This window comes from Nycticebus coucang, chromosome 18 (assembly GCF_027406575.1).
Source record: "Nycticebus coucang isolate mNycCou1 chromosome 18, mNycCou1.pri, whole genome shotgun sequence".
Taxonomy (NCBI): Eukaryota; Metazoa; Chordata; class Mammalia; order Primates; family Lorisidae; genus Nycticebus; species Nycticebus coucang.
Genome location: NC_069797.1, coordinates 78,880,361 through 79,020,412, shown reverse-complemented (window position 1 = coordinate 79,020,412; position 140,052 = coordinate 78,880,361). Strand labels below are relative to the sequence as shown.

The window sequence follows — 140,052 nt, the reverse complement described above, 5'->3', positions numbered from 1 at the left end:
TGTGACACTCTCAGACCTTGGCTGTCTTGGTTATACAGGCAAAGGAACAATACAGCAGGATCCAAATTGTCCCCAATGAGGCACTGCCACAGCCTTGTCAAGCCTAAGGAGGGGTCAGTGATCCACCCCCAACTTGGGCCTAAGACCTCCTGGATCCCTGGAAGCCTGGAATAAAAGTGTAAGGGGGGCAGCACGTGTGGCTCAGTGAGTAGGGCGCCAACCCATATACAGAGGGTGGCGGGTCCAACCCAGCCCTGGCCAAACTGCAACAAAAAAATAGCTGGGTGTTGTGGCGGGTGCCTGTAGTCCCAGCTACTCGGGAGGCTGAGGCAAAAGAATCACTTAAACCCAAGAGCTGGAGGTTGCTGTGAGCTGTGACGCCACAGCACTCTACCAAGGGTGACAAAGTGAGACGAAAAGAAAGAAAGAAAGAAAGAGAGAGAGAGAGAGAGAGAGAGAGAGAGAGAGAGAGAGAGAGAGAGAGAGAGAGAGAGAGAGAGAGAGAAGAAAGAAAGAAAGAAAGAAAGAAAGAAAGAAAGAAAGAAAGAAAGAAAGAAAGAAAGAAAGAAAGAAAGAAAGAAAGAAAGAAAGAAAGAAAGAAAGAAAGAAAGAAAGAAAGAAGGGGCGGGTGATGCCTGTGGCTCAGTGAGTGGGGTGCTGGCCCCATATACCAAGGGTGGCTAGTTCAGACCCAGCCCTGGCCAAACTGCAACAACAATGACAAAAAAAAAAAAAAAAAAAACTTAATTAAAAGTGTAAGGGGCAAGGTGATACCACCTGGAAGGGGCCTCCCTGACTATTGTGTGTCCAGGATTCTTGGTGAATGAGCCAGCTGATGTCACTGCAGAGAGGTACAGAGCCCAATACAGGCACATCCAGGAATAGGGGACAGGGGCCTTCAGTGCAGAGACCCCTTATAAGAGTAGTCACCTCGGGCGGCACCTGTGGCTCAGCGGGTAGGGTGCCAGCCCCATATGCCGAGGGTGGTGGGTTCAAACCCAGCCCCGGACAAACTGCAACAAAAAAATAGCCGGGCGTTGTGGTGGGCGCCTGTAGTCCCAGCTACTTGGGAGGCTGAGTCAAGAGAATCGCCTAAGCCCAAGGATTTGGAGGTTGCTGTGAGCTGTGTGATGCCACGGCACTCTACTGAGGGCGTTAAGGTGAGACTCTGTCTCTACAAAAAAAAAAAGAGTAGTCACCTCAGAAGTAAATTTATCATCTTCCTGCCCCATATGGCCCAGGTGAGAGTCAAACAAGCAGTCTTGGCCATTGTTTGGGGGGTGGGGGACAGAGTCTCACTATGGTGCTCTCTGTAGAGTGCAGTGTTGTCACAGCTACCTTAAACTCTTGGGCTTAAGTGATTCTCTTGCCTCAGCCTCCAGAGCAGCTAGGACTACAGGCACGTGCCACACACCAGGCTAGTTTTGGGTTGTAGTAGTCATTGTTGTTTAGCAGGCCCAGGCCAGGTTCGAACCCACCAGCCTTAGTGTATGTTATGTGGCTGATGTCCTATGCACTGAGCTATGGCACCGAGCCATTTTTTTTTTCTTTTTTTTGTAGAGACAGAGTCTCACTGTACCGCCCTTGGGTAGAGTGCCATGGTGTCACACTGCTCACAGCAACCTCTAACTCTTGGGCTTATGCGATTCTCTTGCCTCAGCCTCCGGAGCAGCTGGGACTACAGGCGCCCACCACAACGCCCGGCTATTTTTTTTGTTGCAGTTTGGCTGGGGCCGGATTTGAACCCGCCACCCTCCGCATATGGGGCCGGCGCCCTACTCACTGAGCCACAGGCGCCGCCACCGAGCCATTTTTAAAGATTAAATTAATGCATCAGTATGAAAATCATCAGGCAGTGATGGGGGGAGGGGAGCAGGTGGCATCATGACTTACCCGCTCTTTAATAATAGTTTGATGCTGTTCTGGCTTCTTCCTGCAGACACACAATGCCCATGGGCCCCTCTCCCAAGTGGTGTTCAGAGCCACCCATCCTGGCTTGGTGCCTCTGACCAGGCTGCAGAACCAGCTTCCCCCCTGCTGGATCTCAGAGACAATCAGGACTAAGTGTACTGGGACAGAAAGGGAGAAGGAAAGGAGCCAAGGGCAGCTAGAGGATGGCCTTTCAGGCCAGGAGAATCTTATGGGCTGGCTGTGGAGCTGAGCCCTCCATGACCTTCCACTGCTTGTAGGGTCACGCCCTCCCTCTCCCTGCCTGTTCCTTTTTCAGAATCCCACCAACACCCAACACTACTACCCTGTCCCAGGTTTGCCAGTTTGGTAGGTGAAAAATGACACATTTTGTGGTTGTATGAATTTACTTTTCTTTGGTTTTTGGAGGGGCTGAACATCTTTTCATTTGGCGCCATCGTGAAATGTCTTTTGGTAAGTTGGGAACGGCAAACTTTTGTCCACTGTTCGCTGCCGCAGCTTTGGTTCTGGTGCGGAGTTAGGAGCAGGGTCACCTTGGCTTGGAAGGTTGTCTACAGAATCCAGTAAACTGGATTCGTATCCCCTGCTTTGTTGCCAACAAAGCTCAGAAACAGCCTCCCGGCTGCTAGGCAGGAAACACAAAGGGGCAGAATTCCCCGTGTTGCCAGCCCTGTGACCCTCTGCCAAATGCCCCTGAACAGAGCTGGGCTCCCCAAAGCCTCAGGGGCTGTACCGCTGCTGGGCAACCCATTCTCCCCACGGCCCAGCAGAAGCCCCAACACTGCCAGGGACTTTCTCCGAACTGAGGCCCACGGCAGTCTGGGAAGACCAGAGACCAGGAAAGACGCAGGCCCCCTTAGCAACACCCTCCGCTGCCCTAGCAACCCTCCCAGACAAAGGCCCAGAGGCCGCTGGACCCCCGCAAGATCGCAGCGGCGCCCAGGGAGGTGGCAAAGCCCGCCCTAGAACATCCCATAACTCTTAGGGTCTTTGGAGTCATATCAGGCCACCTTCTCAAGGGGACGGGGGTCACAGCCGCCCGATTCCATTAAGTATTCCCCAAGCAACGCTGACTTCACGAAAATTCCGATCCGGGTCTCGGGGAGGGGTGGACCACTGCCCGGAACTGGGTGGGAGGCCGGCGCTGCTGGCCCCACCGAGACCCCTGCGCGATCCCTCCGCGGCAGCACTCGGGGAGAGGACTCCTTTGTGTCTGGATAAAGACAATCCTCCTCGCGAGTGCTGCAGCCAGATATCGCCCACCGGGCCTCCGCAGCGCCTGCCTGGAAAATTCACCTAACCCCTTTTGTGCTAACGCTCTTTCTCGGGCAGTAATGATGGTTCTGTGGGACAACACTGCGCTCTGCCTCCCGTCCTAGTCCGCACGTGCGAGACTCCGCCCGAGCCCACCCGGGGCAGGACGGCGCCCAGAATCCAGCAGCAGACACCGAGCCACGCCGGTGGAGAGGAACGAGAAGCCGTCCGAAGGGCCGCCGCCCCAGCCTTGGAGGGCAACCCTGCGGCGGGGTGGGGGCGGGGCCTACGCACAGTCGAATGCGCACGCGCTCGGTGCCTGATGCACCCCGCGATTGGCTTGTTCGGCTGCGCTCTTGGCCAATAGGCGCGCGGCTCGTGGCGCCTGCTCGGGAGGCCGGACAGCTACAGCGGCGGGGAAGTCTCCGGCGGGTGGGTGGCCTCAGTGGGCCCGCGGCTCGCTCCTTTCGTCTTCCCAGAGCCACTTCCAGATGAGAAGAGGATTTGAGTGAGCCACGCCGGTGGTCCTGGCCTCCCCCTATAATGAACCTGTGCGCATAAGCGCCGTCTTCGAGACGTGAAGCCCGGACCCTACCCGCGCCAGCCTGGGCCGTCCCGGGCGCCCGAGAGGCTTCGCAGTCCTTCCTCGCCGCTTCCGCGCTCCTCGTGGCTCCGGTCCTGCCAACCAGGAAAACAGTGCTTTAAAAAGCAAACAAACCTATACTTGCAGAAAAACCCTATTACCAAAATTTGCAGTGGCCCTCTCAAGGGGGTGGGGTGTAGGTAAATACAAAAAAATTTTTTTCTGTAATCTGTAAGTTATTTAAACGAATCCATTTCTGATGAAAATATTACTGTTTTAAAATTAAAGCTGTACAACAATGAGAAGTTGAGTGTTGGTGGATGTGGAGAAATTTGACCCCTTGTGCAGTGCTGGTGCGTACCCTGAAAAACGGTTTCATACTTCTCAACAGCTACGTGTAGAGTAACGCGTGACACAGGAAGTCCACTCCTAGGTCACACCTAAGGAACTAAAAGAAGGGGCATGAACAGCATGTGGGCGCTGGCATTGGGAATGTTCACTGCAACATTATTCATAACAGGGAGAGGGTGGAAACAACCCTCTGCGCCATCACGGATGAATGGATAAGCAAACGTGGTCTACCAAGACTGGTATCTAATCCTTAGGAAGGAAGGAAATTCTAACCTTGAACACATGCAAGTGAAGTAAGCCAGTCACAGAGGACAAATTCTAGGGTGGCGCCTGTGGCTCAAAGGAGTAGGGCGCCGGCCCCATATACCGGAGGTGGCGGGTTCAAAACCGGACCGGCAAAAAAAAAAAATAAGGGGGCGGCGCCTGTGGCTCAAAGGAGTAAGGCGCCGACCCCATATGCTGGAGGGGGCGGGTTCAAACCCAGCCCCGGCCAAAAACTGCAAAAAAAGGGACAAATTCTATGTGAGTCCACTTGCATGAGATATGTGAAATAGGTAGAGGTAAGTAGAAAAGAGATTAGAGATTGCCAGGGGCTGGGGGAAGAAGGAATCAGCTCTAGGATGCTGAAAAGTTCTCCAAATATGTAGAGGTGAGGGTTGCACAGAATTGTAAATGTGCTCAATACCATTGAATTGTGCGCTTAAAAATAGTTAAAATGGCAGGTTTTTTTACATAACGTTTTAACGCAATTTAAAAGACTAATAATGCAATATACCCAAATTACTGAATTGTACACTTTTTTATTGAGATAGAATCTCACTTTTTTGTCACCTTGGGGTTGAGTGCTATGGCATCATGGCTCAAAGCAACCTCAAACTCTTGGGCGCAAATGATCCTCTTGCTTCAGCCTCCCAAGTCCCAGCTGGGACTACAGGCACCCGCCACAGTGCCTGCCACATTGCTGGCTATTTTTTAGAGGTGGGGTCTCGCTCTAGCTCAAGGTGGTCTCGAACTCCTGAGCTCGCGCAATCCACCCGCCTCGGCCTCCCCAGAGTGCTGGGATTATAAATGTGAGCTCAATACGCCTGGCTTAGTGAACCGTACACTTTAAATGGGTGAATCTTACTGTATGTAATCACAGTACAGCTCTTTAAAAAATGTACAGCTGCAATACTGGACGCAGTGTGTGCGGTTTCTGCCCCCAGCGTGGGGGGGCAGGCACACTCGGTCCGCGTGTGGCAGGATTTCAATTCGCAAGGAAGCAGGGACTACCTTTCTCTAACCTAGGAGGCTGCTGCTCTTAGAGAAAGGGCGGCAGTGCCTTACCAGGTGTGGTATCCTTATCCCACCGGGAACTCAGAGGGTAGGAGGCAGAGGCCCCTCGAGAAAGGTTAAAGGCTCAGGAAAGCGCTCCCTCTTCCCAGGTGAGAGGGATAGGACCAAACTGCGCCTGAGTCATGACTCCAGCTTCTGCCATGCTGTGCCCCCGCTCCAGCCCTGCCCTGCTACGCCCCCCCAGCTCCTGATGCAATGCTACCGGTCATCTCCTAAACTGGGGCTCCCCCAGCCCCGACGTCGCCCTTCCGGCCTGCTCTGGGGCTCAGGGGGTAGCACTCAGAGTCTACCAGGTGAGGCGGTTGGGTTTTTCTTCCCTACAAGAACAGCACCTTTTTTTGGTTCCTAAACTGCGATCCGATCAGGAACATAAGGCGCCTCGCCAGGAGGGGCGCGGCGCTCTCCGCCAGGCGACTGGACCTGGGTGTGAAGGGGTGCGAAGTGGTCCAGGGACCGACCCTGGACGACCGCCCGCCTTCCTCTTCCCGCCGCAAGCGGCCCATGAGGCCCACACTAGGCCCTTGAAGGCGACAGTCATCCCCGACATAGCCGCTGGAGGGCGCCCCTGCACCGCTCCAACTGCCGGCGGCTCCCGCGGGAGGGCCCTTGCGGCGGGCGCTGGAAGTTGATCTCCTGGTTCACGCAAGGATTGTGAACCGAGGGCTGGGGCGGGAATCCCCAGAGGCGAATTTACACCCTGGTCCGTGGACTCCCCGGGTGGCGACTTTCTGTCCCATGGCTGCACCGCAGCTGGCCAGGTCGGGGCCAAAGTACAGAAACGGCGCTATGGACGAAGTTAACCGCTGTTCATTTCTTCCAGTGCCCTGTGCGAACCTGTGGGCAACTGGAGCCAAGTCAAGCAGGGGCCAACTACATCCCACTACCGCGCTCAGGGCCGCCTAGACACCTCCATTGAAACACAGCACAAATGGCCGGGATCCAGTCATCAAGGGCAGAGGTGGGCATCTTCAGCAGGGTACATGTGAGCAAGAACCAAGAGAGCCACTGTCACCCACCTGCACTTGCCTCCCTGGCACAATATTCCTCCTGCAGCAGCTGGGACTGGGGACCATGCCACCTAGGGGTGGGCAGGAAAGCCCACACAGGGCTCCGGTCACCCATATGGCAGCTGCAAAGTCAGCATCTCCTCATAGGGCTGAGCCACAACTTCTAGCCTTGGTCTCCTGCTGTTTTCTTTTCTTTCTTTTTTTTTTTTTTTTTGCAGTTTTTGGCTGGGGCCAGGTTTGAACCCACCACCTCCTGTATATGGGGCCAGCGCCCTATTCCTTTGAGCCACAGGTGTCGCCCATCTCTTGCTATTTTCTGGTGCTGCCCAAGGAGTGGAACCCTTAGCCAAATCCTCTGCCCTGACACTGGCCAGCATCTCCCCAGCCTCCAGGTCTGGGATTCCTGAGTGCTGGCAGAGGAAGTCCCCCTGACCACACCGGCCTCCTAGGGAGCTGACTGATGAGATGCCCATCTGCAGCATCAAGGGGCAGACATGGCACGTCTGCCCAGGGTGACTGTGAGCTCATTAATGCCCTGCCTGGTGCCTGTGCCCAGAGTGGCTCGATGGCCAGCTGCTGGTGGCAGGACGACTGGGGGTATGTGACCTGATTCACGGAAGCTCTGCTGTCCTGAGTAGCAGCTTGAGAAGACATCAAGGACCTGCCTCTTTTGGGAAAGGTGTTTGAGGAGGTGGCCTTGCAGCCCTTGCCTGGAGTTGGAGCCTGGGAGGGGCTCCAACAGGAGGGAGGCTGTCGCTGTCCCTCGGTCAGCTGGGTCACAGAGCAGCCAGAGCCTAAATCATTCTCAGCCTGCCTCAGGGGTAGGCTTCCGCTCCAGGTGCCCAGGCCCTCACTATCGGCCCCCACAATCTGTTTCCTCTTTCCTCTGTAGCCTCTCTAGGCAGCTTTTCCCCACCCCCAATCTTCCAGCTTCCGGAGACTTCTATGTGAGAGCAACAAAATGTCTTTGAAAGGAGGCTGGGGTATCTTAGGAGCTCTGGTGCCCCCAAAGGGTCAAAGGGCTGTAGGTGAGAAGCCCAGAGATGCCCATGGGATAGAGAAGATGGGCCCGGCACAGTGGGGGCACATCACAGGAACATTCCCCGCTGCTCCCTCTGGCGGCACCACCTCCAATAACCTGCCCTCTCTCTTGTCAACACAGAGGGGTTCCTGCCCCCCAAACAATGGGGGGGGGAAGGGATGTATCTGAGCCCTCCCTAGGGAGATGCCCTGCAGGGACTGTTCCCTTGGCTTTGCCCCCCTCTTCCTTCCTGTTCACCCCAGGCTCCCAGCCATCCTGATGGGGCCTGTTTAATTGATTCAATTTGTTCAACAGTAAAAACTGCTCCATAGATGTCAGCCTTCCAGTGCCCCATTCCTGGGGGGGCCACTGACACCTGCCAAGGCTCTGGGACTCAGAGTCCTTCCAGGGCACTAAATCTAGGCTTCGGGATCCTCTGGTCCCCATGCTGCTTGATGGAACTTGAAGCATGTGGCCCTGAGCATGGGAGCAGAGGAGTCACCCATGCAGAGGGAGGGATGTTCATCTAGAGCACAAGAGGAATTCCTAGGGTCACTGTGAATGTGTCATTCTCCAGGAATTACAGACTCCCAGGTCTGGGAGGGTGACCTTGCAGATGACCCCCAGTTTGGTCAAGCTGGCATTCAAGGCTCATCTTGTCAGGGTTTCATCTTCTCTGTCAACCTGGACTTTGGGGTTTTTCCCCATCAATCAATGTTGGACAGAGACTGAGGATTCACAGGAATCCTTGCAGGAGAGGGGACCCCAGGCCTCAGTCTGGAGATTAGGACCCCTGTGCCCACAGCTTGTAGCCCTACTGCCTGCCTCCCTCCCAGGGATATGTGTGAGGGACACAGCCAAAGCTTCTCTGGGAAATGCTCTTAGGCCATTCCTGGAGCGGTCAGGAGACCAGACCTGAACTCCAGACGCCCCAGCTCAGCCCAGAGCCTCCTCTCTCCTTGTGAGGGTCCCTGGCTCTTGGGGCTACGACTTTTCACGCCAGAGGGAGGCCACTGTGATTGACTCATGAGTGCCTGAGAGAGGGATGATTGAGGGAGACGGCATAGCCCGCCTACTCCGGCTCTACCATCACCCACCCCCATCTGGACGAAGATACCCAGACAACCTTAGGAGATATTTGGAAAGGAGCTCCCGCCGAGAATGGCCTCAGGTGGGTAACACCTAGACACCCAGCCTCCTGCTTGGCGATCTATCACGTGTCTCCTCTCAGGAAAAACCGAGTCTTTCTATCACTGGTTAGATTTTAGAAAGATCCCAAGCTCATCAGTTATGAGCCACAGTTCCCAGGAGACAGTGACAAAACCAGAGTAAGGAAGCTGAGGAACACAGACTCAAAGGGTTTGTTCAAGGTCAGATCCCGCGCAGGCCGCGTCCGGGCGGAGAGTGCCTGCGCGCGCGTGTGAACGGCGGGGGCAGTTGGGGCGGGGGCGCACGCGTCAGCGCGGACCCGGCGGCGCTGGCGGCCTAGGAGCTCCGGGCGAGGGGTGGCAAGAACAAAAGGGAGCCCCGCCCCTTGCGGCCGGTCCACCACGGCCAATCGGCGTGGTAGCTGCCTTCGTCACCCTCTGATTGGCTGCCCATCGACCAATCGAGTGCCGGATCCGCCGGTCCTTTCGGGCCCACGTGGGGCCGCTCACGCTGCTATTCGCGGGCTGCGGTGGGCGGGGAGGGGCCGGTGGTTTGACCGCGCTCGGCGCGCCTGGGGACGTGACGGCGACCTGGCCACCCCCAGCTGCCCCAGCCACCCAGAGAACCCCGTAGGGCGGCTCTGAGGCTTCCAGAGCGACCTGGGCTTGCGGAGCGCGGTGCCATCGCCGGTGCTGCGTGGCGCTCCCGGCTGTAGGCGGCAGTACTGCTGTCGCAGCTGCCCACTGTTCACATGGAAGGTGAAGCGACTGGCGCTCGGGGCCGGGGAAGGATGGGAGACCTACCCGGGTTTGACCGCAGAGGCTGCAGCAGGTGGGGCAGAAGCGGTGGAGGGACCAATTCATTCATCGATTAAGTTATTGACACCTCCTGCTCCAATGCCCGGGGGATTCAAACAACGGTGGCCCCAGCGGAGGCTTGGGGGGTAGCCTGCCCCCAGTTTCCACTAGTCTCCAATTGACACGGCCTTACATTTTCATGGCGCCCTCAGCCAGGGTATGTGAGGAGAGTTGAATGAATAGAAATACTTGAATTAAAGGAGAGATGTGCAGTACCTAGGGCCAGCAACAAAGGGCCAGCTGTTACCACCCCAGACCTGAGGACAGCTGTGACTGGAAGAGCAGCTGATTCCAGGAGTGACTGACTCCAAGATGTCCAAGCGTTGACCTTAGAGAGGGGACACAGCGACCGGTAGGGGGAAGCCTCAAGATATGTACAGACCTGGCCCCACCTCATCTGTGGCGGCACAGTGGCTAAGTGTCCAGGCAGAAGCTATCAGCAAGGAGGCCCACTGATTCTGTGCCCACTTTCCCAGGCACAGAGCAGGGGGCAGGGGTGTAGCTCTCACTTGTCTTGAAGTGTGACTAAAACCGTCTTAGGCAATGTTTCTGTTTTATTTTTGTTTGTGGGCAGTGAAGTACAATGCAAGCGAAACTGGTGTGCATCTCAGGCACAGGCAGCCTGGAGATGGGTGGGGTGGGGGTAGGCCAAATCTCTCCCTCCTGCAAAACCGTCTGGAACCTTCCTAGACTGGAGGGATCCTTCCCTGGAGGACTCCCCGTCAGTGAGAAGACATGTCAGTGAGTGATAAGTCACAGAATGAGGCAGAGCCACAAGTGAGCAATGCCACGTGGATCACCCTACTGGTATCTCCTCCTCCAGGTGTCCCTCCTGGATGTTCTGTTTTCACTGGGCACTTGCCCATCTTAGAGGTTGCCACAGGACACTGCCGGCGCTGCCATTCCCAGACTGATCTTGTTCACTGTTGTCCCTTCACGAGGCCTGTGCCTGTCAGACATGGGAGGATGAACGGATGATGAATTTTCCTGGGTGAGTCTGAGACAGGCTGACCTCGGAGGCAAGGACACTCATTCACTTACCACACCTTTTCCCAGGGGCCTTTCTCTGTTGGGCTGGGCTCAGCCCTGGGAGAGGTCATGGTCCAGGAGTGTGGCTCTAGCTGAGGACCCTGAGAGGTTCAGTCGGGAGAGGATTCTTACGTAATGGGGACAAGGGAAGGTGGTGGCACTTGAGGTAGCTTTGGAGGGCAGATAGGAGTTGGAACAGTGGAGAAGGTGGGGAAAGCCAGGGGGCAAAGAGGTGACACTGAGGGGCCCGTGGATGTGGCCTCTGGGGGAGACGTAGATCAGGCATCTCTGCCCCTCCACTGTCCACCTGCTGGTAATAGGATTTCTGGGCATGCTGAAAGGGAACGTATGTGATGTGCTTAGCACAGTGTCTTGCACTTGGTAATTACAAGCTCAATAAATATACAAGAGCTGTCATTATAAGCATTTGTCATAGCTGAGGAGGTGGTGGTGAGTTTGGTGGAGAGAGTTGCCTGGGTAGAGGTATGGGGGTTTAGGAGAGCTTGGCAACATCAAGGTTACCTCTCATTCCTCCACTGAATGGTGGCAGACATCACTAATCCATCAGCCACTCTTCTGCCAGCTCAGGGTGGCCTCAGACTCCTCTGTGCAGGCTCCAGACAGCCTTCTAATCAATCACAGCTGGCACATCTGTTGACCCTGTTTACCATTTCTGACTCGACCGGCATCAAAAGCTGTGATTTGATGGCCTGAAATCTGAAGTGCTAATTCCAGATTTGGCTGCTCCAAGTTGAGGCACTCTCTGAGCCTCTTTCTGGATGGAAAGAATCCCCAGGCAGGTGGATACAACCATGCTTAGGAGCAGAGAGGGTGGAGGTTTCTGAAACCTGCCCTTAACAAGATCCTCATCTGGCTGAGGGGTTCAGGGTGTGCAGGGGTCCTTAGTACTGCTAGAACAGCCCATACCCAAGGCCAGGCAGGGCAGGTAGGTGGTACCCTCAGGGTTGGAGAGAGAGAGTGGACCAGGACGAGCCATTGGAGCACAGGATCACCAGGGCTCAGCCTGGTAATGGGCACAAACCTGTAGAAAAGTGGACAGAGGAAGAGAGATAGAGCTGGTGTGGGGGTTATGGTGACAAGAGGATCCTACAGAACCATACTCCTTGTCCCCAGACTATGCCTCCTCAATGTTTAAATTATTTTTTAAAATGTGGTAAGTGCCCTAACCCTAGGTTTGTTTGTTGGTTTGTTTTTAAGAGATGGAGTCTTACTTTATTGCCCGCAGTAGAGTGCTGTGACGTCACAGCTCACAGCAACCTCCAACTCCTGGGCTTAGGCAATTCTCTTGTCTCAGCCTACCGAGTAGTTGGGACTATAGGCGCCCGCCACAATGCCTGGCTATTTTTTGTTGCAGCTTGGCCGGGGCTAGGTTCGAACCCGCCACCTTCGGTATATGGGGCCGGCGCCCCACCCACTGAGCCACAGGCACCGCCCCTGCCCTAACCCTAAGTGTGCAGATCAGTGCATTATCTGTTCATGTGTGCCCATGCAACCCCCAGCACTGTCCAGAGAACTCGCAGCCCTCTGGAGGCTCCTTCCTGTCCCCCACAAGCCCCAGGGGTGCTCTGACTTCTTCCTGGGGGTTACTTGTGCCTGATCTTTACGTTCATAATAGAGCCACACAGTGGTCCTCTTTGCGCCTTGCTTCATTTGCTCAATGTGATACTGTCCATTCCCCCCAAATTGCTTTGTGGGCCGTGGCTCATTCTTGTGCATCACTGTGGTGTATTCCATTTACCCAGACTCCTGTGAGCAGTCATGCAGGCTCCCTTCCCAGTTTACAAACAGCATCACTGCAAACTTCTAGTGCATGTCTTCTGGGTGTGTGCCGGACAGTGGGCTTGCACTACGCTCAGCTTTCACAGTGATGGCCTGTTCTCCAAGTGGCTATTCTGGCTTCCACTCCCACCAGTTGCCTGGGTGGGCTCTGGTGGCCCAGTTCTTGGGATCCTCTGTCCTTTCCAGTTGGCTATTCAGGGTGGAGGGGAGCATACTCCTCCCTTGACCTTCCCAAGGGCCCTGTGAATGGGATGCTTACGCTGTGAATGGGGATAGCCATGTTATCCCTATTACGGCCAGCAAGGAGGGCAGGGCTGCTTCTGGAATTTCACCCTCAATTCTTTCCTCATGTCTGAAACCAGAATTCAGAAAATGAGATGTGGCTGGGTGTGGGCAGCTGAATGACCTAGGGCTTGGAGCCTCAGTGCAAGGTTAGGAATGGGGCAGAGAAGAAAACCAAGCAGAAGAGAAGGGCTCTGGGCACTGGAGGAAGGGAGGGAGTGGGACAGGAGTTGTGGGGCCATGGGAGCCAAGAAGGTGCTATGTAGGGCAGTGGTGTTGCAGAGTCAGCCCCCACTTCAAGGCTCACCCAGGGTTTACTGGGTACCCGGTTTGTGCCTAGGCCTCTAGCAGGATACTGGGGACGTAAAAGTGAGCAGCCAGTGGGGGGCTCTGCCCTCACATTAATGACAGTCCTGGAAGGAGGTGATCAAATATACCCACAGTAAGCTCATAATGACAGGGGGCCTGACTTTCCAATCACATCAAACTGAGAGTGGGCTTTAGTCAGAGACCACAGTGCCCTGGAGACTCTATAGGGAGTATTCCAGCACAGTGGGGGGTGATAACTGGAGAGTGGAAATCTGGGAATGGGCATCAGGGGTGATAAGAGAAGAGCTATGAGAGACTGAGTATGGATCGGGCCATGCCTAAGATCAGTCAGAGATAGACTGGAGCTCCGCAAAAACAATAGTGACTTAAACAGGGAGATGTTTCTTTTTCTTTCACCATCAGGACTCCAGAGCAGCTGTGGAGGCTCCGTAATCATTAGGAACCCAGGCTCCTTCTGTCTTGCTGCTCTCCAGTCCCCAAGAATGGCTTCCTTCTCATGATCTAACATAGCTGCTCAGGCTCCAGCCATCACATCTAAATTCCAATGAGCAGCAAGGGAGAAGGAACAAAGAAGAGCATAGGCCCTTGCATGTGGTGTTGCTGTTAACCCTTGTTGCCCAGAACTCAGTCCCATGGCGCACCTAGCTGCAAAGGACTGGGAAATGTAATTTTCACTCTGGCCAGACATCTAGGTGCCCAGTTATAAGTTAGAGGCTATAAAACTGAGGGAAAAGGGGACAATAGGTATTGGGACAATAGCCTCTGCCCATCCCAGTACCAGCAAGGAAGAGCTAATGCTGAAAGTAGGTGGCCAGTGACCTCCATCCCTCTCTGCACAAGTGTTCACTGCTCTTCACTCACCTACACCTACGCTGGTGAACTGTCTGGGCAGTGTCCTTTTCATCTCAGGACATCAGGTCTGGGGGAGGCAAGTGGCCTGCTAAAGGACCCACAGCTAGGAAACAGGGCAAGAGAAGCAGGTATTGCTAAGAACTTTCCAGGACTTCCAGCTATCTGGTATTGTGGGGGACTCAAGACCCCATAGCCCCCAAGGCTCCCTACTCTAAGATGCTCCTTCTCTCAGAGAGCTTCTTCTCTCAAGGCCCCTTGATGACCAAGGGGCCTGCTACCTCTTTAAGTAGGACACTGGTGTGGCCACAAACCCTATTCCATCTTCCTAGAGCACAGCAGGGAAGGCAGGGGCCACTAGCAGGGTGGCTAAGCTCTGAATGACTGCGTGGGCCTTGGCACTGCAGCCCAATCCAGCAGAGAGGAGAAGAGGGACCTCAGACACCATCCTACCTTGGCCTCAACCCTTTTTTGGTCCCAGGGCACCATTCCTCCCAGACCCAGAACCAGTCTCAAGCCTGAGTCACAGATGTTGAAGCCCCCGAGGTGTCTTTTCTGTCCTCCTGCCTCATGTGTGTATTAAAACATAAGGGCACACATGTGTGACAATGACATCAGACACAAGGTACACAGTAAGGTCCACTGTGAAGTCCCACTGCCCTGTGGCACCGGAACTGCCGTGGGTGGCCACTTCCAGAACAGTCTCTAACCATATGAGCACTTTATGCCACTTTATGGCAGGGGACCTAGAGACACAGTTTGCTCTGTGGCCTGCCCCGCTCCCCTCTCTGGCCAAGGAGTACTGGCAGAGTGGCTGGGCCATCATTTCTATCCAGTTGGATCCCTGCCGATGGACACACAGGATTGTCCAGGCTTCCGCTGTGAGTGCTCAGGAGGCAGGGCCTCCTTCCACCTTTCTCATTTGGTCCCATCTGTCACCAGAGTATTTGCAGGGGCTCAGGGCGTGGACTAGACTGTCACCAAGGGCTGCAGTGGATCCATTGCTGCTCTGTGATATCCAGGGAGTCGAAGGTACCTGTTGGGAGGTGCACCAGGTCCTCTAGGTTACAGCTGATGAAATGCTGGCTCTAATGCGCTCCGCACAAAAGGGAGTGACTGTCAGACTCTATGAGGAGGCAGCCTGAGCCTCTGGGCCTGTAAAGATCCAGCTGTCTTAAGAGTTCTTTCTTTTTCGGGCAGCACCGGTGGCTCAGTGAGTAGGGTGCCGGTCCCATATGCCGGAGGTGGCGAGTTCAAACCCAGCCCCGGCCAAAAAAAAAAAAAGAGTTCTTTCTTTTTTTTTTTTTTTTTTTGGTAGAGACAGAGTCTCACTGTACTGCCCTCGGGTAGAGTGTTGTGGCGTCACACGGCTCACAGCAACCTCTAACTCTTGGGCTTACGCGATTCTCTTGCCTCAGCCTCCCGAGCAGCTGGGACTACAGGCGCCCGCCGCAACGCCCGGCTACTTTTTTGTTGCAGTTTGGCTGGGGCTGGGTCCGAACCCGCCACCCTCGGCATATGGGGCCGGCGCCCTGCTCACTGAGCCACAGGCGCCGCCCTAAGAGTTCTTTCTGTCATCCCATCCGCCCCGTGCTTCTCTCCTTTGCTGCTTCTCACCGTGGCCTCTTTCCCTCCACTGCAGATGTTGTTCCCCACATGGAACCAGGATGCAGGGAATACCCAGACAGGGCCAGCCTGCCTCACCCCGCTCAGCTACCCAGGAGGAACGGGGAGCCATGTGGATGGGGTGAGGGCGGTACCCACACAAAGCAGGGGCTTCTTACCAGGAGAGGGGGGCGGGGACACTACCAGACTCTGGCCCTGCGGCAGCTCAACCCTTATCTCACACCCACGACCCCAGGGCGTCCTGCCCTACACAGTGCAGGCTAGTCTCTCTCACCAGGTGTTGAGCCAAGCCACTCACCGTGGCAGCATGTGACAGATCTGTCCACTCTCTGGGGGTGTCCATTTCCCTGAACTTTGGTGAGATTGTGCCCAGTGTCTGCAGCACAGGAACTGCCCACTGCCCACGTATCTGAAACCCAACGGCAGCACAAGAGAGGGAAAAAAAGGGAGATGGCACAGAGCACAGGGCCCAGGTGGGAAATGGCAAGTCCAGGCACCACCTTTCTCTTGAGCGGCCACGGCCACTGCCCACTTGGCCACGCTGCCCTTGCCTCTAGCCAGAGCCTTGGATGGGCAGGTTCTCCCCCAGGGGGGCAACTCAACCTTGTCCTTCTGGGGTTGCAAATGTCTCTTATTAACACATTGACATGTTGCAGAGGAACATTCCTGAGTCCTCATTTCCACCCACATCCCCCTGTCTGGCTGCAGGCCAGACAGGCAAACCCAGGCCCTCGCTTTCCCCTTCACTTTGTGGCATGAGGGATGCCCCAATACCTTGTGGTCCCTGGGCCAGCACCACGTCCTCCTGTGGGTACCACACTGCAGACCAGCATGGCGCTGAGTCCGGACAAAGGCAGAGCTCAGGGCCTGGGCTGACACTGAGAGGCTTTGACTCCTCTCCAACTCCTTCTCACCTCAGACCATCAGGCTGCATTGCCCCTCAGCTGCAGGTGGCAGGGGCGAGGGGCAGGATGGGAAAGGACCGCGGCTCAGCTCCTTGCTATACTTGGGCTTAGAGGTAAGCTTCTCAGTTGTTGGGGCTGGGTGGGGTTCCTTGAGCAGGTCTAGGGGTTCTTAGGCCCGTGACACATCCCAATCCAGAGCTGTCCCTATTCCTGATGAGGACAAATTGCTGCTTCTGCCACTACAGAAGGGACCCAAGGTTATCAAGGTTATCAAGGCATCGCATGTGGCATCCAGGTCCCCTTGAGGAATGATGTCACAGCTTGGACTGAAGGTCTGCTGTTGCTCCTGAGCATTCATCAGAGGGGACCTGGTCAGCTGTGAGGAGGAGAGCTTCACAGTAGGGTCCTTGTGTGTAACCTTACTTTCTGTCCACTGTTGGTCTAGCAAGCAGGCCCCTGGTGTGCTGGGGGAGGGAGACGATGGGCACCTAGAATGGGTCACGTACCTACCTGACTACTAAAAACTCTTGCACAGGCCAGGTGCCATGGCTCATGCCTGTAATCCTAGCACTCTGGGAGGCCGAGGTGGGTGGATAGCTTGAGCTCACAGGTTTGAGACCAGCCTGAGCAAAAGCAAGATCATGTCTCTACTAAAAATAGAAAAACTGAGTCAAGAGGATCCCTTGAGCCCAAGAATTGGAGGTTATTGTGAGCTATGATGCCACAGCACTCTATCCAGGGCAACAGCTTGAGACTATCTCAAAAACAAAAATGAAAACTAAAAAATACCTTCTTGCACAGAGGGGGCCCCTGGTGATGCTCTTTGGGCATAACCTCAGCTTCTGGGAACAGCCTAGGGTATTTGTCCATGCTCTTCCTAAGTCCCTCATGTCTGGCCAGATGGCAGGCACTGTCCAGGAGTCTGTGTAGACCTTGCCTTGAACATGGAGACAGATGCTCAACGTGACACACGCTGGGAGAACTGTCCTGAATGATGGGGCTGTAGGTCACAGTCATTGTGGCTGGCCTCCTAGAAAGAGGTGTCTGTCCCTGGCTGCTGTGCCTTGGTCAGCAGGTGATGGGGCATCCTGGATACTGTAGGTTTGTGGTGAAGGAGGGTCAGAGGGGCAGGAGTTAGCCCCAGTGCATTCAGGGCTTGCGTGGGTTCTCCCCTGAGCATTTTTTCTACCCCATGATGGGCGCTATGTGCACCTGCTTATAGAAGGTGGGATGAGGAACACCCAGTGTATGTTGGACAGTTGGTTTCTTTTCTTTTCTCTTTTTTTGCAGTTTTTGGCCGGGACTGGGTTTGAACCCGCAACCTCCAGCATATGGGCTGGTGCCCTACTCCGTTGAGCCACAGGTGCTGCTCCCTGGACAGTTGGTTTCAAAGTCAACTATGATCCTAATGAAGAGTTACCAGATTTAGCAAATAAATAGAGGGTGTCAGGTTAAATTTAAATTTCACATAAAGGGCTCAGTGCCTGTAGCTCAGTGGTTAGGGCGCCGCTACATACACCCAGGCTGGCAGGTTCAAATCCAACCTGGGCCAGCTAACCAATGACAACCGCAACAACAACAAAAAAGCTGGGCGTTGTGGTGGGCACCTGTAGTCCCAGCTACTGGGGAGGCTGAGGCAAGAGAATCACTTAAACTCGAGAGTTTGAGGTTGCTGTGAGCTGTGAGACCACTGAGGGTGACATAGTGAGACTCTCTCAAAAAAAAAAAAATTTTTTTTTTCCAGGTAAAGAATGAATAATTTTCAGCATAAATATATCTCAAATATTGCATGGAACATACTTACACTATAAAGCATTTGCTTTTTTGTGTGAATTTATACTGGGTGTCCTGCGTTTTATCTAGCAACCCCACCTGAGAATCCAGGATTTAGTCACTGTTGAGCCCAGGAGTAAGTGAGGAGAACCCAGGACTCACTGCAGGAAGTAAGGCTGAGGCTGGGGCATTACAGCAGCCCTACCTGCTCCCCCACAGGTGGGTGGTACTGCCCTGCCAGCCTCAGGGGTGAGTCCTGACTGGTTCAGTCTGGGTCACGTGCTTACCCCAAAAGCCAATCACCATGGTGGAGGGCGGAAGCACCATGATTGGCCTAGCCTGGGTCATGTGACTTGAATGGCTTGGGGCCCTCAGAACCACATGTGTGTGTGGGGTCACTGGCAGCAAAGGAGGCTCCTCCAAGGGCTTCTGGGGCCCCTGGACAGTGGGCTACCTTTGAGGGCTTTGGCCTTTTGGAGTCTTGTGCAGTCAAGGATGGCATGTCTTTCAGGCTGATCCTCCAAGATTCCCCTGCCTCCTTACAGAACTGGTGGCCCAGAACAGAGGCTGCCTGGGCACTGGTGGCACTGGTTGTACTGACCTGCAGTTGGCCCACGTGTCAGTGGGCACATGTTCCCTCCTATCAGGGTCCCCTCCACCCTTGGCCAGCTGTCTGCCCCAGTTTGACTTGCCCAGCCCCACCTCAGCAGGCTCTCTAAAAGAACTGTCCTGGGGACCTCAGGAATCCCCAAGCCAGGAGTTCTTCTCTTGGGATTAGAGGGAGTGACTGGGCCCAGTGGTAAAAAATATAATTAGCCTGTCAGGGCAGGGTCTCCCCTCACTGGCCTGCTCATCACTGGCCCGTGAGCCTGTTTCGTGTAAGTGAAAACAGATTTCCTGACAAGGGGCAAGATCATAAACTTGTTCAAAGGCTTCCAAATAAAAAGGTGGTTTTAACTTTCCCCTCTCAGCAAACTAAATTGTGAGGAGGCCTCTAGACCATTCCATCATTGCAGGAAGGGTTTGGGAGCCTAAGACTCCTGGCTGCTGGGAAGCTTAGGGGAGAGGGGCTTTGGGAGGCGTCTGGTTTAGCCCACTCCCCCTGCCATCTGGAACTCTTTTTCTTAGTGAAGCCCCAGCCCCCAGCCCTAGGCTCAGTGAGAACAAAGTTCCCATTGGCCTCCTGGCCAGTCTGTCCCAAGGCTGAGGCCCAGGCCTAGAGATGGTTCTCTGTGTCACTGTTTTTGGAGGTTGACACTAATGGAAGATGGCTCTTACTTTGCAAGCCCTTTGTCCTACCTGAAAGCTTCTTTAGCTGAACTCTTCTTCAGATTAAACCTGTTGAAACAACCATGGATGCTCCCAGAAGTAGATTCTGCTGAGCTTCCCGGGAGAGAGCAAGCCTGCCCGTTCCTGGGGGTCCTGGCCAGGAAACCTTGGCCTGCAGCTGCTCTGTACTAAGGAGAGGCCCTGTCTCATGAGCCTTAACCCAGCCTCTCTGCTGGAGATCTGGGTGTGCTGGGTGCCTTCTTCCTTGCTGGGCTCTGAGCAAGGGGCGTGACTTGGTGTACTCTTCTTGATACTGCATCATGGTGTGCGTCACAGGGCCTGGCACACAGTAGGTCTTTCATATGGACTTGTTGAAATGACAGATGAATAGATGGATGAACAGATGGAAAAGCTGAGGAGACAAGCTGTGTCCATGGCAGGAACAGATCACGTCCTCAGGGGCTGAGAAACAGTGTTGTGCCCTGAGCCCTGCTCTGATAGGGCAGGGACACCATAGGTCTGGTCTGACAGATGGCAGATTCTAGGATGTTTAGGGTGCTTGGAAGAGGCTGGAAGCACTGACAGCTTGCTTGCTAGCTCTGGGTGTCATTAGAGGCCCTATCGCCCTGTCTGCAAAGAGAGACTGGCCCAGGCTTGCCCTGAGCAGTATGTTTTGGCCTAGAAGGCCTATGGGGCTGTGTTGGTCCCATGCCTTTCCTTTCTGTAGATGGGCACAATCTCCCTCTGGAACCCCTCAAAACCAGACAGGAAACACCCAATCTGAGTGGGCCCTGCTGTGTTGATGCTGGGGTGGCAAGTGCTGCAGCCTGGAAATGCCATCTAAGCAAAAGAAAGGGGCAAAAGACACGTGGAACCTAAGAACAGAGGACTTTCCAAGTTCTGCAGCAGCAACAGGTGCTTGTGACGATGCGGCCTACTCCCTGCTACACTTGCCGGCCTGGGTCTGCAGCTGCTTCTTGCTTTGGAAAGACCTTGGCCTCAGGCCCTCTGGACCCCTGTGAGCTGAGTGGAAGTCAAAATGTTATCTGGACTTCCGAATTTACATTAAGTGCCCAGAGAGCTCCGCCACACATGCGATCCCCATGGTACTGCACCAACATGGGGGAGTGTGGAGGCCAGCCGGCTCTTCTTCCTTCCTAATGGGACCCTCTCAAGACTCCCTTGGGTGTGGATAGGGACACGAGGGCTGCAGAGGGGATGTCAGAGTTATACAGAACAGCTCAGGAGGCTTTCAGCTGTGCTGATTCCCAGGCCAGGTGGCAGTCTGGCACCAGCACCATGGCTGGTGTGACTGATCTGCTGTGCCTTTCAGTCACCAGTCTGGCTTTGTGCTACTGCTGGAGCTGGTCTGAGCTCCTAGTGAAGAGGGTGGTGGAGGAAGAGGGCCTGGTGCTGACCAGGGAAGCTCATGCCTCCGCAGTCCCACCTTCAGGGGCCTAGGAGCCTTGTTGCTGCCTCTAGTTTCTGTGCTTCTGGGGCCTCCTCTGTCTCAGTCTGTCAGAGAGGCCCTATATGCCTGCCAGCCCCACTTGTGGGTTCCAGGATAGTGTGGGGGGAGAGAGGCGCATCTCTGGCTTTGAGACCCTGGCAGATGCCCTCCTTTGAGTGTGGGTGGTAGGTGGACGCACCCCATCACTGAGCATGGCTCTGTGGACATCAGTGGTGAGTGGATGCAGAGCCCTCGGGGAAGCCCCAGTCCACCCCGGAGCTGCATCCCAAAGAGGCTGCAGGGACTCCTGGTAGAGTCATTGGGTCAGCTTCCTGGGTCCTGAGGAGCTGCCAGGTGGGAGAGCCCTGGGACCCCTAGATTATTTTCCCTATGTTGAGCCTGGGGGCCTGCCTTGTTCCCATACATCAGGGTCACTGCCAGCCAGGAGGGCATGGAGAAGGCAGGCAGCCGAGGACAGTGAAGCCCTCCTTCCTGCCTGGGACTGATGGAGAGGGTCTGGGGCACCTTGGTGTTCCCTGGGCCCTGCCCAGGTTTTAGTCCAGAAATGTTTTCATTTGCCTCCTGTGAACCCTGCCCTGGGCTCGTGGCATCTGTTTCACAGATGAGGGCATGAGGCCTCTGTCTCTTCCCTCCCATGTCTGGGGTACTCAGGCCTCCTGGTCCCCTTGCCAGCTGTACTCTGGTCCTGGGTAGGCCCTGAGCTGGTCTCGGCTTCTAATGATCCATCAGCCCAACTATCTTTTTTATTTTTTTATTTTTTGGCCAGGGCTGGGTTTGAATCCACCACCTCTGGCATATGGGACTGGCGCCCTACTCCTTGAGCCACAGGCGCCACCCAGCCCAACTATCTTTGTGAGCCTGTCCATTTAGAAGACTGGCCAGGTGTGGGTAGATAGCAGGGAGGGCTTATGGGCCATGGATGTCAGGGAAGGCACAGAAAGCCCAAGCCTGGGTCCTTTGGCTTTTGAAGAGAGAGGTGCTGGCTTGTCACTGAACTGCAGAGGGTGAGATGGGGGAGGCAGTAGGAGGCAGCGTGGAGGCCGAGACCCCCAAATTCCTGGCATGCATTTGGAAGGATGTGGCGAACTATTTAAGTCACTCTCCTGGCCACTGCCTCTGTTTCCTTAGTTGGCACCTAGGGACCCTTCCCCACCTTGTCATATACTCTGGTGGCTGCAGACCCCAGAAACACTGTGGGCCAATTGGCATGGGTCTCTGGTAGGTTCAGTGTCCAGATGACCCTTTGCTGGTGGAGCCGGCCTCTCCCCAGCTGCCCAGCCAGCCCCCGGCAACCTTGCCCGGGCTATGGACGAACAATTAAAGCCCCCTGGTCCCCAATTGGTTTGTGGTATTAAAAACGAATTGCGATCAGCTGGGTTGTCATTTCTACCTGATAAAACATCACTTTTATTGATCGTGCTCACCCGGTGCCATCGTTTATCTTGCTTCAGCATTTCACATAATGGCTCATCTATCTTGACCAAAGTGTGGTCTTGTGTGTTTAAACCTTGGGGCTCCACTGCTGTGCCCAGCCCCCAACAACTGTCTTTCCCGGGGTAGGAGGTTCTAGAAGGCAAGGACCACTCTGAGTGAGATAAGGTGGGGACAAAGGGGGAGGGGACACTGGGGACTTTGGGTCAGACCAGGCTCCTGTCCTATCCCTGGACCCATAGATCCTCCCTGCAGGGTTCCTGGGGGAGATAGGATGGGGCCAGGGTTCACCTAAGCCTGCCACATCCCTTACCTGGCTGGGCTCCGGCAGACATCTGCCTCCTGGACTCACCCCACATGCCCACATTCCTGGGCCCACCAGGAGCCCCTTCAGCCAGGGCCCTCTACTCCCACCACTTACTGACCCTTAGCCCTGCGTGGCCCCTAGGCCCTGGAGCTTTCTCTTGGTGCCAACTTGACCCCTTTGGCCATTACCCAAGGTGACAGGGAGAGTCCCCAGTTTTACTGTAGACCCTTTGCTCAGTTCCCTCAGGAGCACCCATTGTCCAGAGTAGCCCAGCTCTCAGGATCCTGGTGACCCAGCCTCAGCCAACCTCCCACACAAGCACCAGCCTCACCTCTTGCCCCACTACCCCCAGCTGCTCGTCCACTGCCCTGCCCAGAGCTCCTCCACGACCCAGCCCAGGGGTCTTTGTGGAGAAGCTGGCATGCATTTGGAAGGACGTCCTGGTCCCCTAGCCCTGGCCTTGTTCTGGCCTGGACTCTGTCCCAGCACGTACTGCAGTTACTGAAGTTGGGTTCTCCCAAGCCCACAGAGGTCTTCCCCCTACCCCGTCCTCCCTCCCTCACCCCTAGAGTCCCTCAGCTAGCAAGTTGGGGCAGCAGCCCCCAGTCGGCCCCAGGGCACCCTAGGCCTTAGAACTCTGGGCAGCCAGGGCCAGAAACCACTCTATAAACTCACCTGCACAGAGGGGCTGCTGACTGAGGGGCTGCAGAATCCGAGGGCAGAGCTTTCTGGCCTCAGGCACTGCTGAATCCAGGCCCTCAGACAAGGCATATGCACATCTGCCTTCCAGCAAGCTTCCCCAACAAACACAGGCTTCTTCTGGGCCTGAAGCTCCCTGGGGGGATCCCTCTAGCTGGGGGCACATTGTACCCCTTTTCTCAAAAGACACCCCTGGCCTTGGGCTGCTTCCAGGGCTGTGCGCTCTGCTGACCAGTCAGGACTACTGTTTGTCTGTCATGCCCAGAATAACTGTCAGTGGGAGAATGTTTGCAGGCCGAGTCTCATCATGGCCTCCCTTGGGAGGGCAGCTGCTGTCCAAAAGCAATCATTTGTAGGGTGCCGGCCCCATATGACAGAGGTGGTGGGTTCAAACCCAGCCCTGGCCAAAAGCAATCATTCCTGGTAGCCACAGCACTCAAGTGGGCTCTGGGGACTACCCTGTCCCTTGTTCATGTGCTTTGCAGAGGCTGACTGCTCCCTATTTCTCTCCACTGCGGCCACATGGACTGGCTTAGGCTGGATAGGTGACCAAGCTGAGTCACAGGCGCCCTCACGTTCGTGGGGGCTCCAGGCTTAAGGCCAACCAAACACATCCTAGTCACATGTCCCCTCTTGGTCTAAGGCTCAGTGCTCCTCTCAGGATAATGCAGGGGGTGAGTGTGGAGGTCCGGAAGTGCCATTTTGGGACACAGACACTCTGGCAGAGACCCCTGGAGCTCAGAGGCTCTCCAGGGAGTGACTGTGTGACACAGCCAGACCCTTGGCATAGTCAGGATTCTGGACTTCGGAAAACCTGTACAATAGTTCATATATTTATTCTTAAGCAAGTTATCAATAAAAAATTTAATACTAAAATGCCTTTACATAGTTTGCCGTCCATAAAACTTTTGTGTTTTTGTTTTGTTTTTAGTGTTTACATTGAAAAAAAATTCCAACCATCCTCTTAGTTTACACATTTACAAGAATCGTGCTTTCGCCACGTTTAACCACGAATAGAGGGCAGGGGTCACATCATTCATACACATACAGAAAGGAGAAAGGGGAAGAGAAAGCTACAGGACATGGGGCAGCCCAGCACAGGGACAAGAGACAAGGCTGCTAGGGAGGGCCTTCCTCCTGGCTCCTACTCAGTGCTTGGGGGTAAACAGCCCTGACTTGGGCCTTCATGCCCAGCCGCGCTCTTCTTCTCGAGACTTGTTTCTGATTCCCCAGCCTTGGGCAGGTCCATGGCTGGCCATCTTCCCGACACCCACCAGGAGCAAATATTGCACTCATGCCAAGACAAAGGGTAAACTCAGGGTAGGAGCAGGAAGCTACGTGCAGGGGTCCCCTATTACAAAGTCACCCCTCCTGCCTCAAGTTTCCTGTGCAGCCACCATGAGTGGCCCTTGGGTGGCCAGCAGCAGGCAAAAGTAACAGGCCCCAGGGTCGGGGTGTGGGGCCCCCATGACCCGTGCTTCTGAGAGACCTGGCTGTGGCTCACACGGAACTCAACCTGGAGCAGGGGGAACTTTACTGCAGCTCCCTGTGGGCCAGGAGAGCCTATTGCAGACAGACAAGGGGAGCCAGGGGCTCTCAACACCTTTCTCAGGACGAGGGCTCAGGCTGCCGGTCCGGCTGGCCCTGTCTGTCCTTGTCAGCCAAAGGAGAAGGGAAGGGATGCCAAGTTCTCCTTGGTTACTGGGGTTACTGAGGCAGAGCCCCAGTGGTGCTCCCTGAACCGGAGTCTGGGGTGTGGGTACAGGCGGTCAGGAGGGACCCTTGCTGTCCACTCCAGGCACTACCACAATAGGCCATCTGGTGGTTGCAAAGAAGGCCCAGAAACATCTTTGGGGCCCAGGGCCAGGGTGGCGATGGCAGACCTAGCCTTGTCCCCCACACCTTTAGCCAGGCCTTGCCATCGTCCCAAGCTCTGAGCAGGCCAACAATGGTGGCTAGAGGTTTGGGCAGTGGCGATGTTATTTGGGGAGATGGATTGAGTGGGCCTATGGACCAGCCCAGAGAGGGCAGAGCCGTCCTGCTGCTCTCAGCAAAGGGCATTTGGGTGAGGAAGCTTCACGCCATTCTGCTTTCCACTGAGTCAGGGGCCAGGGAGGGCAGAGAGCGTGAGGGGCCGGCCCCTCCCTGCTCTGGGGGGAGGATGACTCCTCCTCAGACAAACTGGCTGAAATCAGATGTAAGTTGAAATATTCAAGAAATAAAATCAAAACATAACTTTTTTTCTAATCAATGCTTTAAAATACTTGTTTGTATTTGTTTCATTTTAAATAGAGGTAAAGAGACACATGGCTGCTGTCATACTCCGGCTGGGGGCCGGCTGGTCCTGGGCTGCAGGTGGTGTGGAGAAACCCCTCTCTGGCTGTGGGGCCCTCATCACCGCTCCCTGCCCAGGACTTCCTTGTCTAGGAGATGTATTGACAGGAAATAAATGCGAGTGTGAGTTTCCTCTTACACAGCAGCCCCCAGGAGATTAGAGCATGTCCCTGAGGGTCCACCTGACCCTCCCATGGCCTTTGGCCTCTGCCCCCACTCCAGGCTGCCTCTATCATCACAGATGCCCCAGTTGGAACTCAGCGAGGCTGAGAACAGTGCATTTCCAAAGAAACCCTAAACAGTCCCTACAGACACACGCACTCTCGTCATTTGGATGGGGAAAAATCCTTTCCCACTTTTTTCCATAAAACTTCCCCACAGAAATACAATATTTACATAGAGAAATAAATAGACAACACACCTGATTTCTGCTTTCCCTGGTGGGAGACAGTCGGAGGTACTAGGGAAATATGGCTTGGATTCTAATCTCTCGTGAACTGCGGAAAACAAGAGGGCCCACCAGTGGGGCAGGCTGCAGCCTGGTAGGGGCACAGCAGGACCCTCTGCAACAGAGGGGATGGACGGGGCTCTGTGGCCGGGAAGCTCTCTCCTTCCATGGACACTGGGGGAGCCTTGCCCGTGCCTGTCCCTCCGTGGCTCTGTCTGACCTCTCAGCTCTGTGCTGGCTGCCAAGCGGGCTCAGCACAGGATGGGCACACCGTCGGCTGTCACCAGGCGCCCTGTGGTGGGGTCGTAGGTGCCTGCCAGGTAGTAGAGGTCCTGCCGGCTATGGTGCTTCCGGCTCCGGGCCATCTGCTCGTACTGCTCGCGCCCCACGACCTGGCACTTGTGGGAGATGGTCTGCACATCATTCTCATCCTCGTGGCAGGACTGATACAGTGCATTCTGTGGGGTGAGGTACGCATGGTGCTGGTGGCCTGCCTCAGCCAGTGAGCCCCCATGTCCCTGGGGAAAGACTCCTTGCCCTGCAATAGTCACTGGACAAGCTACCAATCGTGTGGCTGGGAAGCCAGTGCCAGGCCCCCGAATGGGCTGTCACAGCTGGGGAAACACTTGTTTCCCTAAAGACGGACCCATTTGTACTGTTTGAACCCCCATTCTGCCTTGCACCCACCATGGGCAGGGAATAGAGGGCCCAGGTGGGTGGGAGGGACTTCCAGAGCCCAGAAGTGATGCACCTGCTGGGCTAAGCGCTGCTGCGGTCACAGTCCTCCACAGTGACACTGTCACCCTCTCTGTAGGAGGTGTGGCCATGTGGCTGCCACCCTGGGTATGAGGAGGCTGCTCCTGGTGGTGCTCTCTTGGCTTGGTCTGTGGCACTGTCTCTCTGACCCTGCTCACCTTGCCGTCCCTGCCCTGCCATGCTCACCTTGCCGTCGCACTGCCGCTTGCCTAGCTTGGTCTCTTCGGGGTGGTAGAACCATTTGACTTTGACCACCATATTGCTGCCCCACGACTCCCACATGCTCTCGATGCGGCCGATGTAGGGCAGGTTGGGCCGCCCAGCGGACAGGAAGACTGCACAGTCCCCGACACGCAGTGTCTCCTTGCCTCTCACGATGGCCTTATAGAACAGCTTCCTCGCCTTCCCCTTCATGCCGCGCCGCTGTGGGAGACATGGGACAGGGCCATGAGGGGTCTTGGGGACAGGTGGTGGCCAGGAAAGGATGTGCCCTGCATGTGTGTGCACACAGGGTGGCCGAGGCACAGGCGTGTGACCACATCCGCAAGGGCAAGAAACAGCAGCCCACAGCTGAAGGGAGGCTACCATAGCCACCGTGCCGGAGGCAGGGGGCCATGCCTGGGTGTTCACGGTGCCCCAATCACAGCATTTGGGGTGACACTAAACAATCTGGGGACAGAGACATGGGCTGGGATGTTCCCCAGTGTCATTTACAGGAGCTGCCTCATGGCACCCACAGAGCACAACCCTGCATCCCCACACTGGGGTCCTCTTGGCCCTCCCAATGCAGAAAGATGCTCCCACAACATGGCCAAGTGATGGGGCTCCGTGCCAACAAAGCCGGGCATGCACCCTGGCGTGAGAGCCGCTGCTGTGCCCACACAGGCGGGGAGGACTCGCTGGGTAGGGGGAGAGTTTTCATTCTTGAGTTCTCCACATTTTGTAGAAATACGAAAAGAGGGAGGCAGCTGGGCCTCCTCAGGCATCACGTGCTCTGAGCCGCCGAGGAGACCAGCACCTACCTGTGTGGGGTTCCCTGACCACTTCCAGAGCTGCCGGGCAGGCAGGAAGGCTGAGATCTTTGGCCGGTTTTCCACAGAGGGCAGCCGCTGCCTCCGGGAAAGCTCTTTGGCTTTGGAGAAGCTCAGGGCCTCCTTGCACTTCAGTCTGGATTTGCCTCCACTGGGGCCGGCGCCTGCACCCGAGGCCACTGCGGGCCGGGACAGGAAGCAGCGCTGAGTGTGCGTATGGGGGCCACCCCCCTTGGCGTGCAGAGCCTCAGGCTGGGCCAGCAGGGTGGGCACGGGGTGGGAGAGGCAGGTCTGCAGCAGCAGGGCAGGGTCCTCGTCGTCTGAGCTGTAGGACGAGTCCTCGTTGTCAGAGGAGCAGAGGCTGGAGGTGGACACGGAGCCTGAGGAGGAGGTGGTGGAGGAGCCAGACGAAGAGGATGACACAGACAGGCGGGCGAGGAAGCGTGAGGGCATGCCAGTGGCCAGCCCTGGCCCGTCCTCATCCTCATCTGAGTAGGAGCTGTGGCAGTCGCTGTCACAGGGTAGGGGGTACTCAGCCTGACCCGCGAACTTGCGGAGTGCCAGCCCCATGGGCAGCGGGTGGACAGGCACCCGCACTTTCCTGTCCTTGCCCACCAGGGCTGGGTGTGCATAGCTGGGGCTGGGCAGGGTACGCCCCAGCTTGGGGCTGAAGTCCTTGTCTCCAGTCAGTAGTGCCTTACAGTTCTTGTTCTTGGGAGAGGTCACGCCCTCCCGGTCCAGCTTGACCAGGAACTCACTGCCTGTCCTTCGCCGCCCGCCCTTCTCAGCCTCCACCCGCTCAGCCCTCTTGGCTCGAAGCAGCTTATGGGCACCCCCGGGCAGGCCCGGGCCGGCCCCGCTGACAAAGGGCGCATAGGAGCTGGCCAGGCTGCTGAAGGAGTCTGCACGGAAGCCGTTGCCGAACACGGGTGTGGCCACACTGTGCGCGGGGAACAGAGCATCATGGGCTCGCAGCTTCTTGGCGCTGCCGTTGAGCTGGAAGAGGTTCTGTAGCACCCCCGGCCCCTTGTTCACCGTGGCTGCGGCCACTGCTTTCCGCTTGGTCTGGGCCACTGCTGACCAGCTCAGCAGGGGGCTGCCCTGACGGCCCAGGAAGTGGTCTGAGGCCCCCACGGGGGACTTGGCACCTGAGGTTAGGAGTTCGGTTTTGCCTGTGTGAGGAGGCCAGGGAGAGTCAGCCCCAGCTGAGCACAGAGAGCTGCCCCTGTGCTTCCCTCCCCGTGTGCCACTAGGCTCCCCATGCCCTAGACGGTGCCTCCCCTGACCCCGGTTTTCAGCAGTCCTGCAAATACCAGCTTTGTCTTTACTAAGGGATTTCTTCCCAAGGGGCTTTGAGGCTTCAGAGCTGTCCTGTGCTTTGGGGGACAGGCGGGGGGCGGTGGCCTTGCTGGGTGGGGGGGCCTCGCTGGACACCTTCTTGGTCTTCCGGCAGCTACTGGACACCAGCAGGGCTGGGGAGGGCTCTGTGCCTGCAGACACATGGGAAGAGGGGCTTTAGGACCATAGTGGCACAGTGACCACCAACTCTTGCCCTCCCTTCTTGGGAGCCTGTCTGGACCTTGGTCCAGGCAGGAGTCCCCCAATAGGGCCTGGGGTGCTCACACTGGATCTTGAAATCTGGGGGCAGGAGCCTGACGTTGGAGACAGCGATGTGGCCTGTGTCCCCGTCGTCGAACTCCACCACCACAGAGTCCAGGTCCTCTTCCTCATCACCAGAGGTGCCTGTGGGTGGTGCACCTGAGCACACAGCTGGCCAGAGACGGGGGCTGCCGCACCCAGACTAGGAGGGCAGAGGTGGACTCCAGGGCTCTGAGACCTTCTGCCCTGGAGTTGCCCTGGCAGCCAGCATGCCCACAACCTTGGCCTAACTCGGCCACTTCCTGCCTCCCACCAAGCCTCTGGGCCACTCCATATGGGCCTTCACCTTCCCTCCTCAGACCGTTGCCTTGGAGGTTTTGCCCTAGGGGAGCTGGTGCCATGTGATGGATTTGGTGATCCCAGTAGTGGGGGGTCCGGCCCCTCTGCGCCTATCCTTCTCTCCCTGTGCCATGCACCCCTCACTTTCATGGCAAATGTAGGGGGCTGACTGCTATCTTGCTCAGTCTAAGCAGAGAGCTGTTTCTACCCAGGATGGCCTCCAAGGCAGGGAGGGTTGGGACAGGAGGGCCTGGAGGCTGGACTGTAAGGACAGCGTACCTCGGACCACGTTTCCCGGGTATAGACAGCGGGACTTCTGGCTCCAGTATGCACAGACCCGAGTGCCGGGCGGGAGGTACCGGCTAGACTGCGGCCGCACATCAAGAACCTGCAGGGACCAGTGAGCAGTGCTGTGAGCAGGAAGGAGGGCCTGTTGGGGTGCCCCAGAGCCTGCCCGGGCAGCCAGGCCTCACCGCTTCCTGCAGGAGCTGCTCCAGTGAGTAGACCCGCTGCCGGTTGCCCCTCTCACCCTCGATGACGATGCTGTAGCTGTGCGAAGGTAAAGGCAGGGCATGAGGGTCTTGGCACGGCAAGGCCCGCCAGGCCCACTCCCGCCCGCCCTCGCCTGGGCTCACATGTCGGGCGCCTGCAGGGTCCGAACGCTGCCTGCATACAGCAGGCTGTCCTCCTTGGCGATCAGCACCGGCAGCCCATCCTGCAGGTCCTCCTTGTGGATGGTACAGGAGCGCGCTGCAGGTGGCAGGCATCAGCAGTCAGCCCAACCTACCGGCCCCCCAGGCAGCCTGAGCCCTCCCAGCGCTGCTCACCCAGGGCAGCACTCTGCTCTATGCTCAGTGGGCCACTGGCTGCTTCCTCATCCTCTTCCTCCTCATTTGAGAAGCTGCTGTTGTCGTCAAACTCGAAATCATCCTCCACAGAGAAGCTCTCCAGCAGACGGCTCACGGCCTGGCCCTTGCCCTGGGGGGCAGGGGGGTCAGGCATGTGGGGGGCAGGGTGGCCTGGCTAGCTCTGGGGTGGGGTCAGGGGTGCTACCTGCTTGCGGACTGTCTTGCCCTTTGCTTTGCCCAGCTTCTTGCCCTTGCCTAGGATGGCCTTGGCGTTGCGGGCAGCCAGAGCGATGGACAGGGCCCCGTTCTTCTGCTGTGCATGGGAGTGGGCAGAGAAGGGCCAAGGTGAGGGTGGCCACAAGCCCCTGCCCACAGTCGCCCAGGTATGACTCAGGCTGACCCAGTGATTGGGGGAAGCATGTGGGACTGCAGCCTGGGCCTCTCCCAGGGGGCACCCAGAATAAGGGCCTGAAATCCAGGTGCTGTGACCTTGGAGAGCCAGCTATGACCCTAGGAGCCTGCTGTGACCCCAGGAACCCTCCTGCCTTACCCGCAGCACTGGCTGTAGCACTGTGCTCTTGCGAGTGGCTCTCTTTAGACGCTCGCTAGCCAGCTTGCTGCCCTCCTCACGGCAGGCAAAGGCCCTGGAGGGGCTGAAGAGGGTGTCCCTGCTGGGGGTGGCCCCTGGCTCTGCATGCAGGCCACCCTTGGCCTTCTTCTTGGCTGGTGCTCCTGACAGCTTCCGCCCTGGGGCCCGCTCCCGCTTGGCCTCTGTCTTCCCCGTCCGCCTCCTGATCTTCACCTCCCCCTCGGGGCTGGATAGGCGGCAGGCCCCTGTGGGAGGAAGGGCAACTGTGGCAGGGGTCTGGCTGCAGAGTCCCAGCTACCAGGCTGAGCTGGGCCGCCCTCGCCCCTGGTTACCGAGCAGGCCCTGCCTCTCCTCTTTCTTTTTGGCCTTCTGGTTGGCCTCCATCTTGACCACGGAGGACGGTGAGGGCCCCAGCACAGCCACGCCGGGCCCCGTGTGCAGCACCAGCCCAGGCTCCCTGGGTGGTGCCTCTGTCCCCAAGAGAGTCCCGCAGTCCTCACTATCATAGCCGCTGCCTGGGAGAGAGGCAGAGGAGTCCACTTGATAGTCTGCAGTGTTAGGGTGGTGGGTGGGGTGGGAAGCACCTGCAACTGTGGTGGGTCTGTTGGAGGCTGTGAATGGAGTCCTATCAATGTCGCCCTTGGGCTGCTCTACGGGCTATTAGGAACCTGGGGCCTACCGGCTGAGGGTGTCTAGGCAGGGGTGGGGTCGGGCTCTTCTCTGACTGCCTGGGCAATGGGGCCCCCCTGGAAGGGCTGGGCCTCTTCTGGTCTAGACGCCCACTGCTGCCTCCCCAGCCTTAAGCAGCCCGCTCTTTGTTCTTTCTCAGGCATCTGAGACCCCCCTCCAAGGGGAAGGGGCTGGAGGAGGAGGAAGTGTGTATTTTTCCAAGCTCCTGTTTCTGGATGTGTGTCTGCTGGGGGCTAGATAAGCCCTTGGGGTCAGCCTGGCCTGCCCCTGCCAAGGAGTCTAAAGCAAGTAGGAGGGCTATTTTTAACCCTGTTTTCCTGGATGCAACGGGGTGGGGGCCTCTTTCCTCCCCCAGCCCAGTGTGGAGGTGCAGCACGCAGACAGCCCCTGTGTTGCCTCGGGGACAGGGGTCTCCCTCTGTGAGACCTTCACTTCCTTCCCCAGACTGCCTGTCGAGAGATCCTCCTTGGCCCACTGTACCCAGTGAGCCCTGCCAAGCCCCTCCAAGTAGCTGTCGACACTGACAACTTGCCTGCCTCATGGGATGAGACCCCAACCGGCTGGATGGGGAACCTGGGCAGCTCCCTGCTGCTGTCGCCCTCAGGCTGTGGGTTCCGGGCTGCCCCTGGGGCCTTGGTGCTCTTGTTTCGGGACAGCTCCTTACGGATGCGGCCCTCTGGGCTGACCTCTACCCGCTGGAAGGGACTGAGGCCCGTGGGCAGCCCCCTGCTTTTGACCTTTGGCTTCAGCCGGGCTGCTTTCTGGGCCACTGAAGACACCAGCCCACTCTGGCCACTGCTCTGCTTGCATCGTGCCTTCTCCTGTGAACAGGATGTGACAGCTGCATTCAGAGCTGCTCCAGCCTGGCCTCTTGCCCTTAAAAAGGGACTGAGGGGAAGTCCAGCCTGGGGACACGGGCCACCCACTGCCTGCTGTGGGTAACAGGAGGCCCAGCTGTGAGCTTTTTTTAATGGGGAGGGATGAGAGCAGGGCATCCTGGACAGAAGAACCCCTGACTTGGGCAGACAAGCAGGGTGAAGGCCAACAGGGAGCCCACCCACCATGCCAGGTGCGCCCTGGCCGTGCATGCTGCTTTCCAACTCCCAGGCCCTGGCTCCAGCACAGCCTTTCTGCTAAACATGTGTGGTAGAAGGAGCAGAGGGCAGAGGTGGGAGGAGTGCCCTGGAGCAGGAGAGGGCCAGCTGCCAAGGGGACCCGCCTGCAGGTGTGCTGAGGACTCACAGCCCCTTACCAGACCAGTGGGTTCAGGGGTTTGGCTGCTGTGGGGGAACGGGAAGCTCACAGCCTTGGCTTGGCTTGCTCATCTGAGCAGTGGGGCGCACAGCTGGGTGTCAGCAGAGGATTGGGGTAGGCCGAGGCCATGGGACTCACCACAGAGGTGGCCTGCAGGCCTGAGTAGATGCTTTTTTCCAGTCTGCGCCGCTTCTGGGTGGGCTCACGCTCGCCTCCCCGCATCTCCACGCAGAGTCGGCTCAGGCTGGTACGCACTGCCCTGGGGGGTGAGTCGGGGGGCAGTATGGGTGCAGGGCTGAGACGGGTGCTATGGCTCCTGGATGCCCCTCTGACAGTGAGTCATAGGGCGGATCCTTTACCCCCAGGGGCACCTCCACCCCATGGAGGGACCTGCTTCAGGGGTGCAGAGCCAGTGGTGGGCTTCCTGGGAACCTGCTGACCACCAGCTGCCGCAGCCCAAGCTGCTATATGTCTCCACCCCTTCTGGGCTGTACTGGGAGTGGGGACATTTCTATTTCTTGTACCCCATCCTTCTACCATTCTAGGAAGGTCTCTTGTCATGGTCATGGTGACCAAAGGCCAGGTGGCAGGGCCTGGTGAGGGCCCTGGCTCCCTGGGAGGCAGCCCTATGTGAGCAGGGGTCATGGCCTCAGTCTTTCCACCTGGAAAACAGACAGGGATGTTGTCTCTCTCTATAAGGCTGGATGGGGACTATGCAGGTGCAGGCCTGGGCCTTGGTAACTGCCCAAGGCCAGACGCTACCAGGCAAGAACAGAAGACACTGGGCAGGTCTGTGAGAACAGGGTCCACTCCTAACATCTCTGCTCTGTAGGAAGAGGATGGTTAAGCCTGAATCCCATGGGGCAGGGTGGGGTAGGGGCCTCAAGGACCCCACCGCCAGGTTCAGATCCTCCTGGGAATGCTATCCCTTGCCCTCCACACAGGTCTCCAGGGAGGACACCCTGTCTCCCCTGCCTAGCTCCCAGACAGAACCTGGGAAGTGGCTGAGACAGAGCCTCAGTTCCCCATGCCTCATGGGTGTGCTGTCCCCCCAGGCTAGGGGTTGGGGAGGGTCAACTTAATAGGCCCAGCTGCTGCCTGCAGAGCAGACACGCTGGAATACACCCTGCCTGACTCTCACCTCCTGGAATCCCCACCTGGTGGGGGAGCTCTACCCTATGCTGCATAGAGCCTACATTCCCCACATCCTCAAATGCCAGGTGCATAATACACTACCCCTCACCCCAACTTCCCATGAGGAAATTGAGGCTGCAGAGGCTCATCTGCCTATCCCTGGCCAGACAGGGACTGCGGGCTGGCCTCCCCCACATGCAGGCTGAGCTCAGGCTGCTCATGAAAACGAGTCACACACACACACAAGCTGAGAGGCCCAGCCCACCCTTGGCCTTATGTGGTCACACATCCCTTTTCACCTTCCTGACCAGAGAGGTGGCCAGGCAGGAAGCTACCAAGGGTCCTGCAGCCCATGCAAGGTCCTGGCCCCAGCTCCAGTCCCTCCCACTTCCTGCAAGTAGGAGGCCTGTTCCCTGGGCCCAACTGCCAGCCAGCAGCACGGGGCCCCATAGGGCTCCAAGGCTGGGATAAGCGTGGGCCAGAGGAGGGAGAGGCGGAAGGACCCTGTCCAGGCAGGGAGCCCTTTCAGCGGAGGCCTGCTTTCTCAGAGTCAGGGGGAGAAAGTGGCTTCCAGGCTGGAGTTTGTGCCAGGTGGGCTCTGGCATGGCACAGGCGGCCCTGCCAGCCTGGCTGGGGAAGGGTGGCAGGGCCTACACAGCCTCCTGGGAACAGACTCAGCCTCTAGGGACCCCATCCTGCCCAGGAACGCCCACAGGGCTGGCTGGTTCTCAAAGGAAGAGCCCTGGAGACCCATGCCAGGTGACACTGGACAGGGCAGAGGGACATCTTGGGGCGGGGCAGGGGGGAGCCATATGGTGAACCCTCCCATCACCCACAGCCCATGAGCACCCCCTCTCCTCCTCTCTGTAACCTCTGCATTTGCTAATGTTTTGTGACATAAAGCCCTGAGATTAATTTTTTGCCTCTGCCTTAATTGAAGGAACCATTTAGTGCCGATTTAACTATTATTACCAAATCATCAGGATTGATGCAGTGCGTACGCGCGCGCGCCAATCGTGTTTGGAGGAGCACGGAGGATTTATGCAAATGGGCCTGCCGGGAGAGGCAATTTGTAGCCGAGAAGGACAATTATACCAGGCCCGGGAGTGCGCCAACGACTGCGCCGGGCGGGTAATGGATAATAACATTGAGCAGCAGCCGTGAGCAGCACCGCAGCGTGACCAACGGCTTTATACGGTGCAGATAAAGAGGCTTTTACGCAACGCCGCCTCGTACTCAAGGGGGCTGGGTGGGGGCACCAGTGGGGGTAATGCCACAGCCTTGGCCACACCGGAGTATGGAGTTGGTATGGCCGAGCTAGGGAGCTGTGGCTTCCCAAGGAGACTGGCCCATGGTGGTGCCAAGCACCAAGGGTCTGGCCAAGGGAGGGGCCCCTGACTCAGGGCCTGCCCTAGAGCAGTGCTCTGTCCACTGGTCACTCATAGCAGCCCAGCGTTCTGAGATGGGGAGTGTTGACCTTCAGAGAAGGTATGAAAGGGGCTCCAGCAGTCCAGAGAGCAGGCAGCCAGAGAGGAGCCTAGACCGTGCTGCCTAGCCCTCAAGGCCCCTGGCTAGCCTGAGACCACCCATGATGCCCTGTGGTGGCCCCAAATCCAGGACTCACTTGACTTTCTTGCTATCAGTCCTGGCTAGCTGGCTCCCAGGCCGCAGGGCAGGAAGCAAGTTGGAGTGTTTGCGCTTCCTGGGCCGGCCAGGCCCCCGCCGTGCAGGGCTCCGAGAGCTCTCCTCTCTCCTAGGGAACAGAGGAGGGGCAGTCAGAGGCTCCTGTCCACCCTGGATCCCTGCAGTAGGCACTGCCCGCAGGGGGCTGCTGGGCTGGGGACAGGTGTTCCCAGAACATAGCTTGAGGAGCCAGGTCTGCAGACAGAGGGCCAGGCAGGTGCACCCCACCTCTTGCCACCACACTAATCAAGGCTGCACCCACCATCCCTGCTGCTCCTGCTCTGGCTTCTCAGTTCCTTTCTGCTACTTCCCCCCACAGGCCCCCACCCTGTGGACCAGCCTCTGCTCTGGGCCTTCTACAGAATCCCCACTTGGTTTCTGTGCTGGCAGAACGCCTCCCCTCAGCCTCATAACAGGCAGCCACAGGCAGCCAGCAAGCAGGCAGAGTGGGGCGTGGGCCTGTGGGGAATGTGGGGTGGGGCTGCACCCGGCCTTCCGCCCGCCCAGCCCCACATACTGGCGATCATGCCTGCGCTGCAGGCGGGCCAGCTCCCGCTGTTTCTCCTTGTAGCGCCGCTGCAGCTCTGCCAGCTGCATGCGCATCTCCACCTCCTGTGTGTCCAGCCGGTCAATGGCAGCCTTTAGTGGGCACACCTGGTGGGCCAGGCACAGGCTGTGAGCCAGACCAAGGCCCCGGATGGGGCTAGTGGGGCAGCCTGGCGCTCAGGCCCCCACCCTGCACACCCCAGCTGCGTGGCAGCAGCACCCACTCACAGGCTTGGTCTTGGGGGCCCAGGTGTCTTTGCGCTGCAGGATCTGCATGCGTGGGGTGAGCCGGGGGACATTGCAGGGCTGTCCAGTGGAGGGCTGTGCTGAGGCAGTGGGGCTGTCCAGGCCAGCGGCCTCCACCAGGGACCAGGCTGTGGCTAGTGTAGCCAGGTGCTGTAGGTTGAAGGCCAGCACATCCTCCTCCTCCTCTGCAGAGGGATGGGAAGGTCAGGGTGGATGCAGGTGGGCACACATTGCCCCTCCAACGGACACTTCAGCTTGGCCCTGAAGCTGCCCAGTTTCCCAGGATATGAGGAGCAAGGACAAGGGCCAGGGCCTCCAGGAGGAGCGAGATGGGCACCAGGGCGGGTGCTGACTCCCCTCTACTCTAGGTGACAGAGAATCCTCATGGCTATAGGGAGGGACCTGCTGAGGGGACACAGGACCTTGGAGCTGGGCCCACCCTTTTAGAGAAGCAGGCAGAGCCAAAGCATGGAAGTAAAGCGAGACTCATGTGACAGCTGCTAGTGGAAAGGTCATCAGAGGCCTGGAGGTCCAACGTTACACTGCAGCCCCGAGACTGACACAGGCTCTAAGGGCCTCAGAGACACAACGGTGGTGTGAAAGGCTTTAGAACAGTCACAGCTGACACTGGGGCTTAGGACACTGAGGCTTCAACCATGAACCAAGTTTAAAGTCACATGGGCAGACACTGTAGGCACAAGCCTCTAGGCTTCTCTAACTGCAGGTGGCTCCAGGGGCTGCTGTCCAGCATCACGTTCCACCATCTGTCCATCCCATCAGCAGTCCACTCCCTCCACCTACCCCACATAGCGACAACGGTGTGTTTACAGCCGATGGAGGCTGGACCTGGCTCAAGCTACAGCCTTAGCCCAAGAGGGCACCCATGTTCTTCCACCTGTCCCCTCCCATAACCACTCCCCTGCACCCACCCAGGCCCCAAAAGCCGTGCTGGGTTCCTCCTCATCCTTCCCTAGGTAGAGAACACTCCAGCATGCCCCTTGTCCAGGCAGGGCAGGACACAGATGACCCCAGGTAGGTGGCAGGGGAGGCCGTGTGCCCCTGGGCCTTAGGCTGGGGTATGGTGGGTGGGGGCTGTCCTCACAGTGACTGGCAAGAACAGAATCCTGGGCCAGGCACAGTGGCTCACGCCTGTAATCCCAGCACTCTGGGAGGCTGAGGCAGGTGGAATGCCTGAGCTTAGGAGTTCGAGACCAGCCTGAGCCAGAGTGAGACCCTGTTTCTAAAAAAAAAAAAAAAAAAAATAGCCGGGCATTGTGAAGGGTGCCTGTAGTCTCAGCTACTTGGGAGGCTGAGGCAGGAGGATTGCTTGAGCCCAAGAGTTTGAGGTTGCTATGAGCTATCGAGCTATTATGTCATGGCACCACACCAAGGGTGACAAAATGAGACTGTTAAAAAAAAAAAGAAGAATCCTGGAACAGTGAAACTGGTGTTACAGCCCATGTATGTGTGTGTGTGTATATGTGGCCCAATGTGGGGCAGAGCTCCAGCTAGCAAAGTGTGGTGCCCATTCTGACAAGAGGTCTGGAAAGGATACTCATGGCCCTAGCAGAGGGGCCAACCTCAGGGGGTCAGGTTGGGCGCCATAGGCTGATCCCACTGGATATCCACAAGGGTCACAGGGCCAGACAATTTGATGTTAGGTGGTCACGTCCAGGAAAGGGAGCAGACCAGGAGGGCCCCTGTGGGGTCAGAATGGGGGTGGTAGTGTCCTTGGGGCACCTGAGAACACCAATGCCCTCAGGGGAGAGCCCTGGTGACACTGACCCTGGGAGGAGCTTAGAAATTCCACCCTCCGCTGAAAGGAACCTGGCTCTGTGGGTAGAGGGTGCTGGTCAGTGAGCCAACCTGAGCCCAAGCTGGAGGACACACTTGGCAACCCCAGGCCAAGGGGCAAGTAAAAAGTGACCAGCAGACACTTCTCAAGTGCTAGGGCCAGGATGCCCCATGCAAGGTGAGGAGGCAGAGAGCAGGGACCAGGGCTTAATTCACCCCCAAGGCCATGCTAAGAAGCCAGAAGGTGTCCAGAGGAGTAGAAAGTAGATGCCCAGACCTCTACGAGCACGTCCTGGACCAAAGCCACAGACTTCCAACATAGGAAACCCTTAGCTCTAGAGACAGGGCATGGTAGAGAAGGGCAGGTACTGGAGTGAGCTGAGTTGCCCTTCTCAGCAGCCAAGGAGGCCCATCTGCAAGTCCATTTCTGTGAAAAGTCCCAGGTCTCCTGGTCTTTGGGGGTCACTGCTATCAGTCAGAGGCCCCCATGCCTTCCCTATACTTACAGACCACGGGTGCACAGCCCCCACTTGGCCTCAAAGATGATTCTGCAAGGCCTGGGGGTAGGTTTGGGCCACCGACTGTCCCCTCTGGGCTCATGCCCTGCCCCCTGGGCCCATGCCCCATCCCCTAGGTCCCACCCTCAGGCTCCATGCCCCACTCCCTGCGCTCTATCTGGCCCCACCCGCAGGACTCTCCTCACTTTCCCTCTGTAAGAATCCAGCTGCTTGGTACAGGATGTGGCTTACCTAATTTAGCCAAAGAGATCACTGCACTTGCAGGGACATCTCCAATCTGAGCAGCTGCACGAGACCTGGCCATTAACTGGGATAAGGAAAGGATGGGGGCCCAGGGGCTCAGGAGCAGAGGTTAGGGAGGGGATAGAGCTTTGGTAGCTTGCTGTGACTGACTCCTGTCATACACACCCTGGTGGCCGGATTGGACACTTATAACACCCACACTGGGTTATGCCATGAGACTTCCCATCACGAACACGTGGTCTATATGTATTTATTCAATGACTGGGCCCCAGTCCAGCAGACCGGCTGCTCTGGCCACACATATGCAGCACCTGACATCTCCTAGGCACCCCCTTCCATGGTGGGTCCCTGGAAGCTCGCACCTGCCTTCCCACATACGTGGCCTGGAGGTCCATGCAAGCCCCTAGGGTGCAGCTGAATGCCCACCCCAGCAGTCCCTCCTGGGTGCACCCTAAGGGTAGAAAGTGCACAGTCCTGCCTAGCAGCAACTCCTGTCCAGGTACAGCCAGCGGCCTGGCTCTGCAGCCCCAGCACAGGAGTGATACGGAGGTCTCGGGGAAGTTGGCCTCGGAAGAAGATTCACTTCATCCTGCCATAGGCAAGGTGGTAGAGCTTGGCAGCTGAGGTGGTGAGCATTAAGCTCAGGAAAACAAGTGACTGAGCCCTGGGGACTTTTTAGATTTTCTGTAAATATCCACTTGACAAGCCTGGCAGGGGTGTGCCCCCCCAAGGAAGGGCTTCCTTGGGGGCCAAGAGGAAGATGGCCACAGGAAGGAAGGGCTTTGTAGGTGAGCAGCTGCGGAAGCAGGGGAGATCTGTTAGGGTCCTCTTGGGGCTAAGCAGAGACCTGGTTAGGGCCCCCTGTCATTTTCCTGTCCTTGGGGCTCTTGGGTATGTGGGGAGCCCAAGAGTGTCTGGCCCCTCAGCCCTGGTGGGACACATGGGGTTCCTGACTGGGGTTGTCTGATGGCAGCCTCGTGCCCCTCTCCAGGTCTGAGTGAGGGCTGCTGTGTCTTCAGCTGGACCCTACAGGCCCAGGGCCAGCTGCTATAAGCCCCATGGTGGAGCAGGCCTGGCACATATGGACAGACAGAGACATCCCTGCCCGCACTGTGAGACCTCAGTTCCACAACCTCACCCTGGTGGACCATGACATCTTCACATGTGAAGTTGAGACAGTGCCATGGGAACCAGCCAGCTGCTTAGCGACTCATTCACAGCAGCAAAAGGTGCACTCCTGTGCCCAAGCACCCTGCTAGTAAGTGGCTAGGCCATCGCCAGTGGTGGATTTGCCCTTAGCACCTGCCTGACTTCCAAGGACGATGGGTGGGAGGTGAAGGGGACACTCCCTTGGGCCCACCACACTGAAGGGAGGCAGAGCCAGGGCCTATGAGCCCAACTCCTAGGGCAGAGGAAGGGTGGCAGCGTCCTCTAGGACTTACCTGGTATGGCCTGCTCACTCCTTTGCCATTGAAGGTCCAGGTCGGCCAGCTCGCTGAGCAGAGCAATCCCATGAATCCCTGAGCTACTGGGCAGGGTGGCTGTGCTGGGGGACCTGGAGACCACTGGGGGCTGAGGGTCCAGCAGGCTGCTGCTCGGCAGGTCCCCCAGGTCGATGGTGGCAGCCACCAGGGCATCCAAGCCCGACAGTGCTCTGGCTGGGGTGCTGTGGTCAGCAGCAGACCCATGATGCTCCTCCTCTGGGTCCTCCAGCTTGGCCTCTGCAGGGGCTAGCTGCTCCCCCTCCTCACCCAGGGTTCCCGGGCTCCCTGCCCACTGTTTTGGGGCCTGAGGGGATGCCTCCAGTGAGGACCCTTGGTGCCCCTCCTCCCTTCCCTCCTTCTCGCTCCTCTCCTCCTGCGCGCCTCCCTGAGTAGAATGAGCCTGGATGTCGGCCTCGGAGCCCCCTCCATTGAGGAGGACCTCACATTGCAGTTCTCGCAGCCCTTCAAGTGGGCTAGGGTCCACTGCTTTCCCTTGGGCTCCCCGCTCGGCAGGGTGTGGGGTGGTGGCAAGGTCCTGGGTGGCCTCCTTGGCCCCCAAGAGCAGCCCAGGCCCTTCCAGGCTCACAGGGCTGCATGGGGGTGGCTCCCTAGGCAGGAACGTCCTCATAGGCTCAGCCTGGGCCCCTGGGGCAGCGGTTTGCATAGTTTTGGGGTCCTCGAGGTCAGATGAGTGCATGTCTGAGGGCAAGGAGGAGAAGCTGGTGGTGGCTGCTGGGCGCGTGTACCCAGGAGGCAGGTCTGCAGGAAATAGGTGGGAGAGAGACGGGAGATCAAGGGTCAGGACAGACTGGGGAGCTAGGGAAGGGGAGATCTGGGGCCAGCCCTCTAGGTCTGCAGGGATCATGGGAAAGTGTCGCAATAATTAGGGGCCAGCACAGGCGCCTGATTTCCAGGCAGGGCAGCCTCGAACCCCTCCTGCTGCTAGAGATACCCGAGGACCTCAGGGCTATTTCTGGTATGGTATGGTGTGGGTCACCAGAAAAAGGGGGGGACTCTTAAAACATGATGCTTGAATTAGGGTTTCCCCTGACTCAGAGCAAGCCTGCAGCCTAAGGCTTCATACCCCATTAATTGCAACAAAAAAGCAAAAAACAAAAAACAAACAAAACCCCAAAAAACAAAACTAAGGGGAAAATCCTTAAAACCCCACACCATTGGCTGAGTCTTCTTATTGTGAAACTAGGACGGGTTTTATGTTTGCCACATGGGTTTCCCATGTAAACTCTTAGCCTAATTCAGAGAGAATGAAATAGGCTGATGGGCATGTGGGGTGCAGGGGCCTCTCCTCAGCTCTGACCCAGTAAAGCTCATCTTTTGCCCCTGATGGCCAATGACATGCTCCCTCCTCCTGCATAGCCCTAGCTGTACTCATCACTCCAGAGACCCCAGCAGTGGCCAGCTGGGCCTGGCCTCTGACCCATCTGCCAAGGACTGGGAAGAAGGCAGCCAAGATACTGTGTGCCCTTCCCATGAGTCATCCCCAGGAAATGAGGGCGAGAATGGAGGGAAAGTGTAATGCCCCGACCCTGATGGGGGCTCCTAGAGGCTAGGGGCAGCCCCTGTAGTGACAAGTGGTAGACCTGATTCAGCTCTGCACACTGGGGTGGGCATGGAAGGCTGGGCCGAGTGGCCAAGCCAGGCCAGCCTGCCCGCTCTTACCTGGTTCCAGTGAGGTGACACCTGCCCTGGGCTGCTGGGCGTCCCCATTCTCATCCTTAGTGCTGGGCACCTTGGAGCCAGGCCCGGGGCTACCGGCAGAGCAGACGGATAAAGTGCACGGGGCGCTGGGCCGCGGTGGTGGTGCGGGGCAGCTGGCTGGAGGCTTTAGTGTTGGTGGGTGGCAGCAAGGTGGCAGCTTGGTGGAGCCTGTGGCAGGCGAGGGGGCGCCCTGGGCCGAGGGGGTTAAGGCAATTGGCTTGTGGGTGGACTTTAGGGCCTTCTCCTGTGTGGGTTCCTCCAGTTCCAGGGGGTGGTCCTCTGGCTTCCGCTGTCAGGGCCAGGAGACAGGCTCAGATAGGCTCAAGCTCAACAATATGGGAGGTGTGTGGGGTATCCCAGGGCCAGGCTGGGTCCAAGCTGGGAGGGAGGGGTCTGGGCTGCCCAGGTCCCATCTGGGTGTGGCTGCAGGGTGGGTACCTGGAACTGGGCAGCCCGTGGCTGCTGATGCTGCTGTTCCTGGTGCTGCTGCAGGGCATAGAGCTCCTGTTGTCGCAGGAGTTGGGGGCGTGAGTAGACAGGGAGCTGGCCTGGGTGCTGCATGTGGGGGGCAGGGCCCCGGCCCCCATACATGGTGGGCCACAGCGAGGTCTGGTCCATGACATCGGCTGTGGGCAGGGCCAGGGCAGACATTGGCTGAGCCAGGGTGAGCCTTCCTCAGCTCCTGCCACAGTCCTAAGCTCACTTGGCTCATGGCTGCCTCCTGAACCCTGACTGTCCCCAAAGGCTGCCCTTCCTCCCAACAGTCCCACAGGCAGGCAGCCTGGGCCAGGGCCTTACCAAGCGTGTGGGGGGCACTGTGGGGTGTGGGCTCTGAGGGCAGGATGACCAGCTGCGTGGGGGTGTCCTGGGGGAGGGGGAAGACGGAGGGCACAGGGCCGGCTACAGAGGCAGGGAAGCCCGGGGGCAGGTTCTGGTGTAGGGCGGGGTGCCCCAGACCTGAGGGAGGGCACAGAGGTCAGGAGAGGACCTCAGTCAACCCCAGGCCAGCTCCCCATGACCACAGCACTGACCGTAGGAGTGTCCCCCCATCCATAAGGAAGGGCTGCGGGTGCGGGGCAGCCAGGGGGGGTGCGCGGGGTGGGGGTGGGGGGTTGGGTCCCCACTCAGCTGGCTGCCCTGCATCATGAGGTGGGGGGCCAGGTCTCCGGGGCAGCTGCTGGATGGGTGCATCCGGGAGAAGTCCACGAGGTCTTTGTTGTCCCTGTAAGATCACGGGGCTCAGGTCCACCATGGTTGACACTAAGGGATCCTGGAGCCACCAGCTTGGTAGGGGAGATCCCAGGCTGTGGGCCCTGCAGTGACCCTCTTGGGAGAGAGCCCTCCATCCAGCATGGTGAGACCCCAGAGGGCCTGTAAGAGGGACTGCATGACCTGCCCGAGCTGGGCCACAGACCCTGTCATCTGGTACTACACCTCGATCACTCCCAGGTGGATACCAAGCGGCCAGCCCAGAGGTGGGCTGGTCTCACCCCCAAGGCCACAGCCAGGCTCTTACTGCAACAGCAGCTCGCGACTGGCCAGCCCCAAGCGGTCATCACATAGCCGTGTCCTCTCCTCCTCAGCCTCCAGATCCAGCACATGTGCGGAGCGGGCCCCCCCGCCAGCTGCACGGGGCAGAGATGGCAGAAGGGAAAGAGAGGGTTGGGGTGGCAGAGAGCCACTGGCAGTGGCCCCACTTTGAGCCCTGATGCACCAAAGGAAGGTCATGTGCCCTGGGGACTTCGGAGGGCAAGTGCGAAAGCTGGTGGGCTCTTAGGGCAGGGCAGGGCCAGCTGGGCACCCAGACGCAGCTTGGTCTTCCTCCCTCTCCAGGATGGGGCCGTACCTTTGAATGTGGGGGCAGCCCGGCCCTGTCGCCCGGTGTTGGCACTGTAGGCCGTCTCTGACCGGCTCACCGTATCCTTTTGGCGGGCCAAGGCTACCGCGATGCCCACAGGCGGCTGGCGTGCCTCCCCATCACCAACTGGAGTATCATGCTCCCGGCTACGGGCACAGTCAGGCCTCTCTGCTGGGCCGGGGCCCTTGGTGGATGGGAACTTGGCTTCCTGCTGCACACAGCTGGCCTTGAGGCCACCCAGGCCCACGAATGGCGCCTTCTGGCCCATGGCCAGGGCCTGGTTGCTGTACTTGAGCAGGTTCTTCATGGCCGAGACCTCGTCCGGCGGGGTGGGCAGCTCCTGGGACAGGAGTGCCGCCTGCTGCAGGCTGCCGCTGAAGGGATCCAGGTAGGCACTGGATTTCTGCTCCTCGTTTATGGCCATGGTCGTGCCCTGGCCTGCCTGGACACCCCACGGAGGCAGATGGGGCCCTCCGTAGCCCAGAGAAGCCAGCTCTAGGGACTTGTGCTTGGCCTCAGCCCCGGTGCCCCCTGGCTCTGGTTCGGGGGCCACCAAATGCTGTTGATGCCTAATCCGGGCCACCTTCTGGGTCCCAGGGGCACCAGCAGGGCCTTCCTTGCTGGGGGTCTTGTCTAAAGTGCAGCAGGCCTGGGTAGCCTTCCCACCCAGTGGGTCCTGGTGACCAGGTCGGGCACAGTCCTGCGAAGGGGTGGGCAACTCAAAGTAGGCGCTTTTGTCCAGACAGCCTTTAGGGAGTCCCGGGAAGGTGGCCTCAGAGCCTGCACTACTGAGATACTCCAAGCCCTTCAGCCGGGGGTTGAGGGCTGCCTCGAAGCCCCCAGACCGCCGCTCGCCCTTGCCCTCGGCCTTCAGATGGGCATAGGAGACTCCATACGGTGCAGCATGGTCAGCAGCTATGGCCCCCTCCAGATGCCGGTCCTTGCTTTCACTCGCCACAGCACAGGCCTCGGCTGCCTGGAAGGGGCGGCTCTTTTCTGCTAGGTGACCCACAGAAGGCACGAAGGTGGGCCCGCTGGCCCGAGGGACTTTATCCTGCAGTGGGCAGAGACCATCGGGGCCCCCATGCAGCTGCAAGCAGGGATAGGAGCCTGTGGCTGTGCCAAGGGGCGGGGGAGGCCTGGTAGGCAGGCCTGATGGCACTGAGTAGGGTGCAGTGTGGTGCAGACTCTGTCGCCGCTCCAAGCACTCACTGAAGGCTGGCCCAGGCTCCACAGGGCCTACCGCCTCCTTCACACAGCGTCCAGGGGCCACCACCCCTGTGCCAGGCCTCCCCAGCATGCCCCCTGCACAGCTGGCCAGGGCAGCCTTGCTTATGTCGCTGTCAAGCGTCTTGGTGTTGAGGAGGCAGGAGGTGGGGTGCTTGGGGCGGCCCTCGCAGGTGCCTCGGGGTGCAGGGACTCCCTCTTTGCAGTGCCCGTCGGCCAATACCAGCTTGTGCCGCTCCTTGCCGGCATCCTCCTCGGCTGCCGGCCGATCCTTGCTCTCAACCACCTTGCTGGCCTTCTCTCTGCCCAGCTCCCTGCCCATGAGGAAGCGGTCGAACTCCTTGAGGCCCTTCTGCAGAGGCCCGGCCTCACCCCGGTCACGGCTACAGGAGCCAATGTGGTGGGCAGGTGCAGCCCGGGCCACGCTGGGGAAGTTATGATTGGCAGGCAGGAGGGCAGGCTGGGGGGGCAGATTGCGCAGGTAGAAGTTATCTGCATAGAAAAGAGCCGGGGTCACAACGGAGGGCTCAGATACCTGCAGACACGCCCAGCTGACACTGACTCAAGGTCACTGTCTAGGGAAAGTCTTTGTTTTGTTTTGGGTTCTTCCCTAAAATCGTAGTAAAATATACACTACAATTCTGTGCACTAAGTGCATTGGTGGTGTTGGGCGAGCCACCTTCAGAACTTTCCATCTTCTCAAACGAAAACTCTGCCCCCATGAAACACTCACTGCCTCCCAGGGAGGTTTTGACTTCTGTTCTGCTCTGCCCCAAGGTGGGAGATGCACAGACCCACAGGGTCTTCACAGACAGGAAGCAAACCTTAGACACTAAGGACAGGTGTCATGAGGGGCTCTCACTGACCCCAGAGGAGGAAGGGAGGCTCAGGTTGTCTGATGTGGAGGCTGGGTTCTCTCACATCCTGGAATCCTGGGGTGCTCCTGTCCCCCAGCCCCTTGGAATCTTTACTGTGGGTGTCTCAGACTGGGGGCCTGAGGTGCCGGGTTTAAACAGGGAGGAGGAACACAGCCTGGGTAGACAGCAGCAGCTGCATTGACCCCCCACTCTGTGTTGGGGGCTTCCTCTGCCTCATTGGGACCTGCTGCCCAGCCGCCGCTGGCCAGGGGCACATCCTTCTGGGGACACACCACCCCCAAGCTGGGACCAGGTCACTGCCTTTGGGGGGTCTTGGGGGGCTGCCTCTCGCAATGCCCTGCTGGGTGGGTGGGCGGCAGGGTGGACGCCAAGAGCTGACAAGCAGGGGAACAAAAGGAACATTTGGAACTTGTAAAATTGTCCTCAGTCATGTAAATTCCTTGTCAATTTCCTGCTAATTAGAAACAAGGGGGGAGGGGAGTAGGACGGGGTAGCCCGGGAGAAACCTAATTAGCTCAATTCCAAAACCAAATAATGTTCTTGGATGCAGCTCTACCACAATATTGTGAAAGCCGAGAGGCGGCCTGTGCTCCAGTGACACCAGCCGGCCCACTGCCTGGAGGGAGTCCTGGGCTCTGGATCAGGGGTCGGGTTTCCAGGCTGGGACCAGCACCTGCCCGCCTCTGACAACCGCTGTCAAAATAGCTGCACGTGTCTGCTGGGGCTGATGGCTGACATCGGGCTGGGGGATCCAGCCTCAGTCTGTCTCCTCGGGCAGCAGAGCCGTGGTCCCCCACCCCAGGTGCTGGGTGAGGAGACATGGTTTTTCCAGGGTAACCTACACTCCTGGGGGGATGGAGGTGCTTTCCCCCAAGGGCCTTGCCTGCACCAATCACATGCCCAGTCTGACAAGGCCAAGCAAGGCCTTTCTGAGCCTCAGTGGATCACGGGCTTTCCCAGGCCCAAGGCGCAGGCGGGGCCATGAGATCTGGAGAGGGGAGGGGCAAAGCAGGGGCTGAGGGGCAGCTGAGGTGGGGCTTAAGGTGGGCCTCAGGCTCTCCCCAGCACCCACAGGTGTGGTCACCACGGCCACCTCAAGGGCACAGCTGAGGTCCCACTGCTTCCTTCCCTATGGAGTGCCAAGGGAAGACCTCCCAGCTCTTGCCCCTACACTCTGAGCCCCAACCCTGAACACAGGGGCTCCCTGGGCTGGGGTTCCTCTCCATCTTCTCACTTGCCACAGACCCTCTCCAGGATGGGTCAGCCTTGCTGATCTACCTTTTGGCACTGACCCTAATGCTTGTGTACAGCCCCCAGGATGCCCCAGGGGACACCCCAACTCTGCTGCATGGAGCTGAACTTGCTCTTCCCCTCTGAACTGCTGCTCCCCAAGTCGGCCCGCACAGCCTGGGCCAGGAAGGACTCATCTGGGACCTTCTATCCCTTCCTGTCTCATTCTTACTCCTTTCTACCACTGATTCCAGCCTGTGTGATCCCATGCCTACATCACGTGTCCTCTGAAACATAGTCACCAACCCAGTGGTCATCCTGGCTCAATCTCCTGGCATTTTAGGGAACTTCTTAAAATACAAATAAGATGTCACCCCACTCAGAGAAGATTCAACTTGGAGACAAGTCATGCCTGTCCACCTCCGGCCAGGTTCCTAGACAGGACTATCCAGGGATGCCAGGCCTGTGCCAGCACTGGGCCCTGCCTTTCAAGGCCTCCCTTGTTCCATCTTCTCAGCAGCAAAGATTCAAACTCTGTGTCCCTTCTCTGGGGACATCCACTGCCAACTAGGTAAGCTGACCCCCTCTGGCCTGTCAGCACCATCTGACTTCAGGACTAGGTGGGGGCTCGGGGTTGGGCCTCCTGCAGCCCAGGCCCAGTGAGTGTAGGAGCCAGGAAACACTGGCTTCCAAGCCACAAGGGTCGCATCCCACATTATGGATGGCATTTCCTCCTGAGCCAGGTCCTGAGGTAAGCTGGTGCCAGCCCCTTGACTGTTTCTGGCTGAGCACCAGCAGTGCGAGAGACCTGCACACTCTGCCTGACACCTGGGGGTCCTGGCTCTAGGCTCGAAGCCCTGCCCAAAGATGCCTGGTGGGGGGTGCTCACCTTGGGTGCTGCCTGTACCCGGCGTCCCAGGGGCCCAGCCCCGCCACCCTCTGGGATGCCCTGAGCCCCACTGCACTTGCCTTTTTGGGCTCCATAGAAACGGTGCTGCCCGTAGAGAACATTGCTGTTTCCATGGTGATCCAAGTGGCTCACGGGTAGGAAGGTGGATGCCAGACTCCCCGAAAACCTGGGGTACCCTGGAGCTAGAGAAGCAAGAAGACTGGCTGTGGAGGCAACTTGTGGCTGGGCTCACACTCACCCTGACCCCAGGGGGCAGAAGCCGGCGGGAGGTCCAGGAGTGGCATCCCATAGAGCCCGCCAGTGGGAAATCAACCCATCAATACATCACATTAACTCTGACTCGACTAATACCGTCCCTCTGGCGTAGTGCAAATTGAATTGCTGATGGGCTAGGGAGAGGGGAGAGTGGGGGCGGGGGGGGGTCTCTGATTACCCTCCCAGCAGCACTTACTGCTGCAGAGTTCCAGGCAGGGGAGTTCCGAGGTGGCAGGAGGGGCTCTGAGGGCTATCTAGGGAGGGCATCCTGCCCAGCTCCTAGCCAAAAGAGGGCCAGGGCCAGATTTGGCCTCCACCACCCACACCATAACCCAGGCCCCACAGGTGGACAGACCCTGGCCCAGCTGGGATGTGACAGGCATCTACCCAGCAGGAGGCCTAAGTGTCGTACACCTGGGGAGGAGGCAGAGCCTCTTCTGCTCTGAGATCTGCAAGGGAGTGGGCTCCCACAGTGGCAGCATTGCCTCCCATAGCCCATATGGGTCCCCAGGCCCAAAAGCCTGCCCAGAGACTCTGAGTAGCACTAGGCAGGCCCCTCTCTGGCCTGTGGGATCTGTTCCCTTGCTTCTGTCCAGCCACACTCTGGAGCTGCCCCCAGCCCATCAGGCCTGGGCCTTGGGGCAGCTCTGGCCACTTGAGACACGCTCTGCCCCTCAAGAAGGGAAGAGAGCCCAGCCTACAGGATAGGTGGGATTGAGTACTGGCCTGGGAGGCCAGCCGTCTGCTGGATGTCCCGTCACCAGCTGTCTGAAATAGGGCTTCTTGGGCTGCTCCTCTTCCTCAGGCCCAAAAGGACACAAGAGGACCTGGGCCTCAGGCAGCACTCTGCAGGGTCAGCCCCCTCCCCAGCCCCTGATCTTGCCTGCTGGTTGCCAGGCGGCCCATCCTGCTCACTGCTGCCACCAGGTGTGGGCGCCTATGTCTCCCCAGCCTGCCTCGTGACTGGGGCCAGGCATCTGGCTTCCCCTGGCCAGACTCTGAAGCTGCCATTTGTGAAATGCTGGGTAGGGCTGGGGGGCTGGGAGTACATGGGATTAGTGCAGCCCCTGCAGGCTTGAGGCTGACAGCAAACCCTGAGGGGCAGATGTTTGAGGCAGGACTCTTGAAGCATCAGCTTGCGTGACACCCCGCCAGGAGGCCCAACTGTACAAATGCCGCTGTCTGGGGCAGGGTAGGACTCTGTCTCCGTAACTCGTGCTTTGAACTACTGCTCTGAACATCTTCCTCTGAGGAAAACAGGCCCCAGTTTCTCTTGGGGACCTCACAATTTTCCCAAGAGCTTCCTGACCCTGAGTGAACGGGCTGCCCCAGCAGTGTCAGGATTTCCCAGAGGAACGGAACAGCCACAGAGGCAGGGAGCAAGGAGGGAGCTTCGTGGTCCTGCAGGCAGATCCCAAGTGTGTGGATTCAGGCTAGTCATGTTACTGTTCTACAACAGAGTGCTGTGAACCACACACCTGGGGAGCCAGGCGCCAGACTCCCTCAGCTCACAGAAAAGTCACTGACAAGTCCTGCAGCGAAAGCTTCCTTTGATCTTGCTTCACTCTGTTTCCCAAACTGCTTTTTATCACTAAACCCTAGTTTTGCTTTAGTGAGACTCGTTAATAACTCATGGGCCAAGTGTTCCATGGAATGCACTCCGAGAAATACCTTCTCAGGAGTCAAGTGCCAAAGGGCAGGTCCAGAGCCATAGGATAAATTCCCAGGCCTGTGCTGCCCATACCTTCAGAGGGTCTACACCTTGGAGCTAGGTGTGCTCTCTGTGGGTGTGGGAGGCTGTTCAGGGTGGGTCGCACCATGGAACAGGAATAGTCCCTAGAACCTGGATCAGAGGGAAGGATGGATAAGGAGCCTCTAGAAGCACAGTTCACATGTGTGTCAATGGGGACACTCCTGGATCCCCTAGGAACAAGCCCCAGTGTTGGTGGTAGTGCCCCAGTTCAAATATAGCACCCACATCCGGATCCTGCACGCCCCGTCATAGCACCAGGTGGCCATCTTCAGCCCCGATGATGCTATGTGACGTTCTCCAGCTCAGTGGATCCTGGATGGATCCAAGGGACTCTACACTAGACACTCCATGCAAAACCACCTGTGAGTCACACAAGCTCTAAGCATGCACCCCATGCCTGTCCCCACATGGAGTCCTGACAAGGGCATGATCATTGTAAAGGCTCTGAGAAGTCCTGTGACATGGAAGCCTGCTCCCTGCAGAGGCTCATGGGGAGGTGCCCACCCTGGCCTATTCCCTGCAGCCACCCCTCCTGTGGAGGACACAGGCCAACTGGGCTGCGTGGGGGGACACATCTGGAGCAGATGTTTACCAGACTCAACACAGCTCATGGAGGACCTGACAAAAGCTGAGAGGGACAGGGTGGGTGTGAGCTGGGTTGGGAGGTGGGGGAAGGGGCAGAGGTGGGGAGGGGGCTGATTAAACCCCTGCAGCTGTCCCCCTTTAATTGGTTGCTGTCAAATATTTTACAAGACCCAGATTTGGGTAAACAGAATTCTGTAAATTCCTTCTTCCCAGACGCCTGGGAAACAGTGAGGAGCCCTGTGCCCCCTGGGGAGGCCCAGACTCCTGCCCACCTGCTCCAGGGGAGCTGGCATTCAGTTGGCTAAGGAGTGGGCTCCTTCCTACGAGGTGCCCTTTGAGGGCAGTGTGAGGGCAGGGGTCAGGCATGTCCTTGGCTGCTAAGTCAAGGCTGAAGGCCACTGGCCAGAGAGTGGGGGCAGAAGCCTGGTGGGTTCCCCCTAGTTCTAGCCTGCCCAAGACCCCAGGCCCTGAGGCTGTGGGGGAACCAGAGCTGGAGGGAAGTAGGGGAGGAGGAAGGAGGGGGAGAGGGGCCAAGGTACCTCTGGGAAGGGGCAGGGGAACCTAGGGCAAGGGAGGGCCCTGGGGGCAGAGAGAGGAAGGGAAGAGGGGGTCCTTCCAGACCAGCAGTAGAAAGACCTTTTCTTTTTCCCAACAAGACTGCACTCCCTGAATTGAGGAAGAAAATAAAAAATGATTTCTATGAATCAGAGTTGCTGTGGCCAGGTCCAGGGGGATGCTACGTCCTTGGAGGAGCTGCAGCTGAGGAGACTGCCAGGGAGGGGGATGCTGGGAAGGGATGGGGGGTGCAGAGGGCTAGGCCTGGCCAGGGTATGGACAGCAGGAGGACAGGAGCAGGGAAGCTACAGACCCCTGGAGCCAAAGCCCCTCAGCCCCACTCCTGTGGGATGGCTTTGGTGATCACCCCAACTGACCCATACTAACTGGGACTGAACAGACCACTACCGAGCCAGGGCTGTAGCCCACGTAGCCCCGTGGGAGTGCTGGAGATCTCCCTGAGGATGCCCCATCCTACTTCTGCTGCTAGGGTCCCCAGTAGTCTCGGAATCTCACCCCTGCTCAGCTCTGGGGGGCAAAGCCAGGAGGGCACAGGAGGGCACAGGTGAGCTGGGCTAATACCTGGCTCCCCCAGCACACCAGGCCTCTGCTGGCCAGTCTGGGAATGTCAAGGGTTAGATGGGAGGAGGTGTGTGGGGTGAGCAAAGAGAGGAACCAGGACTGTCTTGAATGCCCTCACCCAAGTGCTGTGATCAACCAGTGACATCTGCCCTGGGGATGGGAGGGTGCTCAGCATGGAGTCTGCAGGGCACTCCCCATCCCTGCAGTAGGGCCAGAAAGGAGGAACCTGCGGGCTCCAGGGCCTTCCACGGGCCTCAGACTGGGAAGGCAAATGACAGTCCCCAGAGTTTAGAGCCAGAGGTAACCTAGTTGTGACCCCCAAAACCTTCACCAGCAGCCAGAACAGCAGTACTGGCTGCCTGGGAGCTCCGTGCCAGGGGCCCACACCCTGCGCCGTCCTGAGCTTCCTCTATGTCCCCAGGTGGAATGTCCTCGCCACTTGGCTCATTGTGCCTGGGACCACCAGCACAATGTGAGCCAGCCCCACACTTGCCACAGGAGTGCAGTGGGTGGAGGGCATCTGCCCGGGTGGCAGCTTCCCCACACACTCAGATCCAGGGATGCCACCCAGGAAGGCTGCCTCCACCCTTAGGGACTATAGCCAGCACAGGACACAGAGGGAGGAAGTTATTCTCTTTGCCTATATCACATTGGATCCAAAAAGCTATTCTGACCCAGGGCTATTTACAGATGGGGAAACTAAGGCTCAGGGCCTCACAGCTGGGCACATGGCCTCAAGGCTGGTGCACTTCCACCTATGGAGACCCTCTGTGCCCGTCTACTCTGCCAGAGGCACGTCCGTGGCCACAGTCCCGCTCCATGGCTGCCAGGAGGGGATCCGCCTGCAGCCCCCACACCAAGAGCCTGGCAGAGTCCCTGGCTCTGGGTAGCAGGAGCTTGTGGAGACAGGGGGTGCTCACCCCAAAAACACAGACTGGAGGACAGAGGAGAGGCACTTGGTTGGATCATCTAAACTCAAGTCCTGGCACCTTCAGTCCTGAGCCTCATTTTCCTCACCTATGCAAGGGGTGTAAGGGCCAGCTGTACAGCACGGCGCAAGTGCCCAGCCTCCCAGGGCCAGGCTCGGGGCAAAATGTCGCTGTCCTGCCAGACCTGGAACGAGGGCTGGCTGTGGGACCCTTGCCCAAGGACTATCTGTATCTGAGGGAACTAGGGCCCGTATCCAAACCAGACTGGGTAGGTGGGCCCTCAGGACCCCCAGTCCATGCTCCCCAGCCTCACTGGGGCACAGGACCACTGGAACATCCCTCTTTGGCTGGCCTGGGGCCCTGTCTTGCCCCAGCTGTCAAGGTATTACTTCACTTCCTGGGGCCCTCTGCCAGGCACAGGGCTGGGCACTGGCCCCCACTAGGATCAGGACAGGACCCCCTGCCCTTTGTGGCAGCTGGACAGCAGTCAGCCAGGCCATGAACATGTGAAGAGCAGCATAAAGGCAACCTCTGACAGCAGGGCTCTGGCCATGGCAGCACATACCAGAGCACCCTGGCTGTGAAGGTGGCTGGGCCCCGGCAGGGCAGCTGGCCGAGGCAGGCCATAGGGAGGAGCTGAGGCCTGGTCCATGGTCATGAGGAAGGCAGATTAAGAGGCCATTTTAGTCACCAAGGAAACTGAGGCCCAGGAGAGAAGAGAGAGCCAACAACCTAGAAACAGGGGTCCGGGCCCAGGGCAGGACATGGAGAGGGGCAGTTCAGAAGGTCAGAGCCAAAGGAACCCTGAGAACCCTGGCAACAGGGCGGTGGGCACAGGCGGGACCTCTAGCCCCCACACAGATTTGTTCCAGCTCCCACTCACTGCCAGAAGGCAGCAAGGCCAGCCCTGGACACAGGGCATTGGGTGGCTGTCCCCGCTGGAGCCTGGCCAGGCTGGATGCAGAAGTGGCCCTGACAGAGGCGGCCAGGCAGATGGCCAGTGCTGCACGTGTGCCTGATGCCCTGTGGCCCCCTCCAGGTGGCACAGGAGACCATAAGTGGCCTGGGCTGGGCGTTCCTTGGATGCACCTCGCCCTGTGCAGCTGAGCCCCCCAGGAACAGAACCCCCTTTCATGGGCCCTGTGGGTGGTCCTGGCCAGCAGCTGGAGGTGGGTGGGAGGGAGGGGACCAGGCTCACTGACAATAGGGCCAGCTGTGCAACATCCCGCCCTGGATGAGCTGGCTGGACAGCAGCTCACCTCCCTTACCTCCACCCAGGCCAATTCCGCTGCCCGCCCCCACTCCAAGCCCTAGAGGTCCACCTCCAGTGGAATCTCCTTGTTGGGTGATTCAGAGCAGATGGAGGCGGAGCTGGGCCCCAGGCCAGATGTACCGGCCAGCTTCCCCAGCTCCCCCAGCTTCAGTGGCCCCTCTAGATCTCCCACTGTGCCACTGGCAAGCAGAAAGCACAGCCCTGCTCCAGCGGCTGCCCCACAGATGGCTGAGAGAGAAGGCCCTGCTCGGAGTGGGGGCACTGGCCGATCCCTACCTCAGCTCCTGCTATAAAGGGTTGGTGGGTGAGGGGAGAGCTAGACCTCTGGGCAGCGCCCAGGCAGCCCACCATGCCACCAGCTCACCCTCCCTGACCACTGTGCCTCCTCCCCTGAGCGCACACAGCAGAGAAACAGGCCTCGGCACGCAGGCGGCCAGCTGGCACCCCGTCAAACTAGGAGCCAGGCACGCTGCCCGGGCAGCCAGCCAACTCTTGCTTGGCCTGCCTGCCACTGGCCTCGGCCACACGGCTCCCGGCAGCACCATGTGGCTGCAGAGGGCAGGGGAATCCCGCAGGGAGGGGATCCCGGGGCAGGACAGCTTCACTGAAGGCAGGGAGACAATGAGGCCAACTGAGGCAGGGCCTCAAAGGTGTCATGGGGAGGAGATGGTGTGCCCCCTCACGAGGTCTGCAAGTTGCACAGGGGTGTGCTCCTGTCCCATCTTCAGCCTCAGGGGGCCCTGCATTCTGGGGTCCACACCCCCTCCCCTCATCCCGTACCCACCTGGGCTGGCCCTTCAAGCCCACCTCCTGACACAGGCCCCCCCACAACCTGGCTGGGCACTTGACATGGGGACCATGTCTTGCCCAGAGAGAGGAGCTGTCTCGCAGGCTTCTGGCCCAGAGGGCTTGGTGTAGGTCAGCGCTCAGAGCCCAGAACCAAGGGCCTGGGGTCACGCACACCCTGACACACATGTCTAGATACTGGCCTCCCAGCTGGCCAGTGGGACTCTCTGGGGCCACGGAGGGGAAGATGGTACCTGATGAGGCTGGGCCCCACGGGAGGGGCCAGGGGCTGGTGAGGTGCCCACTAGGCTCTGCCCTGGCAGCTGTTGGAAGTGCGTATCTGGGGCCACTGTTGGTGCTGTGTGCCTACAGGCTGCCACCCACCCTCTAAGCAGTCCCCAGAGGGGTGAGGCCGGGCTCTAGGGCAGGTGGTGCTACCCACAAACCACCCCCTGACAGGATCCCCAGAGGTGGGGTGGAGAAAGTGGGTGCATGTACCTCCTGAGACAGGAGCTTAGGGAGAGCTCCTGTGCCTCTACTGGGCCCTGACCAGGGGCCTTCACTGTGACGGGAAGCCAAGTCAGTCAGCTCAAGCATATCCGTGCACCTGTGGTGGGCCAGGGTAGGGCAGCAGCACCATCTCTGCTAAGGTGCCTGCCTTGCCTGCCCCATGCCTACTTGGCCACCCCTCTCTGCAGATGTCCTGGGAACCAGATGGGACTGCTGGCCAGGACATCTGTCCAGCAGACACAAAGGCTGAAGGTGGCAGGGGTGGGGGCCCCACAGCCAACCTGATCCCCTCCATGGAGGCTGGTAGGTACACAGGACAGGAGGAAAGCAAAGGTGAGTCTGGGCTGATGACCCTGCTCTGCCCACCATGTCCTCATGAGAGTGGCCTCCCCGCCACCCAAGAAGGGAGCTGCTCCTTGCCGCCTGCCCGGTGTGCACCCTGTGCCTAAAGCCCAGATTATTATTATTTAGCCAGGGCTGGGTTTGAACCTGCCACCTCTGGCATATGGGGCCGGCGCCCTACCCCTTTGAGCCACAGGGGCCACCCTATTATTATTATTATTTTTTGTAGAGACAGAGTCTCACTTTACCGCCCTCGGTAGAGTGCCATGACATCACAGCTCACAGCAACCTCTAGCTCTTGGGCTTATGCGATTCTCTTGCCTCAGCCTCCCGAGCAGCTGAGACTACAGGCGCCCGCCACAACGCCCGGCTATTAAAGCCCAGATTATTTTAACAACTGCCCCTCACTCGTCACCTGTCCTGTTTGGAAAACGGTCCCTTTCTTGTTGCACAAAGAGAAGTTTCTATGCTTCCAGCAGTGCAGGGTGCTAATCTCCCTGCCTGGAACGGGGCGGTGTCGTGGTGTGTGGGTCCACTGCGCTCTGTAAACATGACGCCTGCCGCTCAGCAGAGTCATTGAGTTACGGCAGTGCCGGGTGCCAGGAGCAGAGAGCCCTGTGTGCCCGCTGCCAACTGCAATTACCTCTCCGCGTGCCAGTCGCAGGGGGTGGAGGAGCTTAACCCTTCCCACACCGCGGGGGCTGGGGTGGCCAAGAGAATACCAGCAGCCACAGGGCCCGGGAGTCGGGACTCGGGGCTGCCCAATTCATAGCATCAGGGGGGGGTGGGGGGTGGGGAGTGGGGGGCTGAGCAGATAGCAGGGAGCTGGGAAGTGCCTTGGGGCCTGAGACCCTCTTGCCAGCCAGGCAGACTGAGACTAACAGGTGTCCATGGTGCACCTATCCAAGGCTGTGGCCCATGGGGAGACTGGTGGCTGGGAGGAACTCGTTGTCCTAGGCCAGGCCCTGGTAGCAGCTTGAGTATGTTGACAGCTCTCGGCTCCCCGCCTGCCCCTCCCAGCTGGCACATCTGGCACCCACGCCTCCTCAAGTATAAGGAGGTGGGGCCCAGCCCACGGTGGAGGCCACAGCCCAGCCCCACTGGCCCAGCTGTGTTCCACATTTTCTCAGTTCCCCTGAGCCCATCCTGGCCCACCCCCCTCTTCTCCTTCTGCCCATCTGGAGCACACATCTGGCTAGGACCACTGCCTAACGCATGCTGCTGTTTCCAAACAATTACCACCTTCCCCAGGGGGCTTCTTTGGCAAGGGAGGTGGCCCATCACAAGGGCAAGCTTGGCAGGGTCGCCACCCAGGTTCACGCTGCCATGGCAGGGAAGCCCTTGCCCTGCCACAAGCCCTCAGAGCCACGGTCAGTCACACCACCAGGATGCCACTGGGGCCCAGGCCCCTGACTTACCTTCGTGGGAGTGGGAGAACCAGATCTGGGAGGTGGCTGGGTGGGAGCCACGGTAGGCCTGCTCAGAGGGGGAGGAGGTGGGGCCGCTGGGGTGCGTGGAGGCTGCAGAGCCCAGGCTGCTGGTGAGGAAGCCGCCCATGAAGGAGGAGGCTGGAGAACTTCCCATCAGGCGGCTGCTGGCTGTGGACACAGGGCAAGCATCAATCTTGGGGAAGTCTGCGGCAGGGCAGACGACACACCCACCATGGAGCCCTGTTCCTATAGCCTCTCAGGCCCCTGATCTCCCCAGGGGTCTTTGTCTTCAAACATCCAAGAGGCCAATGGAAGGAAAAGCTGCCCACATGGGCCCCGAATAGTCGCACCCAGGGTCCTGAATCTTCTTGTGCCTCAGATACACTGGTACTAACATTTTCCTGTTACTGCAAAACCCAAGAATGACACACCTGCACCACCTGACCACCACAGCCACTATCACCACCGCAGCCACCACTATCACCACCACAGCCACTATCACCACCGCAGCCACTATTACCACCATCAGCCAGGTGCCCAGTCCCTGGCCAAATCAATGTTCAGGACCTTTGGGTACAAAATGCCCTGGGGTGGACCTTCTCAGAGACAGAACATGTTGACTCTCCGAGGCCACCTTGGTGGGTAGCTCTGTGGCCTCTGTGACATGGCAGACTTGCCCTTGCCTTACTGAGAGGCTACACCAGAGGCCTGCATGGCTCTGCGGCCACTGCCTACCACCCGAGGACCACCAGGACGAGGAGGTCTTTCTCTAGTGGGGGTCTTTGTCTTTCTCCCCTGACCCAGCATATGGGCTTGACAGACTATGGAGTTGGTCCCAGACGAGCAGGGGGAGAAACTGAGCTGGAGGGCAGGGGAAGGACAGGGTCCTGTGCACAGATCTGCTTCTACAGTCCCCTCAAAGTTCCTTGGGGCCAGGGCTGCAGATAGCACTCAGGAGAAGGCAGATGGGGGCTCCCGGGCCTGGCAGCCTGGATGCTTCCGACAGGGAGCCACTCCTGGCCCTGGGCCAGCTCCACTCTGCCTGCCCACATCCTCCTTTGCAGATGTCCATAGGCTATGTCCCTCTGCCCAAGTCCGGCCGCCAAGGCCAGGCAGAGTGAGTCTCCCTGGGTTGCCATGGCTACCAGCTCTTGCACATGAGGGACATAGCGTACCCACAGTGCTTTGCACATGGCAACCCCGCAACTCGGTGGGTGGTCTTGGTTGCTCTGCCCAGCCCCCATCTTCAGGGTGCCTGGGCACCCTGTCACTTCGTCCCAAAGGCTGTGAGCCTGGCTGGGACCATTCCAGAGACGTGGGGGACTGCTGCCCCATCAGGCTCAGTGCAGGGGCCCAGCCCACAGTGAGTCAGGAGCCCGGGAGGCAGGGGGAATTTGTGAATTTGTGATGTCTCATGAAGCCTGGCTTGGGCCTGGGAGCTTCCCAGACACGAGGTGACTCAGCAAGAGGTGGCGAAGCCCGGGAGGTGGGGGGTGGCTGCCCCAACGGGGCACTGGCAGCATCCGGCTGTGCTGTGCCAGTTCCCAGCCCAGGGCCTGGACCAGGAGCTCTCTCCTGCCTGGTGGTTGTGAATGGGAGAGTCAGCTCCCCTCAGGCTGAGGGAAAGTTGGTGGCCCAAGGGCAGGGCACACAGGTGCCCGGAAGCCAGGGGCTTCCAGACCACAGGGCGAGAGCTGCCATGTGCCTGAGCCAGAACACAGGCATGGCACCCCAGGGAGGGAACTATGGGCTAGGAAAGGAAGGGTGGCTTGCCCTGCCAGCTCCAGGACCCCAGGGCTTGGCTACGGGGTGAATGTGGCCACCCCCTCAGAGCTGGAGGCTTTTTGCCGCCCCACCCAGACTCACCCCAGGTCCCCCAGGCCCTGCCGCCCCCGCACCATCCCAGGGAAGTCCCTCCACCCCTTTCCTCCCAGGGAGGTGGGAAGCAACAGAGGCCAAAAGCCGGTCTGGAGGAAGGAGCCCTGTGGGGCCAGCCTGAGAACCCAGCTCACAAGCTCTCCCACAGCAAGGGCGGGTGAGCAGGGCGCAGTCCCCGGAAACTGGCCCGTCTTCCAATTCAGGGTCCCTCTTGGGGCACTTCCTTACAGCTGCTTTCTCTGAGCCCGCTAAAGGACCCTAGCCCCAGAGCTTGGAAAAAGAGAGGGTGTGGGCTCTGCCAACCTCTCCCCACCCTCTGACCAGCCCTGGGGGCAGCTGGAAGCCTTCAATGTCCCAGCTGTGCCTGGTCTCAGGCTTGGCTGTCCCTTGGGCTCTTCCCCCAGGCCTTTCCCCCTTTTATTCTGAAAATAGAGGACTTGGACCGTGGTGTCCTTTGAGTACAAATATCACGTCTTGAATTTTCACTGTAGTAAGTTCAAGTGATAAAAACTAGAAAGAAAGTCAAAGACATGGCAGAACCCCTGGCCCTGATGTCACCACCTTGAGGTCTCAGGGATCTTCCGGGAGCAGGTGCACACCCCTTCTCCAGCATCTCATAGAGTCACATGCTGCATCCTAATTCCATGAACAGGAGTCCCTGATACTGAGCCCACAGTGAGATGTCTCCCACATGGGGACTGAGGTGGCCTCACCCTTCTAGAAACCCCAACCACTGTGGCAGTGGCTGCCAGGGTTCTTACTCTGGGGCCAGCAGGCCAGCACCTGGGGACGGCACTGAGTAGGCACGGGACCCTGTCCTGAGCTTGGCTAGAAAGCTGGCAGCAGATCCTGCAGGCCCTGCTGGTGGGAACTGCCATGGCTGGTGTGGTAGAAGGGATTGCTGGAACTAGAGTCCCTCCCCAGCTTCACCCAGCTCCAGAGCAGCCTTGGAAACCCTAGGATAGAGCACCATGCTCCACTTGTCACCTCTACCTCCAAGGACTCTGACAATGGCACTGTGCCCGGCCAGCAGAGCTACGGGCAGACCTTGCTGCCACCTTCCCAGACCCCGCCTGCCAGCCAGCAGCCAACCTCAGACAGAGCCTGTACTGGCTGCCTGGGAACCGAGTGCAGCCTGGGCTCTGGCCAGAGACCAACCTTGTGGCCAAGGGGAGCTGGGAACTGGGCTGAAGGCTCTTTCCTCTTAGCCAAGTCATCGTCCACGGAGTGCTGAAGTTACCAGCCCAGAAAGAGGACAGCATGAGAAGGGTCTTGACCTGGGCCCCCTTGGCTGGTGTCCTCATCCTGGCACTGACTGCATTGGCACTTCCCCAGCGAGGGGCTTCAGTTAGCGCCATGATACTCCCAGGATGTGGGCTCACCACAAGATGTATCCTAAATCACAAGTCCAAGCCCCATAGCTCCAAATACCTGGGTGGGGTTTGAGCAGGGCCTGTCCCTGCCAAGGCTGTCCTTGTCCCCACAGTAAACATAAGGGAAGCCTGACCCAGCCACGAAGCCAGTCCAGGACCATTGACAGCTCTCACCACGGAAAGGGCACATGTTAGGATTTTCCTGGGAAAGGCACCAGGAAACCATGTGAGGTGTCAGCAGGCCTTCTGAGGTAGGCCACTGTGTACTGTGCAGTGGCCCCCAGCCAGCTGCCCCAGGCCAGGGTTTGAAATGGGCTGGGCTCTGGCCCCAGTGGCATGGCCACCCCTCAGTTTTGCCCAGGACACCATGGAGGCCTGGCTGAGGCATCTGGCTGGCTGAGGAAACCATTCTGGAAGACAGCACACTGGGAGGGCCACTGCCACCCCCAGGAGAAGACCCCCTACCAGGAGGCCATCTGACCCCATTCCCCAAGGCCTGGCCAGCCTAGACCCTGCTGCTCGAGGGCTGCCTGCAACTGGAGAGCTGGGGAGCTGGGGAGCAGCTGGACAGAGCTGGGCCAAAATACTCCAGCACCCAAGATTGTCATGTGACTACTGAACCCAGCCCTGGCCCCAGAATGGCTATGGTGGGCTGGCACAAAGTAGGTGGTAGCAGGGTGCATGGGTGTGGCAGGACTGATGGGTGAGCCTCCCTCCTGCCAAGCTGCTGGCCAGGGCCCCCCTGTCTGGCCAAGGGGCCAACAGACTCTTGGCAGCTACAGGGGTGCTGAGGAAGCTTGAGACCAGGAGCCCAGGGCTGCCAGGGAGCTTCCAGTCTGTAGCCCAAGAGCTTCCCCTTCCCTACAGTGGGACTGGCAGCCACACCAGTGGTTCCCACTAAGTACCTCTAGAGGACCCAGTGCACCAGAGGATGGGCCTAGGGGACTGGACAGCCAAGGGCCCACTGTGCCCGCCCACCATGGCTCTCCTGCCAGGCCAGCCTGCCCCACATGGTGCCACCGGGCTGAGGACAGAGGGGGTGGGAGGAGGAGTGAGCATGGTGGAGCGAGCATTTGTTTTGAGTTAAGTGAGCGCTGAGACAGCATCCTCCTTTTCTGGAAACTGTGAAATGGGTTGTAAAAAAAAAAAAAAAAGGGCCTCACTGAGATGGTGGAGGCTCCTGAGAAGCAGCAAGTCCCTTCCCAGGCTCCAAGGCTCCCGCTGCTTCCGGAAACCCAGCTGACGGGCTGCTGGCATGGGCCTCCCCGGCTCTGAGTCTGGCGGCTGCACCCGCCGCCTGTGCCAGCTCCCACCCTCCCGCTCACACCCGCTCAGGCTCCCCTCTTTCCTCCTCATCAGTTTCCTGCTCCCCTCATCCTAACTTGACCCCTGCAGGGCCTGCCCAGGAGGGGACACCAGGAGTGGCTGAGAAAGGGGAGATGGGAGGTCCAAAGCACCCCTCCTGCCAGGCCAAGAGGCCCCAGGGAGTAGAGTGAGGAGAGGCAGAGGCAGGAAGGATAAACAGCCCACCAGGCTGCAGCCCACATTCTTTTCATTCCAGGGGAGGGGAGGGAGAGGGAGAATGTCCATGCAGGCTTCCTGCGTGGAGGCAAAGCCATCAGTCCAGCCTGCTTGGAGCCAGGGGTGGCAGATGACCATTTAGCTGCTCAGAGAGAGGAGCAGGAGATAGGGATGGGAGATGAGGCTGATCTGGGACCCCCCCACCAGGAGACCAGAAGTCCAGCACAGGTGGCTGGGAATGGGAGTGAGCCTGTGGGCCTGGGTGTGCCCATGTGTGCAGGCTCAGTCCCAGCACAACCCAGGGATGTTCCCCCACTGGAGACACTAGTGGCCCAGGCTTGAGAGGGTGTAGGCTGCACACTTGTTCACGGGCGCAAAGGCGGGGGGATGTGCATGAGTGCCCGCAGTGTGTCTCTGGGGGAATGTGTGACTACGAGTGAGTTTGCACACATCTGGGTGTGCACGTGTCCAGGGTGCAGGGCTACGGGCATGCACGCCTTGGCATATGCCATTCTCAGGCACAGGGGCAAGACTGGGCAGGTCATACTTCCCTCCCTGGCCTGGACCTTGCAAAGGCTTTTGGTCCTGCCCCAGATGGCATGGAGAGGGGGCTGCAGGATGACACCTTCTTCTCTGGCCTGGGTGGGGGTGCACGTGAGCCCACTTATGGAAGGGGAACCTCAACCTCTACTCTCAAGTCTGCTCCCACCTGAGGCGGTCGTCCCCCTACCCCTGGGAGCCAGCTCCCTGGCCGGCCCTGCTGCTGGGCTCTGAGCTACCTCTCCCAGGGCAGGATGACCCCAGACCTTAAAGTGGCCTCTGAGAGTTGCATGAATTCTGGGGGCAGCTGGCAGGCCACGTGGCCAGGCCTCCTCCCTTCTGCCGTGGAGATGTACCACTGGGGCTTCACCAGACTTGTCAGAAAGCCCTTCACAAGTTCAGTCCCCACGCAGTGCCAGCTTGCACATGCGCTCTCTAGGGTCACAAACCTCCCAGATCTGGGGTGGTCCCCACTTCGTGAGCCCACTGCTAGCAGTGTCTGTTCAGCACTGTGCACACTGCATCTGGCTGGACGTGGGGTTTGCCCTGCCTGCAGCTGCCCCTTCTGCCACCACAGCCGGAAGTGTCTGAGGGAGCCTTGGGCCCACAAGGCCACCAACCCTCCACTGGTCATCCACAGCTCCTGGGGTGACTGGACAGCAGAGGCAGCTGAGATAGTGCAAGGCATGGAGGGGAGACCAAGAGTGCAGGGGGCCCAGAAATAGTCACTAGTCACCCAGGAAGCCCCTTGGCTGACTCAGGAGAACCTTCCAGAAGCCCCTGCTGGCCAGGCAGCATCTCTTAGGCAAAAATGGGAACACCCTGGCCACTGTGCTCCCTGGCTGGGAGGCAGTGATGACAGGACAGGCCCAACAACTGACAGCCCAGAACTAATAAAAGAAAAGGAAAATTGGACGAAGGTCTGGTTCTTATTAAAAGGGTATATTTAGCCCTGTGGCAGGGGCGGGGGCAGGGTGGCCAGTACTCCCCAGGGGCCGCCCTCAGTCTCCCTCCACCCGAGGGTCCTGGGCCCAGTGACTCAGAATGGCCACGGCAGGGGCCGAGGCCACCCCTCTGCGGCTGCTTCTTGGCGCCTTTTCCTGTGTCTCTCACCCCCTTTCCTGGGCGGGCCGCCAGGACCCCTCCACCCCCAGGACACTCCCGAGGGTCAGTGGGTGGGCGGCCAAGACGTGGGAAGCTGACCAGGGCTGGTCAGCACCCCCCTCAGACCCCTACCTCTCGCTGGAGGAGCAGCCTCAGCCAAAGCAAGCACGTCCCCTGCCATCATCTTGAAATAGCCTCGAGTCATGGGCACCCTGGCCCAGACACTGGACACACACACAGAAACACATAAACACACGTGCCCCACCTGGGTCCAGATGCCAGACACACATGCAAACACAGGCACACACACATGTTCCCCCCCAGCCCACTGTCCTCTCAGAGAAGGGCAGGCCATGTGGGCATGGGCCTGGTGGGCATGGGCCATGGGCCATGTGGGCATGGTCCCCCATGGGGGACCTGGGCTTGGTTTGCAGGCACCTGTTCTCCCAAATCTTGTCCCCTCAACCTTGGCTCCTAGTCCTTTGTGCTGACTCAGACACGCCCAGTCTCAGCTTCAGCTTGGGAGAGGACAAACAGCAGATGCACAGGGACATGGGCTTCTCTTGGCCGTGCTCCCCACAGGATGGACCCAAAAGAAGGGGGTTTACAGGAAGCCTCTGGTGCTTCCTGGCCAAGTGTCCATGGGCGGTGACTTTGCCTGCTGTCTGGTCCTCCCCCCTCCGCCAATTATGCCAGCCACCGCGCCTGTGGAGAGTGTGGTCTGCGTTCTCCCTGGCCTGCCCAGGCAAACCTGCAGCACAGGGTGCAGGCGGGTGGCTCCCAGCCTCCCGTGGGCTCCTCTGGCCTCACAGAAAAACACGCACGCCCCCCACCTGGATGGCCTGCAGGGGCCTCCCCTGGGGCACCACACTCTTCTGAGAGGGCCCTGTGCTTGGCCCCAGCCAGCCTGGGCCTCCTGAAGGTTCCCATGGGCAATCATGGTTGCACAGGGAGCTCCCCTTCTGCTCCCCCAGGACCCTCTTGAGTGCCTGCCAGGCCCTGGAGCTGTGGATGTCCATGCTGCTCCTGGCCACATGCACAGCCCTTCCGGCACAATGGCTGTCTCCTGGGCTGTCAGTTAGCCTAACCCAAGCCTCCTGCTCACCAGCTGGTCTCCGGAGCCCTTTACTGTAACAATAGACTCTTCCCTGGGCTAGGGCTGGTGGTGTCAGGGGTCGAAGGTACTGTGCCTACCAGGGGTGGAAGGAGGCCCACAGCATCCTTTGGACAATGCTCTCACATCAGGCCCCAGGCCAGCCACAAGGTTCAGAGGGTGGGCTGCCTAGGGCAGGTATGGGGAACCTGAGGGCCCAGCCAGTGACACCTTACAGGCTCAGGCATCTCTGGACACCCCACAGAGAGACACCGGTCTGTCAGCAACCTCCACCTGAGGACCCCAAGAACATGGGCCAGCTACTGCTCCCTGGTGTTGAGAAGGACCAGGTGCTAGGGCCTGACCCCCTCAGTAGGGTTGGCTCAGGCTGCAGCATCCTGGAGGGGGCCAGGAGGGGTGCTGGGACCTCCACAGGTTGCTGCAGGGACGACAGGGAACCTGCTGTGGTACCACCTTTCTGTCTTCATTTTCCAGCTGCTTCAGGTATACCTGGCTCCAGCCACACTGGGGCCGACTCCAGCGCCCCACTTAGGGGAGGACAGACAGCCCTCCTCAAACTGTTTTCCTCCTCTGAAAAGCCCAGCGTGGAGCCTGCACAATGACGGTTCCCCTGGAATTCGCCCCCATTGCAGGACCCCCTGTCCAACACCCAGCTATGCCTCCAAGGGGCCAAGTGGCACATGGCAGGCATCAGCCTGGGCTCCTAGTGGAGCCAGGGTCCAAGAGACAGGAGGAAGGAAGGCGAGAGGACCAGGGAGTGTGAGCGCTGCCAAGGTGGGGTGTCTGGCAGGCCCTCTGTCCTCAAGGACCAACCTCTCAGCCTCTGGTATTGTTACACTTAGGGGCCCTGGACAAGGGAGGGCCACATAGGAAGGGCAGAGTGCGGGACAGGTTACCAGAGCACCATGATGTGTCTGCCAACAGGGTGCAGGCTTTGCAGGTGCTATGGCAGGCAGGGTTGGGGAGATGGGAAAATCCATGGATTCCGTTAATGTGAAATGCTGCTTATTTCTCAGCAGAATGTCCTGTACCCAGACCCCAGGTGTCAGGGACATGCAGCCAGGCTGAAACTGAACCATTAGGCAACCAGATCTTTCCAGAGAGAGAGGCACTGGCATCCACCAGCTCTTCCTGATGACACCCACCACTGTTATCAGCCACACGACACCTTTCCACGTGTGCAGATGAAACATTTTGATCTCTGCAGGTAAAAATAACAGCGTTCCTTGGAATTCTTGGGAGAGCAGGACGTGGCAGGTGCCTCTAGGAAAGGAAAGCCACACCCTACACGGGAGCCCCAGGATAGGGCTGAAGTGGGGGCTAGGCGAACCCTGCAGGAGACCCCACATGAAGTCTGGAAGCTCCACATGCCCTGGGGACCCAGTTGTTGCCCTTAATCTGCCTCTGTAGCTCCTGCTGTGGCTATGCAGGCAGGCCTGACCTGCCTCTACCACCCTGGCAGGGTGCCTTAATGCCTGGTGGCCCTCAGGCCATACCAGGTGGCCAAACTTAGGGCTAGCCCCCGACTCCAAGGGGGTCTGGTGCTAGGGCAGCATCTGGGGGGGGGGTCTGAGGCCACCTGCTGACCCCCACCTAGGCTGGAGGTTGGTACAAGAACACCTGAACTCCATCCAAAGAATGAAATTCTGACCCAGCTCATCCATCACACAGCTCCTGATAGCCTGAGATGTACCAAGTCACCCATTCATGCCCTGAGCCCAGCCTGTAATCCCAGGAAGCCACTAGCGGCTTGAGCACCCTGGCCTCCAGCTTGACCCACACTGACCTCGCTCGTGACTGTCTCAGAGTCAGTTCTGGCCACCCACCGGCAGGACATCCAGCCTCCCAGGTAGTAGGACTATGCTGCCATAAGTGGTAAAAGGGACGACTAGGTCTGGCCTCAAGATGTGCAGGGGCCAAGCCAGTCCCAGAAGGGAAGGGGCTTCAGGTGAGCCAGGGCTTGGACCTGTCCAGACATGTGGAAAGAGGCAGAGTGTGAGTGTAGACGAGAGGGACAGACACTAGGAGGGGAGTCTCTGCCTGGGATGAAGGAGTCCGGAGCATAGGGAGGGCCCAGGCTGTAGGGTGTGGTGTGGCTGGAACACAGGAGGCAGCTACAACTACAGGAGGGGTTGCGATGGACCAGTCTGGGGGCAGGGGGAGCTTGACAGCCATGGTAGCCTCTGAGATGGCCCCAATGACCTTGACTCGGGGACCCACACTTTGTGTAATCCCCTCAAATGTGGGCAGGATTGAGACACTTCTAGGAATAGAATGAGGATGTCTGTCCTTCTCTACCTCTCATGCTCTGAGCAGAGCTGGCTGCCGGGCTGGGGGCTGCCCTGTGCAGAGGCCCCTGTCGTGAGGAGTGGATGTCCATCAGCAGCCAAGAAGGACCCAGGGCCTGTGATGGCCAGAGAGCAAGCTTGGAAGGGGACCCCCACAGCTGGGCCTTGAGATGCCCATGGCCAATACCTTGACTGTAGCCTTGAGAGGACCCTAAGCAGAGGGCCACAACTCCTGACCTACAGAAACCCAGATAATACACATCTGCTGTTTGAAGTTGAGCATCTGGGAAGGAAGGGAAGGCCAGGGCAGAGGAGGCAGCAACTCTGGCACAGACCTGCCTCTGTAGACAAGTCAAAAACTCCCCAGCCCCTGCGCTGGTGCTGGGGGCCGCTTGAGCCTCTCCCCACAGTGTGGAAGACAGCCCTGGTCTGCAGTTGGCTGCTTGCTCTGTGGGCCACATCCTCAGGCACGTCTGCCTGTCCACTCCTGGCTGGCCCTTGAGCCCAGCACCTTTAGGGCTCTGCTCAGTATTTTCCATCAAATCCACAGCTACAGAGGATTGGAGGGCCTTGGGGCCATTTTCTAGCACACTTTCCTCCGATTTTGTCTGTATTCACGCACACTGAGGGCTTTTTAAGGGTAAGCCCAAAGATGTACTACAATTTAATTTAGATTTAATTTTAGTATTAATTTAAAATAAATTAAGAACTTATTTTTAGGGCACCCAAAGGGATGCAAACATTCTCATAGAGGAGACTGGCCTCCAGAAACACTGCCCACGAGGTGACCTGCCAGCCTGGGGGGTGGCTAGAGTGCATGGCAGGGCCGCTGGACAGGCAGTTGCCTCACTTTGCAGACCTGGTGTGACCCGGGGGGGCATAGAGTGAGTTCCCTTCTATCATACTAGGGCCAGGTCATGAAAGTCTTCCTTCCCCTACTGTGTTGCAGAGGAAGCCCTGGCCCTGCCCCTGCTGCACCCAAACCTGGGTCCAACTCCACCTCTTGCCCCCCTGACCCTGTGCATTGTGCGCTGAACACAAATGCCTCCACACCAGGGTCACCCACGGGTGCCGGGATAGCGTGGCAAGTGCTGGGTTGGAGGAGGGAACGGCAATGCGGTCTTGCCAGAAGGACTTCCCTGAGATGTGTGGGTGGAGATCCAGGGTCCCAAAAGCCCAGAGCTCTGCGGATGAGGCTGAGGGTTCACCTGTGGCCAGTGGGAACTGCCAGGAAGGCACTCAAGTCCAGGCTGCCCCACAGGGGAAGCCATGTCCCAAACCCACCAGCCCAGGGCAACCACTCTCTTGCTGGGGTGGCCAGCAGCCCACCTGTCAGCATGGGTCAGGTCTACAGATGGCCAAAGGTGCCATGGGAAGCCCCTCAAGGATAAAGGAAGAAAGGAACAGAGTCCAGCAAAGAGTCGCCCTGAGTCTGGGAGACAGGAGAACAGCCCTCCTCCTGGGGTACTGCCCTGCAGACCAGGCAGTCCTGGGCCCCCAGCACCTCAGAGAGGGGCACAGCCCCCCATCGTGGTCACATTAAACCCTCTACGACTTGCTTGAGGGGAAGCTTCTACCTTCACATCCAGGCCCACAGTGGCTCCCACATAGGTGGAAGGTCACTGGGTGGCCAGACCCCCATAGCCAGGTGCGGAAGCCAAGAGCCCAGGTTTCCTATTCTGTGGCCAGAGCAAGGGCTTAAGGCCACAGAACCTCCAGCTGGACACGAGAGGAGCTGGGGGTCTGAAGCATGAGGTAGGGCCCTCTGAAAGCCTCCCTGGGTCTCCCTGCCTTTCCCAAGGCAGAAGACTCCCAAAATGCCCAGGGAACAGCTGCCTTCTCCTCAGGCCACCAGGTCCGTGCCAGGCAAGGTAAGCACCGGCTGCCCTGTAGGCCCATCCAGCTCTTACGGGGGAAGCCAGTGGTGCCCCAGGGGAGGCTCTGTGCCAGGACCTCATCCCAGGCCACTGAAACCCACCAGAGCAGGGCATGGCCACTGGCCCATTTTGGAGGGGACACCACTAGTTTGGTTCTAGCATGTAAAGATGCTGAGCAGGGGCCCCCAACTCCTGCCCCAGGCAGCTCTGGACTGGCAGCTGAATGGCGAGCCCTGCCATGATCCCTAGCCAGTGTCATGCAGTGAGCCATGGCCTAGGGACCCAAGACCCAGAGAGACTCCCTGGGGCTTGAAGTCAGGCAGTGAAATCACACAGTGTGCAGGACCTGGGGTGGCACCACGGCCTGGTGACAGTATGCCTGGCTAGCACATCCCATCTGCCCAGGAGTCACTTGTGGGCTCACACTGTGGATGGAGACGTTGAAATGGGAAACGTAGCCCTGCTCCCTCTCAGTGACCCTGCATGTCCAACCTCACTGCCACCATGAGGGGAGGGGGAGCTCTGCCCAGGGCTCCCCTAACCTGATGGCTCCTTTTGCCAGATGAGCTACTGGCTTCTCCTCCCAATCATAGCTGCCCCAGCCCATGAAGAACCCTACCTACCTAGATGGTCAAGGAGCCATGGAAACTGGCCCTACAGTCCTTGCCCCTGCCCCCAGACCCTTCCATCACAGCTGTGGGTGGAGGGGCCCAGTGTCTTCCCATGCTAGCCGCTCCACTCACAGACATACCCCCCCCACTTGTCCACGTGGCCCCGTAGCACCACACCACCCAGGCTGCTGAGCCCCATCCCCCCCATCTGCAACTAACACATGGGCACTAATGAAGAGGGACAGCTCCATCTGCCAATCTGTTTAGCCCTGACACCTTTCAATGTGTCATGTACACAGCCTTGGAAGCCTCTACTGAAAACTGAAGATGTTTCTAGAAGGCCAAGAGATGTTGACCCTGTCCCCGGACAGGTGGCCACACAGATGGGGACACACAGAGGGTGCGGCCTGTGTGAGTGTCTCCACATCACTGCTAAGTACAGGGTTTTTAACAAAGAGACCAGACAGAGACATGGTCAAGTCAGACCCCAGTGGTGGCTCTTGCCTTCTCTTCCCAGCTTGGTTTCTCCAGAGTCACCTGTTTATCTTCCTTCTTTTCAAGGGAAAAAAAATCCAGGGCCCTCTTCACACTCACATGTGTGTATGCCACTCGCATGGCCCTCACTGCCTTTGTGAGAGGGTGTCTGGACAGGGCTGCTGCAAGGCCTTGTGGGACAGACGCACACAGTGGTCAGGGCCACAGGTCACAGAGTGGGAGGGAGCTATGCTGCCAGGCCCAAGTGACACCACTGCCCAGGAAGCCTCCAGTGGGGCAAGACAAAGAAGGAGGGGGGAGGAGGGCGTGGAACAAAATTAGTGTTGGGGCGGTGGAGAGAACACATCCAGGGCCAGGACAGCAGGGGCTCTGTTCCACCTGGGCTAAAGGTTGGAACTGCTTGGGGGCTCTAAGAGGATGAGACCTTGGGACCCCCGCTGGACCCAGGGGGGCCTGGGCACTGGTAGCTATAGAAGCTGCTCAGGTAAGGACCCCTGCTGGGGTGAGCAGAGAAGGCTTCTGGGGGCATGAAGGGGTGTGGTTATCTGGAAATCTTCAGGGACAGTAGAATGAAAGGGGTGGAGAGCAGGGGTTGGAGGTGGTGGCCAGCCAGGGCAGCTACAGCAATGGAGCTGACCCAAGGTACAAGACACCAAGTGAAGGAGGCTGCCATGGAAGGAGTACAGGGCAAGGGCCAGGAGCTAGAGCTCAGAAAGGGCAAGGCCAAGTTCAACTGCAGCCCAAGGGTGAGGATGGGTTCTTCAGTGACACATTAATGGGTGGTCATGGTTGGAAGGGTAGGGGAGGCACTGAGGGAACGTGGGACATTCACCATGCTGGGATGTACTGCAGAAGGCCACTGGGGACCTGTGGCTCTGCTCTCACGGCAGATGGTCAGGAGCCAAAGGACCAAGCAGGTGGTGAGGAGACATACATTCCTGTCACTGGGCAGCGGCTCTCCCCAAGACTGCTGGAATGTGACTCCTTGAAGGCCAAGTGTGAGCAAGTGTGAGTGTGCACCTTCCTGGGGGTGTGCAGGTGTGCATTGCCACCTCTGTGTATGCAGGCACCTATGGGCTCACTGGTTACAATTCCAGGGGTCCTCAAACTGCGGCCCGTGGGCTGCATGAGGCGGTGTGATTGTATTTGTTCCCGTTTTGTTTTTTTACTTCAAAATAAGATATGTGCAGTGTGCATAGGAATTTGTTCATAGTTTGTTTTTTTATTTTTAAACTATAGTCCGGCCCTCCAACAGTCTGAGGGTCAGTGAACTGGCTCCCTGTTTAAAAAGTTTGAGGATGCCTGCTAGACTGTGTGCTGGGTTCCACTAGATATCCATACAGAGGTCAGCATGTGAGCCTCTCCTCATGAAGGGAAAACAGCTGGACCATCCACAGGGCAGGGGATCCCAAGCAGAGGCAATGCCCATAGGGCTGAGGTGCCCTCTCCAGCATGGGGTTCCTTGAGTCTCTTGTTTGGCCATCCCCAACCTGCTAGCCTCGGCCTGCCTTCTTTCCCTGTGAGTCCACTATGCTGTCCAGCTCTGTTCCCTGGCCTGGAGACCTCTGCCTGCCCTGGTGCCCTTCCCAGGGCCACCTGCAGAAGCCACAGGAAGGACAGGTAGTAAGGGAATCCAGCGAAGACCTGGCTTCCCCTGTGAAGATGACACAGGCTGGCTTACTGCTCTTTTAATAAGGCTAAGCATTCCCTTGTTATGGGGTGCCTCACAGTGTCACCCCTTGCCTCAGGGAGACCAGCTTGCTGCTCAGAGGATTCTATCAGAAAGACACTTCCACCCTCCCTCCATTTCTGGAAATTTTCACTGGAAAACCAAACCTCTGCACCAAGGTGGGGAAAGCTCCAGGCGTACAGTGGGGTCTCCCATAAACACATAAGCAGGAGCACAATGTCCACCAGCCTCAAAGTCTATGCATCTAAAGACACAGGACTTCACGGGGGGGGGGTGCCTGGGTAAAAGGGGGAGGAGGCGGGAGCCTAGCCCACCTGTTATTCTCCTCTCCTCCGCAGAGCCAGGTCAGTAAGAAAAAAAAAAAGCTTCCCGGCTGGTCCCATCTGGTACCTAATCACGGACAGCTGCAGCAGGCCACGGATGCCAGCCGGCTGGCTCCCGGCTCAGGCGCCGGACACCTCCCCACCAACCCAGCGCCAACGTCACCACCAGGGCCTGGGTGCACAACCCCCGACTCCAGAGCCCACCCCAGCATCCCCTGATCCTACTCACAGGGCTAGGGGAGGCTGTAATATTATATATTACAGCAAACAGGGGCGGCCCACTGACAAATAGGTCTGCGTGGTCTAAACGGTATATTAGGCCATAAAAACGTCAGCGGGCAGAGCGTCAGAGCCAGAATGGAGCAGCTGGCCCTTCCGAGGCCCCGTCCTTCCCAGCCATGGCCTGGGCTGTGGGGTTTATCCTGGAAATTTCATGTTCCTGTGAGTTCGTTTTTTGCTTGCTATACCATGTCTTTGGTGAGAGGAAACCAAGTCCCAGAGGTTAACGGGGACTAGGGAAGCCCAGGAGAGCTGTTCCCTGGCAGGCTGGGAAGTGGGAGCCCCACAGAGCGAGTCACCTACTTGCCCAGCAGAGAGGCACGTGCTCCACATTCCACAGCCTGCTCTGAGGGAGGCTGCAAGGATGGCACTCAGAGGAGAGACCTCCCAGGGCCTCTCCAAGGGGGCTGCCCAGGAGCCAAGGGTCTCAGAACCTCTCTGGACTGGCCAGGCCTGGCTTCCTCCAAAGGGGCCTGAGGCAGCACCTCTGTCCTGGGTGGTGGCATCTTTCTGGAAACCCATCATTGAGGGTAGATCCGGCTTGTGAGGATGTTAGGAGAGGAGGGTGGGGGCACCCCTGCTCCAGGTGGAGTGTCCACAACCTTCTATGCCAGCCCCTGGCTGGGGCGACCAGGCCCCTCAGAGGAGGCTAGTCTAAAGGAGGGTATGTGTCTGGACTGAGCTCCGGGGGGTCTGCTGAGACTCCTCTATGGGACTCTGGGTCCAAAGGGTACAGGGCAGCCCCCAATTGTTGGCGACCTATACTCAGATATTTATGGCAGGGAGGCCCAGATTCCACCCCAGGAGGAAGGGGTGTAAGGGGTGAGGACCAAGGTTTCCTTCCACCCTGGGGCTAGTAGGCAGGGTGTTCTGGGAAATGTAGTCTTCTGGAGTTGGAATGGTCTGGCCAGAATTTCTGGGGGGCATTTACTTAAGGGACAGCCAAGAAACAGAAGACAGTAAAGAGGACGCCCTGGGATATACCCCAAGGTGGAAAACTCCTGGGAAGTGGCTACATTTAAATATCTGCTACCTAAAAAGTAATTCCAGCCTCAGCTCACACAGTGATCATTTCTGATCAAGTAGCCCTGGTGTTCCCCAGAGATAAGGGAACCAGCTCAAATCACCCAGGTTGAAAAAAGCTTTCAGTGACCCCCATTCCTATTCTCCTCTGGCCCCTGCCCCCAGACACCAAGAGAGAGGTGCCCACCAGGGGACAGGGCGCTGCCAGCCACGCCTTGGGCTCTGAGAGACCACAGAACATCCCGAGTGTGTGCACGTTATTCATGCTCACAGCCACTCTGATGACATATGTAAGTTGACAGCGAACATCCTATCAACTTGCTGGAGTGTATCTTGATTGTTAAAACACACTCTTAAAGGTGTACGATCGTTTATCAAATTAAAATAGCCGTGCCTTGCTGGTTCCTTTTCTGCCTTCCTGGACGAACACCCAGGTGCCTCCCCCTCCTCTGGCCTCCTGAACATCCTGCCCTTCCCCCATGCCCTGCTCCCCAGGGGACAATGTCCTTGTTGCCAGGGACCCAGCATCAGCACACACACTCCCCCCCCCCACCTCACCCAGGCCAGGGCAAGCCCACTCACTAATCGCCAAGAAGTGACAAACGCCAGAAGCCCCACCAATTAAATTTAAACCCATGCGAAGCTCAGTGGCTAGTAAATTATTATTTTTATTAGCTTGAACTAAGTTCCCGTAAGAGAGAAAGTCAACTCGCTCCCATGAATGGCTCTTGTATAATTTATTTAACTCTGTGCTCTTTGCCAAAGCCTGGAATATTTTTAGCTCATTCTGTTGTTGGATTTGTCTTTTTTATGTGTGTTTCTGAGGGGTATTTTTAGCTTCATCCATGTTATTCTAACAGCCTCCTATGCGTTTTGTCCTGTCTGTGCGGCTGTTGAACCCTGTCTCACAGGGAGATGAGGGAGATTTCTAAGAATAACCGGGCAGCGTTTGGGGTGCGCACGTTTTCTAGGGGAGATGTGCTATTTGCACAACGCTGCTCCCTGCTTTGCTCACTAATTTGCCTTATTGCTCACGTGACCTGGATATTCCTACAGAAAACGCATCATCTCCTTACAGGAATACTCAGGCATGGCTGCAGCACAAGCCCCACTGAGAAAAACCCCACATTCCAAAAACGGCTTTGGTGGGGCAGGCGTGGCCAGCACAGCCTCCTGGGCTATACGCCGCAGATTCCCCGCAGCAGCTTTGATGTCTAGCTCTGTCACTTACGGAGCAGGACCAGTAGTCTTCAGAAAGTAACTCTTTTCACACCTACTTAATGTCGGTAACTGTTGCAGACACACTCCATCCTGTCAGGGAGTTAATGAGGTATTTACGAAAATGTATTTTTTTTCTTTACAAAAAAAAATCACATGATGAGGGTGGGGAAGCCTTTGATGGGGTCTTTTCACACTAGGAAATTATCTGTTTTTCTCCTCAGAGTTGGATTCTTTTTTATTTCTTTTTCCTCCCTTTTTTTTTGGAGATTGTTAATAGGAAGCACTTTGCTCCCACCAGAGGGGGCCTCACCTTCCGCAGTAAGCCCAGGCCCTAGTCACCTGGCTGCCCAGGCCCTAGTCACCTGGCTTCCCAGGCCAGACGAATTATACCCCGAAGAAGACAAGAAAAGGGGCTGGGAGGGGAATCTGGGCAGACTACTAGAACCCAGCTGTGAAATCCAGGCCCCTGGAGGGAAGGGACAGATGAGGGTGACAGTGTCCATGGCCCAGGGAAGCAGGGAGGGGCCAAAGCCACACTTCCATTTGGCCCAGCTGCCTCAGATCAACCAATCCCTCGATCCCTCCGTGGAGAGGAAAGCGCCCCAATAGCTGCAGGCAGGATTGATGATGAAAAATCTTGGGTTGGTTCTTGTTGATTACCCCCACACATACAAATTTCACAGCTTTGCCTCCAGACCATCTGTATTAGAAACAAAATCTAACACTGCACTAAAAATAATGATTCCAAACATTTTAATTGCACCTTTTGGTGACAAGGTTACTGGAACAGCACTTTACCATAAAAACCCCATAAGCCCGATTATAATGCTACCAACACTTTCATTTTTAGACAAACAATGGAAGAAGCTCTGGAACCCAAGGTCCCCACCCAACAGGGTGTCTCAGGCTAGTGTTTTGGAAGTGCAGGATAGACATGCAGAAAGGCAGCACAGACCCAGTTGGGGACACCTCAGCCCAGCCTGGGGTCTGTGTCAAGCCAGCCAGTCTCAGAGTATAGTTTGGGTCCTAATCCTGTGTTGGAGCCAGACAGAAATCTCACAGAGCAATTTTCTCTTCAGCAGGGCAGTTGGTGGTGGGAGGGAGAGGGTTGGGCTGCTGCAGCTGTGGTCTGTGGACAGAGGCCATCCAGGAAAATGGGAAGAAAGTCCACCAGACTGGCTATTGGGAAATCCACACATAGACACACAAAAAATTACTTATTTAAACTTTTTTCTTTCTAAACAAGATCACATATAGACACAGACACATATAGACAAAGCAAAGTGATCTGGGGGTATAATTCCTTTAAAAAATATATGTACCTAAAATTTTAAAACCAGTATGATATCAGCTATTTCAAAAAGCTTTCTTTCAGTTACAGATGCTTCTAACTGGTCGCCTGCGGTCAAGCTCCCCTTCACAAACAGGCTGAATGTCTCAAGTACAATAGGTTTCTTTGGTCTGCAGGAGGGTGGAAACTGGGCCTCCAGGAGTGGGGGACACGTGGCCCTCCAGCCCCCAAAGGAGGGAGTCTTCAGGGGCCTCCAGCGCCCTCTAGAGCAACCTGGGTTGGGGAGGCCAGGAGGGACCCGGGTCAAGCAACAGAATGGCAGGACACCGACCAGGCCAGAGCAAGTGCTCACACCCTATGCAGCCTACACTCCAGGAAGCACGTGGTCAAACTTAGAAAGAGTCAGACAAAGGTTTGTGCCACCCAACCAGGACCACATTCCCACCTGACTGGGTATTACCTAGATCTAGAAATCAGGGCAGAAAGAGCAGATGGTGGCTAATCGAGACCTGGCCAGGCTATGGGCGCGTGACTGAGAACAGGGAGGCAGAAGTGACCTGAACTGAGGGGGAATCTGGCCTGACCTCCCCACGGGATGGTCCCAGCCTGCCTGTGCACAACCGTTAAAAGACAAGATTGGCTGTCTCTGTGGTGTCAGCCAGGCTAGAGGATCCAGCACGCTGAGGGGCGCAGGTGCTCCCTACCTACCCCCAACCTGCAGCCCAAGAAGAGATTGGAAGGGAAGCTGGGGGACTGTCCCTCCAGCCTCAGCTCCCCAGGGCACCTGAGCTGAGTGGGCATCGCCTCCTGTTCTCATGGGGGGGGGGGCAGAAGAGACACTTAATAACCACAGGGACAACAGGGAGTGATATTTTTAAATCACCAATTGCTCAAGCGTGTACTTTTTCTCTTTCTCTTTTCAGTTATAAATGTAGGGGAGAAAAAAGAGAGAAAAAGGAAGGAGGAAGCCCAAAGAAGAGGAAAGGTTGGGCTTGGAAGGATCCAGCCACTGCCAGGGCAGGACTGAGTGGCCGGAAGCAGGAGCCCCGAATCAGCCCCTCTGCCGGGTCTCCTCCCGCTGCAAATGCTGAAAGCCTGAAGCCAGTTTGTAATTAGCAATTTTGAGTTTGTTTTTTTTTCTAGGAAATGTATGTTTTTCTTTTTGACTGCCCTCCCTTCTTCAGACGTTTTCCCTCCTAGCGGTCTGTGCCATCCGTTTTAATCCACACACTAATTGTAATCCCATTAAAGCAGATAAAATTTTATTAGTATTCACAGTTCATCAAGCTAGCAATAATAACTGTTACTGCCAATTTTTTTTAAAAGCGGCAAACATTTCTGATGTTTAGAACAAACTGTAAACAAAAGCAAGCCAAATTGCGGGTGACCCAGCGGGGCCCTGTATTCAGCCCCAGGTCTTCGAGAAAACTCTTGCTGCAGGCCCCCGTGACCTCCGAGTGTCAGGCGGAACGGTGGCTGCCCCTTTTCTGACCTCCCTCAACGTTAATATCAAAGCCACCGAAGAAGACTGCTCTGGAGGCCTGGACCTGCTCTGCCAGGAAAGACCCTCTGGGGTGGAGGATCTGAGAGGCCAGCAACAGGCCTCCCAGCAAATGCCAGCACTATCTTCCTAGGGCAAACCCAGGGCTCACTCGCCTGCACCGAAATCCCTAGCGTTCCAGGCGCCACCCAGGCCCTCCAGTGCCCATGTTCTGCTTTCCTCGCCGGGCTTTGAGGCCGAGCGCTCTGGCCACGCTTTGTCCGGCTTTAGCAGGATACCAGAGGCACTTGTTAAAGCAAATGCATCCCCTGCAAACCCATTCTCGCCCTGACACTTCAAGGCTTTATATAGAAACAGGATTTGCTCGTCTTACACCAGCAGTCCCTATTAACGCTCGCCCCGCGCGCACCGCCCTAATCCGCAAGGCCGCGGCTGCTCCGGCCCCCTCCCCCGCTGCCACAGCCGTTTTGTTCCCGCAGAAAGCGCCTCGTTGTCCCGCCTAAAGGAGGTGAATGCAGAAGGCAGAAAGAGGTTTCCACGGAATTTAGATCTTCTGCAGGAAGGGGTGGGGGAGGGTGGCAAAGAAGAGGAAAGACTTTAATTTCAGCCGGCTCTGGAGCTGCCCCTTCGAGACCCCCTGGGGGTACCAGGAAAGGCCGCTCTAAACCGCGGAGATCCGGCTTGTGGGGCAGGCAGGGCCCTGAGCCGCAAGGCCGCCACCGACGCGCGGGCAGGGAAATGAAAGCAAAGCTGCTCCGCACACTCGGCTCCTCGGAGCGGAGGGGCGGGCGCCTTCCTCGACTCTCGAACGTCCCCGGAGCCCACCCCGGCCGCCCACTGACCTGTATGAGAAGCCATGGGCAGCGGCGACGGGAAGTACTTTCCTGGCTGGAAATGCGCGGGGGGCTGCGTAGCGGGTCCGGCCGGGGCGAGGCGCGCGGCGGCGGCACTGCGGTGGCCCAGGCTCCCGCGCTCCGACAGCAGATGCGGCGGCGGCGCGAAGTCGCGGCCATCCATGCCGGGCCCCGGCCCCGGTCAGCCGCCGCTTCCCCGGAGCAGCGCGGCCGGGGCCCGGGGGCGGCTCGGCGCGCGGGCGGCGCGGAGGAGGCGGTGTCTGGTGTCACCGGCAGCGGTGGCGGCGGGGCCGGTCAGCACGCTGGCGGGCTGGGCTTCTTACCGGGCGGTCGCACACCGAGCCGTCGGCCACCGTGCGGGTCCATAATCTGCGGAGGCAAGCAGAGGATACTCGGTGACTCGGGGGTTCGGCTAGCCCGGGGGGAGGGTCCCTGCCCCGCCCGCTTATCCCCTCCCGGCGCCGGCCCGAGCCGCGGCCAGGCGGCCGGCCCCGAGCGCACGGCGCATCTCCCTGTCGCACACGCGCGCGCCGGGCGACTCGGGCTGCCCGGCACTCGGGTCCCCACGCGCTCACGCACCGTGCAGGCCACGCCTGGCCCCGAGGAGCCGGGGAAACCCGGCCGCACTGCCCGCCGCTTCCTCTTGTCTCCGCGGGTCCCTGCAGCGAGGGCGCCTCGGCGAAGAGGCTGCTGGCTCGACTGGGTGATAAAAACCCAAATCTGCGAAGCCATCACGCACACTCGCGCGCACACACACACACACACACACACACTCACACGCACACCCTCTCCCCTCCCCCGCTGCCCAAAGGTGTCTCGAAGGAAAAGGCCCGGAGTCCGCACTCGCTCTTTCCTCTCCCACCGTCACTCCAAGGTCCAGCTTTTACTGCATTCCGCTTAACCGAATAACCACGCTAATTAAGCGAGTAATTTTATTGATTGTAACTCGACTTCTTTTTTTATAACCTTCCTTTCTCTCCTTTCCCATCCCCCACATGAGTCTTTCGGTCCATTCTTTTGAATCCATCGCCCCCCAGCTGCAATGGGACCAGCCTCCGCCCCCACCCCACCCCCAGCACCACACCCGGACCCCAAGCCGCCTCCCTGGAGCCCCGCGACAGCCACCGGCATCACCTGGGCCGTCAAGCCGCAGTGGCGGGCCTGCTGTCCCGGAGCCTGTAGCTTCCTGGCGAGGCTGTAACAATCACCCCACCCCCCAAGCAAATTCGCCCAGCATCTTCCTCTGCGTATTGGGGGTTTGGTGGGGTGGTTGAGAATCAGAATGTCGTTCTAGCTCTCGGTCCCAAATCGTCCACGGGATTTCTCCCTTCAGTGCCTACGGGGATCACCAAGACGAGGCCGGTCTCCGCGAGGTCGGGAGGCCGGGCATGCAGCATCTGTGTCCAGTCGGGGAGGGTGGGCACGCCTGCCCAGCACAACCTTGCCCCTGGGTCTCAGTAGACTCCAGACCTCGGTCATCCACCCCACCTCCAGCAAAGCCGCCTCGAACTGACGCTCGCGGCCCTTCTCTTGCAGCCCTACCCAACGCGGAGCGTCCACTCAGAGGCAAAATCCGGGACAATTTCAGACTCTGGGCGCGGAGCGCCGGAGCAAATCCATATGGCTTGTGCACGCGCTGTGTCCGTGCGTCCCTCCAAAAGCTCTCTCCCTGTCTTCATTTACTAATACACATTGTTTTAATGTTTGATATCACCTTCAACCAAAGAGGGATGTATGGGCACAATATTCTTAATTATGAAGTTCACCAAAAAACTCATTTTTTTTTCAGCCGTCCCACCGTGACAACAAAGCGATTAAGTTGTTTCCCATTTTGTGAATACCATTTTAAATTGCTATATTTTATGCTATGGGTTCTACAATGTCTTATTTGCAGACTATTTCGTGTCTGATTTAATCTAAAACCGAAAACATAATTATTAAGTGAATACATATTTGCTCAGCTGATAAGCTTTTTTTTAATATTTATTCGGAGAGCTTTTGCATTGTAAATAAACGACACAAAGAGTTCTCTGTGTCTCTCAACTGCGTACAAAGGGGCCTGGGGCTCCCTTCTCTCTAGAGATGGCCAACACTCTCCCCCGGTCTAACAAACAGTGCGGCCGCAGCGCGGGCCTGCAACGCGAGCGCCAGGCGCCGGGGTCCGGAGAGCGCTGGGCGAGCGGCTGCTCGAGCTTGGGTCAAGGAAGGCACTGCCCAGGCCGCTCTGTTGGCTTACGGGCCTCAGCCTCTGCCGGCGCCTCTCTAGCCCCGGAGGGCGCACGGTGGGACAAAGGGAAAGAGGGGAGGGAGGTCAGGAGCCCGCATCTTCAAAGGCGCCGAGGGCCCAAGAGGGGCCAGGGCTGCGCAGCACAGGGCTGCGAGACTTCCCGGCGGCCTCCGGGGAGTCGTGTACTCTGTGCTTTTGTTTTGTGGGTGGGTTTTTCCCCCAAAAAAGAAAATTCAAAGTTGTCGAGAGCGCGCGAGCTGCCTCCGCTTCTCGGGATGCGGGCTGGGTTACCAAGCAGCAATTTTAATCTTTCACCCCCTGAGGGCGGATCGCAGACTCGATTGTTCCTATCTTACTAGCCCGCTCCACTTTTCAAGCAAATAGGGGGTGGATTACTGTAGCCAGCCTGCGCCCCTGCGAGGCTTACTGGATTGGAGAGGCCTTTTCTTTGTGTTTTCTCCTCCCGGGGAGAGGCCGCGCCGCGCCTCCTACTCCTCTGCCAGCACCCGGCTCCCGCGGCCTGGGAAACCAGAGCTGGACAGGAAGCCAGGCAAGGGCAAACGGCCACCGCAGCTAGGGCTGGAGCAGGATGCCGCAAGTCCACCCGCGTCCCCACCCCCGCTCCAAGAGGGCCCCCAGCGGAGGTCGGCGAGGACCGCGCCACAGCCGGGCATAGGGCTGATCGACGGAGGAAACGAAGCGAAAGTGGCGGCAGGCCGAGGGCCCCGCTCCGGCCGGAGAATCGCTGACGAGGGCATTTCGAAAGGAGCTGAGCCTCCGAACACCCCAGGTTCTTCCTGGGGTGGCAGGGCGTGACCCTCGGTCCCTTCTTCCCGCGGCCTGAGATGTGGCTAGCGCGCTCAAAGATCTAAGACTTTCCCAGGTTGCTTTGTTTTCTACTTTTGCACCTAAAAGCCTGCTGTAGCCTCGCCCGCCACCTGGGGACCAGGACCCCGGCGCGTTCTCCTCCCTCTGGAGCCGTCTCCGGGGCGCACAGGCGCCTTGCGACCTTCAGGCTGTCCGGGCCAGGCCAGGAGAGAGCACCCGGCCCGGGTGGCTTGGGCGCCGCCACAGAACCCGCTCCCTGCGAAATGGCTGCACCCGCCTGCCCACCCGCATCGCGCCAGTGGGAAGAGAGCTGCGGTCGCACCGGATTCCCGCACCCGAGGGCACACCCAGCCACCCAGGCCGTGGTCCGAGCCCCAAGTGCCACCCGAAACGCGCGCCGTGAAAACGCCCCGCTGCGCCGGCCTATCTTGGCCCCCCCCTTCTCCACCCCAACTCCTATGGAAAAACATTTTCAGAAACATTCTGAAATGAATTAAGCTCTGGGAAGCAAAACCCGAAAAACTCGCCAATACATCTCCCCTCCCCCGCCCTTCGCTACAGCCCGGAAAGCTCCTCTGGGCAGCGGCCGTGGCCACGGTGAGCTGGCAGACGCCGTGTTCGGCTGAGCGAGCGACCGGGCGGGGCCGACCCTGGACTGCTCGGTGGAGGGCAGCGGGATAAGAGAGCAAATAATTGGGGTTCGTTACTTCCACCCAAGCTGGGCGCACGTTGGCGGCGCCCGGACCTCGCCAACTGTCAGCCCGGTGCCACCCGCATGGCTCACGCTTGACGCAGCCTGGCAGTCCCTGTCGCATCTCAAGTATTTATTTTTAATGCTGAGTGTCGATCGAGACAACAAGCGCTTAGAGCAAAGCAAGGACGCATTACGGGGGTAATTTTAAACCGATCGATAAGATTTTTTTCCGAGAGAAAAATCGCTCACATATAGTCCATCTTTTTTTAAGCCTTCTCCATATTATAACGGATTTTAAAAAAGGGAATATATATATATTTCTAACATCACAACCCTGAATTTCTTTTGCTAAAAAAATGTAAATCCCCAAAGCCAAAATTAAAAATAAAATAATAAAAATACAAAAATTTAAAAAATGAAAGCAATTTTAGTTACTTACTGGAGGCTGTTTCCTGGATACAACTGAATGCAATACAATTAAATCAGTAAATGTGACTTTGTTTTGTATTCCTATTGGTATTTTCAATGTGCTGACTGTTGCACTGTAAATGCACCGCTTCCACAACAACGACTCTAGCGAGCCCATCCAGAGCGGCTCTCAAACCTGCAGCCTGGTGCGGAGAGCCACGGGCCCCGCATACTAATAAGCTCGTGCCACTCAGTCCTGAGCAGCCGGCGCGCTGATTGGCCGCGAGGTCCTCCGCGGCCGGGAGCTTGTGCCACTCATTCGGCGTAAACAGGCCTCCCAATAGGCTGGCGCCGGGCCAGGGAGCTGCCAATCAGGGAGCAGCAGGACTACTACCAAGCTCGATGGCGCCTAATTCAAGCCCGGCGACTGCGCAGCTCCTCTGCGCAGATCTTTGCTGCTGAATGGGATTCGGTGGCGCAGGGCGGGAGACCCAGCCCAGGCAAGTGAGCGCGCGTGTCCCAGGGCAGGTGTAGGCGCCCCCTCCTTTTTTCTTTTTTTTTTTTTAATGCAGAACGTCTAACGTTTGGTTTCTGGTGCACAGACTGGGAGAAGCAGCAGCAACACTTCTTAAAGCAGACACCTTTTTGATACCTGGGGTCTGACAGGTGGCAGACAGGCCACCTCCATGCCCAGAGGCCTCCCCAGATTGCCTAGGCCTTCCACCTCTCCAAGGTACCTGCAGATTCAGACACGCAGGGCACGGTCGCTTCTTGGGTACCCAGGGCTTCAGAACTGCCTGCCTGGCCCTCTCCCTTCCCCTGCCCCAGGGATCAGACCCTGGGAAATGCCTTCTGCTCTTAATTTTACCTCCCTCTGCCACTCTTTGCAATGGAGCAAGGATCAAAATGGAATTTGGGGACTTATTGCTAAGACAAAGATTACCCTTTCTTCACCTACACCTAGAGTTTTGAAATATTTTCACTTTGATAATGGGAATGGTTGTTAATGATGTGAAAACCGGGCGTAGTATTTCTCAAAGACGCTCTCTTTCGGCATATCCGCTAAATTCTCAGACCAAATAAAAGAAACCACTGAGCGATTCTGTGTCGTAACCAAATACAAACTACTTTTAAAATATTATGCAAATAAATATTTTGGTTAGAATTTGGTCCCCTAACCTAAATGTTATTTATTCTCAGGGACTCCAGGTGAAGTCTTAGTGGCAATACTTTTTACTTCTTTCTCCCTGTGAATCTTTGCCTCTCCCTCTGGAGGGAAAAAGGATATTTAAACTAGAAACTAACCGACATTCACACGCATTCCAAATTCTCCACTGTCTCATTCCGTTAGAGACACTAAGTGGTTAAATCCGAAGCCCGTGGTCTCTTCTCTTTTCCTTCAGCCCCCCGCCCGCTCCCACGGGACCGCTAGGATTGGTTGGCACTCCGCCAGCGAGCTGTCAATCACCGAGTGTAAACAAGGCGCTGATTGGCTGTTGTCCAGTCCGCATTGGGCCTCCAGAAAAAAGCAATTACTGGCTCCGCGGTTTCAAGGCGGCCCAAGGCCGCTTGATGAAAGGAGATAAGCTGGGGACCGTTTCCAGGATCCCCGCGGGCCGACCCTGGCTGCCCGGGAGCGGAGAAGCGGTGGAGAGCCCGCGGATCAAAGGAATCTGGAGAGAAAGGGGAAGCGGGCAGACGGGCTCCGGCCGGCCTTTCCCACCCCCCGCGGGCGGCTCTGACCTGGGTGGGGGGCTGCGGGTCCTGGGCTGGAACTCCGGGATTTCCTGCCCGCCGGAGTCGGGCCTGCGCCGGCGCCCGCTTCGGGCGGCGCAGCCGGGAGGGGAGCTCTGAAGAGCCCGGGGCTCGCAGGTAAGCGCCGGGGTTCTGCGGGCCGAGCCGGGGGCGCAGGACTAGACGCGAGGCCGCCCCGGCCGGCTCAGGGGGTGGCGATGGCTCGGGCCCGAGTCCAAACTCCCGCGATGCCCTTATCCGGCTGTCGAGACCCCCTGTGGCCCAGTCCGGAGCCGGGCCCCAGGCCGGCGCCTTCGGAAGCGACGCCTGGCGGGGCGCGAGGGCTGGGGCGGGGAGCCGGGAAGTATAAATCCCATAAAGCGCCTGGAGATCCGATTAGCGCGCTGCTATTCATTAGGCCGCCGGGCAATGGAATTAGGGCTGCGGTGCGGACGGGGGCGGGCGCGCGGGCTGGGCACAGTCGCCCGCTGGGGGCGGCCTGGGCCACCGGCCTTGTGCCGGACGCCGGGAGGAGGCAGCGGCCGCAGCGAGTGCGTTGGGGGAACCGGGTTTCTCCAGGTTTTGCTCCGCGGGTTCTCGCGGAGGCTTCCCGCTTCTCACGCACGCCGCGGAAAGCCGACTCGGCTCTGGAGAAGCCCGGCGGGGGAAGGCCGGACGAGAGGCGGCGGGCGTTGCAGGTCGCCGCTCGCAGACCGCACGTTTTCTACTCTAGGGAGGAACAGAGTTCCCTGTTACTTTCTGTGATGAACTTGTTTTCTGATCCAAGATCCCTTTCCTTTTGCTTTTAATTTAGTTTTTAAACCCCATCCGAATGTTAAAAAAAAAAAAGTAGAAGAAAATAGTAAAATCCTGGATCTAACAGAGGACGTCTTAGTGTCCCTGGAGTTACTAGGAGTTCTGGACGCGCAGGCCGCAGCCAGGACGAGAGCTCCCCCTTGGACCGTGCGGTGGGGAAGGGGCGGCCCTCTAGCCGCGCTGAGACCCAGCCATGCTCCAGAGTGAGTGCTGACCAGGACCGCTGGAAAGGCCCCTGCGTACCCCCAATCTGTGACCCCCGGGCGGAAGATTGTCAGAGGGTCCTCCCGGAGACTACCTGATGGGCGCCAGGAGCGGCTAGGGCGGTGGGAGGGCCCAGGGCAGCATGCTGGGCTGGGGCCCTCGCTCCTCCCTCTCTACCCCACCCCTCTGCCGCAAGCTTGTTTAGATCGTTGTGGCTCAGCATCACCACATTTCTAATTAAGGGCGGGGGAGGGGGGGAGATTGGCTTCAAAAGCCCCGCGAATGACTGCCCTCGTGGGGAGGGTCTGGGCAGCCTTGGGGGCGCCTTTCTGGGCCGCGCTCATAGCCCCCTCAGCCCTCTTCGCAGCCCCCCACCTCTGCATGCTTCTCTCCCAGCGTCGCTTAGAATATATTCTAGGGGGCTTCCCCCGCCCTGCTGTGCTGTTTCCAAAGAGTTGTTCCAGCAAATAGCTGCAGCCCAGCCTACTGGATGCGGCAGCCAGCGGCTGGCAGCTGCCCAGAGCGGGCGCCCAGCCGCTCAGCAGCTCCCGCGGTACCAAAATAAGCTCCCGGTGTTCCCCCTCGGAAGACGCCGGCGGCCCGGGCATGTTTGCCTGGGCTGGCTATCAGCTCAGAGGAAACCTCCCTGGTTTCCTTTTTTTACCCGTCCTGCTGTCCAGAGCTAACAAATGTTTTTAATTTTAGAGGAACATGGTGTGGGATCTGCAGGCTGGCCTTCCGCTGGAGAGAGGAGGAAAAGGAAGAGGCTAATATCCTGGGGTCAGCCTTGATGCTGGAGTGGCCATGTCTCTGCAGCTGCCTGCAGTTTTATAAATGGGTGGGCTCCTAGTGAAGTGGGGCTCAACCCCACAGCCCAGCCAGTGGCCTGCAGTGCCAGGAACCATGTCAGGGGTGTCCTTGAATCACCAGCTTGATTCCTCCTCAGCAGGGGAAGGGGCCCCTTCCACAAGCCCCACAGAGCCCATTCAGGGTTTGCCCTGAGCCTGGGGAGAAGAGAAACACTCTCTATCAGAGCTGCAACCCTATACCTGGGTAGGTGGACTCACACACACATTGCACTTCTGTGCACCCATGTGTACACACAAGCACTAGTGCAGTCTTAAACACACACCCCCCATCTCATAGGAGCACATGTGAGCCTCATGCAGTAGGGCACACTCCCACACACACAGACATGCATGCAAACATGCTTCAGGATCACACCACAGCATAGGTGCACAGCACACATGTAGAGGTGTTCCTGGGAGTGGCCTGCCCATACAGCCTGAGAGCCCCTGTCACCCTAGGACCTGTCCAGTGCTGAAGCCCCCCTGACACCACACTTCGCTTTCCAAGAGTGGCAGCAGATCTAGGTCTCCCCGCTCCCAAATGACTGAAATCCTGAAATCATCAAATAAAATAATCATTTTTTAATACAAGGGGTTGGGGTGTCAGGCAAGTTACACAAAATTTAGAATTAGTCGCTCCAAATAAATGCGTGCTTAGGCCAGAGAGCAGCAGAGCTGTGTTCCAGGTAATTGTGTGTTGGGTGTCTCTCCATTGTTCCCTGGACCATTAGTCAAAGGGCAAATTAGAAACAATTTCTTGACAACAAAAATTGACTCTTAATTCTTCCCACCAAAGGCAGAGGGGGAGCAGGTCCAGGGGCTAGGCCTGAGGCTGGGGCCAGGGCTCTGACTATTGTCTGGGGGGGATGTAGGGGTGGTGTTGGGGGTCCCTGGCCCCCAGATTTATACTTGCCCAGTGGGTCTGGCTCAGGCAGGAGGAATGGGTAGTCTAGGCTAGGGCCTGGGGGTGGGGGGCACTGAGGTGGCTCCTAGATCCAAAGCCCACCCGCAGCAAGAGGGCAGCAGTGCCCTACTCCCACTCTCACCCCAGAATGTGTTTCAAAGGACAGCCAAGGAAGCCTTCTGTGCACTTGCTCTGAAGTGAGAGGGGTTAAAAAGAATCAGATATAATTCTCAGGAACCCCCTTGGCTAGAGGAGCTGGCTGTGTCCCTCACAGGTCCTGGGCCCCTGCCTCCTCGGCCTGAAGGAGCCCCTCTGCCCTCAAGGTGGCCATCATCTTTTTCTCAGCGCCTGCTGCTGGTGCCCCAGAGGGAAGGGGAAAGGAGAAAGCCCCACCTCACACCCTCACCTCTGCTCAGCAGCCTCTCTCCTATTCCATTCCCATCCCAGGGTTCTGACACCCACAACCCAGGCCCTTCCTACCTGTGTGGTGTGCACGTTTGTCTCTGCGTGACATTGAGAAGCCACTGGGATCTGTGCCTTGCATTGGGAGCAGCCTTTTCTTTGCCATGTCTTCTGTTTTGGGTGCTCAATTTTGTTGGGGTGACCTCTTTTGGAGGGAGGTGGAGGATGGAGATGTCCCAGACCCCCAGTCACAGTTCATAGGCCTTACTCTGCAAAGCAGGCCCTGACAGCAAGAGTGCAGAGGAGGGATTCCCTAAGGGAGCGAGGGCCCACACCTCTATCTCCCAATCTATCCCCTTTCTGGGCCAAGCCCTAGAAAGTGAAAGATGAAGGTTGAGGGGAGGACACTGGAGCCAACAGGCCTGTGCTCACCCGCAGACACCTGGGGGGAAGCATAGGTGGGAGACAGGTTTGTAAGTTTTTTTTTTTTTTTTGCAGTTTTTGGCCAGGGCTGGGTTTGAACCCACCACCTCCGGCATATGAGGCCGGCGCCCTACTCCTTTGAGCCACAGGCGCTGCCCTAGAATTGTAAGTTTGGTGCCTGTGGCTCAAAGGAGTAGGGCGCCGGCCCCATATGCCAGAGGTGGCAGGTTCAAACCCAGCCCAAGCCAAAAACTGTAAAAAAAAAAAAAAAAGCACTTAGAGTGGCAGGAGGAAATACTTTTTTTTTTTTTGAGACAGAGTCTCACTATGTCGCTCTGGGTAGAGTGCTGTGGCATCACAGCTCACAGCAACCTCCAATTTGGGGGCTTAAGTGATTCTCTTGCCTCAGCCTCCCAAGTAGCTGGGACTACAGGCACCCACCACTGTGCCCAGCTATTTTTTGTTGCAGCTGTCATTGTTGGTTAGCTGGTCCTGGCCAGGTTTGAACCTACCACCCTCTGTGTATGTGGGTCCAGGCCAGGTTTGAACCTACCACCCTTCGTGTATGTGGCTAGCACTGTAACCACTGCGCTACAGGCGCTGAGCAGGGGGAAATACTTTGAAGTCAGATAAACAGCTTCTTAGCCTGCCCCACTGAGAACAGGGGGCCATTTTAATTTTTTCTGCTGTTAGTTGTGCCCAACTAAGTCATGGGGCTGCCTAGCCTCGTCCCCACTCCAGGAAGGTGATTGTTAAAAACAGAGTCATAATTTGTGACTAAATATAACCCAGTGTGTTCACCCAGAAAGGATAATTCAGGGTGCTGATTCTATGAGGTTATCAAGAAGACCATCTGGGTTAAATTAAAGTGATTTTCATGAAGTGTCCCATTGCCTGGTCTCCCCCTGCCTTTTTGTTTGTGACAGTACGATTGGTGCTACTATTAAAGGAAGCAGGAAGCAGGAAGGTGGAGATGTGTCCAGGGCTGAGGAAGGAGTCTCCCAGGCCCTCCACTTACCCTGGTCCTGTGCCATTCAGGCTCATGATCACTGCCCCATCTCTGGCTGGAGTAAGGCCACCCTCCCCACAGGCAGCCTGTCCTGCTGGGTCTGGGGGGGACTTGAAGGGGGTGTCTCTGAAAATTTGTACTTTCCTTGGGAAGCCCAGAGAGTCCCTTGGGATATGCCTTGGGGTCGTGTAATCAGTGTTTCTTGCAAGAGCCTGACCCCAAATATCCCTCAGTTTGCTTCCTGCCTCCTAAAAGGAATTCTGTGGTGACAAAAGTCAGTCTGAGGAAGGTGAGCCCAGATCAGACCATGGATGTGGGTGGGGAGGGCTTAGTGGCTGAAGCTGTCCTGCATGAGACAAATGCTTGAGCAGGATGTAATGAGGGGGTGGTTTATGGGGTCCCTCCAGAAACATACCCCAGAACAGAGCCTGGTCAGGCCCTCCCTGCAAGGACACTAACCTGAACTTACTGGCAGACCAGGCCTGGCCAAGGGAAGTGCCTTATATGGGTCTTTTTTTTTTTTAGACGAAGTCTCACTTGTCTGCACTCAGTAGAGTGTTGTGGCGTCATAGCTGACAGCAACCTCCAGCTCTTGAGCTTAGGCAAGAGTAGCTGGGACTAAACGTACCCGCCACAACGCCCAGCTATTTTTTTGTTGCACTTTGGCCAGGGCCGGGTTCAAAACCTTGGTATATGGGGTCAGTGCCCTACTCACGGAGCCACAGGCACCACCCATGCCTGGGTATGTTTACACGTGTCTCTGTTAGGGTATGTCTGGGTGGGCTGTGTGGGGTTGTAGCTGAGCGTGAGGGTCTCTTCTGATCACTCCCAGGGCCACAGTGGGCAGGCAGGCCTCACTCCATCACACGTATGCAGTCTGGTTCCTCTTCAGCATCAGTTGCAGCTGGTAGGGGCCTGCCTCTTCTCACTTATTCCCCCCTCAGCTGCTCCCACAAGCCTCTGTGGGACCTCACCCCACCAGCACCCCAGCCCCAAATGTCCATTCGGACTTGCTGGTGACACAGGAAGTAGGAGGCATGTGCACCTGGTCCTACAGGATCACACTCGGGACGCTCACGTCCCAGACCCAGCTCTCTGGTGGGGGGACTCCACTAGCCTGACCCTGAATCTCTGAGGGCACGGGTTGCAGGACCCTTCCCTGGGCTAGGCCAGACATCTCCCTTATTTCTGGGAGAATTTGAGTCCTTGGCCTGGTTACCTTCGGCATTTGTAGACCAAAAATAAATTATTCCATCAAAGTTCCCTCAAAACAGCCAGGGCCTGCTGCAAAGCCCTCTCCTGGAGTCCCTAGGAGCTGGCAGCAGGGACAAGGCCATAGGATCACCTGACTATGCGTTCCCACCTGGTTTGGAGTGGGCCACCATCTCTTTTGTTAACACGACAGTCAATCCATTAAATTACAAATCACTACATCTGTCTTTTCCTGACCTGCACAAAGACATATTCCATTCTATTCATGATGCATTGATGCCTGCTGCAGGTGGCAATTCCCTTGAATTCTCAATTCTGGAGTGAGTTTCCAGGAAACCCCCAATGGGGGACTCCTCTCAAACTCTCTCTTCCCTCTCTCTTGATGGCCAGAAGTCTGCCCTGTGCCCTGGCTCTCCCTGGCCACTTCTGAGTACAGCCCCAAGGCCTGGGCTCTGTGCTGCTTTCCCAGCACCTTGTCTGGACTCTCCCTCAGTCCCTGAAATGTTCGCCAGCCCAGAGCCTGCGCCGCTGTCTGCCCCTCTACTGGAGGTGCAGGTATAAATCGGAGCCACATGTTGTTCCCATTGAAATTGATTTGATTTGTTGGCTATTAAAAACAAAATAGCAGGACTTTTTAATGCAAAAAGTCTTCTGAGGCGAGTGGTGAAAATTCAAAGCCTGCACATCCAAGCCCAAAACAAAGGCCCTTCGGAAGTCCAGCCTTGGGGGCTGAGCCCTGGAACCAGACCCGGTTCCGGAGAAGTCTGGCTGACCGCGCGCGCGCAGGCCGCGGGTCCCCACCTGCTCCTCTTTGGCTCTGTCCCTTAGACCAGGGAGGCGGCCGGAGGCGCCATAAGTGCAGATTTATGGGCTGGGTGACGTGCTTCCCTCTCCTACAATGGGGCCCAGTGACATTAAACAGAAAATTGATGGGAAAGGAACGAAATCTAATCTTCTTCCCCTGCACGCTGGCTCTTGCTTTTCAGAGGGGGCTGGGGACTGCAGGAAGACAGCACTGGGCCGAGAGCTCGGCACCTGGACGCCCCCCACCCCGCAGGTGTCTCCCCATTCCTGGCCCCGCCCTTCCACTATCCCAAGACCATCGGCCGGAATCTCCGCCTTCCACCGGAGCGGCAGGGCAGCCCGCTCTGAGGGCCTCAGATGCGATGGGGGCTCCAAGACGCCCGCCTTTCCCTCCTCTTCCCAACTCTGGGAGCCCCCTACGTGCAACGTGGCATGGATTAGGAGGACCGCGGCTGCCCAGCCCCCCTCTTCCTGGTGCAAGTGGTAAGAGAGCAAGTGGCCGCGCACCAGCGCCCCTCTATGGGCCGTGAAGAGCCCGGCTCCCCTCCCCATCCTGCCCCTCGGCGTCCTGCCCTGCGCCGCCCCCTAGGCGCCAAACCGCCCCGCCGTGCCGCATCCTTAAAGGCGCCTTACGCTTTCGGGCCTTCCCTGTCCTTATGGCAGGGAAGGTAACCCAGGAGTGCGAGGGGAACAGTGACACTGCCTCCTCCATCCCTTGGGGGAAAATTCGATCGCGACCTCCCCTCCCTGGACGAAGACCACCTGGCCTAGCCGCCTTTTGGCCTGAGAGACTCGGGGCTTTGGTCTTGCCATGCCTGACCCACGTTTGGCTCTGGGGCGGGCACACAGCAGGAACCGAGGTCGAGGTGGGGGACGGAGGGAAGGAATCCGTGCTCTCCAGACTCAAGAGAGAAGGTGCACCCAGGGGAAACCAACCTGGCGCCCCAGCAGCCACAGGAGATGGACAGAACAGGGGTTCTGTCCCAACGGCAGGTTCAAAACAGCATTCTCCTACCTCTCTGGCCTATATGACCACATGGTCATATAGGGGGAGAGCAGCTCCTGCCCTGCTCAGCCCTCTAGCCAGCCTGGAACACATGGCATGGTGACCATGCCCAATTTACAGATGAGCAAGCTGAGACTAAGAGAGTGAATGCCTTGCCCTTGTTCTCACTCAACGTCTGGGTCTTTGGGTTCTTCACAACTCCACAATTCTGGATGGGTCCAACTTGTGGTTTCTTGACTTTCTTCCTGTAAACCAAAGCAGAAAACTGTAGAGCTTGTGACCAGCCATGGGGGCTTTGGAGTGCAGCACCCACGTTTGAATGCGCTGGGGCCCTGTTGTCCCTGGGCAGTCCCCCTGCAGGCTCCACCCGGTCTCTGGATGGCCGGTCTCTGGGTCACTGGGACAGAGCATGTCCAGACAGGTCCTGCAGCTGGGAGAAGCTGCTAATATATGGCAAAAATCTGGAAGCCAGATTCCAAAAGGTCAGGTTGGACTGAAACCCACAAGATTACATTTAGCAGGCTGGATGTGAACTTCTACTTTTAGGTTCAAAAATCAGTTGTAAAAATGCAAGCGGCTTCCCACAGAAGACACAAGGAGCCAACCAGCAGCTGTCTGTACCGTTCAGGCAGAGCTGCTACCCCATCCACCACCTCCCCAAACACAAGCCCCCTATCCTGTGAGTTTCCCTGGTCCCCAGCAGCTGAGCCTGCACCCTGGGGTAGGAGTGGGGGCTCCCAGGATGTCTGACCGTGTGTCTCTGATGTCAGGCTCACTGGGGGAGGGGATGCAGCTGAGGACAGCAGAGAATGGGGTCCTTGTGCTACTGTCATCAGGCCTAGGGCTGCGATGAACACGGCTTTGTCCGCACCCACACCCCATGGTGACCACGGGACCAGGGGATCAGAGGCCTCAGAACAAGAGGGGCCTGCAATGCTGCTTTCTGGCCTCAGTTAACCCTTAAATGGGTGTCGCCTGCAGTCCTCCCCCAGCAAGTGCCTGGTGCCTAGAGCCTGGGGGCAAAGCCAGGGGAGAAGGGTGGAAGCCAGTTTCAGGTCTTGAGATTTGAAACTTTTATCAAACCCAATTTGTTCTATGAATATGGCTGCTGCTTCTGGGGGAGAAGAGAGGGTATCCTGGGTGAGGGATCCAGGCAGGTGACTCTAAGACAAATTCTAAGACACCCTAGGCCTAGTCTAGCCCTGGCATGTACTGCTGTGCTTCTGGACATTCTTGGTCATCCAGAGGAAGCCCCCAACCTGGGCACCTATCTTCCTGGCCTGGGTGTCAGCCCCCAACTGGGAAACCCAAGTGCAGAGAGGAACATGGAGACCCCTGGCAGAGACTAGAGGGCTGGAAGCTAGAGGACCTAGCCCAACTTCAGAGCAGTGGGGGTGTGGGTCAGTGGAGGAAGGCTTCCTGAAGGAGGAAGGGTCAGAGGTAGGTGGGAGTGGAGGGGTGGGTTATCCAGTGAATGGGTGGGGGTGGCAAGGACAAGGGCCCAGCGTCCTTGGTCCAGCCCACATGTGTCCTACCTGCTCTTCCTGGGCCAACAGCCATAGGACCTGAGGAAGTATACCTGGTTAGTAATAGTCTGATGGGGTGGGTCTATTCTCTTTGTAATTTTCTATATTTTTCAAATTTCTTTTTTGAAATGTATTTAGTTTATAATCAGATAACAAAACAGTAAACACTACCCCAAACCCCTAGGCACAAAAATCAGGTACTGCAAGGACAGCATGGTCACATCAACCAGGTCATTGGTTGTGGCAAGGCAGGTCCTGTCCACCAGCCCTCCAGGGTGCCTGGCCCCGCCCCACATCCCTGTGAGTAGTTAGAGGCTCTGAGGAGTCATGGCTCATCCCACGCCCACCCCAGGTCCCATAGGAGCCACCAGCTCCCCACTCAAGGCATGAAGGGAAATGGAAACCAGCCCTGAAGTCCTTCCCATCCACCAAATGCCCCACAGTGAGCCAAGCTGAAGCCAGATCTGAGTCCCATGGTCCCCTGGACCACCAAAGGCATGGGGTATCCAGCAATGACCAGGCATAGGGTCTGGTCCCCTTCAGGGGCCCTGGGAAAGTCTTACAGAGGGGTCTCAGCAATTTGGAGCCCTGCCAAGGTTGTGAGACCAGGAGGTGTGGGGTTTGGCACAGATGAGAAGTCACAGACGGTGCCTCCAGGCAGAGCTTGGTTCCCGTCTGGACCCCTCAGGTTTCTATACCCTGAGTCCTCCTATGCATGGCCTCACACTGCCTGCATGAAGGGCACCTGTTGGGAGTGGGGGACAGAAATCACCACACCAAGCCTGCCCTGGGATGGACTTCCTTGCTTAGAGGAAGTAGGATTTCTGTGAAGTTTTCACCAGTGTGGCTCAGTGGACTGGTGGCTGCTCTACACCCCAGGATCTAGGCCACAGCTTAGAAACCCCATGGGACTGATGAGAGTCCAGGGGGACTTCCAGGAGATGGCACTGGAAGGGTCACAGGTCACTGGCTCACCTACATGGCTGTTGGGATGGCCTGGAGCCTTGGATGTGGACAGGCTAGGCCTAGGACCTTCACAGCCCAAGGGTAGAGGGGTAGGAAAGGGCCCCCAACCCAGAATCACAGGAGTGTGCAGGGGGAGGCCAGGGGAAGAAACAGGGTGCCGTGGCTGCCGGCGCCCCCCCACCAAGGTCCATCACTCCCGTCCCTGACCAGGAGGAAGTGCCAAACTCTTGAGGGCACTGATGCTACCAGCACCTGTCTCAAGAAAGTTCTACCCTGAGCCTGGGACACACAAGAAAACCAGGGTTCTGTCACCAGGTCACCCCCATCCCCCGGTCATGATCACTCTCTGAGCCTGGGACACACACAGGGAACCCAAGGTTCTGTCACCAGCTTGCCCTCCCCCCTTTCTGGTCATGATCACTCAGGCAGAAACAAGGGGATCTGGGAGTTGATCCTAGGCCACCTGCCCCAGCCTGAGTGCTCTAATTGAGGCACTGCCCCCCTATGCATCTGGTGGGTGAGCCTGGATAGCTGAGAGGGGCTTTTCGGAGTGCTGGCCTATTCTGAGGTGGGCCCTGCCTTGGGTGCCCCCATGGCCACAAAGCACAGCCAGCCCTGCTCTCTCATGGGGGTAGACGAGTATGCCAGGTCCCTTCCACTGGTCCAGGGGAAGCTGTGCCCCAAGCCAGGCCCAGGCTGAGGGTCCCTGGAGGAGAACATGGGACCCATCCCCACAGGGGGAGGGGCAGATGACCCTCCTGGTTGGCCTACCTCCCTCCTATTGGGAAATATATGTCATTAATGAAACCCGAGGTCCAAAGTACAAAGGTTTGGGTGGAAATCTGAGGCAGGATGGTGGGTGGCCCAGGGAGGGCCTGCAGATAGATGGGCGCCTGCTCTAGGAGGCGATGAGCCCCGCTTGCCAGCACATGCAGAGGTGGCCCCACAGGCCCCCAGTCTTGGGCTGCTGGCCACCCCCATGCCTGTGCCTCATACATGTGCTGGGGCAGAGCCCCTCAGCCCCTTACCTTCCTGCCTGGGCAGCAGCTGCCAGCCTCCTTCTGTCCGCTGTTTGGCAACTTGCCTGCAGTTGTTAGAGCCCCACCCCCTTTTGTTTTTTTTTTTTTTTTTATTTTGTAGAGACAGAGTCTCACTTTATGGCCCTTGGTAGAGTGCCGTGGCCTCACACAGCTCACAGCAACCTCCAACTCCTGGGCTTAAGCGATTCTCTTGCCTCAGCCTCCCGAGTAGCTGGGACTACAGGCGCCAGCCACAACGCCCGGCTATTTTTTGGTTGCGGTTTGGCCGGGGCCGGGCTTGAACCTGCCACCCTCGGTATATGGGGCTGGCGCCCTACCGACTGAGCCACAGGCGCCACCCACCCCCTTTTGTAACCACGTGGCCCTGAGCAGCACCATCCATGATTCTGTGACATCTAGGGAATCCCACTGTAGTGGGCTGATAGGTTCCCCTGGAACCTATAAATGTGAACTTGTTTGGGAAAAGGGTCTTTGCAGGTATAACTGAGATGAGATCATCCTGGATTTGGGGTAGGTGCTAGTCGAATGATCTGGTAAGAGTGAGGCAAAGAGAGATTAGACACAGGCAGACAGGGAAGGCTGAGGGAAGATACAGGCAGAAAGCACAGTGACAAAGCCACAAGCCAAGGGCCAGCAAGGTTCACCGCAGCCACCAGAGACTAGGAGAGATATGGGAAGAACTTCCCCCAGAGCTTTTAGGAGGAACCAGTCCTGCCAGCACTTTGATTTCAGAGTTTTGGCTTCCACAACTGTGAGAGAATGTGTGTTGTTTAAATCTCTCAGTTTCTCTGGGAGGTGGAGGTGGGAGGATCCCATGAACTCAGGAGTTCAAGACCAGCCTCAGCAAGAGCAAGACCCTGTCTCGACTAAAAATAGAAAAATTAGCCTGGCCTCTGACAGGTAAGAGGTGAGGTCTTGTGGTGGTTGAAATGCATATTCCCAGTCTTCCACCTGCATTTTACTCTTGCGACATCCTCCCAGGTCATGGTGTACCTGTCCAATGGTGGCGCCCATTTTTTTTTTTTAGAAACAGAGTCTCACTTTATCACCCTCTGTAGAGTGCTCTAGCATCACAGCTCACAGCAACCTCCAGCTCCTGGGCTTAAGCGATTCTCTTCTCAGCCTCCCGAGTAGCTGGGACTACAGGCGCCTGCCAAAACGCCCAGCTATTTTTTTGTTGTGGTTTGGCTGGGGTTGGGTTTGAACCCGCCACCCTCGGTATATGGGGCCAGAGCTCTACCCACTGAGCAACAGGCGTGGGCCGCTGGCGCCCATTTTTGAAAAATTGATTTATTTCTTATTGACTTGAAAGATTGTGCTATATTCTGGACCCTTGACCTTGGCTGGCTGTGACTGCCTGTCACGCACTCCTTGTGTAGTGCACATGCCTCCCACGTGTCACTACTTGCTGTGGCATCTCAGGCTCTCAGCTTTAATTAAGTCCAGTCTTTTCCTTCACGGCTGGTCCCCTTGGTGTCCTGTGTCAGAAATTTTTGGCTGGGCACGGTGGCTCACACCTGTAATCTATCACTCTGGGAGGCCAAGGAGGGTGGATTGCCTGAGCTCACAGGTTCAAGACAAGCCTAAGCAAGAGCTAGACCGCATCTCTAAAAATAGCCGGGTGTTGTGGCGGGCACCTGTAGTCCCAGCTACTCAAGAGGCTGAGGCAAGAGAATCGCTTGAGCCCAAGAGTTTGAGGTTGCTGTGAGCTGTGATGCCACAGCACTCTACTGAGGGTGACAAAGTGAGATTCTGTCTCACAATAAAAAAAAAAATTTTTTTTACTGACCATGATGTCTTGAAGAGATTCTCCTATGTTTTGTTCTAGAAGCTTTGGGGCTCAGGTTTCACATTTTGGTCTATGATCCATTTTTAATTAATTTTGGTACTTGGTGTGACCTAGGGGATCAGGGTCCTTTTTCTCTGTCAATTGTCCAACTGCCACAGCCCCACTGAATGGAAAGGCTGTTTGGGGAGGAGCTGCCTTCTGGTCCACCGGAGTCTCCCTGCACGCCCCCTGGCTAGATGAGGCAGGGGGAGACCCTCAGGATGGTCTTCTGAGCCCCTGTGAGTCCCCTTCATCTGCTACTCTGTGCAGAGGGGTGACATTCTCTCTGCCGTGTGGTCCTAGGAGCAGAGCTGCCTCCATGGACTTCCCAGCCAGGGACCAGCCTCAGGGCAGTCTCTCAGGATGCTGTGGACAAGCGTGGGGCAGCTCTTAGGGGAGAGGCACCCGAGGGTCAGCTCTGCTTCATATACATGTTGAGGGCCCAGCATGGGCCTGGCATGTGCAAGGGAGCTTGGGACATAGCACAGAGCCAGACACTTCAGCTGTCATTATAGTGGGACCCAGGGACAAAATACACGTGCTGTCAGGGGATGTTTGGGTGTCTGGAGGCTAGAGGGGCAGCCAAGGTGGCCTTGGGTTACCAGGCCCTGCTGGGCTGCCCTCAAAGGGCAGCTGGGAGAGTGAAGCTGGTCATAGGGCAGGGCCAGCCATGAGTGTTGGTGCACCAGGCCCTGGGCCAAAGGAAGACTGGCTAGGCTCCACCAGGCCTGAGATGGGGCCTACTACCCACACCCCCTTGCTGGTCTTTCCATGTCCTCACTGAGGTGCTGAGGGCCCCTCATCCAGGTGTGAGCTCCCATGAGCCTATTTCCCTGGAGCCTTTCTGTAAAGGTGGCTTGTGGCCCCCAGAACTTCAGGGCCACTCTGCACCTGTGAAGACCAAGCCTAGAATGGGCTGCCAGCTTAGCTCAGAAGCCCTCAGCTTCCTTGCCCTCTGACCTGCCCTACAGGGGAAGGATAGGAGGACAGAAGGGGCTGGAGAGACCATACACTGATTGCCCAATAGGCTTGGGGCCACCACTGGTGGTCCTCTGGTCTACCCTGTGCCTCTGTCACCCAATTCCCACCCAGAGCCGCCATGTGTCAGCCCAGTGGAGACAGCAGAGCCATCCTCTGTACCTGGAGCTCGGTTCTTTTGACCACTCTGGCAGGCTTGCCTCCTGGCAGCTTTGGACCTTACCCTGTCCCCAGCAAGGAACAGCCCAGACACCTTGCTCAGCATGGGACCCTGCAAGGTCCCTTACCCCATGACACCTTCATCTCTGTGCCAACATGTAAGGGCCCCTGAAACCTCCAGAGTGGACCCAGTTAGGGCTGGGCAGGCTGCCCACTCACTCTTCCCAGAGTTGGGAAGCAGTATAAAGTCAATCCAGCTCCAGGAGCAGCCACCAGGGTCTGTCTGTTGGAGGATGGCCCCATGCTTGTTTCACTGGGCCCTTCCATCAGCGGCAGGGCTGCTGCACAAATGTGGAACAGAGGCCGCTTATCCAAGGCCCCAGGGTGGTGTGACTCCAAACACTGCACACCAGGGCCCTGGAAGCCACCCCCAGGGCTTCGGCCTAGGACAGATGGTCTCAATGCACCAGGCTCAGGTGAGTGAACTCTGTGCCATCCACCCGGTCAGCTCCCCTGTGTTCTAGGCCACAGATACACAGATGCTCTAATTGTGGCTGCTGGCATCTTCCTTTTTACCATCCCCGTGTGACCCTTGACCTGGGGGCCAGCCTGGGCCTGAGGAAGGGGGTCACTAGAAGGGCAGTCCAGGCATCCATGCGCCCAGTTGTTGACGTGTTTGGGTACTCAGGTGTCCAGGTGTCTAGGCACTAGCCTGGGCCAGTGGCCTCTTTCTAGGGCATCACATTCCTGCTGATTCCCTCCAGTTCCTGATTGACATGAGGTCATCTGGGATTTAAGGTGATCCCTAAACCCAATGACAGGTGTCCTTCTCCTAAGAGAGGCAGAGGGAGATTTGAGACAGACGTGTAGGGAAGAGGCCATGTGAAGGCAGAGGCAGAGACTGGGGTGATGTGGCCACAAGCCCAGGCACACCCAGGGCTACCAGAAGCTGCAAGGGACAGGAAGGGTCCTCCCTGGCTCCAGTGGAGGGAGCTTGGCCCTGACTACATCTTGACTTTAGACTTCCGGACTCCAGACCTATGAGTGAGTGAATTGTTCTAAGTCACCCATTTTGTGGAAATTTGTTACAGCAACCCCAGGAAACTGAATGCTATTTTTTTTTTTTTTTTTTTGTAGAGACAGAGTGTCGCTGTACCGCCCTCGGGTAGAGTGCTGTGGTGTCACACGGCTCACAGCAACCTCCAACTCTTGGGCTTACGCGATTCTCCTGCCTCAGCCTCCCAAGCAGCTGGGACTACAGGCGCCCGCCACAACGCCCGGCTATTTTTTTGTTGAAATTTGGCCGGGGCTGGGTTTGAACCCGCCACCCTCGGTATATGGGGCCGGCGCCCCGCTCACTGAGCCACAGGCACCGCCCCTAAATGCTATTTTTAAAATTCAAAAGGTATAGGGCGGCGCCTGTGGCTCAGTCGGTAAGGCGCCAGCCCCATATACCGACGGTGGTGGGTTCAAACCCAGCCCCGGTCAAACTGCAACCAAAAAATAGCCAGGCGTTGTGGCGGGCGCCTGTAGTCCCAGCTACTCGGGAGGCTGAGGCAAGAGAATCGCTTAAGCCCAGGAGTTGGAGGTTGCTGTGAGCTGTGTGAGGCCACGGCACTCTACCAAGGGCCATAAAGTGAAACTCTGTCTCTACAAAAAAAAAAATTCAAAAGGTATGAGGATTATAAACGAGGACCGTCCAGGCCCAGCTCCCCTCTTGGGCACATAGCCACCATAGGCACACACAGTTGTCCGGGTGCACAGGCCACCTGCCCCGCCAGCACCTTCCCTATGGCATCACATTTCCTCTGTTCTGAGGCTGGGTCCGCGGTTCCATGAGCCCTGGTCAGACTCGGGTGTGTGAACACATTCCAGTGATGTGCCTCCTCTGCATTTGAAGCCCTGGTGGCACCCTGTAGTGAGAGAAATGCCTGCAGCAAGGTGCAGGCTAAGAAAACTTCAAGTTTGGGACAGATGTGACCAGGTGATTCCATGCTCCCCACAGACTCTCAGGCCAACTCAGGGCACGCCCCTTGCTGGGAGCTTCCTACAGGGCAGTGGCCATGTTGGGGGTGAGGGTGTGGGGGAGGGGAGGGGGTGTGGGAGGCAGGGTTTGCTGGCTCCAGGTGTGTTGATGGACATGCAATTAACCTGCTTGTGGTTATGTTGGCAACTGAACTGGAGCAGGAAGTTAGCGGATAAACCAGGGCCTTTCAAGTTGTGACAAATTCATCAAACAAATGAACCTGTGATCACAGAGGGTGGTGACTTTCAGCCTCTGAGCCTCAGTGGTGATAAACGCCTGTCCCTGCCCAGAGGACAAGGCCCTTTCTAGCCCTTTCCCCAGCTGTGGTCTGGGGGGGAAGCTGAGCTGAGGAGGTCTAGGCTGTCATACTGGTAGGGGTAGTGCTCCCTTGCAGACTCCTTGCCCAACACACTGCTTGCCACACCACCAGCTGGGGAAGAACCACTTTGCCCAGTCCCAGCCTGTTGGACCTGAGACCTCAGGCCACTGCTGTGTGAGGCTAAAGAAGCTGAGACAGGAGCCCCCTCTGGAGGCTGGAGGCTCAGGTTGGCTGCCAAATAGAGGGGTCCTCAGTCCAGCACTCCCTGGCTGTCAAGTGGGTGAGCAGACATGGCCTCTGGGCAGGGCTCCCACACTGCTACCCTGTCCCTGCAGGCTGGTTGCCAGCAGTTCCTCCTGCCCTTCCCACAGCCCCTGCCCTGTGGCCGCCCTCTCTCTGTCCTCAGCTCCAGGCCCCTCCTTACCTGTTGAACTCACATACCCAGCCCAGGTGTGCTGCAGACAGCAACAGCCCCCAGGGCTGATCACAGTCACAGGGTCCACCCTGTCTGGGCTGAATTGTGTCCTCCAGGAAGATGAGTTGAAGTCCTAATCTCCATCACCTGTGACTGTGACCTTATTTGGAAACGGGGTCTTTGCAGATGTGATTCAGTTAAGATGAATTCGCTTGCCTGCGGTTATATTGGCAACTGAACTGGAAAGGGAAGTTGGTTTACGCACAAGCAAGGCCCTGCCCCAGGGACTGCTGTCCGTTTGAGGCGAGGGAAATTTGCACGCTGAGACACACGGACAGGACAGAGATAGGTGGGAGGCTTCTATAGGTCCAGGGCTACCAAGGTGCTCTAGCACTGCCCAGAAGCCGGCAGAGGGCTGGGACAGCTTTTCCCTCAGAACCTCCAGAAAGAAGCAGAAGGAACCAGCTCTGCAGACACCCTGGTGTCAGATTCCAACACATTCTTATTGTTTAAGCTGCCTGGTTTGTGGTCATTGTCATGCTCCAACAGGGATCCTCCCTTTTCTCTTCCCTCCCCTTTATGGCACCAGCCAGTGCAGCCATGGGCAGTGGTCGGTGATGGATGGTCTGCAAAGGCAAGGGTTTGGAGAGCCTTGTCACTGGGGCACTGGGGCCTGCCAGAAACAGAGCCAGGTTTCTTCCTGCTGGGGAGGCGAGTATCTAGGTGGAAGGAGTAAGGCCAGAATCAGCACTGCAGTGGTGACTGTGACCCAGGCGTCAATGTGAATGTGTACTTTTAATGCAGCAGATGGACACAGAAACAAACAGGGTGCCCAGCTCTGCTGCCAAGCCAGCCCCAGCAGCAGTGAGCACACCCAGTGCTCCGCCCAGATCTTGTTCCCCAGATTCTATTTTCCACTCAACAGGAATGAGGGCTCTTTGGAGGAATGGCTGAGTCCAGGGCTAGGACAGGGAACCTTCAAGATGAGCCCAGAACATCCTGTCATGCCAGAAAGTCAGTATGTGTTCAGAGAAAGAGAGAGACGTTGTCAAAGGGCAAGAAATAAAGGGCTTTGCTCAGGCCCAATCTGAGACAATTTGAGTAACGAAATCTAGTAATAGACTGCTATCTTTATTTATGATAGAAATAATTCATGCTCCAAATAAACATTTGCACATGTGAATGGAGAGAAAGGTGATCTTAAATGTAGAAGGGATAACGGGATAGAAAGCTTCCATTTGTTTTTTTTTTTAATTTTATTTATTTATTTATTTATTTTTTTGTGGTTTTTGGCCGGGCCTGGGTTTGAACTCGCCACCTCCAGCATATGGGACCAGCGCCCTACTCCTTGAGCCACAGGCGCCGCCCGAAAGCTTCCATTTGTAACAAGCTTCATCCATGGAACTCGGCAGAATAAATAGCAAGGTGGAAAAAGGCTACTCACACAGCCACAGAGTGTTTCCTCTTGGAGCACTTACGAATTATTACTTATTCATTAGTAAGCTCATAGTACTAATTAATGAACTGCACCATGCATGAACCTGGGAGACCTCACCTTAACCAAATAATAAAGCTTAAAATCACCAGCATGGAGCATACAGATACCACACACCTGCTGGTGACCCTGTGACAAGAACAACACATCTTCTGAGAGACTCCTGCCTGCAGTGAAGAAACAGAATCTAACAGAATCCTCCAGTGAAGGAGGAATCATCAGACAAACCCAAAGTCAGAAATAGAGACAAATTGAAAAAAAAAAAATAGAAATCAAGTATGTCTGAAATTAGATTTTTATTTATTTATTTTATTATTATTATTATTTTTTGGAGACAGAGTCTTACTCTGTCACCCTGAGTAGAGTGCCCTGTTGTCATAGATCACGGCAACCTCAAACTCTTGGGCTCAAGCAATCCTCCTGCTTCAGCCTCCCATGTAGCTGGGGCTTCAGGCTCCCACCATGAAGCCTGGTTAGTTTTTCCATATTTAGTACAGATGGGGTCTTGCTCTTGCTCAGACTGGTCTCCAACTTCTGAGCTCAAGTGATCCACCCACCTCAGCCTTCCAGAATGCTGATATCATAGGTGTGAGCCACCACTACCAGCTTAAAATTAGATTTCTAAAAGCAGCCCCCCTCCTCTCTGCCTGTGCTGGGCTGTCTTATCTGCTGACAGTGGGACTCTGACCCCTTGCTCAGGACCTGTATGGTCTTGGCAATGGGGAGCCCAAACCCTCTGTCACCTAGCAGTGGGACTTAGTATGTCTGAGCCCTGTGCCTCCCTCATCTACTTGTCCCCCCAACCTCTGCACGAACTCAAAGCAGCTGACTCCCACCGTCAGGCTTAAGTGTGGGACGAAGTGTGGAAGGACAAAGACGTGAAGAAAGTTTTGAATTCTGGACCCAAGGAGACTAAAGAAACATCACAAACTTGCATGTGTGCCGGGACTAGGCTCTGGGCCTATGAGAGGCCTCCTTCAGTGGCTTCACTGCAGTTACATGGAGCATGTCATCAGTGATAACAGACACTGGGCACCAGGTCTGCAACTTACCCTCAAATGGCTCAAAGAGAGAGGATAAGAAAATGTGGTAAAATGTTACTACTTAGCGTCCAGGATGTAGGCATTCTTTGTACCAGTCTAACATTTGTGTAAGTTGCAAATTATTCAAAAGTACGAAGTTGAAAATAACAAACCCATTGTGGTGGGTGCCTATAGTCCCAGCTTCTTGGGAGACTAAGGCAAGAGAATCGTTTGAGCTCAGGTGTTGCTGTGAGCTATGACACCACAGCACTCTACCCAGGGTGACAAAGTGAGACTCTGTCTCAAAAAAATAAAAAATAAATAGGTAAACAAATAAAAATAGCCAGGCGTTGTGGTGGGCATCTGTAGTCCCAGCTACTTGGGAGGCTGAGGCAAAAGAATCCCTGGAGCCCAAGAGTTTGAGGTTGCTGTGAGCTGTGATGTCACAGCACTCTACCCAGGGCGACACAGTGAGACTCTGTCTCAAAAAAAAAAAAAAAGAAAGAAAGAAAAAAGAGGGGTGGCACCTGTGGCTCAAAGAAGTAGGGCACCAGCCCCACATCCCGGCGGTGGCAGGTTCAAACCCAGCCCCGGCCAAAAACTGCAAAAAAAAGAAAGAAAGAAAAAGAAAAAAGAAATAACAAAACCCTGTCCAGAGTGGGAAAAAACAAAGTACAGATTAGAGGAGGTATCTGCAAAGCACACATAAGGCCAAGGCTGGTGTCTAAAATATGTAAAGAATTCTTGAAGCTCAATTGGTAAAAAAGCAAACAATTTGATTAGAAATGGGCAACGGCATGAACAGATACTTCACTAAAGAGAATATACAGATGGCAAATAAGCATGTGAAGAGTTCAGTATTGTCAGTTGTCAGGAATATGCAAACCGAAACCACAGTGAGAGTTCTCTGAATGGCTAAAACAAAAAATACTCAGGAAACCAATTGCTGGCAAGGATGCAGAGAAACGGGATGACTCATGCATTGCTGATGGGGATGTGAAATGAAACAGCTGCTCCAGGAAACAGTTTGGCAATTTCTTTAACACTAAACATGACAACTACCAAACCACCCTGTAATCGCATTCCTTGGGCACTTGTCCCAGAGAGATGAAGATCTATGATCACAAAATCCTGAGCACAGATGCACACAGCAGCTGTATTCATAACAGCTGTGATGGCCAGAGCATGACTGGTCACAGACACCGTGGTCCCTCCATGCCCTGGAATGCTACTGACTCCAAAGCACAAAGTGTCAAGCTACCAACCACACAGCCAGGACGAACCTCCCAAAAATTATGCTGAGAAACTAGACAGTCCTCAGAGGTGGCATGCCCTATGATTCTGCTTACAAAACATCCTTGAGAGGACAGCACTGGGGTCCCAGGGGCCGAGCGGGTGGCAGGAGGTGAGTGTGGCTGAAACAGGGAAGTTTCTGGTCTGGACTGCATTGATCCTGCCTCCTGGGCATCCTGGTCACTGCATGACTCACCACTGGGGGATGTGAGCACAGGGGACCTGGGATCTCTCTGTTATTTCTAAGAACTGCATGTGAATCTACAATTTCTTCAAAATACAAAGCTGGCCAGGTACAGTGGCTGTCACCTGTAATTGGGGAAACTCAGGAAACTGAGGCAGGAGGAGAATTTGAGCTGTGATCACACTCCAGCTTGCACAACCAAAGCAGACCATGTCTCCAAAAAAGCTTCTCAGCTGTGTGTGTACAAGTATATAGACGTATGGCCTCTATGCAATGTCATAGAATTGCTGTATTTACCATATACATTTGCATACACTTAAATAAAATTATAGGTGTTTAGAAAAAAATATCAGTTCTTGGGTGTCCTTCAGATCTTCTGAACTAGACTCAGGTGGCCAGAACTCTGAATTACCTCCTCGCCTCCCGTGTGCACGAGACCCTCAGGGTCTGTGGAGAACACAAATACCTTCTCATGTCCTTCCCACCAGGCCCAGCCACAGGTCCAACCCTATTGGAGAATGTGCTGGAAACCAGGCGCTGGGCTAGTGCTGGGGACAGACACCAAAGTGGCCCCGGTGTGGCTTGTGGCTAGGAGGGGACCCTGAGGAGGCTGACACCAGACTATCCTGGAAGCCAGGCGGGAGAGCATAGACCTCGGTTCACCCTGCATCTCCCCATATCTCAAACCTCTCGAGGAGAACTTGGGCTGCTCTTTACTCTCATGGGACCCCTGTTCACGCCGAGGTCATCAGCCCCCCCAGCCAGGTCCTAGGGCCCAGCACGCAGTCTGTCATTCATCCAGGCTGACCAGGGCTTGGCCAAGGGTGTCAAGCAGAGGACCCTAAACACAGAGTAGATCAGCAGCACTGTGTGGAGGGCCCCCAACCATATTGTTTTCATTTCTTTATTATTATTATTAGTTTTTAGAGACAGAGTCTCACTTTGTGGCCCTCGGTAGAGTGCTGTGGCGTCACAGCTCACAGCAACCTCCAGCCCCTGGGCTCAAGTGATTCCCTTGCCTCAGCCTCCCGAGTAGCTGGGACTACAGGTGCCCACCACAACGCCCAGCTATTTTTTTTTTGTTGCAGTTTGGCCAGGGCCGGGTTTGAACCCGCCACCCTCAGTATATGGGGCCAGCGCCCTACCCACTGAGACACAGGCGTCGCCCAACATTGTTTTCATTTCTAAGGTAAAGTTCAAGTTGTAGTTGAGCCCTTCACAGTGGGGTGAGGGGGGCGTGTTGGACACCCTCACGTTGTGCACATTAGATGAGCTCTTGTCAACCACCCTCCCTTCTCCCCCTTCTTGCTAGTGTTTTTCTTTCCTGTGGGCATGTAGTTGTTTATATATTGGTTTCATATTAGTATTGAGTACATGGGATACTTTTTTCCTCGTTCCTGAGATACTTTGCTAAGAAGAATGTGTTTCAACTCCATCCAGGTAATCAGAAAAGATGTAAAGTCTTCATCTTTATTATGGCTAAGTAGTACTTTATCATATACATATACCACAGTTTGTTAATCCATTCATGGGTTGATGGGCATTTGGCAATCGTGAATTGAGCTGCAATAAACAAATGTCTTTGTGGCAAAATGAATTTTTCTTCTGGCTAATACCTAGTAATGGGATTGCAGAATCAAATGGAAGGTCTATATTTAGTCCTTTGAGAATCCTCCATACTTCTTTCCATAGAAGTTGTATTAGTTTGCAGTCCCACCAGCAGTGCAAGTGTTCCCTTCTTTCTACATCCACGCCAGCATCTACAGATTCAGGATTTTGTGATGTGGGCTATTCTTGCTGGAGTTAGGTGATCTCTCCGAGTGGTTTTGATTTGCATTTCTCTGATGATTAGGGACAATGAGCATTTTATTCCTTCCCAGTCTTCCTTGTTTTCCAATGAATGCACTTAAGCTATACATTTTCAACTTTTCCTTTGGGATATCCTGTAGGTCTTGAGATAATGTTCCCCTTGTTTTTTCACTTATAGTTTTCAATTTCTGTTTTGATTTCCTTCTTTACCCTAGAGCTGTTTAGTAGGGAGTCCTTAAGCACACAGGTGACTCATATTTTTATGTTATCTTTTAAGTGATTTTGTTATAGTCAAGAAGTGTGAACTGCATGGTTTCTGCTACTTGCAACCTGCTGAGATTTCTTTTGTGGCCTTTAAATGGTCAATTTGGGAGGACTGCTCCATGTGAAAGAATATAGCCTCTGTTCATTGATTATAAAGTTGCTTCATGGATCCATTGACTCGAATTTGTTATTTGTCCTTTTTTCTTTATGTTTTTGAGACAGAGTCTCACTTTGTCATCCTGGGTACAGTGCTGTGGCATCACACAGCTCACAGCAACCCTTGAGCTCAAGTGATCCTCCTGCCTCAGCCTCCCTAGAGGCTGGGAGTATAGGCACCCACCACAACTGCTGGCTAATTTTTCTATTTTTAGTAGAGACAGAGTCTTCCCCTTGCTCAGGCTGGTCTTAAATTCCTGAGCTCAGGTGATCCACTTGCCCCAGCCTCCCGGAATGCTAGGATTACAGGTGTGAGACACCGCTCCTGGCCTTTTTTTTTTAGACTCTGTCTCACTTTATTACCCTCGGTACAGCACGGTGGTGTCACACTGCTCACAGCAACCTCCAACTCCTGGGCTTAGGCGATTCTCCTGCCTCAGCCTTCCGAGTAGCTGGGACTACAGGCACCCACCACAACGCCCGGCTATTTTTTTTTTTTGTTGCAGTTTGGCTGGGGCTAGGTTTGAACCCGCCACCCTCGGTATATGGGGCTGGCGCCCTGCTCACTGAGCCACAGGCACCGCCCTCTCTCTCTCTCTCTTTTTTTTTTTTAACTCACTACTATACTAAGGAGAACTGTCTTTTTTTTTTTTTTTTTTTTTTAAGAGACCTGGGGGCTGGGTGGGTCCTTGCTCAACCACACAGGATGGAGTACAGTGGTGCTGTTACAGCTCACTATAACCTCAAATTCCTGGCCTCAAGTGATCCTCCGGCCTTGGCCTTCTAAAGTGCTGGTACTACAGGTGGGAGCCACTGCACTGGCTCCTGGTCTGTGAGTGCTGTGGTTCATAATGGGTGCAGCAAACTCTGCAGAAAGAGGCTCTTGGCCCTTGGCTCAGCTTTCTTGTCCTGGATTCCTGTGTCCCCCACAGATCTAGTCCACACGACCTAGTCCTGGCCAAGAAGATGCAGGTGGAAGCCTCAGAAGACTTCTCTTCCTAAATGTGAAGGAGATGCTATGGATGGATGGGGCTATCGGGTGCCAGGGTGGGCCCTGAGAGGTCCAACTGTGCCTCCCAGATCCAAGGTCTTTCCACCTTTTGGCTCTAACTCAGGCACAAGGAAGGAATTAGCTCTGTCCTCAGGCTGGGCGAGAGAGGCCCTGCAGTAGTTGCCTGTGTCCTACTCAGACCCAAAGGGACCCGGAGGAAGGTCAGAGCCGCCCTCCCACAGCAGACCTGGCCCCATGTCCACCAAGCCCAGCTCTGGTCACAATCACTATGACTGGCCTGACCATCTGGCACCTGGTGAAATCTGTAGACCCCTTCTGAAAATAACATTTTAAAATATATAAGATGGTCGGCGCCTGTGGTTCAGTGAGTAGGGCGCCGGCTCCATATGCCGAGGGTGGCGGGTTCAAGCCCAGCCACGGCCAAACTGCAACCAAAAAATAGCTGGGCGTTGTGGCGGGCGCCTGTAGTCCCAGCTGCTCGGGAGGCTGAGGCAAGAGAATCACGTAAGCCCAAGAGTTAGAGGTTGCTGTGAGCCGTGTGACACCATGACACTCTTACCGAGGGCGGTACAGTGAGACTCTGTCTCTACAAAAAAAAAAAAAATATATATATATGTATAAGATGAAATCCACATGATTATAAAGGGAACTAATTATACTGAAAGACAATAATTGAACTATTTGTATGAATTATGTATCTATTTTACATGCCTGTACATACTCCAGTATCACAAAAGCTCTAGTATGTGGTGTTGGGATCATACGTGTGCTTCTTTATCTAAGACATTAAAAAACTACTGAAATTTCATAGTACTGATGAACAGAAATAGCATTTCAAGATATCTGCAGCATGGTGACACCCATAGCTCAGCGGGTAGGGCGCCGGCCACATACACCAGGACTGGTGGGTTCAAACCCAGCCCCAGCCTGCCAAAAACAAAAAAATAGCCAGGCGTTGTTGCGGGCACCTGTAGTCCCAGCTACTTGGGAGGCTGAGGCAAGAGAATCGCTTAAGCCCAAGAGTTTGAGGTTGTTGTGAGTTGTGACGCCACAGCACTCTACTGAGGGCAACAAAGTGAGACTGTCTCAAAAAAAAAGATATCTGCAGCATGATTTGAAAATAACTACCATTTCAGTTAAGTCACAGATTCATCACTGAAGGAAATGCCAAATTTTAGAGATCAGAGAAAATAAATAATGTTGTCACACCCAAGTTCACAGACCCTCTGTCTCTACTCACCAACTTCCCACCTGGGGTCTTTCCCTGGACCTGGACTAGACCAAGCATCTGGGGTGGGGCTGCTGCTGGGGCTGGCTGGGATGACAGTGCACGGGGGTTGTTTTCTTTGAGACAGAGTTGCACTCTGTTGCCCTGGCTAGAGTGCCATGGTGTCATCATAACTCACAGCAACCTCAAACTCCTGGGCTCAAGTGAACCTTCTGCTTCCGCCTCCCAAGTAGCTGGGACTACTGGCACCCCCCACCACACCCGCTAATGTTTTCTATTTTTAGTAGAGACAGGGTCTCACTCTTGCTCAAGCTGGTCTCCAACTCCTGAGCTCAAGAGATCCTCCAGCCTCAGCCTCCCAGAGTGGTGGGGTTACAGGTGTGAACCACTTTGCCCCGCCTATCTGGATTTCTAATTTTCATCTAATCCAGAGTCTTACTTATTCTGTGACTTTAACTTACTAGCATGTCTTGTGACATCCATAGGTGCAGCTCTTGCCTGTAACCCAGCTGTGGGTTTTCTTGCCGTCCCTCTCCCCCGCCGGCCCCCCGCTTCCTGCCTTGTTAGCCCAGCAAGTTACCTTTGTTCCATTCTTTTCTTCTCTTGGATCAGAACGTTTGCACCATATTTCTACTCATCTAGTGGTTACTTCAAATTTCTCCTTCCTCCCCTCTTGAGCGGGTCAGTGGTACATGGTCCCCTGTAGTGAGGCATGACCTTCCACAGTTCCTAGTCCCTCATCCTCTCCCTCACCACTGCCCATGCAGACATCATCTGGAGCCTCCTTCCAGACATTCAGAATATTTTCCAGTATGTATCCCCCGACAAAAATAAGTCTCACTGGTTGTGTATCTTTTGCATCCCCCTGGGATTTATTTTTTTGTCTTGCTGGAGTACATAATCTGGTAATTATTTCAGATAGTATTTGTTGGAAATACTCTCTGAACATTTGGCATGATCAAAAACAGTGTTTGTTATTCCTTCCCACTGGATGGCTATTAGGCCTGATGTAGAGTTATAGGCTCAAATTGCCTTCACCCTGAACCGTGCAGGGTGTCCCTCTGTTGTGTTTGAATCCCAGATTGTCAAGTCTTTTCCCTTCTCCCCATCCCCACACTGGGAGTTTTAACTTTTCTTTTCTGTGTCATCCCCTGGGCTCCGGGGCTCGTTTGGATCAGAACACCCCATTATTGCTCGTTCGGGTACCCTTCTTCACCGCGGGGGTGCTGGGTCGCATTTTCTCTTTCAAGTCTTCGTAGAAATAGGCACAACAGGACGCGTCGCAGGCGCCAAAGGCTGCTCCGAACCGAATTCTCTGGGCCTCGGAGCTGATCGTGTCCATACAAGCCGCCGTCCCTCTCCCCGAAGCCGCGGGGTCATCCCTCCCACGTCCCTCTGGATTCAGATGCAGAAACTCAGCACACCGCAGCTCAGAACCAGCACTAGCCCAGGAACCGAAGACCTCACGCCGGCACTGCAGACTCCACGGCGACCCCCTAGCCTCAGCATCTCCTACTTACCACGCCCCCTTCCCGCCCATTGGCCAAGCTCCGCACCAACCGCGCCTTTGCACGATCCCATTGGCCCTCGCTGATGGCTCGGACAAAGGGAGCGGCAGCGGCGGGCGGCGATTGGGCGGGGTCGGGGGATGCGGGCGGGAGCGCCGGAGTGGGAGGGAGCAGGCGGGGGAGGGGAAGATAACAGCTCGGGGCTTAGAACGCGGGGGCGTTCCGGGGAGGACGTGGGCGCCGGGCTGGAGAAGTCTTCCCTCGCGGGGGCGGGGCGCCTCCGCGTGGGTGGGGCGGGCGCCCAGGAGGGCGGCGGCCGCCGGGCGCAGGGCGCGGGGAGCTCGCGAGGCCCTCCGCCCGCCCCCTCCCCCCTGGACTCCTCCCGCCCCGGGGCTCCTGCTGGGACTGCGGCCTTCGCCGCCGCTTCGTCTTCCCCGAGGGCTCCGCGTCGGTCTCCGCAGTGCGGCTGGTAACCTGGGAACGCGCGAGCCCGAACTTGCAGCCACGGCTAGCCTAGTGGTTGGAAGCGGTGGTCCGGGGCCTCTGAGCTCTCCTCCAGGCTGCAGGGCCGCAGGACCCTCTGCTCAGACCGCGGACTGGGAGGGGGCCGGGCTCTGGCGCTAGAAGATGGACACAGCGCTCGGAAAGGCGGGCCGCGTCCCCGCTCCTGGCGCTTCCAAGAGAGTTGGCTCGGCGGGGTGCGTCGCCGGGGAGGGAGGGACTGCCCGTGGGGCGACCAGCGGGCGGGGTGTGGCTTCTGGGGGCCCTCGCCTTCGGAGGGCCCGCGAGGCCGCCCTCGGAGCGCCGCCAGGTATGTGCGTTTTTCTATTTTTCCGCGCTCCCAGGGCGCACTCTCGGTAGGGACCAAATAAAAACCCGGCTGGTGTGTAAGAGCCTTTCGCTGCAAACGTGTCTTTCTGCGGGATGTGGAAGGGGTCGCCAAACCCGGGACAGATCCCGGCCCGGAGTCTTCCAGCAGCTTCCACCTGGGACCCTCCACCCCCGTTTCCGGGTTCGGAGCGGGTACCCCTTTGAAAACGCTTGTCCCTTCTCTCGGGGTCCGGTTTAATTCGCCAAAGAGACCGTGTGTCCTGCCGGGCTTTGTTTTCTACAGTCTTTTTTGAGCAAGGACTCTTAGTGTTGAGTGTTTTAGGAGGAAGCTCGGGATGGGGATATTCGACCTTAGCCCCAGAATGGGCGAGCTCCATCCAGACTTGCACGGTTAGGAGAGGCCGGTGGGCTTTGGGCATATTTTGGGGGAGAGAGGTGTCGGAGGAGGTCGGGTAGTTAGCTCTGGAGCGGGCTCTTTCCCCTCCCCCATAGCCACTTCAAACAAAAGAAATCCTGGGAGAATAGTTTTGGGGGAAGAGCTCAATGTAAAGCTGTAGTTCTCACCCCCCCCCCTTCTTAGGAAGGAATAGGGATTTTATAACAAAGGGATGGTTACACAGAGTTGAGGGGGAAAGGAGCGCTTTATTTTGGGATACTTTAAGAAAAACACTCACTTTATTTCTCCCCCCTCAATTAGAGGCCACTGGGACAAATGTCCCCACTTTCTTACCCAATTAATGGAGTTTTAGATGGTGGTTACATTTGGGGGTGATTCTGTTGGAAGACTTTCCAAAGAGAAGAGTTCTAGGTAGGTGGAAAATAGGAAATTTGGCCTCCACCCGGTGGGCAGAAAACCCCTATGGAGTGAAATGTATTCCTGGCCATTTTGCCTAAGATTGAAAATTAGGGGATTTGATGGTGGGTGGTAATGGTTTTGTGTCTTTTTCTCCTGAGCCCTACCCCCCAGAAATTAGAACAAAGGGCCGACCAAGGAGGCAAGAAGGGCTCAGGACTCAGATGTCTCCAAAGTGAAGGGAGCACGTTATAAAAACTCCTCTCTTGCCAGTCTCTGTGCACACCTGAATATCTCATCGGAGTGTGTGGGGGGAAAAAAGACCCCACCCATCCAGTTACTTTTGGCATCAACAGCCCAGTTTTTGGCGGGGGTGGGGGGAGCCCCAGTTCGTTCCTAGGTGTGCTATCCAGTGGTTTCCCGGCTGAGGCGGAAGGGTCTTGGGGGCGGGAGAGCTCCCTCTTTGGGGGCAGGATCTGATGCCACCTTCTGAGGACCCAGATTCTGCGTTGGCGGCGTCCTTGCTGTGTTCACCCTGCGCCCTGAGACCCGCGTGCACCAAAGCCAGGGACCTCACTTCTCTCAAAATGAAACTCAACAAGCCATAAAGATTCCCGATCCAGTGGAAAGGGCCCTGCAGATTTATGTTCCCTCCAATTCCCCACACTCCAATTATCCCTGTTTTTAGTTTACTTATGGGTGGTGGCCAATACAATCATTTTACATTTTGAATTTTTTATCCTTGTGAAAAATGCAAGCTTTGCTCCACTCACCCGCTTGGATGAATCTTTTCTGGGAGGGAAGAAAAGAACTTCTGCTTTCCCCGCCTTCTGTGCCCGGGACACAGCTGGTGGCGGGGTGTGGGGGGGGGGGAGCCGGGCCTGCCGGCTCCCTCGGTCCCTCTTAACTGCAATTCAAGGGAAAGTTTTTTTCGTTCTCCCGCGCCCAAAGGCGCCTGGAGGGACCTCTAGCTAGAAGCCCAGCAAGGTGCGGTGCGGGCTTGGCGGCTGGGGGCAGCCATGCCACAGAGCAGCTCCCCCGGAGCCGGTCTGGTCACCTTTCCTCTCGCGCCCTCCCGGGCTCTGCAATGGGCCCCGACTGGGGCGTGGAGGGAGCCGCTGGGTCGCCTAGCGGCTCCCTCCCCCATCCTCCCTTTGTTTGCCTGTCGGACACCGAGTTGGGGATGGCAGGAAAGAAATAATTAGATGGAAAGCGAAGATTAGCCTGGGTGCGTCGGCTGCCCAGACCAAGCTTGGCCGACGCTCCGCCGGAGCCTCATAAATCTTTTTCGCGGGCCTGACAAAAGCCGCGGACCCCAGGCCCCCCGGGCTACAGCAAAGTATCGATCTTCTCTCCGCTCCCCCAAATGCCCCTCTTCAGGACGAGGGCTGAGAGCCCTTGGTGACCCCGACTTCTGGGCAGCGCAGGAACCCCCCTCCCCGCCAGATCCTGGGGTTGACAATTCACAGAAATGGACTAAGGTGGGAGGAAAAAGGAGAGGCCTGGACAGCGGATGACCGGGGGCGTTCCACCCCCCACCCGAGGAAGAGCAGCAAATACCACGTATGGGCATCCTGTTCATAAAGCCAGATGTTCATTATCTGGGGCTGATTTCCCCGGGGCACGCCGCCTGAACGGGGAGTGGCGGGGAGGACGGTGATGGCGAGGGCGAGTTAAACCCTGGCCTCGACTCCTTTGTCTGGCCGGGCGGTCGCCCTCCGACGGGAGGTTAGACGCCCGGGCCCCCGGAGGGAGGGGGCTTCCGAGGCGGCCCGGGCCAGCCCAGGTGTGCTCCGCTTCGCGGCCGAGCCACGAGGCCATGGCACAGCCACCGACGCCGGCGCCCAAGGCCTGCGCGGCCCACGTGCGACCCACCCGGGATCCGCACCCGGACGACTCTGGAAGCGGGACGGACCTGGACAAAAAGTCTTGGCGTGTTGAAAAATTTTTAAAAACTCTAATTAATTGGGAAATAATAATGGCTCTTCCCAGGGCAGAGAAGAGGTTGGGGGTTGAAGGAGGAGGTCTTTTGAAAATTGTATCTCCCTGTTGTGGCGGCTGTTTCTGACCTTTCGTACCAGTAAAAGAAACGTTGCCACGTTTAATTTTTGTTGCCAGGAGATAGGGAGAGGGTAGCCCAGCATTTTGAGGTAATTTGATAAGCCTTCAAGTAGCAAATCCGAAAGGGAGGCGGGCAGCCCAGGTACAGTTTCTTTATAACCTGAATTTACACTGAAAGCGTTCTCCTTTATGGATACGAGAGATTAGATTTCACAACTTAATTCACCGGAATGGCTCCGTTTAAGGGCGCTCCGGCTGATTTTATTACGCCAAGCCAAATTGGATGTTTGTGGTCTTAACGAAAAGCGATTGCGACATAAAATATGTAATTTTTAAAGTAAAAACCCCCAGCAGGTTCGACCCCGTTCCCGCCCCCATCCTTCCTTCTCGACCGGGTCCCCAGTTTGGGAAACGTTGAGCGCTGCTGGGTGTTCCTGCCCGGGAGATGAACGCTCTCCCCGGGCGGGGGCTGGGCTCCCTCCCGCGGCAGCCCGGACGCCAGGCCACCGAGCGCACGCGGAGCCGCCTCCGGCCACTGCTGCAGCCCGCTCTTCTGGATCGTCTGAACCGCCAACATTCCCAGCGCGGGCTCCGGGGGCTCTGGGCGCCCGCGGGACCCAATGTCTTAGCCCGCCCGCCCGCCTCTCCCTGGCCGGCGCGTGGACGTAGAAAGCGCCCCGTTAAAGCCACCGAGCCCGCGCGGGCGCAGCCGCGGCGGGACTCCGGGTGTCGGGGCGTCCCCTCGGCGCTACTTTTGCAAAACAACTGAGTTCCCGAGACTTGGGCTGGACCGGAGACCCTCCCGCTGGAACGGGCTAGCCAGGCCCGCAGAGGGCTAGGGAGCGGACGGGGTCTGTGCGGCCCAGCCCGGCCTGGCTAGCCAACGCGCGTGGCCCATTCTGCTGTCACTTTTGATTAAGGTCGGGCTCTGTTCTCCTGACTGTGGCGGCGTCACTTCCCCCACCCCCGGTTTTGGGGTGGTTTGTTGAAGACGGATTTGGCCCCAGGAGCGCGGGGCGGAAGGCAGGCTGAGCACGGCCCCCACCCCTGGCGGTCTCCCGGTCCGCGGAGGTCGGAACCTCTACAGCCTCGTGGGGTAGGGCGCGACCCGAGACCCTGGCCTCCGCCGGGGCTCCGCGTGGCTGGCGGTCGCGCGCGGAGGCCGACGGGCTGCGGGGCCGCGCCTTAAATTCAGTCGTCGCAACGCCTGACCTTGTTTTTTCCTCTCGCCTGATAAAGGCAGCAGCTGTTTTTTCCAGAATTACTGCTTCTGGGGGAGGGGCGTCATTATTATTTTTGGTTATCACAGCCTGCTGGAAAAATTCTCTGGCCTCGGAAAGTGTAACAATAGCCAAGCGGATTTAGGGAGGAAGCGCCTTCCCCCACCCCCTGGTTGAGGCCTGGGTGGGAGCTTGAGCCTCCTCCCTTCAGACTCCTAAATCTACCCCCCACCTGCTTTGGGGTCCTGAGGGCCGCCCTGCCACTTCTGGAAGAGGTCATAGCTCCCAGCGTGCATGAGGGCTGGGGGACTGTGGAGGCCTGCCTTATGCCACCCAAACCCATGCCTCCAGGTGGTGCCTCTCCAGGGCCCTCAAGACAGAACTTTCCAAGGCTACTTGGAAGAGGTGTCTTCTCGGCAGAATCCCACCTCTGTTTGCTTTTGGGGTCAGCTTTAGCCCAGATACAGCTAAAGATTAACAGGCCTAGGGGAGGAGAAGGGCACTATGGGAGAGGAGGAGGGGGCTCTGTCACTAGGGGTCTGCTCAACTTTTTTGGCTCTTGGGCTGGGCCCTGCCCAGGCCTGCAGACCACAGCTGGCTCTGCGCACAGCTTGTGCAGCACCACTGCCCCCACACCTGTCTGGCTGGTCAGTGGGCTCCAGAGGGGAGTGTGCCCAGAGTCCACAGGGATAGATCAAGCTAGCAGCCAGGTCATAACCTGTGGTTAGCAACCAGAGCTACCCAACTTCTTTCCCCAGACAGAAGCACAACAGCTGCTCCCGTGGAGCAAGAAGCCCAGGAAAGTGGCTGTGCCCACAGAGGGGCCCTGGAAAGCCAGGCTGGCTGGGGCCTGCATTGTACCGATGGTCAGGGCCTCCTGTCTGCTTCTTCATCACTGCAGGCAGGTCTCAGCTACCCCACACACACACCCCAGCAGGAGAGGCCTCTTTGCAGCTTATCGTCCCAGGATCTCCTGACCCCTCCTCATCAAGAAGCAGTGCACGGTGGCTCCAGGACTTAGCCTGCAGCTAGTGGCCTTCTTAGACCCCTCCTTCTGCCCTTAAATGTATTTACACTTGTGTTACCCCAGGTATATAGATGTGACACTTGACATCCTTCCCTGGCCTACAGGGACAACAAGAATTGAACTTTAGTCTCCAGACCATTAAGGTGCAGGGACTATACTTCAGTTAATGGCTGTTATACAATAAAAAATGAGAAAATGGCCCCTATTTGTGATTTTAAAATGCACTTTGTTTTAGTCTACGTTTCTAAGTTAGGGCATTGTTGGGAGGTTGAGCCACAGCCCCTTTGTGTGGTGAGATAGAGATGAAACTGGGGTGGCAAGAAATGCAGAGGAAGTTGGCAGGAGCCCTAGTCTTAGGCTGGCAGGACGTGGGCATTCTGGCTGCAGTTCAGAAAGTGGTGACCAGTGGCCTTGCCTTCCTGTCTCCAGCCACTACGAGTGGACCTGGCAGCATTTCTAAGCCACCTATAATGGAAGGCTGCTGGGCAGGACTGTTCCCCAGGGACCTTGGGCACAATAGCATCCTTCACACAGGCCGCTGGGTAGGTAGGTCCCTTGGTCCCAGAAGCCACCAGCCCAATTGCCTTTGGAGACTCCCACCACAAGCAGCCCTGCTTTGGATCTGGCCCCACAGGAAGCAGTCCCCTTATATGTGGACTGGATTCTTTCCTCCTCGGGGGAGTCTGGTGTCCCCAGTTGTTGTGCTCAGCCTGGCCAGAGCTGCCAGTCACCCATTCCACTCCCAGCCCCAAGCCTTACAGGTTTTACCAAGAGGCAGCACAGCTCTGAGGTCCTGGGCTGAGGCGGCCTTGATGCCATGGGTGGGCAGGGGTGCAGGAGCAGCCTCTGATTCCTCTTCAGGTCCCTGGCCAGTGGCCTCAGCCCCATCCAAGGCCCTCTAGGCTGCTGGGGATGGAATCTGCACCTGCTGCCCCCCCCCAGGGCCACTTGGGGGATCTGACCCCCTCTTCCTTTTATTTTGGGAGCCTCAGCTTGCCAAGTTAATTGGCAAACTTTCCCAGAAGTAAATTTGAGGGACAGAAATTAATAATTTTCCCAGTGTTACACTCATTGCTAATCAGGCCAGCTGGGAGGAGGGGACCTGGGTGCATCAGAGCACCCCTAAAAAGCCATTAGCATGAATAAGATCTTCTAAGGGCAGGGGGTCCCCCAAGCAATTTAGCAGCTCAGCAGCCATGGTGAGGTGCTGGGTGGAGGAATGGGGGCTGAGAATGAGAGTGGAGTGAAGGAGCTTCCAGGATTCTCACCATGGTACCCACACCCAAAGTCCAGGCAACAAGCTCCTGTTGCAGTGTAACCAGGGGTTCTCTTACCCACCTTGGAAAGCCCCTCACAAGCAAGACAGGGAAGGGGTAGCCTCCCCTCACTTTGGAGCTCTCCTTTTGGAGACAAGCGATTTTTTTTTTATTTTTGTGTGTGTATGAGACAGTTTCAGTCTGTGCCCCTGGGTAGGATGCTATGGTGTCATCATAGCTCACAGCAACTTCAAACTGCTGGGCTCAAGAGATCCTCTTGCTTCAGCCTCTGCCTGCCCAGTAGCTGGGACTACAGGTGCCTGCCACAACGTCCAGCCAAGAAGATAAGTGATCTTGCTCTTGCTGATTTGTTCATGGCAGAGTGCATGCGTCGCTAACCTACATGGAAGTTCAGCCCAGATCCCCACTATCTGTTGCATCAGGGTGGAGTGCGGGGCTCAGGCAGCCAGACCTCTGCTCACATCCCTATGCCTCGAGGACCCCTAGCCTGGTTTTTCTCAACTGGCTGTGTCTGCCATGTGGCTGGGCCTTCATAGCGTTCAGGAAAAAACATCAGTACACAGGTTCTCAGAGGCCCGTGGTGAAAATGCAGGTATCCAGGCCACACCCAGAAAGCCTGGCCTAGGAGGTGTGGGTGTGACCACCAAGGACACCAGGTGGCTTGTCCTCAGGGGTCCAATGACTGCCCTGGGAGACCCAGCAGTCAGTTCTTGAGTGGGGGGTGTCTCTCCACTCATGAAGTACTTATTGGATGGATGAGTGAGTGATGAGGTTCTAAGCACAGAGAAAGTCCCTCCGCCAGTTTATAGGCCACATTGCCTGTTAGAAAAGCTGACCCTGCCAGCCAAATGTGGAAATTTACTCAAGAAAGCCAGTGATCAAAACAAACCCCAAAGGAGACAGACAGAGGGGCAGGAAGGGCAAGAGGGCCTCCTGCTTCTCATGGGCAGGGGCACCTTGGTGGGCCTAGACTGTACCCCACCATCCCGATCCCCCCACATCGTGTGTCCATATTGGCAAGATGTCACCGTGTGAACCTGGAGGAGGTGGGATGTGCTGGAGGGGGTGAGGGCTGCAGACCATCAGCCCTGCTGGTGGGCTTCCTATGCTGCCGGAAGCTCACCTGTGGCCACCTCTATCCCTTTGAACAGTGCTGACCCTGCCCAGGGCCTGGTGGGCTCGTACTGGCCCAGAATGCCAGCCCCAACACCTTATGCAAACTGCTAAACCACTTTGTCCATCAACCACAAGGTCAGAGACCTGACAAAGAGGGGAGAGGAGTAGGAAGGGAACAGGGGCACATTTACAGCATTAACACCTAGGCCCCCCGGAGATGATGTTAAAGATGAGGCACAGAGAACAGCAGGAATTTGCCCAAGGCCACACAGTAGGATTTGAACCAGGTCAGTCTTCCTGGGAAGCCCACCCTTCTAAGACACAATATTTTGCAGACTAATTAAAATCATCATTCCAGCAGGGTGCCTGGTCAGTCCATCCTGTCCTGGCCAGTGCCTGTAGCCTTGTTTTCCAGGTGAGGCAGGCAGCAGAGGGCTGCCCTGAGAGAGGGGGTCTGGCACCTCACATGGCAGCTTTGGGATCTGCATGAGATTCTGCCTATGGATATCAGGAGGAGGGGTGAGTTCTGACCAGTACCGCGCTTTCCGCAGAGCCTCCCCAGGCCTATGTTAGGGCTGCGGGGATGCACTGGCTAGCTCAGGAACATGAGGACACTGTCACTCTTCTTTCAGCTCCTCTGAGGGAGGCCTCCTTGCATCATTCGGGGGTCCCCTCACTGCAGGTGATGGTGTGTCCCTGGTGTCGGGAAAGCTCTGGAGGTTTCTGTAGACTTAGGGGGATTTTATAAATGCAGCTGTCTCAGCGGGGCTCCTGGATTCTGAAAATATCCCCAGGCACTGTGGGGATGTGGGCTGAGGGCAGAAGGGAGTTTTTCTCCTGAGTCCAGGTGACTGCTCTAGTTTTACCCTCAGCCTCCCGTCCCAGCAAGTCCTGCTGATCCCGCCCCGGTGCCTCTTTTCCAGCTCAGGGTCCCTCCGCTCCGGGCTCAGGCTTTTTCCACCTTATTCTAGTCCATGCTGGATCTACAGTAGCCAAAGAATGGGGACAACCCTGATGGCTCCCAGCATCCTGGGTTTGCTCAGCTGTCCTCAATCCTCCCCTGTCTCACCTGCCCCTCCTAGGCCTGGGATGGCTATCCTACACCGTAGCACTGGGGGTCACTTAGAAGAAAAGTGCTGGCCTGGTGAGGAGATGAGGAACTGGGGTGGACAGCTTGGGCACGTAGCCCTCCCCTTCCCTTGGGGCAGACCCTAACAGGTGCCTGAGCCAGCCCAGCTGGGATGCTCTGCTCTGCTCTCCAAGTTGGCAACAGACTGACCCTGGGGCTTGGGAATCTGCTCTTTGTTGATGTCTTCACCGAAATGGAATTTGTTCATATGCTTGTTTATTGATCTCAGTGGAGGGACATGCGGGGGTGGCTAGTTGGGCTGGACAGGTGGGGCACTGGGCCCCACTCTTCACCCTTCCCTGACCCCTGAGGCTGACCCTGTGACCCGCATGGCACCATGGCTTGGTGGGTGTGCGTGTGCAGAGGCAGTGGGAAACCCAATCCCAGGGGAGTTTGTACACCACACCCTGCCTCTGGGCCACCATATGCTCAGGCCTGGCTCCCAAGGTTTCAGCTGCACCTTTCTTCTCCTGCTTCTGCCCATGGGGACTCCTGACTATTGCCACATGCTGGGCACTCAGGTCTCCCCACAGCTCTGCTCACTCGGAGGGCCAAATTGTGTAACCACCTGATGGCTGGACCCTGCTAGGAAGCAGTGAGCCAGCCTCACTGGACAACTCTGAGATCGCAGCTACCAGTCCCTCAGAAGCCTTAGCCCTAAATGCACTGACTCACTTCCTCTCCAGAAGGAAAGAGAGAGGAAGGCTGGTCCTACTTTCCTTCTTGCCCCAGAGGCCTCTGTCAGGACCCTTAACATCTTCCTTGGGCATCTTTTAGAAGTTGTACCAATTCTAGGTTGTTGTCCATACCTGGCCCTGGGGGGTACGATGACCTGAGCCTAACACTCTCAAGTAGTTCCCAGTCTCCTGAGCAGTCTCTATAGCCTGCACCCTACAGCTCACCTGTAGCCCCTGGCCAGCTCAGGGGTGAAACAAAGGGTGAGTGCCCCCTCCAGAAGCCCCAAGTCCACAAAAGTGATGGATCTGTGAGCAGGCAGTTGCTGTAGGTCTGGGGGTGGGAGGCTCCCACCTGGTGGCTGGCTGCCCATGGGGATGCACCTCTCTGTCCCAACACCTTGGATTCATCGTGGAGCTCACAGAGTCACTGCGTGATGCTTTTGCCTGGGATGTTGAACCTGTGTTGAGCCACCAGGGAGCAGTCAGAATAGCCACTCGATGCTTAGCAAAGGTCAGCGTCCAAAAGGACAAAGGGGCGGGGTGGGGTTCGGGGGAACTCGTCCCCATGGGTTATCTGGGCAGGATCCCAGCCTGGGCTGGGGGCAGGAGCTGTGCACGTGGCAGCTGCACCTGACAGGGTGGAGCTGTGTCTGTCCCTGCTGTGATGCCCAGGGAAAGGCCCTGCTCCAGCTGCTCAGTGCTGCAGTATTTAGGAGCAATGTGTCCTGGGGTCCAGCAGGGTAACATAAAGGGAGAGAAAGGTGATGTACTCTCTAAAAAAAAAAGCCTGTGGGAGCAGTGCCTGTGGCTCAGTGAGCAGGGCGCCAGCCCCGTATACCAATAGTGGTGGGTTCAAACCCAGCCCTGCCCAAACTGCAACAACAACAACAAAAAAAAATAGCCGGGCATTGTGGCAGACGCCTGTAGTCCCAGGTACTTGGGAGGCTGAGGCAAGAGAATTGCCTAAACCCAGGAGTTGGAGGTTGCTGTGAGCTGTGATGTCATGGCACTTCACCAACTGTGATAAAGTGAGACTTGGTGTCTAAAAAAAAAAGCCTGTGGGGCTCAGCATGGTGGGGGCCCAGGTGTTTGAGAGGCTGAGGCAGGAGGATTGGTTGAGCCCAGAAGTCCAAGGTTACAGTGACTTATGATCAAGCCACTGCACCCCAGCCTGGGTGACCAAGACTCTGTCTTTAAAAAACAGAGTCACTGAGTGAAAAATCAAAATATGTTCAAAAATACATTTTAAGGGCAGTGCCTATGGCTCAGTGGGTAGGGCACCAGCCCCATATACCAAGGGTGGCAGGTTCAAGCCCGGCCCCAGCCAAACTTCAGCAGAAAAATAGCTGGGCGTTATGGCGGGCACCTGTGGTCCCAGCTGCTCAGGAGGCTGAGGCAGTAGAGTCACCTAGGCCCAGGAGTTGGAAGTTGCTGTGAGCTGTGTGATGCCACGGCACTATACAGAGGGTGATAAAGTGAAACTCTGTCTCTACCAAAAAAAAAAAAAAAAATATATATATATATATATACACACACATTTTAATTGGGCGGCGCCTGTGGCTCAGTGGGTAGGGTGCCAGCCCCATATACCGAGGGTGACGAGTTCGAACCTGGCCCTGGCCAAACTGCAACAAAAAATAGCCGGGCATTGTGGCGGGTGCCTATAATCCCAGCTACTCAGGAGGCTGAGGCAAGAGACTTGCCTAAGCCCAGGAGTTGGAGGTTGCTATGAGCTGTGACACCATAGCACTCTATCAAGGGCGACAAAGTGAGAATCTGTCTCTCCAAAAAAAACAAAAAATACATTTTAATTGTACATATGTATAAAAATAATTTTTGACTGAAGGTAGCAGAAATAGGCTCTGAGTAGCTGAAGCTTAGAGCAAGTATTTGGGGCTTACAGGTAGGAGGGCGGTGGGAGACACTGCCCAGGTCCCACAGCCCCAGGCCTGGAGTGGCCCCAGGACTACCCTGGTGTCTCTCAGCTAAGCCTTCAAATTCCAGGAAAGGAGTCCTAATGGCCTTGCTTAGTCTAGGGCTGTGGCCCATGGCAGGTTCCAAAACTTCCACTGCCCTGAGAGGCCACATAACCTTCCCTAAGCCTGGGCCGCAGAACATGTGATCTTGTCTAAGGCTCCCAGAAATGCTGTGAGGAAAGTATTTATAATTATTCCCATTTCACAGATGTAAAAATGAAGTGTTGGGACTTAAACATTGTGCCCAAGGCCCCCCACCAAGGAGTGTGGAGCAGGGTGGGAGCACGCAGGCAGCGGCCCAGAGCCTGCCTTGCTTCTGCTGTACACAGCAGCCCCGGGGGAGTGATGTGGACGAGACCCCTGCCCCAGCCGACTGCTCCATAGGCATATTTTCATAGATACAGGGACATTCCCAGGCATCAGAGCCCTCAGACACTAGTGCCACCCACATCATCACAGCACCAGCAGGCTGGAGTGGAGAGTGCCCCACAGGCAGAGGGTTGGCCCCGGGCCTCCTAGGCTGGGTGCGTTGTTGACACCACTGGGCCTTGGCTGGAGCTGGCAAGATGCAGACCTCAGCCAAGTATGCGCGCCTTAGCCAAGGCCGGCCTCTGGGAGGGTTGCCCAGCTTGGCCACACCTGCCCGTGTGCCCTGGGGTGGGTTTTCCCATCTGTAGGCCCTGGGGTGGGGTTTCCCATCTGTGCTGGAACCGAGTCAGGTTTCTCACTTCACCCCAGGGCAGGGGTGCAGGGCAGTCAGCCCAGCCAGCCATGAGTCACCCGCCTCTGCCCCCCCAACCCTCCACACCCCCGCCTGACAAACAGGAAAAACTAGTGGGAAGGAGCTGGGTTTGGGGGACCTAGACTCCTGGTTGGGGAAACAGAGCTCCCTTGGCACCCTCCTGTTTCCTCCATCCAGGTACAGTGCTAAGGCCCAGCTGGGAACCTTCATGGTGAAAGAGGAGGGGTATTGAAGTGTCCCAAACCTCGGTTATCCAGGACTACCCAGCCCAGACCCTGGGCCACTATTGCTCCATAGCATTCTATGATGTCATTGGTCCTTTTTACCTGATCTTTTCCAAAGTGCTAATATCTGTGAAATTGCAGGCTTGGTGTGCTGGTTTTGTCTTTTTTAATACGTGCTAAAGTAAATCATGTTGGTTTTCCAGTTTATTGGGCCATCTGTGGATCACATCAGGCCCTCTTGGCCTGGTGGGGAGGCAGCCTTCCCTCTGGAAACAGTGGGCTTGGCTGGAGTAATCAGAGAAGGGACTTTCCCCAGGGGCGGCCCCAGGCAGGATGGCCATAGCCTTGAGTAGAGTCCAGGGCTGGAAGACCAGCCTCTCCTGGCAACCTGGGGTTATCCTACCTGGGGGCCATGTGAGGGCCAGGGTACAATGATTGGGCTTCTCTCCAGACTCTACTGCTCACATCTTTCCTGGAATTGCTTCATCAGAGCCCCTGGAGCCCATCTTCAAGACCCTTCCTCCCATTCCAAGTGCCTTATCTCCATGCAGGGTGAGGCAGGGACCTGGGATGACTCAGACTGGTCCTTTCCTCCCTCTGTGCCTCTGGTTGCTCATTCCCTGCGGCCTCTCTCCTGCAGAAAGCCTGTCCTCAAACTTTCTGGCTCCTCGGATCCCTCAGGAGCCCAGCTAGAGGGAGCCTGGCCACGGCCAGCAGTCTTAGAGGCAGCTCTGCAAATCAAGGGAGGCACACGTGCTGTCCCCTCACACCCTCACAGACCCAGAGCCAGGTGTCAGTCAGGAGAGGACATGGCAGCCCTTCTGGGAAGTGCAGAGAGCCCCTGCCACTCCTGGAGAGAGCCTCTGCCACTCCTGGAGAGAGCCCCACACAACTGTATAGCACTGTCCTGTGATGAGCTCAGGTGCAGGGGACTCAGGATGCCCCTGACCACTTCTTACTCCAGTCCCTCCTTGCTTACTCCAGTGTCCTCCTTCCCAGGAGTCTGTGAGCTCTGCCCTCGCCCACCCCTGTCCCTGCCCTGGAGACCTGGGGTGATTTAGATGAGAAAATGAACTGGGACAAAGAGCTGAGATTCCCCAGCCGGGTGAAGGGTAGGCTGGGATCTGCCCATGCATGTGCCAGGAAGCCGGAGAGTGAGGGCTGGCCGTCCCTGAGTACTGGCTGGCTATTAAGAGGTGGGTGCTGCTCTGTCTCTTGTGACAGATGAGGAAACTGAGGCCAGAATGATGGGGACACCTGCTCAGGCCCTGTAGCTGGGGAGGGAGATAGCTGATACTCTGAGACCCCAGGAAGTTTGGGTTCTGGCTGCTGGTCTGTGTCAGCTCGTGTGGCTTTTGAGGTCACTGTGCCCACCTGCAGCAGCTCCTAAGCACTTCTCACCTCCACAGATTCCCCTTTGGCCCAGCAGATGGAATGGGTACAAACATCTTTTTCTTTCTAAAGGTTAAAATCTGATTTGAAAAAAGAGGAGTTTGGGGCTCCTTAAAAAGTTGAACATAGGGTGTGCCTGTGGCTCAGTGAGTAGGGTGCCGGCCCCATATACCGAGGGTGGTGGGTTCAAACCCAGTCCCTGCTGAACTGCAACCAAAAAATAGCCGGGCGTTGTGGCGGTCGCCTGTAATCCCAGCTGCTTGGGAGGCTGAGGCAGGAGAATCGTGGAAGCCCAAGAGCTAGAGGTTGCTGAGAGTCCTGTGACCTCATGGCACTCTACTGAAGGCGGTAAAGTGAGACTCTGTCTCTACAAAAAAAAGAACAAAACAAAAATTAAAAAAAAGTTGAACATAGGCTTGGCGCCTGTGGCTTAAGCTGCTAAGGCACCAGCCACATACACCTGAGCTGGCAGGTTCAAATCTAGCCCTGGCCCGCCAAACAACAATGATGGCTGCAACCAAAAAATGGCTGGGTGTTGTGGCAGGTGCCTGTAGTCCCAGCTATTTGGGAGGCGGAGGCAGGAGAATCGCTTGAGCCCAGGAGTTGGAGGTTGCTGTGAGCTGTGATGTCACAGTACTCTACCCAGGGTGACAGCTTGATGCTGTCTCAAAAAAAAAAAAGTTGAACATAAAATCAGCTTATGACTGAGCAAGCCTACCTCTTACTGCTAGGTAAAGAGCCAAATGGATGGAGAGCAGGGACTTGAGCAGATGTGTGTGTGCCAAGGACACACGGCAGTGTTCACAGTGGCCCAAATGTGGACAGATGGTGGACACACAATGTGGCCTACCCAGCCAAGGGGATATGATTCAGCCTTAAAAAGGAGGGAGGCACCACCACCCACTGTGGCATGGGCGGCCTGGGCTGGCCCGGAAGGTATCGTGCTGCTGGTGAGAGAATCCGGATAAAAAAGGACAAATACTGCCTGGCCCCATGTACAAGAAATATCTAGAACAGGAAAATTCATAGAGATGGAAAGTAGATTAGAGGTTACTGGGGCAGGGGGCGGGTGTTGCTTAATGGGGCCAGAGTTTCTGTCTAGGATGGTGAAAGTTCTGGAGGGACAGAGAAGGCAGTTGCCCAGCACTGTGGCTGTCCTAAGTGGCCCTGAGCTGCACAGTTAAACATGGTTTAGGTGGCAGATTTTTCTGTCAAATACATTGTACTGTGATAAACACATGATTAAAAAAAAAATGGGGCCAGTCACATTGGCTGACACCTGTAATCCCAGTACTCTGGGAGGCCAAGGTGGGAGGATCCCTTGAGCTCAGGAGTTTCAGATCAGCCTGAGCAAGAGTGAGACCTGGTCTCTTACTAAAAATAGGAAAACTAGCCAGGTGTGGTGGTGGACACATATAGTCCCAGCTACCTGGGAGGCTGAGGCAGGAGGATCACTTGAGCCCAAGAGTTTGGGGTTGCTGTAAGCTATGATGATGCCAAGGCACTCTACTCAGTGCATCAGAGTGAGACTCTCAAAAAAAAAAAAAAGAGGCTGGGCCCCATGGCTTATGCTTGTAATCCCAGAACTTTGGGAGGTCAATGTGGGTGGATTGCCTGAATTCATGGGTTTGAGACCAGCCTGAGCCAGAGTGAGACCGCATCTCTAAAAATAGCTGGGCATGTGGCGGGCGCCTGTAGTCCTAGCTACTTGGGAGTCTGAGGCCAGAGAATGCTTGAAGCCCAGGAGTCTGAGGTTGCTGTGAACTATGACGCCACAGCACTCTACGGTGGAGGGGCAATGAAGTGAGACTCTGTCTCAAAAAAAAGAAAAAACAAAAAGAAAAAAAGGCAGGGGAACTGTGTGAGGCATGGGGCGGGAGTGCTGTATGGGACCCTGATCCCAGGATTTCCTGAGCCCCATTCCTTGGTTGCCCCCTGTGGGGCAGACCTAGTATCAGCCAAGATGAAAAGCCACACTGACCAGTTTGCATCTCATTCATGACTGGATGGAGAAGAAGGTGAAACCAGCATGTGAACATGTTTGGGGATCCTCTGTGTTTTCCTCCTGCACCCTGCTGCAGCAGTGAATGTGCCGGGACTGTTGTCCCCTCCTCTGCCTGCTTCCAGGGCTGTCAGCCAGAGCCCTCCTGGTCAGTCATGCGGCATCATTCCTCCATCTGGCCTGGCATCTTACCACTACCCTGCCACCAGAAAACCTCTCCAAGGCGTACCTGGGCCTTGGCTCATTGCTGCAGGGAGTGGCTTGCTGCATGGTCAAGGCAGAAGGCTAGCCTGGTCCTGGGGCCTGCCCCAGAGCATGGGCCTGCGTTAGAACCTTTCTCTGTCCTGGCAGCCTGGTAACCGCTCAGGGTTGCTGTGTCTGCACATGTCCCCCCATAGAATGTATATAATAGACAGTGATCTCACCTGCAGACAGGAGACGCACAGGCTCACAGGGCGTGTGGTGCGTTGCCCTCCTCCCCACCAGGTATTGCACTTTGCAGCATCTGCTGTTAATTTTCAGGTTTCATCCTGGGCAGAGTGCAGATCTTGTTTCGTTTGCGTTGCTGTTTTCTTGCTGTGCTGCCTTTTAGGGCAGGCTGTGTAACATCTCTGAGCCTCCTTCAAAGGTCCTGAGGTGACATCATCTGGATTAGTGTCCAACGACAAGTGTCAGTAGGAGAGAAGGGAAGGGAAGAAGACACTCACCGAGGAGGGAGGCTGCGTGGAGACAGGCTGAGACCAGAGCGATGCGGCCACAGCCAAACCAACACCGAGAGCTGCCGGCCACCACCAGAGCCTCCTACAGAGCCTCCAAAAAGAGATGACTCTGCCAACACCTTGGTTTTGGAGTTCTGCCTACAGATTTGCAAGAGAAGAAATGTCTGCTGTTTGACCCATCAAGTTGGGTATTTAAGGCAGCCCACAGGGATCACAATCAGTAGTATTACCGTAGGACCAGGGCACAGACACAGAAACTCAGGTCTACACCAAAGGGCAGGCAGGTGGGTGCTGCGACATCAGAGGGACTCACAGGGCAGATGGGGGTGAGAAGTCTCAGGCATGCTGCACAGCCTGGCCTCCCCTCCACAGTGGGTGGCCACTGCCACCAACAGGCAGCCTCTTTCCCCATGATGGGTGAGGCTCCTTCCTCTGGGGTTCCCCGAGGCATTGTGCAGTAACCATTGAAGACCATTCCAAATAACCACTGAAGATTGATTTGGGGCCATATTTCAAGCCCACTGTCTTGCCATCTTTCCTGTATCATTTGTCCTCAAGACCAAGCTCAAAGGCCACTGGGGGGACCCCAGACTCCAGGAGAAGGAGGCAAGGCTACCTGCTATCCTAGCACTGGCTGATGATCAGTCAGCTATCCTCTTCCCTGGAGGCCAAGGCTGGGACTGCCAAGCTCCCCAGGAGAGCCTGAGTCCAATCCAAGTCCCTTTACCATACAGGGTGCTGGGTGGGGACCAAAACATATACACCTACCTGCCAGCATTGCACAGGGCACATCCTGGGTCTTCTGAGAGCTTCAGTTTCCTTCTTGGCTAAGTGGGGCAGGGATACTCTTGGGCCATCTGAGTGTTGGAGGGAATCACTTATCATGTTTACTGAAAGGCCTTGGTGGCCTTGAGGGCTGTCTCGCTGTTACTGCTGTCCACCTGCAAATATTCCCCACAGGGATAAAGACCCCCAGGGCCACTGTCTCGGGGTGGATGATCAGGGTAGAGAGGCTCAGAGCTTCCTGGGCCGTGAGACTCCAGAAAGACCTCAGCCGACCAGGGTCAGTCTCCAGTGTGGCCCTCAGCTCCCTGGCTGACCCTCTTGGACTAGATGTGAGGGGCTGCCCCTCCCCCATCTCCAGAGATGGGTGGGGGTGGCAAAGGAGGAGCTCCTTCTTGCACCCCCACTTGTCCTGACACTTCTCACCCTCAACAGGAAACAAGCCCGTAGGTGCCTTGGCCTGAGCCTTGGTGTCAGTTCCCACTTGGGCTGCTGGCCCCAGGGTGTGGAACCGATTTATTCAGTAGCTTTGCCGCTGATTAGTTGCAGGTGAGTGGATGGCACGTGGTTTGTGTTGTAACAATATTTTGGGACAATTAGATTGAAACCACATTGCTGGCGGCCCCACTGGCGGCTGGCCGCGGCGCTGCACTCTTCCTGCCCTTCGCTGCTCCTGCTGGCTGGGCCACCCGTCCCCTCCAGAGGCCTCCTTATCCTCACTCCCACCCAAACTTCAGGCCCTCCTGCTGACCTCCCACTGACCTCAACCTCCAGTTGTTCTAGAAAACAGCTGCTAGACTTCCCAGGGCAGTTGGGGAGGGGGTCACCCAGGAGCCCAGGGCAGGACTTTCAAGGCAGAGCACTGTCTCACTATGTCCCTGTCACCACCTCCAGGAAGACATGCTCTGCCCAGCCCCATGGGAAATGCCCAGGACCGAAGCTTTGTCTGTCGGGGCAGGGGAGGGGAGCTGACAAACCTCAAGCACAGGCAGGCAGTGTAGGACCCACGGCCTGTCCCCCAGTACCCCAAGAACAGCTGACATTCTGGGCAGGGCAGGCGCCGCAGTGCTGGTGGCAGCAGATGGTTTGGCAAACATGCATCTTTTGGATGTGCATGGACAGGGTGGGGGCGGGTCTCAGAGAGACTCAGGGCCAGGCAGCCAGCCAGCTTGGGCATACATTCTGGGACAGCCGCTGGGGTGGGGCTGGGCTCCAGGGAGCCCCCATAACTGGGGCAGCTGCCCATACTGGCTCTGCTTCAGTCCTCAGCCCTCAGCAAGGGCAGATCCTCCCTGCCAGCCAGAGCTGGATCCCTGGGGATTCTTGCCAGGGGCGGACACCTGAGAATCATGGTATGTGGAGATTTGCTTATTGCAACGAGATTCCAGTGCTCACTGAGATTCTGATTTAATTCTATAAAGCTTATTAGCAATTGTGATGTTTCCAATGCTTCCTGGGCACAGAGGGGCAATTTTCCTAGAGTTCTGCTCCCTGTCCCCCACCTCGGCCCTGAGCTGTGCCTTCCACTCCAGCTGGGGTAGCCTCTCCACACCCAGTGACTCTTGCCATGCAGCTTGGGCTGGCCCCACAGACAGAGTGAAGAGTTTAGGTCCCTGGGCTGAGGCCTCAGTGTGGGAGGAGGTGGGGCAGCCCTCCGTCCTCTACCCAGCTCCCTCCTCCTTACCTGTACCCCCTGGCTCCATACTGGAAGGCCAAGAGACTCTGGACCATAAGATCGGGCTCTCTGGGCCTCTCTGCTGATGCCCACCTCTCAGAGGAAGCACAGTGACCAGTGGTGCTGCCAAGGGCTCTGTGTCTTGATTTTGTCTTGAGTCCCTGTCCGGACCTCAGGAGAGGGGATTGAGGCCCAAGGAACGGTGGGGTCGTGGAGGGGCTTCCCAGATCCTCACTGGGGCTATCCATTCCACCTCTGCAAGGCTCAGTGACAACAAGCTGGTGGCCGCATGTCCTGTGCCCGGCCTGCTACCTGCTCACCCTCATAAGCCCAGACACTTGCAGCCTTTTCTGGGCTTATGACCCTGTGGCCCAAGTCAGCTGCTCCCACTTCACCTGGGGCAGTGGCTGGAGCTTGCCTCAAACTCCCTCAACACTTCTTCCTGCAGGGCTGGTGAGTGGAGGTGGGGGTCACTGTGCCCACCCTGTCTTGTGTCCTGAGTCCCAACCCACTGCTGGAGGCCCTGGCCTGCTCCAACTTGTTATCTTATCTGTTGGGAGCCCTTGGGGACAACAGGGCTGTGTCCTAGAGCTATACCCAGGTTGTACTACATGGCCTGAGTCCCACTGAGTTCTGCCAGGGCCTCCAGCAGTGGAGTGCTGGGCTTGGTGGTCCAGGGTTTGGTGAACAGGCTTGGCTTCCCCATCTCAAGCCTTGATTTCTCCTTGGGAGGTGGGATCTCTTGAGTCTAGGACTTGGAGGTGGCAGTGAGCTGTGATGACACTCTGCACTGTAGACCAGGGACAGAGGCACTTAGGGTGAGGCCTGGTGCTGACAGTGTAATGCTATGGAGTGAGCGCCAAGAGGCTCTAAAGGACTGGCCTATGGGGCTGGGGAATACCATACCTTGGACCCACAGGCTTCCCCAAAATGTGCAGGGAGGGCTGTGTTGACCATGTCTGTGCTGGGCTGTAAAGAGGGTTCCTCTGTTGCCAATGCCTTGTCCTTCCTGCAATCTAACCTAAATCCTTCTTGCTGTCCTTGGCTTGCTTCTTCCCAGAGGACTCTTCTTTGACAGGAGGGTGGCATGGAACTCACCCCCATGGGAGCAAGTGCCCTGTGCCTAGGGCAGGGGAGGAGTTAGGGCCAGGGCCGTGCAGAGGGGCGGGAGGCACTGAGTGGCCATGGCCTCCCAGCCCTGCCCACTGCCTCTCTCCTTGGCCCCCCATCTTCTGTGTACTCCCCACTCAGCTGAAAGGTCCCAAAGTTGCCGAGCTCCGAGGCAGACCCCCCCCAGGCAGAGCAAAGGTGTTTTGGTTGCTTTGGGTAAAGCCATATAAACGAATGGTGTCTTGTACCCACAGAAAGGCCCCCCAGCTCAAGCAGATTAGTCCTCTTACCCGCATGTGGGCCACACCGAGACCAGGACCACGTGCCATGTGTGACCTGGTTTCTAGAGCTCCTTCCAATGCCCCACCCCTGCCCTGGGGAGGCCTGTGCCTGTGCTTATGTGTCAGAGCCTCCAAGGTGGGCACTCACAGGGGGCCAGGTGTGGGAAGAACATGGGAGAATGGGAGGCAGGATTGGGGTCTCCTGAGGTGGTGGGCACTTTGGGAGCCAGGCTACTGGGAGAGGTTGAGGCACAGATCAGGGGCTAGCTGGGAGGGTCCAGGCTAGCCTTAGGTTGATTACCTTAAGGCCCTTTGGAAGCATCAAACAGCAAATCACTTCCTAGGGGACCAGGGGTGCCCTGTGCTCGTGCCCACTAGGGTCCAGGTGGGTAGGGCAGTGGGGGCGTCCTCCCAAGGTGGCCCCATTGTGCCTTTGCTGCCATGTCACTTGCACTCTTGCTGTCCACAGCTTAGCTAGGTGCTTGCCTTTTGCCCTAGGAATAAGGGGATAGACTGAGTCCTCCGAGCCCTGCAGGCAGTCTGGGCTCACTGGTGAGCAAGAAGCTGCTCGAAGCCCCAGCCGCCTGCACATGGGCCTGTGCTGAAGTTTTGTAACCTCAAGGCCTTTGGAGGGCAAGGGTTCCTGAGGGGATTCCTGGAGTGGGGAGGCCCTGGCAGCTGCAGGACAGAGGCCTGGCATGGTGTTGGAGTCCAGGTGCATGGGGTGCAGTCTGCACAAGGCTTTCCAGAAAGCCCATGACAATAGCTGTATGGCCAGACAGGAGGAAGTGGGGGGGATGTGGGGGGGGGCTCATCACTTTGGAAGTTCCCAAAATAAGTGGGGAGCTTAAGCCAATGGTGACTGTGGTGTAGAAGGAAACTGATGAAGTTCAAAAATCATACAGAAAGGAGAAACTTATTGCACAAAATGTTTGGAATTTCCTCTCAATAAAGACACCACTCTAGCAAATGTCAGAAGATGCACACACTGGGCAGGGAGATTTGGGTGAAAGTCTCAGTGAGACACCACAGTCACATTCCGGTGTGACTAAGTTCAGCAGGGCAGATTGCAGGCCCTGAAGGTTGGAAGACCTGGAACTCTCACTCACTGCTTGGGGGTGGGGCGAGAAATGGCACTACCACTTTGGGTTTGGCAATGTGAAAGAAAATTAATTGCACACCTACCACGTGATGCAGCCATTCCACTCCCAGGTGTGTATCCAGAAGTGAAAACACAGTCACGTAAAGCCTCTTACTCAAATGCCATAACAGAGTCGTGCAGGTGGGGTGTGGTGGCGGGGATCTGTAGTTCCAGCACTCTGGGAGGCCCAGGTGGGACTGAGCTTCCAAGGAGCTCAGGAGTTCCAGATAAGCCTGAGCAAGAGGGAGACCCCGTCTCTACTAAAAGTAGAAAAACTAGCTGGGCATTATGGCAGCTGCCTGTAGTCCCAAATACTCAGGAGGCTGAAGCGGGAGAATCACTTGAGCCCCAGAGTTTGAGGTTGCTGTGAGTTATGATGATACCATGGCACTCTACCCAGGGTGACCTATACATAAGTACCCTGTTTTCCCGAAAATAAGACAGTGTCTTATTTTAAGGTGTGCTCCCAAAGATGCGCTAGGTCTTATTTTCAGGGGACGCCTTATCTTTCCTGTAAGTAGGTCTTACTTTCGGAGGATGTCTTATTTTCGGGGAAACAGGGTAAGTAAATAAAATAAGGTATATTTCAATACAAAGGATTAAAATAAAAATCTAACAAGATCCCTTTTGATACTTATCAGATGACAAAAGTCAGAATGATTGATAATGTCCAAATGGCAAATGTTCTTTGCCAAAGGTGCAGGGAAACAGCCTCTCATCCTTGGGAAGGGCAGGGCGTGGACCTGGGAATGGTTTTGCTGGGCTGCTTGGCAGTCTCAGTTGAAACAGGAGGTCCCTTTTCAACCTGGCCATCTCCCAGGGATGGTGTCTTCCCAGCGGACTTGCACAAGTGCAGGTGAGCAGAGATGTCCTTTGCAGCAATATTTGTTATATTGGAAATTAGAAACAACCGAAACATTGACCAGCCATCCCAGTTTGCCTGGACCGTTCTGGTTTTAGCACTAAAAACCCAAGGCTCTGGGAAACCTGTTGACAGCCAGAAGAACTAGTACAGTTGGTTGTTGTGAACATCCTATGGTATGGGCAGGCAGAGGACACCACAAAGCCATGACAAGTGAGACCTGTGAGTGCTGCTGTGGAAGGTATCCAGGGATATTAAATAAAATTAAACAAAACAAAAGGCCCAGTTGCAAATGCCAGGAATGGCAGAATTACGTTTGGGGGCTATCTGTATACGCCCCCTCCATTACGCAGAGAATGTTACCACTGGAGAAGCCCCATTTGCTTCCAATCCTATTGTGCCCTTGGACTCATTTATAATTGTGTGTGTGTGTGTGTGTGTGTGTGTGTGTATCTGACAATTAAAAGAACGTTTCCTAAAGGAAGCGTGACCTTGATCTGCAGTCCAAGCAGGTGGGCGGGATTTCTGTTTCAGCCACAAGGAGGCAAGCTCAGAGCTGGGGGCAGAGGGGTGTCCCAGGGTCAGGGCCTGGGACCCCCATCAGGTGGAGGCAGCAGATTCTGGGCAAGAATGGTGCCTTCTGCAAGCCCACTCCCACCCTTCTCAGGGTACTAGCCCCTGGTCTCAACCAAAACACCCGCAGCCTGGGATTGTTAAACAAATTGACGGGCTGGGCCCTGAGCCCGGCTAATTCCTATGTCTTAATGAGTGGGAAGATGAGGTTTTATTCATCACTGGGGCTTTAAAAATTGCCGTAAAGTGGCCCACTTTATAAAGAAAAAATCAATAGCAAAAAGAAAACAGGAGTATGTAAATGGACGGAGTGACAGAAAGCAGACCAATTACGCCCAAAATGAGACGTAGTTACGGCTCCATTAACTCAATTATATTTTCAAAAGGATTTCTTATGAGGCCCCCACCCCACCCACCCACACACGCCTGTAATTTTTACATCAACTTCAAGCCATTAAGTTGCATTAAATTATTTTGTGGGAGAGAGAGGTGTGTTTGGAGAGGGCTGTAGGCAGCCCTGTCCGGCTCTGGGGGGGGACTAGGGATTGGTGTGGGCAGGCAGGCCCATTCAAGGGGGCAGGCTCTTGCCCTTCAGCCTGGAGGTGGTGAGGCCTGAGCTTTGCTTCACCAGTGTTGCTGGACCAAACTGCCAAGGGCAGTGAGCCCCTGAGTCCACCCCTCCAACTTTCATGCTCCCCCAAATGGTTGGCCAACCCACAAGAGAGCACCTGACCTTGCTGGCATCATAACATTTTTCTGTTTCAAGTTAGAAAAGTTAGTTATTTTAAGAAATGGAAAATTAAAGTCGTATTTTCAAAAACAACAAAATCGAGGACTAAAGGTAGATATATTCAAGGTCTGCTCCTTGCAGGCATAGAGCTGCCAGAACCAAGATTCCTAGATGACACAGCTTTTGGGAACAACCATGAGTCCCTCTTAGCTGTGCTCAGATGTTTGAGGAACGCCCTGAAATCCCAGAGTCCCCCCAGGACTCCTGGCTGGTCCTTCTGAACATGCCCAGCCCTGAAGCTTGGTGGCCATAACCTGCTTTTCCCAGACAGCCAAACCCCAGGGGGCAGGGCCTGCCCTAAATAAGAGTGTGCCTGGGGCACAAGGGATGGGGCCTTGGGGGAGGAAGAGGAAGGTCTGGGCCATTGAGGGGACCTTCAGCTGTTCTGGGTAGAATGCCCAGGGTCACTGGGCCAGGATCATAAAGAGAGGGGCATAGACTCAGGCCGAGCAGCAGGGCTAGGGGTGACACTGAGGCATGAGCCAGGGCCCCTCCAGGTCTCAGGGCTGGGAGTTGGGGCTGTCACTGTGAAGGAAAAATCCTTAAACAGAAGGAGAAAATCTTTCCCCTCTGCTGTAGGGGGCATCGTGCCAGGTGGCAAGAGGAGCCACACCAGACAGGGCCCAGGGAGTATGGCTGGCCTAGGCAGGATGTATGGGCTGGTCCCACAGGGGTACCCCTCAGCATCTCTCCTCCCCTGGGCTAGGGGCTGTTGGGGAGCAGAAATGGGGAGAAACCCCTCCAGCCTGCTGCAGGCTGCTGCTCTGTGACCCACTAGTGGTTCTGGTATTCATGGTCTCTACCACCCCTGGTGCCCCAAGCTTGCTTAACCAATGCAGGACGAGCTCATACCCCAGCCTCAATCTACCCTCAATCCCGTTTTAAGGCCTGAGCTGGGGACAGGTAGGGGTGGTAGGAAGTGTGTTAGTGTACATGTGTATGCGTGTGCACATGTAAGGGACAGGAGGCACCCAACTCCTACTTCCCACCAGGCCCTCAGGAGCCTCCTGGACCTCAACATTATGCTCCCAAGGGGACAATGAGGTTACTTAGAGTGACCCTTAACCTATGTGGGGTGTGACCATGGGACACCTGCAAGGCCTGGGCCGGGAAGAGGACTAGCCAAGAGGTCCCAAGAGAGAGAATGACCCTGGGCAGGGTGGGGCTGTCAGGGGAGCTGCCAGTATGGGAGAGGGTCCTGCAAAGCCTCTCCTCCAGAGCTGAGGGCCTTGTCGGCCTTATTGGGATGGCAGGAGCAACCTCCCACACCCCCAATGTGGGCCATGGCACCATCTAGCAGGCCTTGCTTACTCCTAACCTTCAGGAAGAAGCCCTCCCTGGCTGCCCTGCATCCCAGGTGCTGGCTACCAGAGGGGCTGGAGTTCAGAATCTGCTCCCTCCCTCCAACTGCCATCAGGTCAGTCATCTACCTGCCCACTGTCAGGCCACTAGGGCCTGCACTGCTGGCAAGTGGTCTCTTGCCCACATGCTGAAAGAGTCACCAGTGTCAGCCAGCCAGTCAGACCCTCACTCTGGGCATGGACCAACCTCCAGCAGTGCTTATGGGTGGACTTGGCATCTGCCTGGAGGCAGTGCTGGGGGTCGGGTGAGGCCTGAGTCTGGTTCTCAGCCTGAGGGATCAGAAAGGAGGTACAGATACGTTTTGCCCCTAGTCGGCCGCTGCAGCAAGTCCAAGGCTCAGGCCTGGGTGTACCCCTCATCCTGCTGACACCCCGGCGGGGGTAACACACAGGCCCCCAAGGCAGCCTAGGATCAAGGTGGGGCTGATGGCCTCTGGCATTACCCCACAGGTAGGGCCTAAACCTCCAGGTTCCAGACTTGCAGAGTCCAGGAAGGGTCCTAGCTTCCCTGGGCTATGGCTGCATCCCGTCTAGTGGCTGGGAAGGAGCCCTGCCTCCTATAGGGCTGGGAGGACCTGCCTGGGTTACGGGCAGCCAGATGTCTTTACCCAGGAAAGTGGCATGGCTGGCCAGCACCAGGGCAGGGTGTCCCTTCTAGGACCCAGGGGCTGGCTTTGCTCTTCATACAGCCAACAACCTACCTCTCTGCCCAGACTCTGTCCCCTTGGTCTTTCCCTCATGTCTCCAACTGTCACTCCAATCTTCCTACACCTCCTGTATCCCCTTCCCCACACTGCCCTGCACAGCTGCCCAGAGGTGCTCCAGAGTCTGGACAGCCTCCCTGCAGAGGCTCTGCCCCAGCTACCCACTCCCCAAGCCTCTCTCCTGGGTTTCCTCCTGATCCCACGTCCCAGCTCTGGAGCCATGTGGGCTCTGTCCCTCCCACTTCCAGGTCCCCGCAGTTCAGATGACTTGTCCCTGGGGGACATGGACTGTGTGGCATCTCCTGCTGGGGGAGGCTGCAGACTTGCTCAGGGTGATCCCTCCTTTATTCTAGGCTTTTCCCACTGTGGAAACAGCAGACCAGTCCCCAAACATGGGGGTGCTGATGACCCTCAGGTCTTGGAGGCCCATGACCATGGCCAGAGGTGGAGGGTACAGATGGACAGTGCCTGCCTGGGTGGGTCTCGGTGTCTCCGGCTCAGCAGGGCTGGCCAGGCTCCTGGGTGTGGCCTCCTGATGCTCCTGGCCAGTGACCACTGAGGATGGCTGTCACAATGTGGCCTGATCTGTGGCATGGCCTGGGGAGGTGACCAGGCTGAGTTGGGGTCCCTGACCTGGCATGGCTCCATGAGGACTCTGGGCATCCTCCCGATCTTGCTGTGAGATAGGCTGAGAGAGAACAGTTCCATGCAGTGGGGCTAAGTTCAGGGGTGCCCCTTCCAGCACCCTGAGGAGTGAGTCACCCCAGAGCCAGCTGAGCTGCAGTTGGTGGAGTCACCTCAGAGAGGGCTCTGCCTCCTTCACTCCCCACTACCCGGCACAGACTCCTCAGGGTGAGGATGGCGTCCTTGAAGGCTCCGGCTATCCTCACCAAGGTCTGTGCACCAAGGTCACTGCTAGCCCCAGTGCTGCACAGGAAGAGGGGAGGGGTGACCAGGAGGTTACGGGCTGGGGGCAGAGGAGGAAATAAAAAGAGATTACATTTTTTAAAAGGTGCCCTCGCTGTCTGCTGACACCGTTTCTGGTCTCCATCCATTTTATTGCCTGACGGGCTCAGGCAGCTAGGCCTCATCCCACAGGAGTGTGAGGGGGTGGGGTGTGGGGTGTTGGGGGTCTGGGGCTGCAGCCAATACCCCACCCCCATGCAGCCTAGTGGTAGCACCACCTCCCATCCCACCCCCTGGGCCTTCCAGGCTGGCGCCCAGCCCCTGGCAGGGCAGGGGAGCTGTGCAGGTGGAGACCCGGTGGGGAAGCTGGCCCCCGCAGGCGGCCACTATCTCGGCCCATCTATCCCCCTGACAGGTCAATTTTCTCCCGTGTTTTACAGGAGCTTTCAGGGCAGGAAATGTGATCGGGTAGCTGATTTATCTCCCTACCTGGTCTTTGTTCACAGCCTTGGCTGGGCCCCCCACCCTGCTGGAGGGCCAAAGACAGCTTCTCCAAAGGGGCTTCCCACCCTCAGGTCCCTTTCCACCTGGCCTGTGCTGACCAAAGGGACAGGAGGGGCTGTACCTGGCTTCATTCTCCTTGTCACCTGCAGAGAGCCTGGCAGTGGGAGGGGGCAGGACGTGACCTGTAGCCCCTCAGCCTGCCCTTCTGAAATTCTAGCCTGGAATGGTGGACATCTTGCGTGTGCAATTGTCTGGTGCTAATCTTTTACAAGACAGTGCAGTGTGTATGGAGAAAACTTTGAGCAGACATTCAAGTGAAACCAGCTCAGCTTCACATGTGCCCCTCCCCCACAAGCAGAACCCTGGGGCCCTGGGGTCTCCCTTTTCATCCTGCTGGCTCTGCAGGGTTTTGCCACATGTGTAGGTGCCAGCCAAGGTGTTATGGCCAACCAGGCCGGACGCCACCCCAGCCCCATCGCCAAGGATGCCTGGGGGAGCCCTGAGAAGATGCCACCTGGCCCTCAGGGTCCAGGATATACCAGTCACTCGATTCTCCACCAGGTGAGCTGTGTACCAACTCCCTCCAGCCCAGGGGCTGAGCTAGGAGGTCTGAGTCCTGACCTGTAGTGCTGCCCTGGAGGTGAGAATGTCTAAACTCATGTGCGTGGCCATAAGGGGGGTGTACTGGCTGCCAGGAGGCTCCACTCCTGGGCACCAGGCTCTGCTCCAGGAGTGACTTTTGGCTGAGAGGGCCCCACAGCTGTGTGGTCTTTGCCACCTGGCAGAAAAGCCTCTTACCATCCCTCAAGAACGATCCCAAGGCCAGAAGTT

At 56.7% G+C, this 140,052-nt stretch overlaps 1 protein-coding gene across 6 annotated transcripts; it reads right to left on the bottom strand.

Annotated features, from left to right (window-relative positions):
- Nucleotides 1-24,069: 24,069 nt before the first annotated feature.
- BAHCC1 (BAH domain and coiled-coil containing 1) lies at nucleotides 24,070-84,615 on the bottom strand. 6 transcript variants are annotated; one of them, XM_053569317.1, is made up of 28 exons: nucleotides 84,499-84,615; nucleotides 78,587-78,967; nucleotides 57,604-57,783; nucleotides 48,675-48,797; nucleotides 44,359-46,089; nucleotides 44,029-44,137; nucleotides 43,544-43,734; nucleotides 43,311-43,469; nucleotides 42,951-43,138; nucleotides 42,474-42,801; nucleotides 40,752-41,552; nucleotides 36,737-36,939; nucleotides 36,480-36,616; nucleotides 35,904-36,032; nucleotides 33,284-33,404; nucleotides 32,420-32,712; nucleotides 31,534-31,712; nucleotides 31,163-31,446; nucleotides 30,818-30,925; nucleotides 30,592-30,742; nucleotides 30,400-30,514; nucleotides 30,238-30,313; nucleotides 30,044-30,152; nucleotides 29,450-29,569; nucleotides 29,140-29,316; nucleotides 27,818-28,998; nucleotides 26,982-27,218; nucleotides 24,070-26,497 (listed from the first exon to the last, which is right to left on the bottom strand). In XM_053569317.1, the coding sequence occupies exons 2-28, from the start codon at nucleotides 78,759-78,761 to the stop codon at nucleotides 26,291-26,293; spliced, it is 7,812 nt and encodes a 2,603-aa protein (XP_053425292.1). In that variant the 5' UTR covers nucleotides 78,762-78,967; nucleotides 84,499-84,615; the 3' UTR covers nucleotides 24,070-26,290. The 6 variants fall into 6 exon arrangements, with proteins under 6 accessions (XP_053425292.1, XP_053425290.1, XP_053425288.1 ...); XM_053569315.1 differs by lacking the exon at nucleotides 84,499-84,615 and adding exons at nucleotides 79,178-79,297; nucleotides 79,733-80,601 and having other exon boundaries at nucleotides 27,818-29,316; XM_053569313.1 differs by having other exon boundaries at nucleotides 27,818-29,316.
- Nucleotides 84,616-140,052: the final 55,437 nt, after the last annotated feature.

Excerpts from the sequence above, each read along its gene's own strand:
- BAHCC1 (XM_053569313.1), bottom strand. The coding sequence starts at position 78,761 with ATGGATGGCCGCGACTTCGCGCCGCCGCCGCATCTGCTGTCGGAGCGC. Across the intron at positions 31,447-31,533 it reads GGAGAGGCAGGGCCTGCTCG|GGGCCTGCCGCCTATCCAGC; the intron begins GTAACCAGGGGC and ends TTCCTCCCACAG. Across the intron at positions 30,314-30,399 it reads ACCCTGCAGGCGCCCGACAT|CTACAGCATCGTCATCGAGG; the intron begins GTGAGCCCAGGC and ends ACCTTCGCACAG.